Consider the following 128,150-nt stretch of genomic DNA (forward strand, 5'->3'; position numbering starts at 1 on the left):
CTCTAGGTACCTGTTGCAGGTTTAACCAGTCTGATTGTGAGAACATTTTTCCTTAGATCCAGCTGGAATTTTTATTGCTGTAACTTTGGCCATTGCCTCTTGTCATTTCACTCTGCACTTCCAAGAACCTGGCACCTTCATCTCTATAACACACCTTCAAGTAGCTTAAGGCTATAATTAGACCTCCACCGAGCCATCTCTTCTCCATGATGAACACAGGTCTCAGCTTCTCCTCATACGTCATGCAGTCCAGTCCTCTAATCATCTTTGTGGCCCTCCGCTGAACCTTCTCCACTTTGCACATTGATCCCTGACGAGGAAGAGGTAAAAGATAATAGGATAGGAGAAACTGTAGGAGGCAAAAGAGAACAGGGAGGAAAACTTCAAAAAGCAAAGCCCAGAGCAATTAGGACACTATGCAAAAGAAAATGGAAGGTGGGAAGGTAAAAAAATAGCAAGAGGAAAGTGGTCACATAGTTCCAGCTGTGCCCTGTAGTAGCTCCCTTACTAGAGCATCTCAAGAATTTGGCCCAAAAAGTTTTTATCTGAGCGAGCTGTTGTTCCACTGAATCATTTTAAAGGTTAGCGTTGACACGGATTTCTTTAAAAAATGTCTTACTAAAAATCTAATTAATTTTGCAGTAGTGTTCATGAATTATGGAGAGTATGAAAAGGGAGGTTATTCGCACAAGGTACTTATCAGGAAAAGTGAGTGATACTGGCTTTTGCGTTAGGCTTATTCTCCCATGACCATGGGTGTCTAAGTAAGACAACTCTGAGACAGAGATGTGGGGGTGGCAGATAGTGATGCTGAGGCTCTGATGCTTTGATTTTCTTTATTGCAGCAGACGTGGCCATAAGCTTGCTGTGCAGCCACATTCCTGTTTGTTTTGAAGCATCCTTATCTTCTGGAAGCTGCTCTCCCACTTAGTGGCATAGGAGTCCTGTGGCAGTTTTTGCTCAAAAGGGACATCAGGGCTGTAGCTGTCACTAATAGAAATTTCTTCTACTGCTTTGGGACTGCTGTGAACCATTCCTCTGATCATGAGCTTGACAGATCAACTGGCTGTTGCTCAATGACCCCATCACCATAGTTGGCAGACATTGATTTGACACATCAGGGTAGGCAGCTACTTTGGAGTTCTGGTAATGGTCAGTCCCTGGCCATGTACTACATTCCTGCAGAGGTAATGGCAAAGCAGAGTGATGGTTTGAATGTCACCGAGCAATGGGACAACAGCTACCATGTTTTAAAATGTGTGTATATTATTCATTCTAAAAAAAAGTACATTTGCCTTTTTAGATAAAAATATTTGTGTAATTTCCTATAAACCTAATCCAGTATATGGTTTTAGGGATTGTCTGATGGTTTTTTCTCATTTAGTGTATTACTCAGTTCAGTAGATATTTTACATTTTCAGCTATACCTGCAAATTATGAAGCATATACCTATCTCTGCTGTGGGTGGGGTTTCTTCCACTTTTAAAATCTTTTTTTATGACCAATCAATCTGCTTAATCATCTAAATAAATGTGAACTGTTATCCAAAACTGTGATGTATACTGAAATAATAATGCTATCAATAGAAAGCATTAGAAAATTTACAGAAAGAGCTAAAATCTCCATAGCTCTATATACTTTTATTAAGTCTAAATGCCAAATTGAAGAGGAAATCAGAAGTCAGAGAAGTAGGAGAACATGCAGAGTCAGATATGGTCAGCTGTGTCCCATTTGAGCCCATTTAAGAGCCTGAAAAAGACGGAATCCTGTTGAGCTCTTTTGGTGATGATATCCAAGGTGCTGGGAGTCCCTTACCTTATTCTGGATGGTTCAGATTTCCTCCACTCTTCTTGTAGCTCCCTCTTTGATGGCCTTCCTGAGAGGTGAAAGACTTGGAAAAGATGTATCATCCTTTTGATTTATCATCATGTAAGAGACATTCAGGCCCCAAATAATATTTTTTCTATCTACTTTCACCAGCTTTATTTAGCACAAATCATAAGGTTGGAAAAAATGTCTCTACAGTAATTTAGGTAGTAGATTAGAATTCGATTAGAATCTACCGCATATCACATATTTTAGTTAAGAACGTTAAAGATTGGGTTCATTCAGTTTATCTCTGAGCTTGCACATTTCACAAGCACCCTCACAGCTGCACCTGAAGAAATGCTGATATATACATACACACACAAGTAGGAAATTAGCCAGACTTATCATTAGGCAATTTGCATGCCTAATGTAATGTATGCATTACTATGCATCGGGAGACTATACAGTGCACTTCTGTGTTTCTTTTTGTGAGCAAATGTGATTCAATTCCGAGTACCAGCTCACTTAAATTTAACCCTTTGTGAGCAAGAGGGCTGCCTTAGTGACAACAATGTGTGCACAGGTGGAACCTAGTTGCAGGTAGCACTAATAATCTCGTGTCAGTAGTGTGAACTGTTTCACTTGTTCATGGAAGCTGTTTAATAAAGTTTTATGTTACAGGACAGACCACAGGAAAAAATGTCCATATGCTTGCCATTTTACTTCATATGGATGCAAATTAACTTAGTTAATCAGACATCTCTTAACATGCATGCCATCTACAAGATTAGCCTAATCCACCCAGAGCTCAGTCTTAAATTGCTTTTGACATTTGACTTGTATTTATAGTGCCACCCTTGCCTTTAAGTCTGTTGTCCAATACAACAGTAAACCTTATTTTAAATACTACTGGACCAAAATTGCAGTGGCCGTCTAATACAAAGCACTGACCTGATACATATAGCAGAAAGTTTTGATGGATTACATTCATATAAATGAATTTTAAGCTGGCTTTGCTGTAGGATAAATTCAGTGGCTCTCTCACAGCTAGTACCATCCCAAGAGACTGCCCCAATGTCTTCTTGCCTCTGCCCCCCTAGTTCTATTCCTAGTTCTATTCAAAGTTAACAATCCTTGGTTGTCACCTGCAAGCTTGCAATCTTACGTGTGTTGGTCATCTCTAATGGACATTCCCCAGTCAGGCTTCTTTGTCATAGATCTTATCCTAGATTCCTGCCTTGTATCAGATCTCTTCATAAGATCTTTTCCTTAACCCTTGCCTTTGCCTCAGTGTTCAGCACAACTAGTCTGCCAATACAGCACTGTCACTGACCCACAGCCAAGCTAACTGAAGTCAAGCCATAAATCTATGCAAGCCATAAATATAGCTAATGTTCCTCAGAAAACACCCCTTATGCTGCACCATGCTGCAGACCTTTGTGGGCAGTACATATCGAGATACAGTTCACCATTTCCCACAGAAATGGTGACATCAAAGAGACTTGGGAAAGTTGAGAGCAAAAGACACATGTCTGAAAAGTTCTGCAAGGTGGTTAGGGGCAACAGTGGAAAGGAAGGGACAGGTGAGACAAGTTTACTGCCATTACAGTGGTGGACCATATCCTGAGTGAGGACATACACATACTTTCAGAGAAGAAAAGGGACTCCATGGCAAAGAATCTAGGGTTTCCCTTTGTTGTACTTAAGGTCACTCCCTTTAAGGTAGAGGACAAGCTTGAGCACAAAAACCTGCCCACATGGAAAAGACAGCCAAGAAGAAATCAAATACTCTTGGTAGCCAAAAGCACCATCTATCCTAAACGCTCTAAGAAGGCTTTTTTTTTTCTTTTCCTGGGTTATCTTAGCATTTTTTTGGCATTCATGCTGGCCCCAAGTGCTTTACTAACAAACTAACTAGTATATGAGGAATGCTTCTCCCTAACTCTTCCATGCCCCTCGGTTTGTGCCAGAGGCTTCTGCCTTTGTTTGTCCCAGGCTTGTGCCATATGGTACCTCTCCATTACCACCTAGGGTGTCCCTCTGACCCCTACACCACCATATTTTGTGTCAGATTGAATTGTATGTCATACCCCTGCAAGCCTTCCAGGTCTATGAGCCCAGTATGTCCCAGTATAGCTCTCTTATCCCCAGCAGTCCCCTCCCTTGGAAAGAGCCACTTGACGCATTATCAAGAGACAGGGTTGTCTATAAAGAAGAGGTTTCACCAGTGAAGAAATCTGCCTTCACTGCCCTCAACCTTGTTGCATGTTCACATATTTTCTATGTCAAAGGCAGTAGATCACGCCATGCATCCTTCAGAAATGTATATGCTTCCACTCATCCTAGGAGGTCTCCTTTCCCCCACGTCTAACACTAACATAGATTTGCCATCCCTCACTGACTCCAATCCGCAGCCCTTCATAGCTTAAGAGCAACCTATCCAAAGAAATGCATGTGGAAGCTGCCAATGGTTGAGCTGATCCAGGCAGGGCAGAAGCTGTTGGTGTAGACCTTCAAATAACCTTTGGAAATGTTAACAACCTGTCTAGCTAAGGAAAGAACAAGGATTACTTTTATTCTCTTAATAAACCAATTCTGCTGACTGTGGCAGAAAACAGAACAGCAAGTACAGGGTGTGCACAACAGCCAAGAGGCTGGGCAGTTCTGTGGCAGCAAATGTGTAGATACAGGAAAGAGGTGGTTGTGATGATAAGAAAGAACAGACTCTGTCCCAGACTAAATAAAGTATCCTAAGACATCCAAAAAGAGGAGCCATGTGACAAACACAGCTGCTGTTGAGATCACAAGCACTAGTATAGACTCAGAGGAGGTTGGTAGTGGCCATAATGAACATCAGTAATTCCTACTCCCTCAGAAGCTACTGCTACCTCAGACTTAGCCTTCCTGACCCCTTCATATCCTATCCTAAACACCTCCACACCAGAAAACATACCCAGGGTTCAGCAGCTGCTAAGGAACAACTTCCAATAGAACAGGCATTGCTAGTAGGAGACACTGTGTGACATTCTTGCTACAACCTGATCCCGGACAAGAACTCAGGCAGTGCCCATCTTCCACACTTTAAGTAAGTCTGGAAATAGCTGCTGTGTCCAGTTTTGTTCAAGATTTTTATTTTCTTTTTGCTTTTGTTTTTCAGTCACTTCCTACTTTTCATTTGTTTCCAGATGAGAGCCTTATTTGGAGGCTTTCACAGCAGGGCTGGATGGCATCAGAGATGTTAAGGGTTGACATTTCAACTATTTCAAAGCCTGGGGCAAAGTGCTGCAGAGCTGCAACGGATGGGACGGCACAGCTGGGATTTCAAAGCCAGTAGGGCCTGGCTCCAAGAACGGGATACAAAGGGCTTCAGGGGAAACAGCAACTGGGAACAGGAAAGTGAGAGAAAAGTTGATTTACTGCTCATGTCCGACATGCATGATTTCAAGTTACAGCAAAAAGCTGTCAAACACTCAGCAGAAAACACTTAGTCAGGTTGTCCCTGACAATGTGACCCTCCCAGTTTTCACAGGAAACGAGTGAGCTGCAGCTGGTGGAGGCACTGGCTGTAGTTCCACTTGTTATACTCCTACCCTGCCACCATCTGCTTTTTTGGCTTGCTGGGTTTTTGTGGAGGACAGCATGCAAACAGGAGCCTGGTTCAGAGGGCAGCTTAGTAGCCCTCCAGCATCCTTTTAGACAGGTTGCACAGCCATTTTGGAGCCCTACCTGAGATGGTAATGCTTGAGGTTCTAGAAACAGCTAGGTTGCTGCTAAATGCAAGCAGAGGTAAGCAGGCTCGTCCAGTATTAGGGTGATTCAGCAACTACATCGCTCCAAATGAGCTCAGCAGCAGTTTTATACTTGGCATGGCTGCACAGCATCAGATAGATAGGCAGGAGATATGAAAGATGTGAGTGCCATATGCCTTGCCAGACCAGCCAGCCTGAGCTGACAGCAGTAAAGTATCTTTAATGACCCATGATGGCTCCTCTGGGGATTCCTGCTGATGGAAAATTGTGCCCGGTCAGGAGACAAGGAATAAAGAGATCACCCTATCATGTTGCCATTACAGGTAGCACAGCCTTCCAACACGTCCTCCGTGCCCACAGAGGCTGCAGGCTGAGAACTTCATGGGTGGCAGGTGTCACCTCCTAACTCACACAGGTAGCTGTCACCTTCGCAAGCCCAGGCTGATGGGTAATGAACCAGCAAAAATTAGGTGTTTCCAGGTTTCATATAACCGAGGCAACCTTCTTCTTGATGCTTAGTGGCACTCTGGTGATAATTATCTTCTGTCTCAGATAAGGGCTACTTCTCACAAACCCTGTGCAACAAGGGGAGGGGGTTGATAACTTTAATTGGTACCAAACATTTTCGTCAATGCTACCAGCTCTGACTTCATTAACTCGATGTCCACATATGTTGCCTGATGCTCTGCGCTGTCCCAGAGGAAAATGAAAGCTGCACTTGGTGCAGGGATGCCTCATACTGCCGTATGACTGTGACCAGGAACAGGACTGCCTTTCTACTGCTACTGCCGCTGTTCAAGAGCATCTTGAACACTGCATTGCTCTTGCACAGCGCAGATGCTAATGATGGTCCAGTGCCTCTCTGTGAGGAAATTTTCCATAGCAACTGGCTGGTCTTGGAAAGGGAAAGCTACACATCGACAGCAGCCCACTCTGGAAGCTGCCTCCAGAAACACCATGTTGCTTCTGAACTATCAATTCCTGTGGTGCAGGACAGGCAAGATGCAGGCTGGACCCCCATCCAGACTGGTGATAATAGGCGTAATGCCCAGAGCACAAGGCAGAAAACAAACAAATATATCACCATTGTGTAGTCTTGCTAATTTGAAATGATCATACACCTGCTCCTGAATTAGCTCAAATCTGTTCTTTCAGGTAATTAAATATTAGTGGTCACAGAACTGTGCACTAAATTAAGCTTAAATTAAACACATACTTTAATAGTGTGGGCTGCCTCTGCAGACCAATAAGAATATCTGCAAATGGCCACAAGTCTTACAAAAGAGAAGGCTCCTGAACCACTTGTTGTCAGCTCACCCTTATCATTGACTGCCCAAATGAGCTGTGAAGAATCCATTGGTCCAGCTGCTTTTCTTGGCTCTGATAGTAAGATGATATTCATGAGAATGATATCAAATAAAGATGACCCTTTATTTGAGCTGTCATTTCTACAGAAAGGCAATCGGGGTATTCTGTATAGTGCACATAGGCCATTTTCAGTCTCCATCAGAATACTCACCAGTGCCGTGCCACCAACACAACCCAGCTCATTGCAACCGGTTCACAAACTGGCTTCCAGTGTTGGACATGTTTTGATTTGCTAACTAGCAATTTTTCTAAATTTCAGCCATGAAACAAGTGGAAACAAAATGGGAAAGATTCCTGTGGATAAAAAAGGGTAATGGCAGGTGAATAAAATATTTAAAATCAGCAAAGACACAGAAGAAGCAGCTTTTATTAACTTTCAGAATTAGAGCACCTTTTGAATTAGAGCACAGTACCTGTCCTGTATTATTATGGCTCAATCATGGGAATTAGAATTAACAAGATGAAATAAAGAAAGGTGAAGTTAGGATTTATGGCCAGAAAATGTCCATGTAACAATATGTAAGTGTCTGTGCATTAGGCAGACCACTGTCTACAGGAAAGATGCCAGCTTTCCCTAATTTAACTTGCTGAGTATGTGTAGTGTTAGTCTACATGGCAGGTTGAACACAGGTTGAGTCAATATAGGGATCTGTGCATTATTCCCCAAAGTGTTTTTAAATAATTTCCAAAATTTTAGCCATAAAATCAGTCAAGATTGTAAATTAATGTGTGATACATTTCAAATAATCACAATGAAACTACAATTAAAAATTAAGATTTTTTTTTGGTTTCATTTCTCTTTAGTGTCGCAAAACTTATTTTCCCAGGCTCCAAACTGGAAACAGGAACAGGAACTGATGAATATCCACACATAAGAGTGTATTAACTTGTTGCTTCATGCTTGAAAGTAACATTTCTTTCCTATATTCTTTTTCTTTGAACAAACAAACAAAAGCAAACCATCTTTATGACACGAAAAGCACATTTCTTCGAATAAAATTTATAAATATTCTTCTTACATAGGTCAATATGGCTTTCTCTAAAACTGTAGGTTACAATAAGAAATGAAGCGATGCAAAATTAATGCCAAAACATACTGCTTTTATTTTCTGGGGGTTTTGTTTTTTTTTTCTCCAACATCATTGTGCGAAGAATGAGCATGTGATTTGGTTCTCATTTTTTATAATCCACTCTTCACTACTTATTTAAAAATTGCTACATTGTTAGAAAGCAGGTTAACAATTTGATCTTTAACTACTTAACGATGATCCCTCAAGGAAGAAATAAAATACAGAAAAACAATGCAAGCAATGACCACGTAAACGCTGGAATTTCTAGAGAAAAGACATTTTACTGTGTCAACAAATTGAGAACGAGTTTCCAAAACTCTGGCTCATGAAAAAAGGCCAGATGTCTCAATGTTTTAGTTTTACATGTGTCTTTGCTCTCTCTTTCCGTGTTCTTCTATGAAGAACTTAAATCCTTGTAAAGCTATTTTTGAACAAAGTGATCTTTTCCCTGCTTCTTTTTTTATTGAATGAACCCAGGTGTTCCTTGGGATCTCTCTCAAATTACTGCTCTGGCTGTGCCCCTTATGCTTTCATCACTAACTAGTATTCTTCTATTACTGCTCTGCTTTTAGGTTCAAGTATACTGTAGAAAGTGCTCAGCAACGATGAGATTAAGGAATATATAAAAACAGAGAGTGAAGCCTGCTGTCTATTTTCATTGTCCATGACAAAGTTTGATTTACTGTCCAGAGCCACTGTCCCCTACAGTTTGTGTCGCCTCATAGTCCCGGATGCAACCCAAACAATGATCAGCAGCTACCTACACGGGTGCGTACTAAATTGGTCTGGAGTCTATAGGGCTACGTATAGGCCAGTATTTAATGGTGCCCAAGGAATCTTTCCTGGACATTCCTCTGAGTCTACTGACAAATTGTGGGATCGATCCCTGGCCCAGGCCACTTACCACACTCAAAAAATTCCCAGAGCTGATCTGGGAGTTAACTTGGGCCAGGGACTATTCAACCACCAGCTTGGTGTAGTCCCTGTGTTCTGGATGCCAAGAGCAAAGACATGGACTCTTACAGCGCCAGCTGGCCTCGGTACTGGAGCAGTGTCTTGCAGCCACGTTTCACTCAGCAGTAGAGACATAGTCTGGGAGTCATGCTGGCCCACAGCGGAAAATCAATTGCTGAGCATGAACGCTAGCTGGCTAATGCGACTCACAGTCCCGCGTACAGGGACTCCCACTTCAGTGACAGGCTTCAAGTTTCTTTCTTGCCCCATTTTACACCCTCCCCCAACTTTCTTGATCTATACACAAAGACATTTTAAAACATGTGACTAACAGCAGATCTACAGATTTAGAGAGGCTGGAACCAGCTTTTTTTTTTTCCTCTTGGTCAATATATAATAAGAGAGAGAGTTCCTTTCCTGCTTACACTTTCCAAGGTAGATTTTGTACATATTCTTATCAGGAACAAGGATACATAACACCGTGGCTTATTTCAAATTATTCTAACAACCTGTCTTTGTTTTTTCTTCTTATAAAGCACAGTGTATTTATTCTACTCCAACTCTTCTTCATATTAGTTCTTCCGAGGCAGAACTGATGAGTTTGTGCCATGCCTCCTCAATCTAATATTGCACAGCAGCTTATTAAGGGAAATTCAGCACTTTTCTATTTTTCCAAATTATTCACATTATAGGTAAGATTGTATTTTACTAGACTGCTAGACTCTGTTATGCATTTATAAAACTAAATTTTGTTTTATTTACACTAATGCTTTGATATGAGAAGGTGAATTTTAAGCTGGTGGAATAATTGATAATTAAAAGAAGAAATAGGGAGGAAAGGAGGGAGGCCAAGACAGATGGGGGCTCTGTGCACCATTTCTCCTCTCCAAGAAGAAAGATACAAGATCAACATACTTACCCTATAGAGGAAAATGAAAACATGAGAGACTAACAGTACATTCTCTTGAGCCTCTGTTATAGTACTTCCAAACAGAAATAGCTCACTTTACATAAACTTTTAGAATCCCAATTTCCAACCACAAAAAATCCCCAAACCCAAGACAATATAAATTAAATCAGATCTTTCCTTTTTGTATAAACTTATCATAGGGAAAAGTGTTGCTTTGTGGGTTTTTTTTTTTCTTCTTTTTAAAACACCTTTAAATAAGTTGGGGGAAGGGAGAAAACATTTGCCAACTTTTTAATAGAACTTGAAAGAATTCCTTACTGTCTCACTCTACAATATTTTTAGAGGCTGGTCTTAGTACGAGTATCTACATGACATTATTTTAAACATTGCTAATATAATTCAAAGAAGGCAAGCAACTATTGCCCTCCACTTTTCAGAGCTCTACAGATGCCCAGTGACATCTGGGACTCGTTTAGAAATGTGACAGATTATGCTATGACTGCTTCTATGAACTGAGTCTTCTACTGTATCAAGGTAGTGGCCTGTGTGCTGGAATCACAGCCTTGAGAAAAGACTGCAGCACGTACTGCAGTGAAGTGATTGTGCCAGTTGCACATGACCACATGTGGCAGGCCTTCACATCAGTGCAAAAGATCTGTAAGTCCTGCTGTCAGAGTTTGCTTTCCTGGACATGATTCAGGTCCTTCTCTTAAACCCATGGGGTCTGAGCTGCACTGAGCCATTTTCAGCTATTTGGATGCCCTGCTGGAAGGCCTTGCCAGCTCCCCAGCGTGCTCCAACTCAGTTAGACCTTATTGGTGGACTTCAAGAAAGGGTACAGAGATACCTTTGAGCATCTTGTACCTAGTACCACTTTGACTGTTTCCCAGCCTTGTTCCACTGTCTTCAACACTTTGTATGGAAAGCATAAACGCTTTTCTTTTGAAATTCTGCCTTTGAAATCTCCATGACCTGGACTCATCCAGGTGGTCTGGCAGTACACATACAACACCTTGACTCCAGTTCTTGTAGAGCTTTTCAGCTGCATCCTCTGGGTGTTAGGTCCACACATTCATATTTCCTGTTTTGCTGACCTATGAGATTTTATTTCACTTTTCAACAGGTTAGTAAATCATTCTTAAAAAAATAAAAAGAAAAATTAAAAGAGAACCTTAGTCGTTCTTTGTTTTCTTCCAACCCAGCTTCCCATAGACCTTAGAAGTTGCCATAGTTGAGTTTTGGAGATGTTCATGATGATTTTTTAGGCCGTTGGTGGCACAAGCCAGCCTTTTCTGTTTTGCCTCCCGGACTAACGCTGGTTTATTTAGCTATAACCTTTGCCGGAGGCCAGTCCCCGGCACGAAGTTTGCTCCGGGGCACAGGAGCACTCCCTCCCGGAGCGCAGCAGCTCTGCCGGCCCTGAGGGAGCCCGGCACAGACAAACCCCCTACACCCCTTCCACAGCTCCTCCTCGTCCCTGTCACAGCTCGGTGTCCCGTGGTTCAGCCGGAGGAGCTGCGCCTCCCCGCCGGGCGCCGCGGGCAAGGGGCCGCCCGCTCCCCGCCGCCGGCCTTTGCCCGTCTCGCCCCGCTCTCTCCCCTCGCAGCCCCGCATGCAAATCTAACCCAGCACCAGGAAGTCACGGCCGGCTGCGAGCCAACCGCCGCGGCCGGGCCAGGCTCCTCCGCCGGCCGCCCCCCTCTCCCGGCCGGCGGGACAGCAGGGCCGCGCCCCGCACGCACACCGAAACCGGCCCCACTGCCCCGGGACACCCCTCTCGGTGCCCCGGCCGTCACCGTGGAGTTCGCTCGCTGCCGCTCGACTTTCGCACCCGGGAAAGTAAGTGCCCTCGCCCCGCCGGGCGGCAGCCCCGGCTCTGCCGGCTTCTCCCGCGGGGGCGCGGCGGGCGAGGGCGGGGGGGGTGCCCGGCCGGGCCGCCTCCGTGCTCCCGCCCCGGCACGGCACGGCACGGCACGGCACGGCGGGTACAAGGTGCTTTCCGGGGCGGCTTGCCCAGGCTTCTGCCTCCCGGAGGAGGTGCCGCAGCCGCCTGACCTTCCCGGTAGGACTGGATGGGGTCTTAGAGGAAATATGGCATTTGAAAAAAAAATACTAATTCTCAAAAGTATGATTTACCTCTTGACGCTTTGCCCGGCTTCTGCTATGATCTCGAGGGCTCGGGTGCCTTCTGGCTGTTTCGTGCTGGAAAGCGTGTAAAAGTAGCTGGTCAAAGTCTGCAGTCGGTGTTTCAAGCCGAGGCGACAGCATTGACTTAGGGGAGACAATGTGGCCTGTGCGTATTCCTTCTTAACACTGCTTTTTGTTAGGAGAACGATTCCTGGAGCCTCTTCCATGTTAAAGCTGCTTCCTCTTAACTGTATGTTCAAATGTGCTTTAGCTTAAAAGAAAGGCTGAGAAAATGGTATTGTGGTGTTTGGTGCACAGTGTTTCTTGCTGACTACTATTGTAACAGTACTGTATGCCTAAGGAATGGTCTTGAGGGGTTTTCTCCTTCCAGTTTTGATTTAGGGTCTGAAAGTCAAGCTAGATCTCCCTAGTTGGTGCCGTATCTTCATTAAAGCAGTGAAGAGTTTCTGTTGAAATTGCGTCTTTTATGTGTTTGCAGTGAATGGGTTTGCAAGAACTCATCTCGCTGCTTCACTGGCCACTAAAGACAAAAGAGATTAACCCTTAAAACTTGTTTAACCAGATCATATTACTGTGGATGTCCATAGGGAGCACGAAGGTAGAGTTCTTACTCTGTTGTTTCACCTGAAACCCCAGTATTTCATCTATTGCCTTTCATTCCCACCTTTGAAAAAAAGAAAGTCTGACCAACCATAATGTATTTTAGCACATCATAATACAAATTAGAAATTACATTTTTTAGCTTGTTACCATAAAGTACCTGGAAGACTTTTGTAATTTAGAAATTTTAATGTTAGTTGCAAGTATCTGTAAAGTATGAGTGCCAGGTAGGTAAGTCTGCATTCGTCATAGTATCACTAAAGGGTTATTTTTTTTTTTTAAAAAAAAAAAAAAAAAAGGAAGATTTTTGTTGGGAAATTGCAAAGCAATGATGGGAAAATGTAGCTCAGTTTTACTGAAGGGATAGTCAAATTGTGTTTGTAAAAATTGTTTCCAACCCAGTACTGAATGCAGATTAAGTGTTACTTATCTTTTATGTGTTGGGACTTTGTATCTTTATAATAGGTACCATCAACAACACTGAAAGTATGGATGAGAAAAAATGAAATAGTTTTTTTCTGAAAAAGTATCAACAGGCTAGAAATCAGATACTGTTAATAGGACGTTATGAAATCTTGGGCAAGGATTAAAGTTAATGAACTCTGAGATCAAAAGGTGTCTCATTCTATGGAGCTCTTCTGAGATTTATAGCTTTTTTCTTTCTTCATTCCAGCTTTGTGAGCTACAGACTAGTTAGAAAAGAATTCTTGATTTAACAACATAAAGATCTATTTTAATTGTGTGCTGTTGAGATATATTGTTTTTTAACCGTAATGGTGCAGAATGATCACCTTTGCACAGTAGCTGGCTGACTTGAAGTGGTTCTGCTTTTCTCCTGTAGTTTTTTGAGTAAATAAGGGATTTTTCCCTATATAGATCTACAGAGGACAAGGTAAGGCTTAAGTCTTTCCTTATAAGTTCGTTGACCAGTGGAGTTGCGCAATGACTTTTTTTGACAATGCAATAAATTATGAAACTTTCACATACGAAGTTAAACCTCATTGCCTTTAAGATGTTTAATGTTCTGGTTTTTAATGTTACCCTTTCAAGAGAGTTTCCATAAATGTGAAATTCTTTCTTGCATGTATTTATGAATATGTATAAGTAACACTTCCCCCCTCCCCCTTTTATCTATATAAGTGAAGTGACCTATCATCCTATGGCCTTGTTGGCTCTTGTAAGATAAATGACATCACAGAACAGCAAGTGTTGTGGGAAGCAATGCCTAAAACAGGCAACGAAGAAGGTCCAAGGTCCTCCTGGCTCACTGTAGTATCTGATCTTCAGTGGGGTGGCTCATAAGACCAGAGAAGCTGTATCTGGCCCTTCTTGTGCTGCACATCAGAGAGCAGCATTTGACCTCTCCGTAGCTATTTAGGAAAGTTTAAGAACTGAAGTATTTAACCTCAGATGTGATTCCATTTCTGTCACAAAAAGGAGGTGTTTTCCTACCTGTACTTTGCACGTTATTTGGAATCTTAATGGGCATCTTTGAGGTTTTTGGATCGAAACATGTTGACCGTGAACAAACTTTTATTTTTCTCAAAGGACTAGGTGAACTGGGGAGGGGAACAAGATCTTTCCTTCTTTCCATACGTGCATATTCTGAGTGACTTTATTTCTTGTGTTCAGGGAATTGTAGAGCCAGTTCTACTCTTAGGGTTCAGGGAGCCCTTTGCAAAACTGAATGAACACAGAGAACAAGCAGATGAGGAATAAATAAATAAATAAATAAATACAGACATGGGGTGGGCGTTAGGTGTAGACTAGGATTCCTGGCACTGTGCCCTGGTGGCATGGCTGTACACAGAGGTGTATTTCTGCAGCACCAGTGATCCCTGAAGGATGTGAGCTGTCATGTGCTGATGCAAGGGATGGGACGAGAATCCGTTGCCAGGGGGTCCTGAGGCTTGTTTGAGCTTTGTATGCAGTAGATGATACTTCCTTCTGAAGCTATGGAGCTGGGTGTGTAAATAATTACACCAAATCACGTGACTCTGTTAAGCAGTATTTATTGTTATTTTACCCCTATAGGATTTCTATCTGTAAGAAGAACAGCTTCATTCTGTAGAAGAACCAGTTGCCCAGCTGAGAATTAGGATTTTTCTCCTGCTGATCATATTCCTATTTCTCCCATTTATTTGTGTCCCTTCTTTCATGAGAGTGTAGGAGCGCTAGAGATGGTACAGAGAGAAAGGCTTCCAGGCTTGCCAAGCCATGCCACAGGAAACTATGTAAAATTGCATTAGTATAAAAACAGTCGTTAGCGAAGCATACAAGAAGGAGACTGCCATGCTGTAAACAGTAATGGTACTTCTCAAAGAAATCAGCTTCTACTAATAAAAGGCAAATACAATGTAACTGTCCTTAGGTGACAGTTCCTAGTTTAAACTTAATTGTCCTTCAGGGAAGGATGGAAAGGTCTGTGCTTTCATATTTATTTTTGCCTGATTCAAATACATTTCCTGTTGACATTTTCATTAAATGCTGTAATTTCCGAGGCTGAATCATTGACGGTGGTGTTCGGCATCTTTCCTGAAAATGTGGGTTCATGAAACAAAATGCAAAGGCAGAATTCCTCTTGTGTTTGAAGCATTTCCTCCAAATATTTATGAGATACTTGTTGCATGCCCTGAAGAACTACTCATAGAGGTAAATAGATTAGTTATTTTTGTCAGCCGAATGTCAGAAGAGAGACGGTATTTTGACAGTAACACTTTGCTGGGGAGAGAAGGAGGAGGAGACCAGGGAAAGGAGAAGGGAGGAGTGGGTAGATCTCATTTCTCTGGGGGAAAAATGGTAGACTAGCACCGTTCAGGCCAGTATTTTCCATCCCTTAGTTCACCATTGCCTATCTTTTTCAAACTGCTGGCATCTTAAGTATCTACAATTGGTTCCTGTGTTTGCACAGCATACTATCTTACTTCTTCAGTTCAAAGGACTCAAACGATAAACAGTCTGAACAATGTGTCCTTCTTCCTCTATGGTCTCTGCTGCGTGTAGCATGAGGCTACTTCTTCCTGTCTGAATTGCGGTTGGTATGCTGTAGAATTTGATCCTTTAATTTGCAAAGGCCTGCTTTTTACTGTGCATGTTCTTGTGACCAAGCCATTTCTTGAAAGTGCCTGTGATAGCAAATTGTGCAATCTTAAACTGGAAAATGTGATAGCTCACCACAGGGGTTGAAGTATGGGATGCAGCTATTCTTCTGGCATGGCCTTTTATGCAGTTTTCTCTGGTTTAGAGGGCCACTGAATGTCTGGACGTGATGAAAGTTTGGAGGGCATGGACTCCCCTCTGGGATGTGTTCTTAACTACTCCTTTGTTGGTTTAACAGAAAGCCGTTTCAGGAAGTTCATCAACAAAAACAGTCTGTTAAGTGGGTTTTCTAATGTGGCATCTATAATATGTTGCTTTGCTTTTCATGTTTCCTTCATTAGTTTGTACAGATAGGTGCATACAAACCTATTTGATCAATTTTTGATGAAATCTTGTTCAAGCTTTTTCTTGGGCATAAACTGAAACAATATGGTATTACAGGAGTTAGTGCAGAAGTATATTTGGCATCAGGTTTATTCTTTCCATGTATGACTGTACTAGGGGCTTAGAACAAAATTAATATTAAAAGGTAAAGAGTATGTTTGAGTGAATTCCTATATAATGACAATGTATTTGTAAATCAGTAGGTCTGACCTATGACTAAGTTTTACTCTACTGAGACACAGAAAATATTTCCCGGTAGTATCAACTGAGTAGGAAAAGATCAGGATAGTAGTGCATCTATTGCTTTTATTGAAATTGCCTGCTCGAGTATCCCTTGCCAGCATCATGAGGCTTCCATTCATTAGATCCAGTGGACACAAAATGTTTTTTTCCAGGGCAACCTCTGCCTTACCATGTGTCTTGATGGGATTTCTAAAACCCTTTGGTAAGTGCTGAATGCCCAAGGATAGCTGTGATTCAGGCGTGAGCGGCCAAGAGCTGAAGAACAGGGTTAAGTGATCGCCCGAGCTGGTGTCAGTGCCACTGGGGAAGTGAAAGTTTTTGGTAAACACACAGGAAGGGGATGGGCAGGAGAAAGAGGAAATCCTATGTTGGATGTTCTGGGTTCAACTTGTTCAAAATACATTGCAAGAGTCATTTGAATGTGCTGTTATGGCGTAGCAGAGCGTGCAAATGGGATTCAAAGTACATTTTTGTAACTACAGACCTACCATTGCAAAAGATCTGCTAAACTATGCAAAGGCTAGAGAGAAGCATTGCAGCCCGTGAGGGGTGTAGGAGAACTTGCCTTTTAAGCAACTCTCCTGCTGTATTGCTGGTGTGGCACTTTGTCTTCCTTTTTCTGTCTTGCGAGGTCTTTGCTCTGTCACTGCTCTCCGGCTGTATTTGCATTGTCTGCGAGAAAGATTGCAGCAGCTGTCCTGGCACCAGTGGAGAAGCACCGGGCCATATTGAGGTGAATGTTAAGCCCATTTCTTTTGGGATGTGGATAGCCTGATTGATGGTTTCTGCTAGGCAGGCGGTGACAGCAGTACTCCCACTAGGCCAGACCAGGAGAGCTTGCCTCTTCTGAAAATCTTCCACTAAATTTCCTTGGTAGCAGTTTCCATCCCTCTGCCATGACGCTGACCAGTCAGTGTATGTGAAAAGGTCTTAGAGTCACACTACTTCAAATGTCTTCATTAGTAATAATGTGCTGTTTGTTTGGGGGCTTTTTCTCCCCAGTTTCCTGGAAAAAGCCATGTTTCAGTCTTTATCCTGCTGTAGCAGTACTCCCTTCCTACCGCTGTTTCCCTTTTTCCTTCTCCCATCGTTCTTTTAGTTCCCCAACATCATTCTGTTGTTTCTTTCTCTCCAGCTTTGTCTTCAGGACTGTCAGTGGTATAAGCTGTTTATTTCACCTCTTGATTTAGATGTCTGTGCAGCAACTTCTCTTTTTCCCGTTCCAGAAAAATAAGTCTCAGCACCTTTCATAATCTAATTATAATTTGTAACCTACTTGTGCTACCTTATCAGGGAATATGCACCTGGAAATATGTACCCCCAGCCTCTTGAAGAGGTGTGAAGTCCAATGGAGTACCAACCTGGCAGTACTGATGTGGTCTTCACAGTGTTTTAAGAAGCCTGTGCCTCCTTAAAGGGCAGCTTTGTACTTCTATAGATGGCCAGCAAGACTCTTCTATCTAGAGTATAGATTATGTGTAGGTGTAATCTATCTTTAGAGCCAACTACCACAATTTACCACAACTGATTTAAAATGGTGACCTCCACCTAACTTGAAACAGTTTAGTTGCTATCTTGAAAACGGTCAGCGTGGATTGTCTGCTACCCCTTTGTCTGCCATTCTGCGATGTTGCTTTGACTTTTTCTGGTCAAGTTTTATTGCTGTTGTATGCAGGAGGTTGTTCTGTGGTGTGTAGTGACACATGTAAAAGATTTTTGAGCCAGCATTGACCCTCCTTGTAAATTCATCTGGTTCAGTGAAGCAGAGTGTGGACTTACTGGCATGTGTGCTGGCCTGTGGCCTGTGAAGAAGAAACCAAGGCTTGGTATTGTGGGGGTGTGCTGCTAAAGCAACAGCTCTTGTTCCAGGATTTCCGTGCTGTGCTCCTCGGTGTCGACATGCCCCATACACTCTGTCCCCACAGAAAGTGAAACTTAAGAAATTTAGCTTTGAGAAGGCAGTGCAAGTTTTGAAGAACCAACTTCAGCGGAGCCGGCACCAGCAGAAAAGAGATTTGGCTGGTGGAGTGAACAAGTGGGAGAAAGGTGCTTCAGGTGAGATGTTTCTGCTCTTGATGGAGCATTTAAGCAAGTCTGAGGGCATTGGATACAAGTGTCAGAAAATGCAAAATTCAGCATTTGAATAGCTTATTTGAATCAGAGACCAGAACAGTATTCTCTTCTGTAATGTATTTGACTATGTACAATGGCAGTCTTCTCCGGCTACATTTAGGTGGGTGAAAAGTCCTTTTCCTTGCTTTTGCAATAAAAGTAAAAATATCAGCATGCTTGGTATGGTATGACACAGGAAAGTAATTTCTCCTTTGAGCACAGAATACAATTTCAGTGATGTGACTATATTATGTTTATTATGTGTTCTGTATCATGTCATACTGATTGAGAAAATGTGCTTTCTGAGGAACTGTAATTGTCTCTACCCCATTAGTTATCATCCTTTGCATTCTTATTTGATTGGTTTTTCTCCTTTTATCTCTCTGCTTCTGCAGTCTTCCCTCTTCATTTGTTTCTTAACATCAACCCCAATTCTGACTTCTCAGGGATTTCAGCCTCCTCTCCTACACCTTTTCTCATATGGTTTGTGTTGTCCTGAGAACTTCCCGTGTGTGCCCAACAATGAAGCAGTCTTACTGGGTTTTAAAGCACTGGTTTTTAAAGCGTCTTCTTTGCACAACGCTTAATTCTAGGGGATTCAAATGTAAGTTCATTGTGTGCTAGAGTTCTCCTGAAACAAATTCGAGTAACCATCATTGAACACTGATTTATTCTTAGTTCTTGCTTGGAAAGTTAGCTGCATGGGCTGAGAGTGCTAAAGTCACATATAAACAATGGGGCTTGTGCACTATCTACGGTGTTTTTATTAGGTACAGTGTAATCACGTGGCCTGTCTATGAGCTATGTATTTGATACTTGAAGTTACAAAAGTTATAAACTTTAATAAGCAGCCAGTATGGTCATAATAATAGTGCTGTGAAATTCTTGCAGTCTGCAGTATGAATGTGAAAATAATTCTTGTCATGGACCTCCAGTTTACTGTGAGTCTAAATCTGACAAAATTTTCATGCATGCTGTCCTACTCATTAAGGTCCGTGTCCTGAAGTTTGTTTAGAAAGTCCTGGCCTGAGTCTCTCAAAGTCTGTAGAGTTCCTGCAAGTTTTGTGCAGACACTCTCAGGATCAGAGCCTGGTTCAGTGGAACTGGCTATGATTGTAACTGCTAGGTCTTCATCTGCAATCAATTGCAAGGCTCTTGATGGTTAAGCAGGACTAGAAACAACAGAAAATACTAAATGCGCAATCCAGTAATGATACGTTGTGAATACAGCAATGTTGGTTGTTTTCAGAGAGAGAAAACAAGAAATGTCAAGGCAAAGTCAAAATAGTAGCAGCAAAGTATTAATCGGTATTAGTATTAGTGTAGAATAAATTCTCTCAAATATAAAAGAACTTTAATTAAGTTATATTCTTGCATAGCTGTTGTCCTGGTGATTTGGGGAACTCTGTGTTCATTCTTGCCCTTGAGAAAGACCATCTGCAAAGACATACATGTGTTTAAAATCCAAGGTCTCCAGTCCTTCCTAAGAATGTTTGAAGCAGGAACAATCAAGTGAAGCGTCACACCAGTGATTCACAACCCTCCCTCAAAAGAGACTTTCCAGATTCCTCTGTTCACTCTGACTCCTCTCTGAAAATTGAAAGAATGTCAAATATTTTTCATTTTTATTAACTTTAGAGAAACTTCTTATTCATGCTTATGTGTGCAACAAATGTGAAAAGCATGCTTAGAAACTTGGATGTGAATTCTTACTCCATGTTCATCCAGTGACGTATTTCCTTTTACACTCTTACTGTCACCCCAGTTTAAGCATGTAGTTTCACAAGACTTTAGTTAAAATGTGCTTCTGTCTTCACATGCCAGGCTTTCAGACCTGACTCAGTGGCAATTTGCAGTCCTTCAGGATATGCTTGGTAGGCTTACACAGAGTGTACTCGTATGTATTCAAAAAACCCTGATCTCAAGGACTTCATCTAAAAACCTCCAAAATTTCCTCATGATACAGCTCTTTTATTTCTATTTATCATATTTGCAGCAAACTGTTGGTTCAGACAGTACCTTTGGTGCCCCTGCATGTATCCCAGATTGCAACAGTTGCTTAGAACAGTTTACTAAACTGGGTGAGAAATCAACTGGAACATGCCTGTTTTAGATACATGCCCTCAAAAGAATATAATTAACACAGAGTTTAAAATTAAGTAAAATAAATGAGTTATAAATAGACCTCTGTGAAGCGCTAGAACCTGGAGTACAGTCTTCCACCCTTGAAGTTAAGGGAGGTTCTGCTACTTACATCAGTGAGAACAAGATGAGGTGGTTCCTAGCAGGAATACCTGCACAGTTAGTGCTGAATGTTCCTATAGTATCCCTGTAAAGATTAAATAGCACAAAACTTCATTTCTGCTAGTGAATTTACTGGCACTGGATTTGACACTGTCTGATTTTTTTTTTTGAGAACTCTTGCAACTTCCTCTTGTGACTTAAGAAAACTTGTCCAAGGCTTGCAAACTTCCAGGAGGAACTGGACTCTGAGTTAGCCCACATCAGCATGAATGATTTAACCCCAAATTTTCATCTGAGCTTAGAGTTCATTCTTAAATCCATATTATATACCCCAGTACAATGGCTTGTGTTTCAGGAGGGTTCCTCCGTGTATATCTAATGTTGTACAGCTAATGAAACACAAAACAGTCTGCTGGAGAAATAACTCTTTTGCAACTGAACTATATGTTGATGTTTGAAGAGGGTGAAAAAAACATCTGATTTTCTTTCATGAAATTCAGTGCTTTAGATAGGTGCCCAAGGCATAATATGATGCTGTTACAAGAAGAACGCTGTGTTTAAGTTGCAAGTTTGGTCATCAGTACGTGTTAGCATTTAAACGTGAAGGTGACAACAGATGAAGAAGCCCTCTGACCAATGGAGCAGGATTGTAAATGCAGCATGGTGCAAAGGAATATGAGTTACAAAATGACCAGGCTAGTACAGAGTTAGGATCCATTGACACTGAAGTCATTCTGCACTAATTTAGTCATAACTATCTTAATCCGTGTTGAAAGCGGGTTGTTGAATGCATAAAACCAGGTAAGGTTTATAATAATTGATTTATTCCATGGGGATATGGTTACTGGAATTTGAGAGAACAAAAGCTTTATGCACTAATGATCTGCTCCCGCTTTCCCCCTTTTATTAAACACACTGAAAAGAGAAGATAAATCCAAAGGAGAAAGTGGTATACTTTCTATGAGGCCACCTTCAAAACCTTCATCAAGTCTTGTTGGCTGTGAATTTGCTGTCCTGCATCATGTTTTCATTGACATGTTGTGATAATCTCATGATCTTTGAGTTCTGTTTACAGTATAGCAATGGATTTGAATTGCAGGCACATCTCAAAGCAAGAGATCACATCTGCCGAAGACTATTGCCAACAACAGCTTTAACTAGTTGAAGGCCACATTCATAAATAACCATCTTCTCCCCTTAGTCATAATAGCTATTAATGATTGTCCCTAACAAATGTCCTGTCAATACATTAGTCTGGGCATGTGGAGGTTGAGCATTAGGCTGCCTTACCTGAATGAGATGAAGGTTTCAAGTATCAGCTGCTACCTGCAAATATACCTTCCTATGAGCCTTCTGGGGGGGGTGGACAGAGTGACAAATTTCAGTTGAAGAGCTAGTTGGAATACAAGCCTGGTGATGATATTAAAGAGACACCTTAATTTTCCCCAAACTCACTAAACATTAGCAAGCTGCTCACTTTGTCCCATGTTGTCTTCTGAGGCTCAGTGAAACAGGGAGAAGCTGACTCTCACATCTCTTCCATGTATCACTAGTAAATGCAGACATTGGGTACTGCACAGTAGCTCATGCAGGGCCACTTGTTACTCAGTGTAATTTGTTTGTGTGGCTGTGCCTTTGGTTTCAAGTACATTGATGGATGCGTTGAAATCAACACCTGAGTAGAACCACCGTGTGTATGAACTGGGCCTTTTGGACTGACATAGAAACCCTTGTTGCGCACCTCTCAACTACACCTTGTTTTGGGAGGCAGAGTGTGTGTGTGTGGAGAAGGGAAGAGCAAGGAGCTAGGTAAGTACTGTTGAGAGTGAAGAAGGATAGGTCCCAGATTTGTGCTCTCAAAAGAAACTTTGTGAAGCTTGTCCTACTGCCCTTCTGTCACATCAGTTGTTACAAGGATGACTTCATATGTGTACTACTGGACCTCCCTCCACAACCTTATTGTTTTTATGAGTAGTTTCTCATTTTCCTATGCCACAGTGATTGCACTCATCATTAAAAAGGAAGGAGAGAAGAATCATTTACCTCACCCTTTACACTGAGGGTGGTGAGACACTGGAACAGGTTGCCCAGAGAAGCTGTGGATGCCCCCTCCCTGGACGTGTTCAAGGCCAGGTTGGATGGGGCTTTGAGCAACCTGGTCTAGTGGAAAGGAGTCCCTGCCCATGGCAGGGGGATTGGAACTAGATGATTTTTAAGGTCCCTTCCAACCCAAACCATTCTATGATTCTATGATTAGACTACTGAAACTTTAGCATACTGCTGTTATTGGCCAAAGTGGTCAATTTAAAGCTGAAAAAATTGTGAGTCATAGATACACTCAGCTTGGAATGTAGACGTAGTCCTTGGGGCTTGCAAACTGGAGTGGGACACTTCCTAATATTTAGGATAAATGTCGATCCTCTTCAATGTAGTGGTTTGGCCAAATTTTCATCTGGAAATGGAGATTTGGTTATATGGAGCTGCTGTTTGTAATTACAAGGTTTTTTGTCAGTAAAGAAAATGACATTTTTACTTATAGCTTGCATGACACTTTTAAGTCTGTAAAGTATTTTGGGAACCTTCCCTTTAAGTTGGTTAACATGTTGGTACAGTTTTTCTCTGTTCCATTTCATATGATCCTTTTGAAGAATTTGATAGAAGTATTTATTCTGTTATGACAAATTAAGATGTTATTTAACCTTTTCCTCTATCTTCAAAAGATATAGTACAGTGGAAAAAAGTTGAGGAAATGGAAGATGCGGTTGCCTGAAGGCTGGCAAAGTGAATTAATTCATTGTTGATATTGATTCAGAATTCTGGAGGATGAAGTTGAGGCAAATGATTGTAATAAAATGAAGCAAGTGTTATAAGGTCAGAAAACAGATGTTAGCTTAATGTAAGACTCAGTTTAAAATCCATGCCAAAAATACTGACTACATGAATCTGGAACATTTTCATAAATATATAAAGTCTATTATGCAATGTTAACAAAATTACAGTCTTGTGTGGATTAACTTTCTTGTGTTTTGGTATTTTTCGTCAATTGAATAAACAAGGAAAAGGATCAGTAGTTTGTATAAATTATAATCTGCTTCATGTCAATGTAATGTTTTGTTTCAGAATTTTATTTTCATCCTTTTACAAGCATTATAACATTATTATACTATCACGATAACATTAGTTATTTTCAGTGTTTCTTCTTGAGTTTTTTATTGTAATTTTTTTTTTTACCACTGCCAAAACTCCCTCAGGAAACAAAGCTTTTAAGAAATCTAGGCAAAAAGTGTGATGGATTTACAAAAAAATATAAGATGCTTCTTTCTTGGTCAAGGTCCTCCACCCCTGTTAGAGCTACCTTTCATGTCATCAACGAAGATTATATTTATTACATGTGTTATGCTATCATTTATGAGTTCCAACTAAGATCATGTATCATTTACCTGAGCACTGAATAAACTCATCCTCTCCCCAGAGACTTAAAGGATAAACAGACAAAGGTCGGACTGTGGATTAGTATCATTTGAATATAGAAAACTATTTACCTGAACTGATACAGTTAGTTTTACCAACACACTCCTATTTCAAAGGCTGCAGAAGTGAGTACATAATCCTCAAATCTCTCCTGACCACACCTGATTTCTATGTAACTGTATTGGATCACTTCATACTTGGAAGTTTGAGGTGAGATTACTTAAGTCACTTATTTTCCATTTAGTATAGCAATGTGTTAATTAATGTTGGTTATTACATAGCTAAAAAAAAGGGGGGGGTATAGGAGAAAAGGTCTCTCCCATGTGTACAATGAAACACATCAATACAACATCAATACAGCAACACCAGGTATTTTATCTCACCAGAAGTTTCCTGTTCTGTCAGCTGTTGGGGGATTTTTGCTGTATGATGTAATACACAGGGCACTTCCACTGCAGTCAGATGGCAGCACACCTTTTTTCCCCTGTTCAAACTCAAATTTTGATTTAAAAGATCTTTAAATTAGGAAGTGGAGTTGAATTATGAATGTTGCATAGCCCTATCCCTGATTTCAATATGCAGGCCAATGTGGGAAAGGAAAACAGGACGCCAAAGAGTGGAAGAACGGGTGTCAAAATTGTTAACGAGGACAGTAGTCAGCTTCATAATAAGTTCAAGAAAAGGTTTCTCCCAGCCCAGATTGGTTTGATCGGACTGAGATATTTGTGTGCTAATGTCGGGAGTCTGGGCTCTGAAGAGCAGGAGCAGAAATACTGGTGCAGGGCTTAAAACTAATGTTGCAGAAGAAGTAGAAATATGACGGATTTATAACTGTAGTAGGAACATAAGTGTTCATAGAATCATTTGGGTTGGAAAGGAACTTTAAGATCATCAAGTCCAACCAGAAATCTAACACTGCCAAGTCCACCACTAAACCATGTCCTTAAGCACCACATCTACTTGTCTGTTAAATTCCTCCAGGGACGGTGACTCCACCACTTCCCTGGGCAGCCTGTTCCAATGCTTGATAACCCTTTCGGTGAAGAAGAGAAAGGTTGGAGAGCATGAAGGTGATAACGTGACATTTTTTGTAACTGATATAGGAGGACCACAAAAAATAATCTGAGATAGCATGAGCAAAATAGAATTTGTCTTGGTCGCAATTGCTGAGGAAGGAATTGTGAAAGAAGCTGAACGGGGTAGTGGTGCCTGTCTCCTGCACTTCCCCAAACTCTTGGCAATACCACTCTCTGTTGCCTGATGTCACATTAGCATTACACTGAGACTTTTTTTGATACTTTCATTTGCGATGAAAAAGTAGGAGTCCCCTTGTGATATTAGGAGGTATTAGAAACACACGGGCAGCTGAAAATATCATGCAGAAATAATGGTCTGGCAAAATAATGGGGAGAAATTTAATATCAGGGTGCAAGGTCATGCCACTGGAGGTATGAGAGGAAGTCTGCTGTGACAACAGTTTATCATTATGAAAAATGAAACAAACTTGAGTGCCTTAACTGATCACAAGAGGATTATAAAGGCTACTGTGATTGATGACTGTGAAAATAATACATTGTTTGCTGGAATTTATTGGACGATGTGTTTCTGTAGATGGAAGAAATAGAAATACTGTTTCTTGCAAGGCATTGCTGAAAGTCATCTTGGAACACATAAACTCCAGCCTCCTGCCCTTTAGGGAGATGAGTTCAAACTGAAACAGATGTGGAGAAGGGCTCCTAGGATAAGCAGTGAAAATGGAAACGACTGAGAGAGCTTGGTCTTTAAAGCCTAGGAAACAGGCTGAGAGAGATGTGTCTTCTTCCTAATCGCCCAAGAGGATGAAGGGCTAAATGCCATTATTGTCCCCAAAACATGCTTAAGACTGGGAATTACAAGACAGCTTCTAAGCCAAGTGGAGTGAGGTTCTGAAACCATTCAGCAATAATATTTTGTCCTTCTCCACCACCACCCATTAACCCCTCTAAAAATGCAGCATTGCAAACTCGCTTCTGAGCTTGTACGATGCGATTGTGCTGCTCAGAACTCGTCTGCTTTTCCCAGAAAGTAATTTTTAGTCTGTGCTCTAATCATGGGTGATAAACTAGATATCTCTGTTATCTTGCTCTGATGGAAGTGCACCCTTGGAAAATTTGAGGGTTTGACTTAAATGAGAATAAGTTTGAGGAAATCTCACAGTAACATGCTTGTTGCATACTTTTACACTACAGTAATATTTGGATTTCGATGGTTACAATGGGGGTTGACTTGTCTTCTTTGCCTGTTTATATAGATATGTATGCCAGAATATTATTTTAACTTTGTCTTACCTTTTCCCAAAAAAAGACTGAAGCAGCTAAAGAATTCCCCAATATTTTTCTGCTTTGCCAGGAACAAAGAGACTCTACACTGGGCAAGTCTGTCGTAGTTAAACACTGATTAGATTTAGGCTATCCATGCTCCTTTTCATATGCCTTGCAGGGAGCACATGGTGCTTTGTGCCCATGTGTATATTTATATATATATATGTGCCCATGTATATATGTATCATATAAGGCATAGAATCAGTTTGAGAGGCATAGAGATTATGTAATCCGGACCTATAGAAATAAGATAAATCTAAAAAGAGATTAAAATACATGAGGTGAGGAGTGACTGTGACATACAAAACCATTTCAGCAGAAAGGCAAGGGAAGAACAAACTGCTTAAGTTCCCCTAGTTGGTCTCCAGTGCAAAAACAAGATGTAGGAAGTGAAACAAGGCCAAGATGAAAGCTGACCCAGGATTTCTGTGTTTGCAAGAGCCTAGTTTGATAGAAGTTACCAGGCAGTGAGGACTTACAGTAAAATTTAAATGTGTGTATATGTATGTATAATATTATATTATATATTTTACATTATTAAATATATGTATACATATTTTATATATTTTTATGTATGTAATTAATTGCAGGTATAAGAACAAGGCTGAACAAAACCAAAACTAATAATTTTTGAGACAAGCAAGGAATAGGAATCCACTTCTGTTCAGTTGCTCTCCTGTTTAATTCTTCCACATTACTCCCAACCACAGATAATTTATTTTTGTCACACTCATTCTCACTCTAGTCTAGTAGCACATCTTCACTGGTACAAATATGTATAGAGCAGTGCTGATGAGGCTTCGCTGAGCCCTACCACCTCAAATTAAACTCCTCCTCTATCTTCTTTGGAGGTTGCTTTGCCATTCTGCACCGTGTGACGATGGGTCAGAAATGAACCCAGGTTTCCCAGGCTGCTCAGAGATGTTCCTCTTCATAGTCCCAATAACAGAGGTATAGAAGATTGTTGCAATGCTCAGGTACCACAAATGATGTGGAAGCAGATAACATAGAGTGGAAGTCAGCCATAAATGTTAAGATAAATTAATTCCTTAAATTTAAGATTTTCCCCATTTTTTTCACTGAATGGGAAACTTGAGCAGTTGATTGAAGTGATGTAGAAAGTTGGGTGAAGGTACTGAGAAAGCAGGTGTTTGTGTCCTGGAGCAGAATGGGCTTATGATTCTTCCTCTCCAGCAGTTTTAGATCTAAGTTGATCACTCTGAGTTAGTTTGTTTTTCGAGACATATCTGCCTTGACCTTGAGGATAATGCAGAGAAGTCTCACATTCTCAGTTATTCAGATCTGATGAAGGCATCACTATGTTACCTCTGGCTTTATAACTTAAGAAGCAGCAGCAAACCAGCTGGCATTAAGGGCCACACTCAGATAAAGTAGAATGAAACTGGGAAACAGCTAAAACAGAGGAGGGAAAATATATTCTTTTCAATTTTTGAAAGAGATGTTAAAAAATAAAATTATTTACCCCTCTGCTCGCTAAGCTGCTTTAAAGCTCCAGGTTTAAAACCAGTTGGTTTCTTTTTTTATATATAGGTGTAAACGATTGCTTCCTGTTCTTTGATTCAGAAACTTAAATATAGAGCGACGTTCAAGACTCAGAATAATTTAGAGGTCTTGATTTCTTTCATTTTTTTTTTCTTTATACTTCTTAATGCACTGTGTCTTATTTGTACTGCTAAGGAACATCTTATATATATATGCATAAGAAATTTTGTGGCTTAAATGAAGAGTTTACTGCTCATAAACCTTGTAACTGAACAAAAAATTATTTTATTTATGTACCTTTTAAAATGCATATATATATGTCTGTTAAAAGCCTAAGCCACCCACAGAATTGGTGTTTATATACACGATTACTGACTTTTTGAACAACAGATATTTATATGATACAATAGAGTTGCTTGTGTACTCAATGTTGTAGTTCTAATTCTTTTTAAAGTTACTTTATTATTGGAAAAGCCAAAGTATAATCTATTTTAGTTGTTTTTTAAAAGTTCGCATTTTCTGCAAAGATTTGAATGAAGCAGCTCTGGGGCCCCCAACATAAGAAGGACATGGAGCTGTTGGAGCAAGTCCAGAGCAGGGCCACAAAGATGATCAGAGGGCTGGAGCACCTCTCCTATGAAGACAGGCTGAGAGAGTTGGGGCTGTTCAGCCTGGAGAAGAGGAGGCTCCGGGGAGACCTTCTAGCAGCCTTCCAGTACCTGAAGGGGGCCTACAGGAAGGCTGGAGAGGGGCTTTTTACAAGGGCATGTAGTGATAGGACGAGGGGGAACGGTTTCAAACTGAAAGAGGGTAGATTTAGGTTGGATATTGGGAAGAAATTCTTTCCTGTGAGGGTGATGAGACACTGGCACAGGTTGCCCAGAGAAGCTGTGGATGCCCCCTCCCTGGCAGTGTTCAAGGCCCGGTTGGATGGGGCTTTGAGCAACCTGGTCTAGAGGAAAGGTGTCCCTGCCTGTGGCAGGGGTGTTGGAACTAGATGATCTTTAAGGTCCCTTCCAACCCAAACCATTCTGTGATTCTGTGGTTCTAAGCCACTCTAAACGGTTGAAAAATTTGTGAGGATTTGAGAATCATTTTCATGAAGACATGAGTTAGCTCAAGAAAAGTCCAGACATGTCAGGTGGATTTTTAGGAAATGGTTTCTAATGTGCACCGTAAGTATTGTCTGTAACAGAGTCACAAGGAGGAGAACAGTTGTCACCATGAGCAAAATGAAAACTGAGATCAGCTTTGTAGATGATGCAAAGGGTAAGTGCTGGGAGGAAATGAAACCTCAAACGCTGCTGATTGTGGATGGACAGGCAATGGTCACATGAAACTTGAATGCGTGCAGTAGGAAGTATTGTGGCTTTAGACACACTGCTGGTAATATATCAAAAGGCAGATAAAGCAACAGAGTTTTGGGGATAGACAGCAGCTTTTAACCCTGGAAAAAGTGTTGCACTAGGCCGTGGAATCTGTTTTGAAATTAAGACCCAAGTGCTTCTGTAGCAAGATGAAGTAGGAGATTCAGAGGGAAAATTCAAGGCAAATGCCTCTGTAGACATCAAAATCAGTGTCTGTGGAAGAACCTGCTGCAGAGGTTCTGTGTGATGGTTCTTATGGACACTCCTGTGGCTTTTCGAAGGGTGTCTGAACTTCGGTTCTTGTCACCACACTGCAGATGCTAACTCAAGTACCTGTCTTTGCCTTTTAGCCGTGAAATACAATATGCTCTTTGTTAAAAGAGAAGCTGATGCTTTTTTAGATATCTGTTTATAAAAGTTTGCAGCTACGTTATACAGAGCTTCTTTTAATTAAATGTTTATCTTTCATGTCTAGAGGTGTGGACAGGACAACAAATGAAAAGCACGGATGAAAAGTAGTATCTCCTGTATTGCAAAGCTGTTAGAGTGGGAAACATCTGAATAGGGACTGACAGCATTTCCTCTGGTCTCTAAATTGTTTTTATCTCTGACGAACAATAACATAGTTTCATTTGTAAGGATGCTGCGCTCTCTGGATTGCTCTTTGCTTACCATGTTCTCTTTCTCTTTATATCTGCACAAGACACTTCCTTGATGCTCATTGTGATACGGCAACAGAGACCTATGCAAATAAACATTTTACACCGAGTGAAATGTTTTATTTATGCCTGAATGAACTTCCCCCCTTCAGATTTTCCTTATGACTACTCTATAAACTAAGAAAGATGTACGCTACATGCACGTTTTGTATTTCAGAACTTCTTTTTTGTATGGGTTGGATGTTTGTGAAGTTAACTTTGATAATTAATTAGCATTTTGCATTTTGAAATCCATTATTTAATGCATGTTGTTTGAAAGTCACACATCAGTGCCTGCTGGCCCTCTGAATCTTTACTTTGATACCACTCTCAAAACCCTGGGAAAGACCCAGATCAGATTGCAGTAAAAATATATAATACTGTGCTGGAAACAAATACATCTGGCATTGCAGATGAACTGAGCAGTCACTGAGCAGAAGCTTTTGAAACCAAGACAGTTATGTTTTCTCTGAGTGTAGGACTGATCTTATGGAATTTTAAGTGTGCAGTCTGGAACCCAGTGCACACAATTTTACAGAGGGCTAGCAAGTATAGAAATATAAGGTCTTGTGGCCTTTGAAGAGTTCAAAAATCTTTCATTTCACAGTATCAAAAGAACATGTGCTCATTGATCCAGTTTCTAGTGCTTAAAAACAATTTTTTAACTTTGTTTATGCTTTTTCTCCATCATCTGCCTATATTTGTTTAGAAATAACATAAGGTTGGAAATTAAATGTTACGTTATGTATCATATACTTAACTATGTTTTTCTTTTATTGCATATTTTTCATATGTTTCTTTTGCAACATTTAAGAGGCTTGTTTTATAAAGAAGCTAAAAGTCTCAGGATGTGTCTATGTTAGCATTTTAGTTAGATCAGGATCCCACTCCTGAAGCAGTTCCCCCCACTTGCTAGGCTGTAGTTCGTGTTGTGGAGCAGACTGAGAGTGCAAGAACGGGACTGCTTTAGGAAGATGCAGTGCGGGGCTTACCTTTAAATAAACCCTTGCTGTGGTCTTGCTCCTACTGGATGTTCAGTTCTTGGGGCTATACCAGAGGGAAGGGGGCAATAACCCCCCTTGAAGCAGGTATGGGCTTCAGCACCAACTGTTGGGGCTATTTGCTAATGTAGACCTACGTAAGTCCTGTGAGGACTACGGGCTCTCATCTCCATGAGGTAAAAAAAGACAAAAAAAACAGTGCTTCATGATGAGGCTCAGGATCTTCTCTTTGTTTGGTGCCATCACATGTGTTGTCTCACATACTGTATTTGTGTGATTTCACACGCCATCGAGTAGGCTTCGTGGGATTATGGAGCACCTGCACACTGGCATTACTGATCCCTTGTTGTTACTGTCACAAACAAATGCTAACCTTGAGCTTGCCAGCACAACCTCACAGCAGGCTTACATTACAGCTGTTCATGTGTTTTAAACTGCAGAAAAAAAAGTGAGTAAAAATGCTTTTCTGTGAGTTTACACTGGCACTGGGCAAACTGCAGTCTCTAAAGATATCTTCAGCTTTCTTACAGCAATAGGGAAAGGGTTTTTTGGCTGACAACTTAGATCAAATTACCTTATGTCCTCCACCTCAGCTGTTTGTTCTCTAGAAGCAGAATTATTCAAGAGCAAAAAGGTTAGAACTTAAGTGGCTAAATACCTGATCTTGCAGATAGAGCAGGTAATTAAACACTGGCCTTCCTGTTGTCTAGGGTGAGCATGCAAACACGAGCCTGCCTGTGGGTGTACAGAAAATTCCTATGAACCCTTTAGCTACAGAATAAGGGTCATCTGTATCTCCACAATTATAAATAAATAAATAAATAAATAATTTTTAAAATCCTTCCCAGTATTTCAAAACAACCAGTGTGTAACCCATGTAGAGCTGAGAATTTGGAAAAATCTCCCAATGGGTGTTCTCACAAACTAAAATTAAGCATTAAAGATATTTGCTTCTAAGGGGAGATCCTGGCTGAAGGTGCCCCCAGTGCCTTCAAACGAGTATGGGAACATTGAAACGTTGACACACAAAAGGAGGAAACTGTATTCTGTGCCTCCATGGGATGGTGATGCCTGGTCAGTGCCTATTTATTTTCTGTGTGATTCGCTTTCCTTTTAATTCAAGAGAAGATGAGAATCATAGAATCATTTTGGAGAAGGGGAGTTCTCATGCTGCTTTTAAAACCAGTATCACAGTTCACTGCGTCACTGCTGAAATCTTATGGACACCCAAGATTTTTTGGCAATAGGTGACAGATGATTTGCAGAAATGGTAGGAGGGGAGATACCCTCCTCTGATGTTTAGAAGAAAATGTTCAGCCTGGGGGTAGGACAGTGCATCTGTCATTATGTGGTGCTTCCTCAGCAGTAGGACAGGAGATTAAATGAAGGCGATGTGGGAAGTTGAGACCTGCCATGTGGGAGTGCTTGTGGCCTTGGCTTAGTGTTATAGTCAGTTAAGATTATGATTGTTATCAGTATTGTTATAAAAGTACAAGTCTTAACATGGATCCAGACCAGTCTGGCTAACTTTCCTCCTTACAGGGATAGGGTGTGTAAGGTGTCATCCCACTGAAACAGTTGTGTCTGCACGTGGGATACCTCTGCTACATTAAGTGTTTACTATGATGACCTTTTCTATCCCAGAGATGAAGGTAAAAGGGAGATGTAGTATAGGGTGTTAAAATCCGTATTAGCCTCTCCAACTGTGTTGTAGTCAGTGCTGGTTTACTTGAGCTTGTATATGCACTGAGCTCTTATTTTAGGTTTTACATTGTTCTTCAAAGAACTGGCTTTAAAGGTTAATTAGGGCAGCAGGGGAGCAAGAGTGTGTGCCTGCAAGGGAAAATGTGACTGTGAACCTAGCATTAGAGCACTGACCTGAACAGAGGGAGACAGGAAGAAAGGAGAGGTTTGGAAAGCATTGCTAGTGGATTCTTTAAGAGTAAGTATAATTACTCTCCTCTGAGGGAGGAATATAGAGATAATGTTGTATACGTGCTTGCTGAAATACTGTGTAATTACATCATGGGATTAGCAGTCAGGTTCCAGTCATGTAGATGCTAACAGCTCTATCTCATCTGATTTAGCGTGGATGCACACCCTCACAGAAGGATTATCCTTCGAAATTGTATTGAAGAAGAAATACCTGTGCGGTGATTTGCTGTCACTGATACACACATCGGCTATTTTAGACTTCTATAATAGGCCTGTTTGAACAAGGAGATTCATTACTGAAGGTCACAGTAGCAGCGTATCTGCCATGGAGCTGGGACAAGTCATCAGCTTCATGTGAGACAGGGATTTGAATCAAACTGAGCTCCTGGTTGGACTGGCTTATGCAAAATGAAGTGGGGACATACAGGTGTTGCTAACTCCAGCTGCATCATTTGGACTGGAATTCTTTCCTACATCTTCCAAAGCAGCCTTTTCTCTAAAACATACAGAAATACATAGTCACTACAGCAATTTTATTTTTCTTATATCTATTCTGAAGCTCACAGAAGTATCAGAAGGATGTAAGGGGTTTCGGAGGGGTGGGGGATTGGGGAGAAAAGATGATAAATCTGAAAATGTTGAAACGGTAAATAACTATTTTGAAATATTTACTTCATCTGTGGATTGAGACAAGAATTCATTTCTTTTCTTTGCAGCAGAAAAGAGCTTTCAGCGTGTGTTCCTAACCTTCAGTTGTTCTCCCCGTGAACTAGTGTGTATGAAAAGGAAGCATGTTTATGCTGCATAGCCCAGATGATTGCATGGGAAACAGCTTGGTTTATGGCATAATGTTTTTGTTTAATACCTTTTTTATTCCAACAGGAAATATGGGATGTATAAAATCAAAAAGGAAAGAGAATCTGCATGGAGATGGGCTAGATTTGAAGAATCAACCAGTACGTAAAACTGAACGAACTATTTATGTGAGGGATCCAACGTCCAATAAACAGCAAAGGCCAGTAAGTAGATAGTCTCAGGGGAGAATTCCAGTAGCGAGATCAAAGCATGACTGGCATAACTTAAATCTCAATCCAAAGCACGTGAATGAAGAAATTCAAATGATCGTTAGTCCACAATTGTACTTTCAGTGTTGTGCAGTTCACCCTCAATGAATAAGTACTTAAAGAAATAAAAAATGAAAATTGGCAGTTTGTTACTTAATTATGTTTGTCATAGTTTTCTGCATGAAAACAGTAATCCTTGGTGACGCTTGATCTAGATACAGCTACGTCTGTAGAAGAATGCTAGGTAACTTTAGAAAACCTGAAGTAGTTTAGAACCATTTTTAAAAGCATTGGTGTTGGGTTTTTAATAGCTATGGGATCCAGGTGTTGATTATTCTGTTTTAAAAGGCTGAGGTAATCATGGGAGATTCTTTACCAGCTCTAGTCAACTTTCCTTTTACCCACTGAAGGCCACTACTCGACCTTGCAGGAGGGGCTTAGGTAAGGACAGGGGAGCGGCGGGCACAGCGGTGGAGGGAGCAGCTCTGAGCTGCAGGAGGAACAAGCTAATGGCAGTTCTGTGTGTGCTGCCTGGTGTTAGAAAGGCAGGATGCTGGGAAGGGCAATCCCGTCAGGTACCGAGTGGGTTTGCTATTTGGCAGATTGACTGGTACCTTTTTTCCCCACCCTCACTACTGTGCTGAGGAAACCGTGTTTCCTGACTACCCTTACTCAGGGGCCGTGCTCTCTACGGGGGTGAAGGACACCCTTCTCTCCCCTCTCACCAGCTGACACGGTGGACTCAGCGTGCTCTCAGTCAACGTACGTGCATCACAAACTACCATCTACATTTTTTTTTAATTACTTTTTTGTCTTGCAGAATCTTAGCAACGTAACTGTGCTTGTAGTTCATTAGCATGACGTGTTACAGTGCCCTGCCTAAAGCCTCTTCAGCAGAAGTCACTAAGCTGTGAACTTCCTCCCCACAGCTTGTGGCACACTTTCCTGAGGACTGAGCTGCTCAATTCAAAATCTAGTGGGGACTTACTATATTTTTATGTTGGAATTTGCTTTTGAAGAATGTTGGGAAAAGATTGAAGCATTTCCTTTTAAGACGTATAAGATGATACCAAAGGAACTGAATAATATGCAATTGTAATGTAAGATTGTCACAAAGATCTAAAACTGCTTAATTAAAGATATATTTTATTGTAGGCAAATCCAGAAGCACAGCTCTTGCCAGGACAGAGGTTTGTCAATGCAGGTACGTTTTCATAGGAATCTTACTGCTGTGTGCTATGCCCATGTCAGCCTGCGAAATAATGTGAACGTGCCTTTGGCTTTCTACCTTTGTAGAAACAGAGGAGCATGGACTCATTGTGGTGGCTTTGTATCCCTATGACGGCCTTCATGAAGATGACTTGTCCTTCAAAAAAGGAGAAAAATTGAAAGTTATTGAGGAGTAAGTATGACAGTACTGATTGTATTGTAGTTTTTCTTTGGACTCGTCTAAATCCCTTTATAATTTTTTTGTATCCTACTTATGACATGAGTGTATTAACGGTAAGAGAGCTCCCTTTTATGTGAAAATACAAACACATGTGGAGCTGTTGGTAGGACTTGGCAGCTGCCCTCAGTAACAGCAACCAAACATTGATCCGACAGAGCCAATGGCTTCTCAGGGCCCTTGAGTTCAAAGGAAAGGGGCTGCTTCTCTCTCCAGCATGGGCAAAGCTCTCAGCACTGTAGAACCCAAATAACACTTTATCATTTTCCTTTCCTGTGAATACTATTGTTGTTTCTGCTTTTCAGGTTGGGAGAATGGTGGAGAGCAAAATCTCTCACGACGAGGAAGGAAGGCTTCATTCCCAGCAACTACGTAGCAAAAGTAAACACCCTGGAAACAGAAGAGTAAGTTCTCCAGGCTCTAAATACTGGCAAACTACTACTTCACCCTGGTGGTGTATCCTTTGTTGGTGGAGGGGAGAAATGGTTCTAACTCTTTGAAATACTTTTCAGATGGTTCTTCAAAGACATAACCCGAAAAGATGCCGAAAGACAACTCCTGGCTCCTGGAAATAGTCCTGGAGCTTTCCTTATCAGAGAAAGTGAAACATTAAAAGGTAGGCTTTGGGGTGGGTTGCTTTGGATTTGATAGTAGAGTTAAAAACATACAGACTGTCTTCACAAAAATTGGCATCAGGTGGCACTGGGTGTGGAGTAGTCCCAGTGAGTCCCAGTGTGTGAATTTTCTGCAGTTCTGTAGGAGTGAGAAGGATGAGAAAATCACCAGGAAAAGGGAGAAGAGAGTTACAGGTTAACTCCCAAAGTTGAGATAGGTTAAAAAAAAGTGTGGGGGGAGGTGGGGTGTATGTTTATGTGTGTGTGTGATTCCACTGACAAGGAGCAGGAATGAATGAAGTGAGAGATCTTGTCCTAACATTTATCATTCATTTATTGAAGGACACTTTTCACTGTATACAGCAGATGCTGCATTTTATAGTCTTCCATTATTGGGTCTGTATCCATTGCTACAAGTTTTAAAATGTAGTTAGTGCATAATGAGGGTTTACATGTCTGTGCTGTAGTGTGATTTTTTTCAAAAAGCTTTTTGGTAAAGTTTTGTGCTGTAGACAGAGCTCTTCGTACTGAAAAGCTTAGTGAAGTCTCCAGACTTTTTGGGACTTTGAGAAGAACGCAGGAGGTTCTGCTCCAGCGCCTGGACTCTGACAGCAGCCTGACTGGGTACTGCAGCTGGATGCTCTAACACTGCATCCTCCAGAGGAAGATGCATGAATCCCTTTAGCAGATCATACATCTGTCCTCTCCACAGGGTGGCTTTTCTGGCCCTAACACTGCAGATTCTTGAGTAGATAGCTCTCTCTAATGGGCCCATATCGTTGTTTCTGTGCTCTCAGATGAAGACTCCTAAATAAAGTTCTCAAAGGAAGACTCCTAAATTCAACATAGGCTGCTGAAAATAAGGCAAGGTAACCCCAGAATATTTCTTTCTGTCCCCTTCTGTCACTGCATCTGTGTGTGGGGAGAGAGAAGGGGTGAGCTGGTTTCTTATCCTTTGAAAATGGACAAGAAGAATTGTACGAGTAGAAGAAACGAAGAGCTCTGTAGTTAAGGGTAGATGCTCTGCTGGCCCATCTTAAATCCCAGCTGAGGTTAGGCTCCCTAGGACTAACAGATCTGTTCTCCCTCCTGTATGTCCCAAGCCATCTCCAAACTATCCTTTTGCTAGATGGCCCATGACATCCAGCATGTTCCTTTTCCGAAACGCTGATCTCCAAATTTGAGCTTCTGCCTGAGGAGTGTGACAGCTCTGGCCTTGTTTTCCCAGCCAGTTCCACCTGAGCTGGGGGGACTTTCTGTAGAAGTGGGTGTTGGACGTGGAGCTGCCTGGATTATGGAACTCCTGAGTTTGTTGAATAAGATTGAGAAAGAAAGTATGACTGTAAGCATTTTGGTGACAGTTTCAGGACCGGCTATTGGCTAACTTCCTCCTGCTGATTGCAAAATGCTTTTTGAGGAAATAAGGGAGTACAAAAGAAAACCAGACAAAAAGGTGATTTTGTTAGGCTCAACTGTATGCGTGAACACTGTAGACTTTTGCTATCTGTTAATGATCGTTCTTTCTTTATCCCCAGGCAGCTATTCTCTCTCCATAAGAGACTATGATCCACAGCATGGCGATGTTATTAAGCACTACAAAATTAGGAGTCTAGACAATGGAGGATTTTACATTTCTCCAAGAATAACTTTTCCCAACATCAATGATATGATCAAACATTATCAAAGTAAGTTAAATCAGTTAGTGAATTACTTAATAGAATACAGCCATTATTTCCTGTGAAGGAAAAGAAATGCTTTCTTGTTTTGTTTCAAACCTTTTCATCTTTGTTTTTTCCTAAATAGCCCAGGCATGCATGTTATCAAAGATAAAGTAAAACTGGTCGGAACCCAAGTAATGTTATTATCATAATCACTCTGTGGCATACCATTGTGAAATAAAGAATAGCTTTATAAAACACCTCATCAAAGTTATGATGTTGTGAAGCTATAGTAAGAGTTGCCAGCATTGTAAATAAATTAATTCTGTATTTGAGAGTAAATTTGTATTCACAATTAGCAGAAATACGTATAGACTTGTGAATGTCTTCTTGTGTCTGGTGTTGAGTGTGGAATTCTTTTTTGTATTTCCTATTAATTTATTTATTTATTTATTTATTTTTAATGACATTTTGAAGGAAGTAAAATTCCATTGACTTCAAAGAAAGAAAATTACACCCACGTAGAACGTATGCATTTATTATTAAAAAAAAAAAGTGGGGTTGGGGAAGAGACAAGTTACTACCTGTGTTTTAGCTACAAAAGTGACTTTTCATTCTCCATAACCTCCTAGTGGATAGCTCCAAATATGGTTTTTTTTAGTCTTGTAACGGGGAAGACAGAGAAGATGAAAAATGTAGAACAGAAAATCACATAGTGATTTTTCAAAGCCACAGTGAGGACTTGGCCATGAGATTTCTCTGAGTTGTTAGACATGTGTGGTAAATCTTTGGCACAGGTGGAAAACCTGAGAGTTATTCAACAGCTGTATTAAAGTTATAGCTGGTCAGTGTCTGGAGAAAAAATAATGGTGACCTACTTATGCTTGCATGCACATGTGTCTGAAACCATGCTGCAAGAATATTTAATGACAAATTCAGAAGACAGGTCTCAAGCCTGACTCCAGTGTGTATCTTCATCAACATACTGTCAGTAATCAGATCTTATATTGTATTTATTTGGTACAAATTGCACTAAAACCCCTTAATAATCTGGTGGTATCCAGATGCACGTGACACTTCTTTATCAAATTTGTCCCTGAATACCAAATTTCAGTTCAGAGGTGCTTAAAGTTATGTGAAAGCACCAGAAAGGTTACATTTTCATCAAAGCATCTGATTATTTTGAACATTATTTTGAGCTGGTTAGTGCACACCTGCAGTTAAGTAACGTGTGTCTCAAGTTGTGAGGCACAAGAGTGTAATGGATTTTGTGTGTTCTTTTTCCTTTGAAAACCAGAGCAATCGGATGGCTTATGCAGAAAGTTGGAAAAAGCTTGTATTAGTCCCAAGCCTCAAAAACCATGGGATAAAGATGCGTGGGAAATTCCACGGGAATCAATTAAGTTAGTGAAGAAACTGGGAGCTGGTCAGTTTGGAGAAGTCTGGATGGGTAAGTTTATTCCTTTAGAAAGAGTATTTAAATCTGCTGAAAGAAGTGTCATTTCAAAGTCAATCAGAATAATAGTGGATGTGAACCTGGTCCGATATACTTATAAAACAGCACAGTCAGGCCCAGAATATACCTTCTTGTGAGGAGACAGGACTTGCGATGGGAGAAGATATCTGATATCATAGAACAAATCCTTTGGTGTCTTTTAAAGGGAAAAAAAGTAGTGAGTAAGCACTGTAATTTAGAGGGCTGAAGACAATAGGGGTTTTTTGGTTGTGTTGTGAGGGAAATAGTTTACAGTAAGATGTGTCTCCTGATTCTCAAAATCAGTGGGCATCTCAGAACTTTGTTTCAAATCAGTAGTAAAGAACCTGAAATAAGAAGAAATCATGTCTTTTAGTGAATTACGTATAGAGTCTTCATTGTCTCTTGGTAAATAAGAAGCTGCTATATAATGCACGGGACTGCCATATTGGCTGAAAAATGGGGACACTTAATCCAAGATTATTGCCTCCCAGATTGCTGCTGAGAAGTAGGGTAACTTACGTAGTAAGAAGATTAAACGTTGATCACCCCCTACTTGAACTATCATGCAGGTCCCCAGTAATGAAAGTGTCATAAGACTTACAGTTGTAAATGTTAATATATACCGAGCAAAAAATGATAGCATTAATTATTACAATCATAATTAGCTTTTCTTATAAACAATCTTATTTTCTCAGGCCTCAGTGACTTCCTGTGTCAAGGGGCTATGACCACTGTCTAATCACATTCTGCAAAAATATTTAATCTTCTTGCTTTTGAAATGCTGTCTGTTCAGGGATCTGAGTATTCTTTTGGGTTCCATGTTGCATGTTCTGTGTGCTATTCATTACTTACACCCTTGCTACTGGTTACCATCTTATTTGAGGTAACTATGCTTTCCTCCCAAAGTCTTCATGATGGTGTTTTTTCAGGCCAGATCATTGTCTCAACCCTTTCCTGAATCTCCTGTTTGGAGGTTATGTTTAAATAGTAACAAAATTGTTACTATAATAATAGAATATATTATTATTATTATTATTATTATTATTATTATTATTATTATTATTTAGTAACAAGATTCTATAGGCAGAGCATTTCTGAGCAACTTAAAGTGTATCCCAAAACTTCTTAGAAGATGGAAAGCTATGGAGGGGTCTCTGATGACCCACGGGAGTGTGGCAGGCTAATGGGAATGTCATTGCTTTGAAGAGATGCTCTTATTTAGAAAAGTGAAGCACAGAATGGTGCTGTTTGAGCTGCAAATTCCACACACAACTACAGTGTCAATCAGAAAGCTCTAATTCAGTCATAAGTGCAATCTTTTGATATAAATCATGTAAAAAATGCAAGCAATGCATCTCTATAATATAATATAGCCAAATTCAGCCCTTTATCTGCCTTCACGAGAAAAGGCTTAAGAAAACCTCTAGCTATGATATACGTGAGTGACAATTTACATACTAATTAAGACAAGCTTCAGCCATTGTGCAGGTTTTTTTCTGTCTAATAAACCAGGGCAAGAAACGTTTAACTGACACTGAAACACTATGAAAGTCTGTGGCAGAAGGTAATCACCTGCTTGAGAATGTAGATCGTTTTGGGAAGTGACTACTTCTGCACACACACACACAAAGGCATAAAACTTTAAACGAGTGTTTCTGCTTCAAGATGTTTCCTCTTGTTTGTGTCATTATTTTAACATCTAAATTGGGCCTAACCCCTGCAACTGAATTGCTGCACTGTGAGAAAAAATTAATGTACTGTGAAAGCGATGGGCTGTGTTTCCTCTTCTCAGCTTCTTTCTGAAGTGCAGAGAAGCTGATTTGCAGTGGCGCAGGGTCCTCTCGAATCAGGAGCGTGGTTAATCTTAGAACCAAGGAAGTTCAAGCTGGAAAAGACCTATTAGGTCAGCTGTGTGGTGCAGGATGTCAACAAACACTGTGTATTGTAATGATCAGCCAGGGGCATCGGGGTTACGTAGAGGTACTGAGAAATAACCTAGTTGTTACACTCTCTGCTCATATAGAACAAAATTATTTTTCAGCCATAGTGTGAATTAGAAAGAAATATTGTTCCATGGTTTAATTGCTAGATAAATTTCTTCTTGATAAAGGGTACTTAGAATTGTGGTTTCAGAGGGAACAGTGTCCCATTCAGAAGCACTGGGGTCCCCAGTAAAGAGAGGTACAGAGCTACTGGAGAGAGTCCAGTGAAGGACCACAAATATGATGAAGGGACTGGAGCATCTCTCCTGTGAAGAAAGGCTGAGAGAACTGGGGACTGTTCAGCCTGGAGAAGAGAAGGCTTCGGGGGAATCTCATCATGTATGTAAATACCTGAAGAGAGGGTGAAAAAGAGGTTGGAGCCAGGCACTTCTCAGTGCCCAGTGACAGGACCAGAGGCAATGGACACAAACCAAAACACAAGAGGTTCCCTCTGAGCATCGGGAAACCCTTTTTCACTGTGTCAGTGACCAAGCACTGGCACAGGTTGCACAGAGAGGTTGTGGAGTCTCCATCCTTGGAGATATTCAAAAGCCAACTGGACACAGCCCTGGACAAAGAGCTCTAGGTGGCCTTGCTTGATCAGGGGGGTTGGACCATATGCCGTCCAGAGGTTCCTTCCAACCTCAACCCTTCTGTGATTCTGTGATATATGGGAAGACAGAGATAATACTATTACTGCAATGTGAAGATATGCCAGTGTATCTTCTATAGTCTTTTTCTTTTTAGTTTGTCCATAAGTACTCTTTGGGCTTCCAAGTTGACATCTTCCTCTGGCACATTTTGGAGGGAGTTAGCTTATGTTATGGGAGGACTAAGAAAACCCTAGGAACAAAAGCAGACCCCCATATCCCCCAAGCACTCAGCTGTGCTTCTGTGTGACCTAGCAGAGAATCTTCGTCACTTACGAAATGGGGCAGGTGAATCTCCTCCAACTCTGAAGAGTTTTCTTTTACACAGAGAAAACTTGCTATAAAGGACCATCAATTTCCCAGTTTTGTCTATCACTGCAAGTGTGTTTAATTTCTTTCTTCGTTACAGGTCTGTGTAATTTTATACATTTTATAAAGACTTTCTAGTTTTAGGCTAGCAAGTTAGTGTTTATGTGTGTGTTTTGGGCATCAGCTGTGCTGACATGATAGATGAAAACAGCATGGCAGGGTTGCGTTCACATTTTATGCACTGCACCATGGAGCGGTTAGAACTGCAGCCTGTGACTTTCTGCCTTCACATTTAGTGGGCTGTATGGAGATGAGCTAGAGATGGAGCTACTGTTGCATTCTTCTGCTCTTCAGCTGAGTCATGGCTGTAGTTGGTGAAGGAGGAGTGATGTGCTGACATGTGATAGGATGCAGAGAAGCTGCTGTTCCTCAGTCTCTTCCCCAGTACCTCCTGCAGTCGTAATGGCCTGAGACATTACCTGGCTTCTAACAGTGTCATACCTCCATAGCACAAAACAAATTGTTCCCAGTATAACCTTACAGAGAATAACTGTAAAAGCAGAGGAAGGAAAAAGCTGCATCTTGTAGGCTTGTTCACAAAGCTGTTCATCTTCAGTCCTGGAGATCTGGTCAGAAATGGTAGGCTCAGCTTCATTATTGTCTGTAATTCATATCACAACTTGGCCTGATTAAGCCCATGCAAGAATATGGGGGTGACTTGCCTGTCCAAGATACTACTCTGTCAAAATAATCATAATCAGCTCCAAAATAAATACGTGAAGCTAACAATTTTTGGAGGATTCTATTCTAACATGTAGGGAAGAACATGGCTGTCTGTAAGGTATCATCACATTCCTCAGACTTGCGTACCATTGCTTGCATCATATTTGATTTTTAACAGAAGTCTAAACTGCAGAGAGACCTGCTTCATCCCATGGTATGAAAGGTTTTTTGACTGTGGAGTTCAGTGCATCTGGGCAGCTTCTTTAGTGATGTGATGAACCAGAGGAGCACTGCAAGAGCAGGGTCTATGTTTTATGCATTTTTGTTCCTAGTGTGCACTGATATGATGTGAACCATAATGCTCTGTGGTATTAATAATCCATGAAGAGAATTCTCAAGCAAGGCTAAGAGAAAAGTTAACAAGGCAAATGGAGCCATTATAGTGTATTTTATTAATGAGACACATTTTGCTTTCATCTCAGGTGTGAAGGATTCTCTCATTTGGTAACCCTAAATTAGAATATAAGTAATATGCATTTTGAATGTGTAATTTCTTATGCAGCTGTTAGAAAAATCAGAATCATACCACAGAAATAACTGTTATTAAAATAAAAGGCATCTAAAATGAACCAAGAAAACTTGCTGGTACATCTCATCAGTATCAGAAATGGATTTTTACAGTACATACATGAGCTGAATGTTAGTTGCAAAGAACCTGAATTTTATGTCAGGTGTTCTAGATCTAAGCAAGAATTTTATTGCTTACCTATCTTTTTGAATTCATGTTTAGGCAGCAAACTGACCATGTGTTCATTCATATCATATGGCAAGGAATACTGTGACAGAGCAAATGCTGGGTTTACACCTGGAGCCAGGTTCAGTTCAGCCAAGGCAGATGTTAGCGAAGGGTTCAGAGCTGCAGGTACTGTAGAAGTGGAGGTGATGCCGTGCTGTAGCCACCCCTTCCCACATCTCCCTGGGCGTCACTGGAATCCTTCTGTGATGCAGATTGAACATTACATTTGCTGTCGCTGACGCGCTTTGAGGTCACCAGTTTTCCCTCTGCCTGCACAAAGGCTGCAGTTTCTTACCTGTACAGTCAGAGTGTGCCTGCAAAGCAGACGGTCTTTGTGGAAACTACCACAGAGGTTCTCATGGTAATGATAAGTGACCTGACATGAGGACTAGGACTTTGTTAAACTGGGGTGGTACAGACACATACTAAAAAGGTACTGCCTACTCCAGGTCTGAGGTGGTCCTCAGCCCAAACCAAGTTAACACTGGTTTTGCTGATAATGGGTGGGCAAGAGAAGTGACAAACTCCAGTTTTGCCAAACTGTCAAGGGTCCATTTTTACAGACGCCATTGTGTGTGCTAATAGAGTTCATGACCACCTTTCCTCAGTGTTTGGTGTCCCATCCCTCCCAATACCTGATGAAATACATGAACGTGAGAGAGATCAGTATCAATTATCTCTAGTGCTCTCATCAGTTAATTTGCTTCCTGTGTTACCACCAGAGGGTCAGGGTAGACCGTTCTCCTGCAGAAGCCATCAGTATGAGTGAGGTGTTGTAGTAACGTAAACTTTCTGTAAGTAGAGCCCTGGTTTGATGGATCTCTTTGGTGAATGTAAAATACTGTTACATTGTTAATGTTAAGTGTGTTGGTCACAATTACTTCACAGAAATAATTATATTAGTATGTTCAGTAGATCATTCAACAAATTTGGAGTGGAACTAGTGCGCCGCTTTAGGGTATTGGATTGAATAGTAGAAACGATACAAATAAGCTTTCTCTTCTTAAGCAGAAAGAAATATATTTAACATCTGTTTTTCTCATAGATATAAATTGTATACCTGAGCTTTAACAGCAGATTTGACCTGTAGTTGCCATTTCTTATTATTAGATCATTTAGAGGCATATCTTTGTTAAGCTTTGACCTCACTGTGTTTGGAGAAATACATTTAATAATCATGCAGGTGAATATTTTGTGATAGACATAGTGACTTTTCTCAGGTGATGATCCTTCTTTAAAAAAAAGTGATAGAAGATGCAGTGGTTAGAGCAATCCCTTAAGATCTGGAAGTTAGTTCCTTGCTTTGCCACTGATTGCTTATGTTAGGATGATAAATAGTATAAGGAAATTGTGGACTCCAATTTAGAGGCGTATCCATTGTGGTAATACTATCTGGATTGTTGCTGAATAAGGAAATGAGGCTATTTCATTGAGTCATGAAAGTTCTACGTCTTCCGAGAACTATTTTTGCAATGTTGAAATGGGTATGGTGGGGGAAAGAGTTGCATTTATATCCCTCTCTCTTTCTGTCTCTCTCTTTTTTTCTTTCATTTCTTTTATTTTTCAAATTAAATGACTTCACAAGATAAACTTTAGGATCAGTGCTTGCTACTATTTTTTTTTAATGCTATTTTAACATTTATTTTATGTTTGAAAAACATTAAAGCAGAAAATAGTTCACTGCTTTTCTCTTTCCTGATAGTTGCTTTTTATATAATTAGAATATTATGTTAGAAGGTTTGATAAACAGAGAAGTGAAACAGCCACAGTCTTTTCCACTCCTGGCATGGGCTATGTGATAAGAAGTTATCACGTTTTAAATCTTGCTCTGAACGCTGGAGAATTGCTGTCCTGGCAGCGTATCTTTGTTGGTCATGAGAATCCTCATTTGATTGCACTTCCCTGTAATGCTCCGGTTTGAGCACTGAGGGTTACAGAAAGGATTATAAGCATGAGACTGGCATGCATAAAATGGTTATAATCATGGTATTTAAAGATGCTCCAGAATCTTGCAAGCAATCCATGGACTCTGTTAGATTCTGAGACAATTTATGTGGACATTCATTAAAATATCTCTTGACTGTTTGAATATTTTATGGGCTACTTGTAAATGAAAACCTGGTATGGAATAGGGTAATTTGCTTGCTTTATTTTTTTTTTCAGATAACTGATTTCTAAAAATAGGGAATGGATTACTGCAATGGTGTATCAGTTGCAAAATAAAAAGGAATTCTAGCGTAAATATTTGTGCTACATCTGGCACTTGCTCTCAGGCTCTTAGCTGTTACTGGAATCCAACCTCACATGCTTTACAAATTCCTACTAGTCGGGGCACGGTGCGGCTCAGAGTGACTTGAAGTGCCCTGATCGTATTCCCCCCTTTTAGGTTACTATCATAACAGTACAAAAGTGGCCGTGAAGACTCTGAAGCCTGGAACGATGTCTGTGCAAGCCTTCCTGGAGGAAGCCAACCTCATGAAAACACTTCAGCATGATAAGCTTGTTAGGCTTTATGCTGTAGTGACCAAAGAAGAACCTATTTATATTATAACAGAATTCATGGCTAAAGGTGAGAACAACATTGGGTCTGCAAGCAATGTTACAGTAAACTCTTCTGCTTCTCCTAAATTAGTCCCCTTTCTTTAAAAAGGAAGGAATAAAAAATGAAAACATGGGATTTTAGCATTATTATCTTGAATGCTCTGGTATAAAGTGAGGGAGGACCTATCCTAGAAGAGGACTGAGGTTTTAATTTTATGATTCATTGCTGCATTTGTGAAATAAACTATTTTTACAGTTTTCTTGAATGTAGCATTTTTAATTGTTTCAGATGCAGAGCATAACCTCCAAAATAGCTCTGGCTCCTTTGGGCTCCCTACCTAACTTCTGTGTCTGGTGTCATAGCAAGGCACTTAAACCTTAGAAATTGCCCTATGTGGCCCTTGAATTGATAAATACATGTGTAATAAGGTGAGTGATGAGTGCTCTTGCAAGGATGGCTGCAGTACTAGAAAAGGACAACCTTTACTAGAGCATTACTATACAAAATAAGTGAGGTTTCCTTCTCAGATTGTCTTGGGTGGTAGTTTTTCTTGGTTTGTTCTGTTTTCAAGCAATTCTGCTGATAACTTTATAAACAAGTGTTGAGCCATTTATTCTTTATGATGTGGAAAGGATTGATATGTGTGATTCTCCTAGACAGCTTTCCTGATAGTCTGTAGACTAGGGTACTTATCAAACTCAACACCACTGAACTAAGGTATGGTCTGATGGGAGTTTTCTACACAGGAAAGTGGCACAACGTGGATGCCTGACATGCTGACTTGGATGTTACTGTTGTTAAATCATGTAAAGAGACTGCCTTACTGTAGTCAGCTTGAAAATACGTCAAAACACTTCACTGCAAAAATTTTGTGATCCAGAAAGTTGAGGTCCTGGCGTGACCTTTATTTTGGTAATAAGCTGCATTGACCTAATCTTTCTCTGTTGTAACAGGAAGTTTGCTGGATTTTCTGAAGAGTGATGAAGGAAGTAAATTGTTGCTTCCAAAGCTCATCGACTTCTCTGCTCAGGTAAATTTTAAGAAATATGCTCAAAATTAAGGAGGTTTATTTCTCTCTCAGTCTGAAACTCATTCTGGGCAACATTATCCTGAGTTTTTTTGCATTAAAAAAAGAATTTGCTTTTCAAATAAGTTTTGGTCTGAGTAAATAAGGTTACTTGAAAGGAGGGAATAGATAAAAGAGGTTTCAAAGGGAATATGTGAAGTTAGGCTTAACTCTTAGATACTGCTGGTGACCTGCTTAGGTGGCAGTGGTATCCTGCTTAGTTGGCAGTGGTACAGAGCCGCTTTCCTTTGCGGAAAGGCTGCTTTCAATTTGAGCAGCTGTGAGGTGAAAGTGTAAGTACAAGTTTGTGAGTTTGTGCTTATGAGATTCCTTCAGTGTTCTTAAATGCGTCATAAAGGCTGCAGGGAATGCTACACCGTCTCTGTGGTGTCAGGGGGCTGTGTGCGCTGTGAGCAAGTAGATGATCTGCTTGGCTGAGCGGCACAGCTGCAAAGCCAGGTTGAAAGGCTTCAAGCCGAAGTAGAAAGGCTTAGGAGCATTCGGGAGGCTGAAATGGAGATAGACTGGTGGAGCCAGGCTCTGCCCTCCCTGCAACAAAAATGGGAGCACCTGCCGGAGAGCTCCCAGGATCGAGGGACCCCTGTACTCTGCCCCTCTCAGGTGGAAAACAATAACCTAGAGGAGAAGAGTGAGTGGAGACAAGTCTATGGCCGTGGCAAAAGGCGAGTGCCCTCCTTGCCTACCTTGCCTCCACAGGTGCCTCTGAGCAATAGATATGAAGCCCTAGTGGAATACAGCCGGTCCAATGGGGATGTGGTGGAGAGGCAACCTATATCAGAGGTCCCACCACAGTCAGAAAAACCTGACGGGCGTATAGCTACCTCCTCCACAAGGAAGAAGAGAAGAGGAGAGACTGGTGGTTGGAGACTCCTTTCTAAAGGGATCTGAGGGCCCAATATGCAGAGCTGACCCCCATCACAGGGAGGTCTGCAGCCTGCCTGGAGCCCGAATCAGGGATATCACCAGGCAACTCCCCAGCCTGGTGAAGGCCACAGACTACTACCCCCTGCTGATCTTCCAGACAGGTGGGGAAGAAGCTGCATCCCGTAGTCTGAGGGGGATGAAGAAAGACTACAAGGCCCTAGGACGGTTGGTGAAAGAGTCTGGGGCACAAGTTGTTTTCTCCTCCCTCCTTCCATTTTCAGGTGATGACGTGGGATGGAATAGTAGGATTCTCTCTATTAACGCCTGGCTACGAGACTGGTGCTACAGGCAGGGCTTTGGGTTCTTTGATAATGGCTGGTTTTATAAGACAACAGGCGTGACAGTGATACATGGGAAAGGTTTATGTCGTAGGGGCAAAAGGGTTCTGGGACAGGAATTAGCAGGGCTCATTCGGGGAGCTTTAAACTAGATTCGAAGGGGGATGAGGTGGTAGCTGGGCTTGCACCACTGGGGCAATGCTCTAGTGTTGAGGTAGACCAGGAGGCCCCCCATCCCCCTGGGGTGAAATCAGGGGGTGAATCTGGGATGAAATCGGTGTGCCCAGCTCGCTCCCTGAAATGCCTGTACACCAATGCACGCAGCATGGGGAATAAGCAGGAGGAGTTAGAAATCCGTGTTCGGTCGGGGGGCTATGATCTAGTGGCAATTACAGAGACTTGGTGGGACGCCTTGCATGACTGGAATGTGGTCATGGATGGCTATGTCCTGTTCAGGAAAGACAGGCCGCTAAGGAGAGGTGGTGGAGTTGCTCTTTATGTGAGTGAGCAGCTAGAATGTATTGAGTTCTGTCCAGAGGCAGATCAGGAGCGAGTTGAGAGTTTGTGGGTGCGAATTAAGGGGCAGGCTGGCAGGAGTGATACTGTTGTGGGTGTCTATTACAGGCCACTGGATCAGGATGAGGAGGGTGATGAGGCCTTCTACAGGCAGCTGAGAGCAGTCTCGCAATTACAGGGCCTGGTTGTCATGGGGGATTTCAACTACCCTGATATTTGCTGGGAGGCCTACTCAGCCAGCCATCCCCAGTCCAGGAGGTTCCTCCAGTGCATTGATGATAACTTTCTGATGCAAATGGTGGATGAGCCAACTAGGAGAGGAGCGCTGCTGGATCTGATCCTCACTAACAAGGAGGGTCTGGTTGAAGAGGTGAAGGTTGAGGGCAGCCTTGGTTGTAGCGACCATGAGATGGTAGAGTTCAGGATCTCATGTGGCAGGAACAGAATAGCTAGCAGAATCACAACCCTGAACTTCAGGAGGGCCGACTTTGGCCTTTTCAAGCAATTGCTAGGGGAAATCCCATGGGACAGGGTACTAGAAGGTAAGGGGGCCCAAGATAGTTGGTTAGCGTTCAAGGACTGCTTCTTCCGAGCTCAAGATCAGAGCATCCCAACAGGTAGGAAGTCAAGGAAGGGTACCAGGAGACCTGCATGGTTGAACAGGGAACTTCTGGGCAAACTCAAGTGGAAGAAGAAGGTGTACAGATCGTGGAAGGAGGGGCTGGCCACTTGGGAGGAATATAAGTCTGTTGTCAGAGGATGTAGGGAGGCAACTAGGAAAGCTAAGGCCTCCTTGGAATTAAACCTTGCAAGAGAGGTCAAGGACAACAGAAAGGGCTTCTTCAAATACATTGCAGGTAAAGCCAACACTAGAGGCAATGTAGGCCCACTGATGAATGAGGTGGGGGTCCTGGAGACAGAGGATAAAAAGAAGGTGGAGTTACTGAATGCCTTCTTTGCCTCTGTCTATACTGTTGGAGGCTGTCCTGAGGAGCCCTGGACCCCTGCGGCCTCAGAAGTCATCAGGATAGAGGAGGAATCTGTCTTGGTTGATGAGGGCTGGGTCAGGGACCAATTAAGCAACCTGGACGTCCATAAATCCATGGGCCCTGATGGGATGCACCCGCGGGTGCTGAGGGAGCTGGCGGAAGTCATTGCTAGGCCACTCTCCATCATCTTTGCTAAGTCGTGGGCAACGGGAGAGGTGCCTGAGGACTGGAGGAAAGCGAATGTCACTCCAGTCTTCAAAAAGGGCAGGAAGGAGGACCCGGGTAACTATAGACCAGTCAGCCTCACCTCCATCCCTGGAAAGGTGATGGAGCAACTTGTTCTTGGTGCTGTCTCTAGGCACATCAAGGATAGGGGGATCATTAGGGGCACTCAGCATGGCTTCACCAACGGGAAGTCTTGCTCAACCAACTTGATAGCCTTTTATGAGGATGTTACCCAGTGGATAGATGATGGTAAAGCTGTGGATGTGGTCTATCTCGATTTCAGTAAAGCGTTTGACACGGTCTCCCACAGCATCCTCGCAGCTAAACTGAGGAAGTGTGGTCTGGATGATCGGGTAGTGAGGTGGATTGTGAACTGGCTGAAGGAAAGAAGCCAGAGAGTAGTGGTCAGCGGGACAGAGTCCAGTTGGAGGTCTGTGTCTAGCGGAGTTCCGCAAGGGTCGGTTCTGGGACCAGTTCTATTCAATATATTCATTAATGACTTGGATGAGGGATTAGAGTGCGCTGTCAGCAAGTTCGCTGATGACACAAAACTGGGAGGAGTGGCTGAGATGCCGGAAGGCTGCGCAGCCATTCAGAGAGACCTGGACAGGCTGGAGAGTTGGGCGGGGAGAAATTTAATAAAATATAACAAGGGCAAGTGTAGAGTCCTGCATCTGGGCAAGAACAACCCCATGTACCAGTACAAGTTGGGGACAGAGCTGTTGGAGAGCAGCGTAGGGGAAAGGGACCTGGGGGTCCTAGTGGACAACAGGATGACCATGAGCCAGCAGTGTGCCCTTGTGGCCAAGAAGGCCAATGGCATCCTGGGGTGTATTAGAAGGGGTGTGGTCAGCAGGTCGAGAGAGGTTCTCCTCCCCCTCTACTCTGCCCTGGTGAGGCCGCATCTGGAGTATTGTGTCCAGTTCTGGGCCCCTCAGTTCAAGAAGGACAGGGAAGTGCTAGAGAGAGTCCAGCGCAGAGCCACGAAGATGATTAAGGGAGTGGAACATCTCCCTTATGAGGAGAGGCTGAGGGAGCTGGGTCTCTTTAGCTCAGAGAAGAGGAGACTGAGGGGTGACCTCATGAATGTTTATAAATATGTAAAGGGCAAGTGTCAAGAGGATGGAGCCAGGCTCTTCTCAGTGACATCCCTTGACAGGACAAGGGGCAATGGGTGCAAGCTGGAACACAGGAGGTTCCACTTAAATTTGAGGAAAAACTTCTTTACTGTAAGGGTGACTGAACACTGGAACAGGCTGCCCAGAGAGGTTGTGGAGTCTCCTTCTCTGGAGACATTCAAAACCCGCCTGGACGTGTTCCTGTGTGATATGGTCTAGGCAATCCTGCCCCGGCAGGGGGATTGGACTAGATGATCTTTCGAGGTCCCTTCCAATCCCTAACATTCTGTGATTCTGTGATTCTGTGATTCTGTGATTTTTATTTCTTAAGTTGGGTCAATTGGTCAAACTTTTCTTAACCTCAAGGGACTATTGTTGGTTTCAAATTCTTATGTAAATTACTGTGAAATCAATGAAATCTAATCAAATGATGTTTCAGGTACTAGTATCTGATTTATGAACAGAGATGATTGTTTCAAAATATACAAGTTATCCAATGTCATAAATGAAATCTCTAGAGAGAGACTCCAGGGTGATTTGTGTGTCAAAGCCCAGGTCTAAGGTGCCCGGAGCCCAGTGTTTCACCTCAGTCAGTTACCAGCATTAGAAGTCCAGGGAGGCATATAGAAAATAGAGTAAAAAGTGTGCTTTTGCAAGTTGTAATTCATGTTACTAATAGGTAATGAAGGCATTTCTGATAGGTTATTGTTTCACCAACCTTTCCGGGTTTTCAATATGCATGAGAGTTTGCAGACCAGTGTACTCTATTATCCTAACTTGTTACAGTTCATAGAATCATAGAATAGAATCATAGAATCGTTTTGGTTGGAAAGGACCTTTAAGATCATCAAGTCCAACCGTTAACCTAATATTGCCAAGTCCAGCACTAAACCATGTCCCTAAGCACCCTTAAATAACTCCAGAGATGGTGACTCCAGGGTCACACTCCAGGTGACTCACCAAGGATGGTGACTCCACCACTTCCCTGGGCAGCCTGTTTCAATGCTTGATAACCCTTTCGGTGAAGAAATTTTTCCTGATATCCAATCTAAACCTCCCCTGGCACAACTTGAGGCCATTGCCTCTCGTCCCTATCTTTTGTTACCTGGGAGAAGAGACCAACACCCACCTCACTACAACCTCCTTTCAGGTAGTTGTAGAGAGCGATAAGGTCTCCCCTCAGCCTCCTTATCTCCAGATTAAACAACCCCAGTTCCTTCAGCCACTCCTGATAAGACTTATGCTCTAGACCCTTCACCAGCTTCGTTGCCCTTCTTTGGACTCGCTCCAGCACCTCAGTGTCTTTCTTGTAGTGAGGGGCCCAAAAGTGAACACAGGATTCGATGTGCGGCCTCACCAGTGCTGAGTACAGAGAGACGATCCCTTCCCTAGTCCTGCTGGCCACACTATTCCACAAGCCAGGATGCTGGTGGTTTTCTTGGCCACCTGGGCACACTGCTGGCTCATGTTCAGCTGGCCATCGATCAACACCCTCAGGTCCTTTTCCTCCAGGTAGCTTTCCAGCCACTCTTGCCCAAGCCTGTAGCAGTGCATGGGGTGGTTGTGACCTAGGTGTAGGACCTGACACTTGGCCTTGTTGAACCTCATACAATTGGCCTTGGCCCATCAATCCAGCCTGTCCAGATCCCTCTGCAGAGCCTTCCTACCCTCATCAGATCAGCACTCCCGCCTAACTTGGTGTCACCTGCGAACTTACAGAGGTTACAGAGACAAGAAAGCTTTAAAAAGATGTAATAAAACATTAGTGATTTATACCAACAATTCACTATGAAAATATTATATAACGGTTTTATATAACTATTGCTATATAAATAAATATCAGACTGGATGTTAGGAAGCATTTCTTTACTGAGAGGGTGGTGAAACACTAGAACAGGCTTCCTAGAGCGGTGGTCGATGCCCCAAGCCTGTCAGTGTTTAAGAGGCATTTGAACAACGCCCTTAACAATGTGCTTTAATTTTTGGTTAAAGTGGCCTGAAGTGGTCAATCAGTTGGACTAGATGACCCTTGGAGGTCCTTTTCAACTGGAACTATTCTATTCTATGGTATATTATATATCACGTATTGTTATATAGATGTTCAATATATCAAATATAGATTTTTATTTCACATATATTCAATGCAGGAGGTATTTTTGCTATAATTGTGGGTTCAGTGTAGCTATAAGCTTTCAAAGTTTTCTGAACTCTTTGGATAACTTGTCCTTGAGAATTTAGTGGGGCAAAAGCTTTTTAGATGTGGAAAACTTGCTGGATCCCAGGTCGTGATCTGGAGAGATGAATAACACTATGCAGGAAAAAAAAAAAAAAAAGTAGCTTTGAAAATAGTGTGTAAAATTCAAGGAGAGAAGAACATCTGTGAGAAGTGATATGAAAGGAGACTCAGGATAAGGAGAGGAAAGCACATGTGGTTTTATAGCAGACCTTTTTATTGGAGTTGGGGATGTTGTGTTCATTTTAAATGAATATTTTGTTTTCAGAAATTTAAGGCTTAAAAAGCTTAATGAATTAGAGAGCAACTCTAACTGTGTACAACTTGGGTAAATCACTTCCAAGATGCCAGGGGCAGGGACTGTCATTTACAAAGCTTTGAAGGTCGGGTAGTTTGAAATGGACATCATCTGTCACCCCGATCTAACAGCAACCTCTCAGAGCCGGTTCCTGCACTTGGCCTCAGAGGCCAGGACGTTGTGCAGCACAGCTGATATGAGATGTCCCTCTTTTCACCTACGATGTAGTCTATCAAGAGAAATTCCTGAGAGCGAGCCATGCATGGAGTTGCAGAGTGATCTTAAAGGGATGTTCAGGAAGGCCTCTCTGAGAATTTCTAGCTGCAGCCCAAACAAAACTTTAGAACAGAGATACTGGGATTTTTCTTATGGAAAGAATCTGTTGGGTTTTTGAGCACATTTGTAAAGAGCCCTTATTGTCACTAGGTGATAACAGGACTGTGTGTAATAGACTTGCAGGCTGGGTGTGGTTCTCAGACTAGAGATTTCACTCTGACCAACAAAGATGTTTCACTGGTCTTCTCTAACTCTGACAGTCTGAACGTTAATTCATGGGTCTTTAAGGCAAAAGAGAAACAAAAATATTTTCAAACTCTGTTGGCCTGCTGCTAAGGTAATGGTAATTTTACTGCAGCCCTGTGGATCACACTTTCCCAGAATGTAGGCTGTATATAAAGGAGAACATAAAATGTGTCTAGTATTTTTGGTATGACTCTGGTTTGTACAAATGGAACACTAATTTATTCTTACAGCAGTGATGTTAACCTCTCTGTACAGCCTAAGGGGAAAGAAACTTGGAGAGCTATGTTTCAGAAGAGATTTAAAAAAAAAACAAACATGGAAGAGGAAGCTCATGGTGAGCTACTTAAATAAGATCAGGCACTTTGGTTTACACACACTTGAACTCTTCATGACTGTCTAATCACACTATTCTGGCAAGGCAGTTTACAAGACTATCCCAGCTTCTCAGAAAGACTGCAAATGCAACAAATGTTAGCTGAGGATTGGCTTATTTTTCCCCCCGTGCATCTGCAGTGTTGCACGAGGCTGGCCTGCTCCCAACCGTGCTACACAGCTAGTCCACATGTGTGCACACAAGATGTCTGTTGCAACAAAAATTGCTGTAAGAACCCAACCCATTGCAGAAGGGTACATTAGCAATGGACTTGTGATACAGCAGGAAGAAAATGGACAAGAAGAGGTTCCACTTGGTATGTTGCCTTCTTATCCAGAGGAATGGCCTTTGCCACCTTACAGTGACCTTGGCAGCTAAGGAGGGACTGAGAATGGGAGAAAGGGAGGGGAGGATGTAGTCTCTGTGACTATCAGATAGCTGAAGAATGTAGTGCAGGTAGTTGAACATGAACCCCCAGCTGAAGCCGATTTTCCAAGAGGTGTTGAAGAGCGCTGTGGTGTTCCCATTGCCAGACTGCTGTTCGTGCTCACTGACTTCATAGCGCCTTTGCCTTGAACAGTCTAGAAAGAAATCTGCATTTACAAGGGGTGAAACGTTCTGTTTTTGCAAAAAGGAAAGTAAGGACTGCTTCCCCAGGTGAATTAAACACCTTTTAAAAAGATAGCATTTTTCAAGCAAGTAATCAAATATACTCCCACTCTGCTGTACTCATTTTGCTGTTTTGTTAGCTTAACATCCACACTCACTGACTGCCATTTTTGACAGCGATGGCTGAGTACTGGGGACAGACTTTTTAGCAGGGCCTCTAGTGATAGGACAAGGGGACATGGTTTTAAACTAAAAGAGGGTAGATTTAGACTAGATATAAATAAGAAATTTTTTACAATGAGGGTGGTGAAACACTGGAACAGGTTGCCCAGAGAGGTGGTAGATGCCCCATCCCTGGAAACATTCAAGGTCAGGTTGGACGGGGCTCTGAGCAACCTGATCTAGTTGAAGATGTCCCTGCTCATTGCAGGGTGGGTTGGACTAGATGACGTTTAAAGGTCACTTCCAACCCAAACCATTCTACGATTCTGTGATTCTACATAGTTACACTTACATGTAGTGTCTACTTTAGCATACAGCTGTGGATTCAGGATTTTTATGGGATTTTCGGTGTGTTAACAATCACAATTTATGAAATTAGGCTTGTGGAAAATATGGCAAGAAAATGCTTGCTAGGAAGGTGGTCCAGCTCAGTTTCTAAAGCAATCTGCCCTCTGAAAGAGCTGAAGTTTCTCTTTTGTGTTTTAGTTAGTGCATATGAGTAGGGGCTGGGGAACTCTAGTGTTAGCTATGCCCTGGCAAAGATTATTTTGGCCACTAGAGATGAATGCTATAAGTCTCTGAAAGGAGTGTGCTTTAAAGGAAGCTGAGTTTTGCAAACGTAATCTTCAAGCACATGCTACGTGCTTTAGTACCAAGCAGAGCCGTGGCATCTCCCGTGGAAGTCAGCAGAATTGTCAGTATGTCAGACATGCCAGAAACAGCCGGGAATACGGAGACAGCAAAACCTGAGCCTGCTTCCCTGCCTGTGTGACCGCTGCTGGTGCGTGCGTCAGCAGCACGGCAACCTCATCGGCTGCTCTCGCAGCTGCCGTGCGTCTGGCAGGCATTAGCTGACATGGTTGACATGCAGTTCCTCTTCCTGCGGCTTCTGCCCTTCAGCTCAGCCAGCGGGCTCGGGGAACCCAAAGGTGCTGTTGGTTCCCAGTTACGAGTTGTAAGGTAAGTCAATGTCGTCGCTTTGTCCACAACCTGGACTGCCAAATCTTCCTAATGCGGCAGGCCAAGACAGTCCACATGGACACTGCCCATGTTCCCCTTGGTCATCTACAGGCAACAGCAGAGCTCCTTCAGCACTAAAGCGACTGGCAAACTCTGGATTTTGCTAGTTGGTTTTTGTCTTGCCCCAGAGGTAATTTACCCAAAGAGCTCCCGATTCTTTGTTTCACAGTTCTTGAAATCGTACTTGCTTCTCTTTGATGAGAGCTGCTGAAAACGTACGATGCAAATCCAGTGAACCTTTTGCATGTGCAAACTCTTCCTGCTTCTTATGCAAGTCCGTTATCTACTGTGTAGCGCACACATGCATGGTGGCTGTGGTTAGGAAAATGGTATCCGTTGTTACTGCCCACACTCACGTCATACCTTTAAAATTGGTCAAAGCTTTGTCACAAAACCAGTCTGTCTTCTTTCCCGTGCAGCACTGATACTTTCATTAATTCTCCTATGATCTACAGCTTCACTGGCAACTCTTACCCTCTTCTTTCTGCCTTCTAAGGCTACAAATTAAAATAATAATAAACATAAAATAAAATTATTAGAGATTTTTGATGTGGTGTTTTAATCTCTCTCTCCACTCTTTTTTAAGAGGAGAGGGGAAAGTCCTAAATCAGAATTAATTTTAACTCTTATTTGGCATTGGGAGATTTCCACTGCAGTCTCACCATATTCCTTGTCAGGTTTCTTTCATTTTTAATGATACCCTCTAATGTTCCAGTGCATAATTGCATGTAACTTTAATAATCCATTTTTTCCCCTCGTGGCTCTGCTTTGACTGCATAGCTGCTTGACTGGAGCAAGAGGAATATGTTTTTGCAGCCTTTCCCGACTTCACCTTTAGGATAAGCACTGCTGCAAACTGAAAATTGATATTACACTAATATATCACTTGAGGATTAAAATGTGACTTTTTCTCAACAGTTTTCAATTGCCGGATATAAAGGGTCTACACCTTCTTCATGGACAAAGAGTCACGTGAAGATGAACTCTATTTTTGAAAACTCTGTGATCAAGAAGTGTATTTTATTTTATTACATGTCTGGATATTATTGAAAGGAACCTGGTTCTGGTTAATCCCAGACCAAAGACAATCTTGTCCACGTCAATAGCACATGTTTCCTTCAAATCTTTCAAACCTGCAGACTGTTTTCAGTGGGGCTCCTCCCTAGGAACTGAGAATTACCAAATTTAAGGCAGTGTGAACCTCAGGACATGCTCCATTATTTCCTCTGCTTAAAATTCACCAGCAGGATGTTGCCTCCCACCATAGTGCTTCGCATCTTATAAAAGTATACGTAAACCATCTCCAAGTACTCATTTCTACATGATTTTGGTTTAAAATAGAACAGGAGAGGATTGGGAAGGTGCTTAGCCTAGTTTTTCTCAATATATTTTTTTCTCAATATTTTTTTTCTTTTATACCTATTTGTGAAATGACCCAGAAGCGTTCCAGGAAGTTAAGTAATTACCCTGTTTTACATGTAGAAAGAGCAGAAACAGGGAGGAAAGGGCACTGCCAGCTGAAATCATGCCCCAAATGGGTGACAGAGCTGACTGCAGAACTGTGGCTCCAAGTCATTCATTTATTGCATGACTTTTAGCTGAAGCTTTGAAGTACAGAGGCTGGCTTGTGGAGTGATTTATTTCTTCCAGGAGAACACTTTTCTTCTGCTCTTACCATGGGTGCGTAGTTCCTAGTATTTAGAGATGTGTTGGTTGCTTGTTTTTAAAAGGATTTAACTTGGGTATTTCTAGAAGTGTGTCAGTAGTTCATTAAAGGTGAAGGGGAAACTGCACCCTTCTCGGTGGTAACAGTTATGTAGGTAGAATCCTCTCTTAAAGGCCACAAAAAATTAGCTTTTCTGTCCTGCTCCTGGGCAGTAGTTACGTGTAACTGAGCAGTCTTGCCAGGTACCAATGATCATTAAAAAAAGGCGAAAAGGGCTTTAATTTTCTTTTGTTCCCATCAATTTCTCTACATTTAATATATCATCTGGCAATGAAAACCCAACAATTATCATAAAAAGTTATCACATGGACTCTGGCACCCTTGATAAAAAAAAAATCCTCTTTTTTTTTTCTTTTCCCACAAGCAAAGGTTTAACGTGACCAGATGTGTGAATTCAGTTGTCCAGTTGCTGTGTTTCCCCTCCCTCTCCCGTTCAAAATTCCTTGCCCATTATTCTTTTCCTACTTGGGTATTTTTTGCACGCCCAAATGCTTGCACATACGTGGCTGCTTTGAATTTCTCTGATTCAATGCAGTCAAAACCATTGTCCTGGAATTTCACGGAAATGTCATTTGTATTTGCTGAAAACATAATGGATTGTTTGATGTCACATTCTTCTTTTGTGACTAATCAGATGATGGCTTCAGTGAGTCTGGCACAAATAAGAGGAAATAAAATGGTGACGAATGTCTCCTCTGTGAAGTGGTTCTTCATTCCCCAGCCAGCAGTTCACCCAAATGTTAAATCTGTGCAGGGAAGTAGGAGGAAAGTTGCTTCCTTCGTGATGGCTGATGTATTTTTTGTGACATTGGGGGACCTGCCTGCATTTTGGCCGTATCTGCCTAGCTGGCCAGTCCAATCTCAGCATTGATCTTACAGCAAAACCAACCTTCCCTTTCATCTCAGCTTCCTCCCCAAACCCAAGTAATCACACAGGCAGGAGAGAGAGGCAGAGTGGGCTCCAATCAAATACTACTCTTCTATTTTGTCTATAAGTAAGTCTCTAGTAAGACTCTCTGTGGCAATCATTCAGTAGCAGCTTCTTCCTTCGTTATAAAATGTCTTACTTGTTTCTAGAAAATGCGAAATGCAGGTGTTCTTTATACTCTTCATCATCAGAGTTTCTTTCTGGTTTAGTGTCAGTACCCCCTTGTGTTGTACAAGGGCAATGTAACGTTCTGCTCTAAAGAATATATCGGTCTGTAAGAAGAGGTTTGCAGTGGAAGGAGGTAGGAGGGCAAGTGGCTCTATTTTTCCGTTGCCTAAACAGAAAAGAGGAACGAAGACCGTGTGGTTTTGCGTTGTAAGTGGTGGCAGTGTGTGCCTTCACAGTGCCCCTCGGGGACTTTTTAAAAATGGATAAGCAGAAGTGATGTTAATGTTTTCTTAAAATTTGGTCAGGTGCTCCTGCCTGCTTTACTGCACGGCTGAAACGAGCACCTCTGGTGCTGAGAAGGGATCCGTGCACTTGTCTTCTCCTGAGGTGGAGAGGAAAGAGCCCGTGTATGAGTGCGCTGGGGACTGGCACTGGAGAAGGACCCTTACTGCTTTACTGCTGCTTCATTAGCAAATCTGAGAGCTTGTGGGTTCCCCAAACCACGTGGCTGAGAATGTGCTGTCTGTCACCCACCCGCAGACATCCTGGAGAGGTACCTGTGGCACAGGTCGGACCGTTGGCCTTGCCTGGGAATGACGCATCACTGGAGTCTCATAAGGGAGAGAAGAATTGGCAGCTCACAAGCACTGGGTTTATTTTTCTTTTTTCCTAGCTCCTCTTAGACTTTTGGACAGCATACGATCTACACATCAATTTTGTTGCTCTGAGTTTAGAAACTATTATTTCAGTTTCTTTTTTTTCTGAAAAGTAAAATGTTTTTCTTCAGGGGGAAAAAAAAAATTAGTCTGGGTAAATACTGAACAAACTCATCCCCAGTGCATATTTTGAGGACATTAATCATCTTTAATTTGGTTTGGAAATTAATTTGGGCTGCTGAAATACAAATCAAATTTACTTATGATGGTATCTGAGAGCTGACTGTTGCCAAACACTCCTCAAGTATGAACATGTACACGTTGTTGTAGAAGAAAATAAAGTTGTTTGCCCTATCTTAGTAATTGCTTCCTGATTGTCCAGGCCTATAGTGGGTAAATAAAAAATTGCTGGGTTTTTTTAAACTCTGTCTGCACTGTTGCTTCATCACCCCTTAAAAGAACATCCATGTCTCGTTTAACTTATTAATTCCTTCCATTTTCTTAGTATTTGGAAAATAAACTGGTTAATAATTTGACAAAGAGAATATTTTAGTAGCAATCTTAGGAACATTTTAACTAAGATGTTGTTTTGGGAAATGTCTCTAATGCATATCTCTAATCCTGCCAGCTGTTATTCACCCAAACAATTCTTTTGAAGCTGATACTGGAAGTACAGTTTTGCAGGACTGGAAGTTTTCCACGGCAATCACCCTCTCCTTGCTTATGCTCCAGAGATACTGGTAATGAATAAATGGACACAGCTTTGCTGATACGCTGAAAGAACAGAGAGGTCAGACCTGCTGACGGTGCTGTGTGGTGTTGAAATATTAAAATAGTTGTTTCTTTTGTCACAGATTGCAGAAGGGATGGCATACATAGAAAGAAAAAATTATATCCATCGAGATTTGAGAGCAGCGAATGTTCTGGTTTCAGACTTACTGATGTGCAAAATTGCTGATTTTGGACTAGCAAGAGTCATCGAAGACAATGAATATACAGCAAGGGAAGGTATGCCTTTTTCTGTCTTTAAAACTTCAGCCTCTGGGAGGCTTTGAGGCTGCATCTAACAATAATATGGTCAGCAAGGACAGAAAATGCCATGCTAACTTCCTAGAGGCAGCATTCTGATGCCAGCAACTTTTAAAAAGAATAAGGAAACAAATAATCTTTCTGTGCTCCCCAGGCTTTTTTGAAAAGTTTATTTTAAATGAATATATTTGAAAAACAAAGAAAATTGAAAGTGCTTAACTGCACACAAGTTTTTCTAAATTGAACAGATCAATTACACAGCCACAGCTTCCATCTCACTGAATTAAATGCCAAGAAAATATGATCTTATTTTCTCTTCACATCCTTAAGAGCCGTATGCACCTCCTTTCACTTAGAGAAAGGAAGGAGCTCTAGCAGGTAACAAGAAAACCTTTAGCAGAACTGGTTATCTTTTGAAGCTGCTTTAGGAGCTGCAGCATTGATTTGTGTGTTCAGCAGCATTGCTGCTACGTGTAGGGACACTGGAAGGCTGGGTCACGTCCCTGTTCAGCGCACGGATGGGAGGTAACATCGCAGCAGGGTCAGGAGTGGCAAGAGGGGAAATGATGCTGTTAAAGGTATTTGTCTAGGTTTTGCCATGTGTGTTTTGCTAATGTGGTCAAGGATCCTTTCAAGAAGTGCGTAGTCAGTTTGTTGTAGTGAAAAGTTTTTATTCATGCTTCCATGCACAGATGGCATTAGGGCAACTTTTCTGAGCAGGTCTGTTGGCTGGCTTTCCCCCTCTCCTTTTAAAGACACTACCTCATATTTTCACACAGTCTGCTGGAAACTGTGGTAATGTAGGACGAGAGGGGAAGAACAAAGGTATGAGGAAGGAAGAGAACAATGTTTAGATTAAAGGAAGATGAGCTCTTCAGCAGTCACTGAGTAACAGTAATCAATAGATCAGAGGGAAGGGTCTGATTAAGCAGTTTTCAGAGGTACAGAACCCAGATCTGTGTTTTTCAGCTAGCTCTGGACATCGTATATTGATTAAATGAACGTTTCAGGTTCTGAACTCTTTATGCCAAGTTTGTTCGATGTGTTTTCTGCCATTCAGAAGTTTCCTAGCTTACCTGGTATGTTGTGCCAGAATGATAGAGCAGGCTAAAAAGGGCATAGAGAGAGTCTGCTTGTATTGCGTCACTGTCTCAAGAGCTAGTGTAATATTCCCCAACAAAGGCTGCTTAAACTTTTCTTATTTAACTGGAAGGAGTTTGCTTTTATATGGGATTTTCTGGAATCAGTTAATTAGACACAAAAGACAGTATTTTAAGATATGACTTTTTAAGATATGACTTGCTACTGCTTTTGCATCTGTGGCTGAATGTGAAATGCATTAAAGTATATGTTGAAGCTGGACTGACTTTCTTTAAAATGGAAGTCAGTTAAAATCTTGCGAAGTTCCAGCTGAAGGGAATTACAAGATTGTTGCCTGACCACTGGGCAGAAGGGAAAATGGTGACCATAATTTTAGCAGAAATTCACCATACCGAAGGGTCAAAAGGTGCTATGTAACTTTTGGCATCTTATTTGCACCTCTGACACAGGACATGCAGTGCGCTGTGTCCTTGCAGCACATCTCTGCTGGGAACAGAAGGAGTTGCTGGTGACTTTGCTAATCTAGTGGTATCATAGACAAGTTGCTTAAGACCTTTTAATGTCTTGACATCAAGTGTTTAAATTTGCCTTTGATTGATTGAGACTGTATGGTTTTTTTAGGTGCAAAATTCCCTATTAAATGGACAGCACCAGAGGCGATTAACTATGGATCTTTCACTATTAAGTCTGATGTGTGGTCATTTGGGATTCTCCTGTATGAAATCATTACATATGGAAAGATTCCTTATCCAGGTATGGGCGTGTGTTTATACCATTACTCTGTATTTATACTTCAGTGTTAAAAAGCAAAGACGATACCCAGGGAAAGAGCTGGCATCTGACAGTAGCGACAGCAGTGATTTGAAAAATGTCTTGTAGCTAATGTTATCGCTTTGAAAACTTATAGTCACTGTATGTGTAAACCCCGTGCCTCGCTGGGGTAAATTTTAGCAAACAGACTAAAGGCACCAGGAACACGTAGTCATTTTTATATCTTCAGAAGGTGTTAGAACTGCAGCAAGTGCTGAATGGTCACAGAGCCCAGCTTTACGGTCAGCGGCACAGTCTCTGATGGTGCTGTATAAGCTGCTGGGGTTTTTTAATTTCGTAATATGTGAAAGTACTAAGGAAGTGCATTTGCACAAGCAAATAGGCTGTAATAATTTGTCAGTGTTAGCTAATCTAAACAAATGTGAAAGCAGACCCTAAAGCAGCATTGATGTACCGCTGGGAATATTTACTCTTCATCGTTCCGTAGGGTTCAGGTAGGAGACCACAGAGGAGTACATCAACCATAGCTGCATTAAGTAGCTGTGAAAGGGTTACATGCTTTGTGTTTTGATTTTCTTTCTGTTAAATGAAATAAGTATTACTGTTTCCAGCACACAGAAACATCTTGTATGAAGGATATTTTTGCGCACAAAATTGTCGCATCTCAGGCATAGCTGATTAACTCTGGGCAGCAGACAGCATTCATTTAAGCTTACTGAGGTTATGGAAAATTAACGTAAATTCTCTTATCTTGTGGGCAAATGGGAAAAGTACAGCCGTATTCACCTGTACTGCACATCTCATAGCTGGAGTCACTTATGAGAAGAACCCTTAGGATCCTGCAGTTTACAGGCGGTAAAGGGAGAGCAGATATTTCATGCAAGCAAAGCTTCCCCAGCGCTTCTAGTGCAGCAGCTCTTGCTGTTTAAACAGTGAAAACATTTTCACGAGCACTTCCCGAGCATCTGGAATTCTGCATCCTGAACTGCCAGAGATGTCAAAGGGGCAGACCTGGGTGACCCAAGTCCCAGGTCCTGAAATGACAGTAGGCTCAACACCTCTGGGCACAGGGAGACAGGGCCTCCCGCGAGACTCAAGCAGCGGGGAAGGGGTGATGGCGGCCAACTTTACACTATGTTCTGGAAGAACATATCAACTTTCCATACAAGAGGCAGAGCCAAACCAGACATTCTCATTGCTAGGTAAGGCTCCAGTCCAGGAAAGCACTTAAGCTCAAGGGTAGCCCCCTTAAACTTCAAGAGGTGATAGGGCTGCTTGCACAGCTAAGTGTTTAAACATAGGCTCCGGGTTGGTTTTTAGGTAAGTGCTATAAAATATGTGACTGAGTAGCAGGTCCTCCCAAAGCTATTCTAAACACTGCTTATGTCCCCAGGAAGGATCAGATGGGAGTTGTATGCAGCCGGGTAACGCACAGTTCTTCCCACAGTCGAGATGCCTTTTTTCCTGTCAGCACATGCCTATGTATCCAGACAGTTGCCTACGCTGAGCTGGGCTCCCAAAGTTATTTCTGGGTGCCTTGAAAATTGTCCTTCCCTGAGCAAACCTATGAGCTCACCTGGAAACCAGCACTACAAAAATACAAAACCCAATCCAGTACTTAATTCTGCAGCTAATTCTGCTCTCTCTTTGCCTCCATAACACATAACATTTTTATTTTAAGGAAAAAATTAATCTGTAGAGCAGACACTGTACTGCTGCACTACTGTGGGAAAATATCTCTTCTAGGGGAAGTCTGGGCAGTATTTTTTTTTAATATGGGAGCATTTTTATGAGCACCATAAATAAGGCATACGCTGCAGATTCACTTGTCAACCAGCAATTCGAAGCGGAAGCCTCTTGACTGCATACTGGAAGGTTTGAATAGTTTGCAGGCATTGCTTGCATTAAACTGGAAGAGGGATATATGTCTATTTTAAACAGAAGTATAAATTGAAATAGCCTGTTTGTTAGGCTGAAAGTTGATACTGAAGAATCAGAAGGACAGCAAAATAAATGGGTGACCACTTTACTTCACGTGAAGAGATGTGACAGGTTTGGGCAAATTACCCCAGCATGGCCAGAGTAACCTAGTGATAGGTTGTAACCAGCAGCCACTGGAGAGAGACAGTAAATTGATTTTTCAGTTCTAATGGGAATGCTTCAAAATATTATTTTCAATAATTAATCAGCTCCAGCAACTAGACGGCATTCAGCATAAAGCTGCATATGAAACAGTTTGAGTGGAAACTGGCAAGTAGTTAATGCGTGAAGAAAATCTAGGCAGGCGATTTAGTAGGAAGCATTTCCAGCCAAGAAACTTGGGGCTTTTGTGACTTTCGTTCTTAAATTCCAACAGCTGCTTCTCTTCCTGGGAAACTCAAAGCAATGAGTGGGACTACAGTTTCAGCAACTACCTCTGAAATATGAAACAAGTATCTGAATCTCTGGGCAAATAAATTGCATTGGTTGTTAAAACTAATTTTCAGGTGATTATATAGTATGTCAAATACTGGCAACATCCATACTTGCATTCCAGTTATGTCAGCTGCTCTCCACAAGATGTGCCACTTTCTATATGGTGGAATTATTCCTCCATACCAACTGGATTCACATAATTTCCCAGGCTCTAACATAAGCAAATATGTCTTTTTGTGTGACACTTAACAGGTACCACAGTGGAAATTAAGAGACATGTACCAAACGTTTAGAGCTAGAATTTAAGAGGGTGTAGGTTAAAAAACATGCACGTGGGATATATTTCTTTTACTGATTAGGATGTAGTTTTGATGAGACAGGTAGTTCTCTAGCCACAAAAAAATAAAAAAAAAAAAAGGAAAAGTTAAACAAGTAGCTATGTTGAGAATACTGCATGGACTGTGGGGTAGACAGGTAAGCCTTTTTGTTTTAAATAAAACCTGAAACATATGCAAGTATGTTCATGACATTGTATCTACTATGGAATACTAATAAAAGTATTTTCATTTTTGTCTTGTGAACTTAAATGGTTATTTAACAGATGATAGTTTTCCTGTAAGTTAGCTGAAACACAGGCCTTGTCCTTGGCATTCAGAATGTAACAATCGGTCCTGCAGACACTAGATCTAAGAACAATCCTATAAAGTACTTAAACCCACAGAATCAGCCCTGTTCTGTGCAAAACCCAATAGCACCAGTCCTTAGTTACACACAGTTAACTAAGACTTTGCATAATACGAGTAACTGTTTTACTGCATACATTACATACAATCCATTTCTGATCACTGTTCTCTATAAAATGCTTTATTGACTTTCTTCCTATATTTATTTTTTTTATATAGCAGTAATTCCTTATTCGGTGACAACATGCCATTCCACTGCTACCTTCAAAATACTGTTTTTCTACACACATGCAATGTTAGCTCAGAAAAACTTCTCTCCTTCTTCCAAAGCAGAACTGAAAATACAAAAGATGTGCCTAAAGTCAGCACTCTGACCCAGACTGATTTCATGGCTGACAGTATTTCTAGAATAGGTTAAAGCCAAAAGGCTTGAACTGAAGTCAACTATGTGAACTACAGTCATCTTTAATAATCAAAGTAGTTATACTGGATAAAGTTTTCATTTGGTTGTAATTCAAATGTGTCCTTACCTGACAAGTGGCTTAAATCATAGCTTTAGTAGTCAGGTACCATGTACAAAAAGATCTATGCACTCTGCAGCAACAGAGCTGTACAGTCACCAAGTACTCGCGGGAGCACTACATCTGCGTCTCCACTGCTGACCTTGCTCGGAGCAGGACCTGTCCTGCCTCCTCTCAGCAGAGTGTAGCTGCTCTCCCTGCACCTCTGGAGAACTGGCGTAAGCAGGAGCAGTGAATGTCACGCACGCACCTGACCAGAACTGTGCCACATGGAGCATTTAGCCTGAAGAGCAGCCAAGCAGCTGTGGGGTCTGGAATACCCTTCTCAAAAGGGAAAGTCTTCACTAGTGGTAGCAAATATCTAGGCTGAAACACAGGTGCTTCCTGCATGCCCAGTCATCAGAAGAAACAGCCTTCACTGGAGTACAGAAAGCTTAGAGTCTGTGTCTTGGAGAAGGCAATCCTGGCACAATCACTCCACTGGGTTGCATAAGATTTGCAGAGGATGGGACAAGCTGAAAGGCAGGTTTCTGGGTAGGAAGTGATGAGCCTTTTTTGTTGGCCCTGTCATAGCTGACCTTCCGAGAGTAGGTGTTGAAATCATTCTGTGAACCAATCTCTCAAGGATTTAAAAAGGGGTGGGGCGGGGGGGGGGGGGCAGGACGAAAGGAGGAAGGTGCGTTAGTTGGCATATGAGGCTTAGGATGCACTTCTGGTAGTTAGTTTTCATCCTCTGAAAGAAAACCATAATGGGGAAACAAAGCAAAGCTCAGCACAGCTGGCAAGATGGTTTTGCATAAAAGGAATAGGACGAGGAGGAAGGGAGGGGAACTTGCCTGTTACAAGTAACAATATCACGAGTGACAACATTCAGTATCTTGCGATCAGCAGCACTTACACAAAAGCTGATGTAGAAGAAAATCTGGAAGGGTGTTACTACATTGGGCAGGGTGACAGGGAGCATGGTCAAACACGTGGGCTGCCCTCCGTCTCAGTACAGATGGGGTCTACAGGGAGTAGGTTAGAAGCTCTGCAGTGAAGAGACAAAGGCTGATGCCGGGATGGGCTTTTGCTGTGAATGTCACCACCGCTGGAAGCAGAACAAACAGTGGCAGGACTGGTCAAAGGAACAGAACGGAGCTGGTTCTGGAGACAAGAATTATGATCTCTCCCACAGTCGTGTTAGACTTGGCACTAAAGAGGTTGCTTCACTCCACTGGGGAAAGAGAAATCTTCCCCCAGGATTTTCAAAGCAAGGCCCTCGGTTCCAGAATACACCACAGCCTTGTTTATTGAACTCATATTATGTACCTACCTTTAATAAGTAATAAGAGTCTCGTATTATTGGGTGAAGATCTTTAGAGTGAAGTAAATAAAAAAGAAAAAAAACACATTTCTTTAGGAATTGAGATGATTTGATCAAAACTTTCTTTTTCTGTTGAAGGTATGAGCAATTCAGATGTGATGGTTGCTCTTCAGCGCGGGTACCGAATGCCACGCATGGAAACCTGTCCAGCTGAGCTTTACGATATCATGAAAACATGCTGGAAAGACAAAGCAGAAGAGAGGCCAACATTTGATTATCTACAGAGTGTGCTTGATGACTTCTACACAGCAACAGAAGGGCAGTATCAACAACAGCCCTAGAACAAAGAACATTTTTTTTTCTATTGACATGGAGCATCAGCACAGACTTATTATTTGGACAGACTGCTCAAACCTATTACTTCACAAGTTTGGATGTCTTAACTGAGTGTGGAAGCTGAAATGCTGAAGGAAAGAGTAATTCTGCAGAGAAATAATAATGTTTTTATTTGGTTAAAATAGTTCCTCTAAAGATTGAATTTCTCCTTAAATGCTCTGTGTTTTGCACCTGCAGAAACATCCCAAACCAAGCACGCTTTTTGGGGTGGGGAGGGAGAAGGAAGGAAAGCGATCATGCACCAGTACAGTTTGACAACACCTTTTTAGGATCTGAGTTGTGGAATACATTACAAGGAGACCTTTATAAAAGGGGTGAGAAGATGCATGAACAGCTGTTTTCAAAAGAAAAAGTCATGAAGGAGAACTTACAGATTTAAGACATGGTCATGTTCTTAAATCATGTTTTTTGAAATACAGCATATTGTGAAAATTATTTTTATATCCTTGTTATTTCACATTAGTAGTTGGAGTGCTGTCACCTCTTGTAAGACTTTTCAAATGGTGTCATGATTTCCTTTAAGGAAGGGTTATACATATGTAATTATTTACACTGAAGAAGATTCTGTTTTACCGCTGTATTGCTCATATTAAATTTATAATCATTTTCAAAGCATCGCCCAGCCCTCACAGATGCAGAGGTGCAATACAAACACACATGATGGCAGAAGCAGCAGCACACCTACTCTATATTCAGCCTTCACTTTCCCACAAGGCCAAAGTCATCACCAGAGGTCCATGGGCAAGCACAGGATTTTGAAGGAAGTTAATACTTTCATTGCAGTCACTGAGACTGTTACCAGTGAAAATATTTTAATCTTAATTTTTAATCCTCTGTGATTATTCAAGAATATTCCTTTTATTTTTCCTGCTTTAACCAACTAACCTCAAATCTGTTTTAAAACTAGCCCTAGCACTATCAAAAACAATTTGTGGAAACATGCAATAGGGTATCAAGTTACATTGCAGTGACACTATAGGTTTGTTGCTCAGTATAGAAATCTAATTCATAAAACGGAATGCAGTTTGCCAAACTCTACATAATGAATTGTTCTACCACAGTACTTACCAAGACAGCTGAGCTAGTGCAATTGCAATGTAACTACAGCATAGATTACATTTGTTTGGTTTTTTTTTCTTCCCAAAGCGACACTGGTTCTTACAACTGAAACCCCGTATATCTTTGCCACCCCTCAGCCCAATTATTTAGGCAATGGTACTTTGCAGAAGCTTAAAACTCTTTTGATAAAGCTTCATTGTGCCTGCAGTTGAAGTTCAACAGCATAAATATTCATTGCTTTTCTCTTCCATTGGCTTCCTTCAGTCAAACTGTGCAGTTTAAGCAGACTATCAGTTAAATATGTAAATAGTTTCTATTGTATGGTGATTTTTAATTTTAATAAACACTTAATCTGAAACAAGTTGTATGGTAGCAATTTGAGATAAAACAAATATTTGATGTTCTATCCAGTGTGGTAGTTTCATGTGGAACAGGGGAACATCTGTTTATTACCACTAACAAGAAGAATGGATTCGGCTTTCCGTATACCTATTCAGCTTTGAGAAGCTGAAAAGCACCAAACCAGCCATTTCTGCATCCTTGTTAGGGTTCCTTTTTTGGCCTGGCGGACAGAAAGAGAGGAAGTCAGTCCTCAGCTGTCCTTTAAAACAGCTTCCCAAAGTCTTTAACATAATAGCAATACATTCCGTTGCAGCTCTTTGGAAAACATTACAGTTAAGAATTGGTCAGTACTTCACTACAGGCTTCATTTTATTTTAAGGAAAAAAAAATAGCTTAAGATAAGGTAACCTTGTATTTCAAACCATTTCCTGTAGCTAACCAAAGAGCTCTGGGAAGTAGAAGGGAACATGGGAGCAACACTTGCTCAGGCAGTAAGATGTTACAGTTAGTGTTACATAAACTTACTAACATACACTCTCAGACAAGTGACAGACTGTCAAGGTGTAGCACTAGCTTGTTTGAAATGGCATTACAGAAAGTTTCTAGCATTAGCCTGTTTTGATGATTTATTTTTAACGTCTGTTTGAATATTGCTGTTCTTAGCACAATTTGTACATAATAGCTTTATTATTCAAGGGATCAACACTCAGTGTATTGTATCACTACACCAAAATATTTTTTAATAGCTGGAATAGTTTGTGTGGGAGTAGAATAATATTTCAGAAATTCTACCCTGGAGGGATGATAGGCCTTTAGAACTAGTGGAGCCAGATAACCTATATTTAACAGAAACAGCTCAAAACACGAGAACAGCACTGGCTCAAGTGCTACATCTCCAGCCTGGTTAAAGATATGTCAGAGTGATTACTTGTCACCTCATTTGCACAGACCAAACCAAAGCTCAGAAGTCCTGGCAAGAACATTAACACCAGAGAAGGGCTGTTGTGTGTCACACAGGAAAGCTGCACCACCTAGTGTCTCGGCAGGGAGGGTGAGGTTCTTGCTCTGAACTGGCTCTCCTTCCACTATGAGAAACAGCATTACAGGACTGATCAATCCAATTTACTTATGGATTCCACCTTGTTCTAAAGCAACTCACCAGCACTTACAGGCATGGTACTTTCACAGGAGTTTGAAAAAACTCTCACCCTCACTGACTGAACGGCTCTAAGAAAGCTATTTCAAATTTTATTATGCTCCAGTCTTCCTTCCTTGAGTTCCTAGATAAAGGTAAGTAATATAATCAGGGCTATGACTCTTTCAAGTCAAGATCATCACATGTCAATCACTATGATCATTTGGCCTCTAAGTTTATGATCTTTCCTTATCTTGATTTCACTTATTTTCTCATCTTTATACAATGAACAGACAGAGCTTAATTTAGCAATGGAAAATTTTATTATAAATAGATTTTTAAAGTTTAGTGCATATTTTAGTGGAAATTAAAATGATATTGAAATAATATCACAGCCTTTACACAGCCAAGTTAGCTGGAAAATAGCAAGGAGCCAGATAAGTCCTCATTTTGTTGCCTCTTCGCAATTTGCTTAGTTTGGTCCCAAGATCGCAGTCTCCAGGTCAAAGCCAGAATATTAACTGAAGAACCAAGCTATTTTAATTACCTGATATTAAGCTTACAAGCCATCTGATTTCTAGGAATCAACAGTGAAATGGAATACTTAATTTAAAAGGTAACAAGAGCAGCAGATGAGGAGCATCCCACTTTGCATGAATCCCACATTTATCAGTATATAAGACCATGATAGCAGTTACTCAAGAATTAAAATTATATATATATGTATATTTCTCAAATCACATCCCTATATCAACAGTAAAAGCACATGTTTAGGTCTATACTTACATAGCTCTAAATTCAACCCTGATTCAATTAAAAAAGTTCTGTATTAAACATTTTTCTGTCAGTTAACATGACAGTGAAGATGGCATCTAAGAGTGAGAAAAAGCTACCAGCAGTTTAAGATGGATAAAGAAGCCCAGTAATTGCACATTTAGATTAATCAAATATTATTCTTTTGCTTTATGAGCCAACAGTACTTGTTTTCTTGAAGAGGATGAAGCATCTTCATACTTCCCCCAGGCTTTTCCAAGAGGCGTACTAGCAGTGGCTGCTACTGTGGATTTCAGGTTAGCCAACAAACCTCTCCTGGGTTTTTGTTGTTTTGGCTCCTCTGTAGAGAAATGCTTTTTCTGTTCATCAAGTTCTTTTTGCAGGGAAGACACTGTTTCTTCAAGCTCAAGAACACGTTTAGCCCAGTTGTGAAGATTACTCATTTCTTGATCCTATGAGGATAAGGCTGTTAGGTATGTGAACACTCCAAGGTCTTTTTCATGTAGTTAATTTTCCGTTTCAGATTATTTTACTATACCAGTAAACTCCCTTGTTATTACTATACCAAATGGCCATTCAGTACCCATTTCTTATCAATTAATTCTATGTAACTTAGAGAACAGCATACTACAGAGCCATCAGATCTAGTTAGAGACAAAGTCTGACTAAGAAGCTGATGCAAAAATGCTTAGCCACACTATGCAAAGAATTGCTGTTGTTCTAGGAATCAAATAAAGAAGGCTTTCCTGTCTTAATCTGAAATTACTGAAAGCAAAACTGGTCAAAATCAAACCTCTTATCATAGTCATAAGTCTGCTAACCAGGACTGAATAAATGCTTTGAGTGGGCAGAATACAGTCTGTAATTACAGATGCTCTCTAATCCTTGTGGTTAACAAAAAGTCACCTTCCTAAGTCTTAGAACCAATTAAGAAACAAAGTTCAAGATGAATAATTTTCAGTCTCAGACTTAGACTAAGATGCATGTAGAAGGTAATTTAATGTTCAAAAAAAACCCCCATCACTAAACAGGCTTATACTTGCCTTGCTTCAGATTACAAATGAGGCATAGATGCAAAGTGTTAAGAGTTCAAACTTTTAACTTTTTTTTTATTTAGGAATCTAGTCGATATCTGACCTCAGATGCCATCAACTTTATGAAGTCCCTGCTTTTGAAGGAAAGATTTCTTCTATTTCATTATTAAGTAGTTTACCTCCTTATCTCTCTTATCCATCTTGGCCACCTCTGCAGGAGTGTCAGTATAGCTTTAAAGCCATAGATCCTTAGTCCTGTTGCACTAACATTTGTACACTAACAGCTTGCTTGCCCTCAACAAAACACTTCATGACTAGAGTTCTGAGTAGCATTTTCTTTGCTTGACAATAATTTGTGGCATCTTTAGATTAGCAAGAGCTGTCAGCACATAGTTATCCTATTGACAAAGTCTGTCACTTAAACTGAAAAATGAGTCTTGTCTTATAAGATACAAAGTCAAGGAGTGAAACACAAGGGCTCTGAGCTCATAATTCAGGAAGTTAGGGATGGAAAAAATGCTAACATCAAAACAAATTAATAAGACTTCATGGTGTTTTTACATGTACAAAGATGCAGAAACATCCAGTACAACTATAGATACAGTCCATATTAAAGTTGCTTTTAAACTGTTGACAAACCTTGAGCATGATTGTATGCTTCAGTTGACTGTTCTCTTCTGCCATTTTTCTGTAGCCTTCATTAGCTTCTAGTAGGGTTTCATTTAATTTCTGTATTTTAAACTTCAGAGATTTTATAAGCTGAAAATAAAATCCATACACACCAAAGTTCAAGAAAGCATGTTTTACGTTAATTTTGTTTATGACTAGAACTCATACAGATACTGTAAGCATTTCTGATTAATATTGAACAGTGCAAACGGCAAGATCAAAGCAATGAAGATGAAGTCTGTTTCACTCAGCCTCCTATGTCCCAACCCATCATTTCTTGTGATAAAATACAGCTGGAGCATTCAAGGGCTATTGTGCTGAAGCTACTAGATTTACACAGACCTGTCAATCACAGAACAGCAGCACAGACTAAGCTACTTCTGTAACAGTCTGCTCCTTTTCAGTAAGGGTAGTTAAAAAGACAGCTCTTGTCTCATTAACACTATTCATACAAGGAACTGGAGCACAGTTACAACAGAAGACCTCACCTTTCTGATGGGAATATTGATGGATTGAGTCCTGAGAGGGAAGAGAACTCTGAACCAGCAAAACTAATGTTATATCATTAATTTACTTCTACAAGGTTGGAGGGAAAATATCTAGGTTGTTAAAAAAATGGCTGAACGGGAAGAAAAAAAGCAGTGAATTGCTCATCACACATGCACAGATATGTAAGGCAAAGCAGCAGAAGGGCACTGATGGAACCAACTGCTTTAAACTGCTCTGACTTCAGTTATCGCCAGGCAGCAATCCCATCATTCTAACACTTTCTAGCCACACAAACCAATCAATACTGTATCCCCATATCAAGCATAGAAGCCAAACTTTCTTTCTAGCATCAAAATTTGAAATTGACATAGGAAATGGAAAATCATGTAGAGCTCTCAAGAACAGGAGTGGAAAACAAAGGCCAGGGCCATAACACGAGACATTAAACTTGGTAAGGAAAAAATTATTTTTGGAGTACACTTTCTCAATAGAAAGGGATTTAAGTTCACTTTCTGTTTACATGGTTTATTAGAACCAGCTGGAACTATTTCTCCAACCACTACTCCTATTTGTTATTAGTGAAATGAGCAAGGCTTGTCTCTTCCCTCCTCCCCGTCCTCTTTAAACAAGGGAAACTAACTGTAGCCTTATAAGAAGTTCATTCAAGTTATAGACTAAAAATGCATACCTAAAAATAATTAGTATTTGTTTTCCATATCACAGCCTGAAGCTCATAATTTCCACCTCTATATGCTATTCAGAACATAGAGATCTTGTTTGTCTGAACAACAGAGACATTACCCTTTACATAAGTTCAATGGGATAGTGGAGTTTAGTCCTTACACAAAAGACTGGTTTAAGGCACTGTTTTGGCTCTAGATCTAAACAGTTACCAGATTCTGTAACTGTTCCCCTGTGCATGAGCAGGCAGCACTTCAGGAAGGAAAGCACTGAGGCCATGGCAGCAATGTTTACAACAATTTCCAATACAAGGCTATATATACTTCCCTACTTCCAACTCGCACCATGTTCACCATGTGACTTATTATAGTAGGAGATGCCTTTACAAACTAGAGTAAAGCCAGAGCACGGCCAACCTCTGGCAAAAGTCATCCACAATTGGGCAAGGGCTTTTCTGTAAACTTGACGCCTATTTGCAGGAATCTTCATGCTTTTGTCTACAGTGCAGAACTTTAAACGTTGAACCATGACAGAGTTTAGGACCATTATCTCCAGATTTGTTAACTACTAAGCAAGAGCTACCTCTTCTTTCTCTTTGCATTGTTTCTGCAGTCCTTCATTGGCTCTCTTCATCATCTTGTTCATAAGATCTATAGGCAAAAGAAAAGTTTGCTTGTTTATACACAATACCAAAAGTAAATTGAACGTTGAATATCCAGACTAGATTCCTACCTAGTTCCATGTTATTTTCAGTAGTCAGTATATCTGAATTCGGACTTCCCAGAGCCAATAGCCTCCCTGACTGTTCATCAAGTTGCCTTTCCAATTGCAGTATTTTACTCTCTCTATCCTGAAAAAAGAAGGGCACATGGTAGAATTTGTCTAAATTTCTGCTTAACCTGATGCACTACTGCACGTCCTTCGATTATAATACACATGTACATGCAGTTTTAAAATCATTTCAGGTGGAAGTTGCGATGGTTATGGTTGAGAAATCACAGTAAAGAGTAAGACTCAGATCACGAGACCTTCTAGGAATAAGTTACTTTACACAGGAGTCAACTCTTCCAGTCTGAAGATTTCCAAACTGTATTAAAAGAAACCATATGGCAGAAAGGAAACTTTAGTGCATCTGTGTTAAACACTGTTGCCAGTTACCTTGCTAAATACAGAACAACATATTTCATAGAACTAAGTTTTAATCTCAATCTCAGTACCTGTCAGATTGCTAGGGTGGTATTTCAGAGTGAGAAATCAAACAAGTGTCACCATCAAGAAAAGTTATTAATCTAATTCTGGTTCCCTGAAGCTGCCTGCTCAGATTTCATGCTGTACTCTTCCTTGTCAATTAAGACATTCACATCTTAGGGCTTTAATCAGTTTCTTATCTGACTTGCTACCAAGACCATCTTGTTCTTTGAATCTTCCCTTATGCAGCCTGTGGCCAGTGTAAGAGGCAGCTACAAACACAGAGAGCACTATTAAAACACTTTTCCTCTACCCCAACATAGTGTATAGCTAGGGCTTAAGTGAACCTAAAAACAGAGTCTAAGTGGGGAAAAGAGACAAGTGTGAAGGAGCTGGAAAAAAAGAGGTCATTACACAAGAGTGGTGCTTGTCAGCACCTGAATGGAGAGCTGTAAAAGCAGAAATGTTTATATATCACAATCTACAACAGAAACACACTTCCCTCATGTCTTGAAAGGAACCGGCCTACCAGTGGAGTGAGATATCTTATTAGTTCCTGCAGAGGAGAGTGCAGTGAGAAAGCACCTCTGGTTGTTCTATTCTTCCGCTACAGACCATCTGAAAAGACTGAGACCCACAGGTCTCATCTGTTGCCTGGATATGCTCAGCTATCTGTGCAGAGGCTAGAAGTAATGCTAATAGAGTTGCACATGGCTAACATGGCTCAGTTGCAGAAGAAATAGCAACTTACTGATGCCAACTCTGAGCAGTTCTAGGTATAAGTACATTCAGGAGATTAAGTTCTCTCCTGCATAAAGTTCAATTTCTCATCACAGTTTCTTATCCTCCCTCTAGACCTTCAGAGCAGAGATCCATTATAGTTCAAATAGCTACCCCTATACTAAATTCTCCACGAGCCCTCTCAGACTAGCTTTTTACTCTACACCCTACAATCCCAAGGATCTCCACAAAGCCAGACTGCTGTCTACACCATCCCCCTAGGTGTTCCAATCATTGCACTACAGAGACAAAGATGACTTGGATTTATTTGAAGTGTGCCCTCAAAGATCAGGAAGTTTAGGTATACACGACAGGTAGTGTTAGACAGAAGACAACTCTATCCTTATGGTTAGCATTGGACACCAGAACAGCTAGACTGAACTGCTAGTTATTACACTTAGGATTCCTGAATGATTCTGTTAAGAAAAAGCAAAATTTACAGTTAAAAGGCTAGCATACATTTTTTAACTGCAGTCAAGTCATACCTCAACTTTCTCTTGTTCAGCTAAAAATTCTTCTATGGGAACATAATGGTCTTCAATTTGTTCCATCGCACACATATATGCATGTTTCTTGATGGCCTCTTTATACATTTCAAATTTGCTCTCCAGTTTTTCTTCATAACTGTCTTTCATATCTTCCAAGCGGTTGCTGAGGAGAACATGTTAGTTTTATTTAATATATTAGCATTCCAGCTACTAAAATTTGACTATGTGTTCAACTGGCAATATTAAAGTTAATAATCTAATCACAAATTGTGAAGCTAAGAGACCAAGCAGTACTCTTCTCCCTTTTCTCCTTTTTATTCTCAATGATCCTACAGACTTGCAACAAGGCATAACTTCTACTTGGCATATACTAAGAAAAGTGCTATAGAAGAACACATATTTAAGATCTGTTAAACAAAAGTTTTACAAAAAAAATCCACCAACATGTAGCGATAGGTATTACTACACCCAATTAGACTTGCTATTTGAAGCATATTTCCGGGAGGTGTCCTTCACATTGTTGGTGTTTTGTTTTGTTTTGGTTTTTTTTTTCCATTAAAGACATACGCCAAATTCACTTTGCCTTATTATTTCAATACATTACACATTACTCTTGCCACAATTTTAAAAAGTGCCCCAGCAGTGACACAGAACATCACCTCAACAGAGAAAAAAGCACCACTGCAGTTTCACGTGTTTTGGCCAAAGGCACATAAACAATTTTAAAGTCAGTGCAGGTGTTAAACCATAGTGTGTTCAGCTGGCAACTGAACTTGGGGTTAGTCTCTGTTAGCAATTCAAACAGCAGGAAACTGACGTTGAGAAGAGTTAAGAGGAAGTTAATTCAGCTTGAGCAATCTGGACACACTTGAAAAAAAAAACCAAATTAGTAACATCAGTGCAGGCAGCCACAGTAGTTTATAAGATAGTAAGCTAACAATGGTTCATAAGTCATCCAGGACCAAGAATCCAGGAAACCTCAAAGACATACAATTTAAACTACCTTAAGCACATACATGCATATTAACATGACCAAGTGTAAGTTTTGGAACAATCACAAGCCTCAGTGGGGTACCTGTAACAGTCTTCCACATCTGCTAAACAGTAATAACAAGTCAGGACAATCTCCAGTAATTACAAATCAAACAGAGAAAAGTCAACAGAAATCAGCATTACTTTTTCATTGTACATGGGAAGAGGCTGATATGTATAAGTTTATTTTAATGTTCCTTTTTCCCTTTTCATCAGAAGCTTTGAAACTGTTCAGCCCTAACTTCTCTAAATAACATGAGTATGTATGTCTTGCATACACATATATGTATATACATACTTATGTTTATGTGTTTAAATGTATGCATTTATATATGTGGAATCCTTTCAGTCTTGAAGAGGACTGCAATATGACTTGCCTCCAGGTTTCCTCCGTTTCCAACAGCTGTCGGAACATTGCTTCTGCCATCTCTCTACGTATCTTCACCTCCAGGAGGAGTTTACTTTGCCTTTCTGCAACTAGCTTCTCCTTTAGGTTCTCTGCAGTTTTCAAGAGATCCTAAATTTAACATATTTCAGTTCAGAAAACAAGCTAGAAACACATATTTATATGCATGTCAAATTAAATATTCAGACAGCCAGCCATCCAGCAAAGGCATTTCTATAAGCCTGTGTTTTCAGGGGGGCTGCACCAAAGGGTAAATATTTTCAAACATGAATTTCTACTGCAAAAGCAACCTTTCTCCATCATCTTGATGGTTTCTGCTATCAAAAAGTTTACTACTATTTTGGCATTTAAATATTAATTTGTACAACCATTTAGCATAAAGCCTATTTGATTTTTACAGTTCATTGCTATTAGATTTTACAGCTTTGTTTTTAAAACGCTGCATCTTAACTTGTTCCTGTTGTTCCCAAAAGAGCACAAATGACTAAATAATGTTGTTTTAAACACACATACTGCTTCCTTAGTCTTCTCATTGAGCAATCAGTTGAATTCCAAATTTAGCACTTGACCTAACTAGAAAGCTGCAGGCGGCCTTCCACAACTACACTTGTTCCCTCAGAACTAGACCACTTCAAGTTTCGGTCTGCCTGAGACTGAGCAGAAGCTTACAGTTCTCATTTGACACAGCTTCCAGCACATCTCTTATGGTAAAAGATTCTAATATCACAACTAATAACAATAGCTTTCTTGGGTACAATTTTGAGTAGATGTGTATCTACCTCATGACTCAGAATGGTGATGTCCACTTCCTCTTCTGCGGACGTTTCAGTACTGTCAGGAAAATCATCTACAGATGTGTTAGCATCAAAGCGCACGATAGGTTTGCCATTGCCTCCAACTAGCTTGGGTGGAAAATAACCAAAACTTTTGGGTAGCATTGTCTGGATTACCTGGAAAATCCAGAGTTGAATGCACTGATATACCAATACTGTCAATATTGCAGATATCAGAATACTAGGAAGGAGTGGCATGAATGCATTGTTGTATTTACACTATATTAAATGATTAAAAGAACATTAACGAAATTGTACATGTCTTTTAGCAGACAAAAACATCTATCAATATGAATATGACTTCATTACCCTAAAAAAAGTGAGAATAGGAAAGATTACCTACTAACAAACTTCATATTCTTGTCTAGAAAGTTGTTTTCTCTCCCCCTAAAATATAAAGTTTTGGTGTTGTTTCCTGGAAAGTTAATAAAAAGCAGCAAATCGCTAAAACATTTGCTCCTTCCTGAAACACTGTGACCAGGATTCAGCAATTCATACTAACTACATAAAGTTTTTAACTACGTATGTCATAGGACAACATATCAGAGAAGCTTGTCTCCCCAGTGCACGCTCTTATCTTATGACGAAAGTTGCAGCTGAACAGAATTAGAAAAATCTGAGATCATATTAGACATGCCATTATAGACTTGGAATGTGTCAGAGCTAATCCATGGTTCCAGACTAGAAATGGACCTTATTTCTGCCAGGAAACACTGTAGAGCCCACCATCCCACCCCCTGAAAGAAGCAGCTTCCAGGGAAGCTGAATGAACTTCAGAGCAAACATCAACCCCAAGTGCTGAATTTAATGGGAGGTTCACAAGCAGAGCTAGCAGGAAGCATGAAAGCATGTAGATTTAGCAGAGGAGTTTTTGCCTTCAGAGAAGAAGGACACACTACCTTCAAGTCTTAACTTACAAAAAAAGTCTTTCCTTTTTGTTTGCTATTCATTACTTGCACTTAGCCAAATAGGAGCAATGCAGGCATAAGAGACCTCATTCAGACTACAAAATAAGAGGCTACTAATTTTACTACCGCCGCTAGCTGTCCAAGAAATTTTAAACAATTGTCATCTTGTGCAACAGATGCTTAACTGCACACACGTTAAACAATTCACCAAAAGCTTGAATTGAAATCTTGCATTTGCTCAGATATATGGTATAACCAGTCATATCCGCAAGTGCCCTGACTACTTTTTAGACAGAATGTCTGCAGTGTAGAACTGAACAAGTCACAGACAGCTGCAGCTATCTTAACTTCTTACCACAAATAAGTTTGAGGATGGGCAAGACTACTGGTGGCCTTTTAAAGGGAAGGCACATGCAGAAGAATTAATATGATGCATCAAAAGTCCTAATCACACTCAAGTCCATACAACCTGATCATTTCACAAACCAATAGCAACAGAGAAGGCAGAATAGCAGAGAAAGTAGGTGCACTCTTACCTGTTTGGCTATAGCTGAAAATTTCATTACATGTAGTGTTTCATCATACATGGAAGCATGCTGATTAATGTTTACAATCATACAAGCTTTGCCTTTGCCACAAAAGAATGGCTGAAACAGACGAGTCAATTTGCTCTCTCTGAATGGAATATAGCTTGGTTTCATCCTCATGGAGAGAAGAATAATAAAATTGTGAAACAAAAAAGACTGTAAAATTGTGTGATACTGTAACAAAGCTTAATTCCGTTTCTCTCTTTCAGGAAATGGATTCAGTAGGGTGCTCATATTTAAGCCTAAGCTATGTCACATAGAAGAGCAAGGTCTTTCTTCATAAGCTCTTCAATGAATTGTAGTATTTAAAAGTAAAAGTAGTATAGTATCTGCATCACAGTTCCCTAGTGTTACAAAGCAGATATTGGAACAAGCCAAAAGCTAAGTACAGGACATCTGTCCGATGTATGATGAATCTACCTGTATAATTTGGAGGTGGAAGGGAAGAGGACAAAATGGGAGCTCTGTACCCAAAGTGTATTGCTCATACACACACATTAAAAAAAGCTTGGTAATTTGCTGCTAATTGCCCTTTTTTATTCTCCACAAACAACAGTTTTAGAGAAAGAATGTTCATTTCAGGTATTCCAGTGACATCTGTAATAAAGAAGGCTTAAAAGATTTTGTAGATGTCAATTTTCCTCTGACCATGCAAACCCCTCACAGAAACATAAAGGGACGCTTAGGTTTTCAACCCAAAACTTGTCACTTACTTTGGATTTTGATTTTGCTTCAATGCTGCAATGCATTTTCCCAGGATATGAAGAGAATTATTAATATTTCCTGCTTCTTTTAGTCTGTCTCCAAAGGCTTGTGTTTTATTACACCTCTCTGATCCAGCCAAGTCACAGAAAGACAACCTACATGAAAGAATTATCCAGAACACACATATAAACTTGTTTCTAAACAGTATGAAAATAGAACTGCATGTCTTTTTATTTCTTTATGCGTCTAAAGGTAAATGAGTGACTCATTTCAGCCTACCTAGATAACAGAATAAGTTGTACTTTAATGATGTTTTGTCCAGAAGGCACTATGCAAGGTGTTTAGGATAACATCACTAACTTATCTATCTTCCCATTGTACGTAAAGACACTTGAACAAGATTGTTGCTCCTAAGAGTCTATTCAGCACATGCAAAGTCTGCTTGTAGCGTTCATTTAAAACTTTGTAGGCATTCTTACATAAAGAATTCAGTTTAGGAACCCAAACTTTGTTGCAATACTAAAGTAAGCACTTCCAGACAAGACAAGAGGAATTTCTGAAACAGTTTTGCATAGTGGGGCTATACTACAGAAGCATTACCGGAATATATAGTGTGGTATTACATAGTACTACTCTGTCCCCACCTCCCCATTATGTAAGACAATATACATATATTTCCCTCAATTTATGTACTACTGACAGAGTTTTAACAGGTTCCTTCAGCCAAACCTTAACAGAATAAAAGAGATGAGGAAACATTTCTATGCCTGTCCCTATCAGGTTCCCAGTCAGTTTTATGCAGCCAGTGGAGTTCTGATTTCCTTCTCAGCTCTCAGGGGATTTGTTTATTAAAAGAAAGTTCACCAGTTTAGCATGCTTACACCTTATCAACTTTTCTAAAATATTTACATTCTGCTGATCAGCTGAAGCATTCACTTACTCTGAAACTCCAAGAACACGTGGCTGATGTTCATCAGTTAGCCTTAGTAGCCTGACTGAAAATATACTGTGACTGGAATGGAAAGAAGTTCTTTTTAATAATCACAATTATGAAAATTAAGCAGTCACTAAAGCAAAGTAAAATTTGTATGCTACAGAAAGCACGGTGCTGAAGAAAGAACAAGAATTCATTCACTAATTTGTATTAGTTACCTTCATAATGCATTCATTCAGCAGCAAAAAGCAGCAATAAAAGTTGCTTTTTGTGACTTGCCATTTCTTTCAATACAGGAGAGGGAAAAATATCACATGAAGCCTACAAGCTGTCCTGAAGAATGAACAAGCCAGTTCACTTAACTCAGCTAGAACACAGCAATCTAAAAACATCTAGATAATCTAGGAGCACTGAAAGGTACTGCATGACTCATTCCTTCCTACAGTCCCTACTGATAGACTCCAGGTTTCCAAGAATGAAGTGATGAAGAATTATCCAGCTTTTCCTTCAATATCCTCAACACAGCCATTCCCGCTCAGCACCAATAGCATTTGCCAAGATGTATAGCCCTGTCGGCACTCAAAAATAAATGTGATTTGATCTTTTTTGTTGTCCAAAGCCATGAATAGCAACCCAAGTCCAGCTACTATTAAAGTCATAGGGCCTCTCCTAGCTTTCTTCCAGAAAGAATTTCATGATAAAACCAGAATAATCAAGGAAAGTCTTAAGCTATTATTGAAGAGTGGCTCATTTCAAACATATTCTAAAGTCTTCTCCTCCCTTCCTCTCCTCCCTCCCCTTAAAAGAAAAGAGACAGAGTATGCTTATAATTAGAGGAACAAACCTCCTACTTGATTGCTCATTCATTCTAGTACAAGCAAAGCTTCGGTTCTTGTTTCCTATTTTTAGTATTTTGCGGGCTTCTTCAGTGCTCTGAATGTTAATCCACTTTAAGTCTGTGAAAAGAGACCTTTTACATACACTTCTGATCATCAAAGAAATTCTGTGAAACTGCCAAGATTATAGAACAGTATTATTACCTTTAATATAAGAATTTCCTCCTTGATCCTCACAAATTCTTAAGACTCTGCGCTTCTGAGTTTTTGATGTAGATAATACATTTAGTAGGTCATACACATATTCATTATAAATTTCACAAAAGGAAATCCACACAGATGCTTGTGTTCTTTGGTGTATATTAGTCCTATATATGTCAAGTGGAACAAAGTTGTTCTCTAACCCAAAACAGAGAAAGAGTTCAACGATCAAACAACTCATTGATAAATTTTAATTGCAGTATATAGAGCCTTCTAAAAGGAGGAAGCTTGTATATATCTGTGTTGTACAATGAGATACACAGTATTGTATAACTTTGAGTTTACCCAAGAACGTTCAAACTTCTCAGCAGCCACCTGTAACCAGAATATGCTCAAGTTCTAAGCTATTGCCCCCCTCTACCACAAGCTTCCAGCAGCTTATACATTAGTTTTGCAAAACTAAGCCTCTCCCTTCCCCCAAAAGGCACAAAGCTATCAAAATATTTTTATATTTTTACTTTTTCTCCAGAGTTGAGCCTTTAAAATTTGGTTAAAAACTATATATATTTACTTTGTGGTATAGTACAGAGATTTTAAAATCCACCAATAGTTACCCACTTATATTCCTAAATTTCTATTCTTTTATTTTTCCACAAAAATTTTCCACTTTATTTTACCTAGGGAATCAGAAGGAAGACTTTTCAAAGTACAGTTGGAAGAAGCCAACTCCGCATCACACAGATTTGTAACAGTATTTGAGATGCTTTCTGTCTCCTTGAGAAAATAAGAGACCGTTACATCCACATGAATGGACTATGAGAATAACAGAAGTAAAAAATGACAGTAATTCCAGTATTTAAGATTTAAATATTGAAGTAGTATTGTTAAGCCCCCCTTACTCTGGTGGCAAATGAAATGTTTTTAACAATACCAAACTAAAAATCAATAAATGCTCTTTCCCTCTCAAGAATTATTGCTCTCTGCTACTCCCAGCAACCTGTTTTGGAGGCCAATTGCTGCTAACATAGTAGAACTGCTTTACACTTCTGGGAGAACCAAGACCCTCTGCTAGACTGTGACAGCAGTTTGTAATGCCTTTATGAACTACTGGACAAATCTGAACAGTGTTTCAGTCAACCAAAAGGACTGGAGAAGTAAGTTTCTTTCAGGGGCATATGGCAGGGTGGTGGGCAACAGAGAGTAAAGCAGCAGAGATTCCTAATTTACTTGCTTGTTGCCCATCACTTTTGCAAATCACAGGCTTGTGCCAGGTCTGTGAGAGTTTGAGTCAAATTTATGTTAAGAGCTCAGACAGAGTGAAATAATAGCTTCATAAATGACTTAAAGATCTGATAAACCAACAGTCTATGCTGGTTTAATTCAGACTGAATTAAAAGGCCATTAAAAATCCTGTATAGATAACAGCACAGTTTCTTTCAGTACACGCATTTGCTGAATTCCTTTACATCAACAAAACTATTTAAAAACCTGCCAAGACTTGTCAGAGCATAGGCTTCAAATTACCGCTAGGAAAACTGGTGTAATGAAGTAGCAACTCCCACCATTTAGAGAATCCAACATCTCCACATACCACCTCCCTCCCCATATTTTATACACTGATATACATTTTCATTAGGCCATTCACTCTAATTTACCAAAACCCAATCCTGACAGAGGGTCATCCTACAGTAGAAGAGGGGAACAGATTCAAAGAAGTAAACCTTAATGTTGTAGCTATTAGAATGCAGTGCTAAGTTTGTTATGGATTGTCTACTGATGCCTGTGTTACTCACTTGGTATATTCAAAACAGAATTTTTACAAACAGAAAAGTATGGAGCCAGACTTTCAGATCTTCCATTTTAAAGATAAATAGCATATGATTTTGTTGTCATTTATTGCCCAGTCCTGTTTAAAATCTTTATTGATGATCGGGATGAGGGTATTCAGTGCACCCTCAGTAAATTCGCAGACAACACTAAGTTAGGTGGGAGTGTTGATGTGCCTGAGGGTAAGAAGGCTCTGCAGAGGGATATGGACAGGTTAGACAGATGAGCTGAGACCAATGGTATGAAGTTCAACAAGGCCAAGTGCTGGGTCCTACACTTTGGTCACAACAACCCCATACAGTGCTACAGGCTGGGGGAAGAGTAGTTGGAAAGTGGCCCGGTGGAAAAGGACCTGGGGGTATTGGTGGACAGCCAGCTGAACATAAGCCAGCAGTGTGCCCAGGTGGCCAAGCAGGCCAATGGCATCCTGGTGTGTATCAGGAATAGTGTGGCCAGCAGGACTAGGGAAGTAATTGTCCCCCTGTACTCGGCACTGGTGAGGCTACACCTCGAGTACTGTGTCCAGTTCTGGGCCCCTCACTTCAAGAAAGACATTGAGGTGCTAGAGCGAGTCCAGAGGAGGGCAACAAAGCTGGTGAAGGGTCTGGAGGATATGTCCTATGAGGAGCAGCTGAGGAAACGGGGATTGTTTAGTCTGGAGAAAAGGAGGCTGAGGGGAGACCTTATCGCTCTCTACAACTACCTGAAAAGAGGCTGTAGTGAGGTGGGGGTCGGCCTCTTCTCCCAGGCAACCAGCAACAGGACTAGAGGGCATCGCCAGGGGAGGTTCAGGTTAGACATTAGGAAAAATTTCTTCACAGAAAGGGTTATTAGGCATTGGAATGGGCTGCCCAGGGAGGTGGTGGAGTCAACATCCCTGGAGGTGTTTAAGAAAAGACTAGATGTGGCATTTAGTGCCATGGTCTATTTGACACAGTGGTGTTAGGTCAAAGGTTGGACTTGATAATCCCAGAGGTCTCTTCCAACCTTGTTGATTCTGTGATTCTGTGATTTTGAAAAGACTGCGCTGTCTATACGTTTATGTTGCTTGAGTAGTTACAAGTATAACCACAAGCATGGATTCTATTCCTTCTGTTTGTAAAGTACAAAGAAGAATTCTAAAGCAGGATAAGGGACTGACACACATGGCATATCTATGCATGTCAAAAATGTAATGTAATGTAAAAAAACCCAGTACCACAAGTACTTGTGCACACGGTAAGTTTTTATAAAGATATTACAACAAAATTGAGTGAATTAGCTATGTTGCTATACTGCTCTTCAAATCATAAGAGAAAAGAACATGAAGGTGACTGCCTGAAAACAAGTGAGAACAGGAACTGACATTGTTTGCCAGCGACTGGAGCTGATATTTAATAGCAAATACAAGAACAGGTGGGAATAGGAATGCAAGTAAAGCAGCTTTTAATGCAGTAAAAAACAATATTTAACCCAGTGAATAGAACAAGTAAAGGGAAGGAAAGAGAAGGTGTGAACCATGCCAAGCAAGAGGTTTTGCAGCAGTAGTGTATAGAGAACATAAACGCAGAACATTAAATACAAGGGTATTGCAGTAACTCAGAGCAGTTTAAACTGAGAGAATGAAAGGAACAGGAGGCTCTTTCTGCATGACATGTAAACTGAGCCTGGGAAAAGGGCCTACAGAAATCCACGTAAATCAAAACCAAGCCCACCCAACCGTATCTGCTCTCAGATTACAACCTTGAGTGAACATCCGAACAGTGATGCTATTCACAAGCTATCGAGAAGCACAGCTTCAGTACTGGGGATAGCTGAGCTTTCACTATGGAAGCATTGTAACACATAACCAAGGTCTTGTCATGTATTATTTTCTAGATGCATTTTTACCTTTCCTTCCTGATGGTGCAGTCTTGCTTGCTTTTCACTGTAGTGCATCAGCATCTAGATCACCTACTGCAACATTCAGTAACTAAACTATTAATAAAGTCAGACTGTGATTTAACAGAAAGGAATATTTGTAAAGTATAGAGTTATCTTCAAAATAAGATATTTGACCTCCTGTTCTAGACCTTGAGCTCCTGCTTGTTCCTTCTTGCAAGTTTGTACATTCCATAAAGTTTTTAAAAATATTTACCTACTCTTCTCCTGACCATCTCAATTTTTCTTTAAGACCCTCACCCCCTGCACATACATACACACAGTGCGAGTGAGCTTTTAAGACACTCTCAAAATAAATACGCAATATTTAGCATCTTTTAGATTTTTCGTCTGAGGTCTTTCCTTAAAAGTTAACCAGACTCAGACTAAACGAAGTTTGGTTTGCAGAGTTTAAATTAAGCAATAGAATTTAGAGTGGAACTTTACATATGAATTTGATTCATAGAAGGATATTCTTTCAGAGATAACCAGATTACTTTAACAACATTGGTATTAAAGACCACAGAAAAAAAGAAAACCCAGTCAATCATTACTTCTATACTTCCCAGAATTTATTGAGTAGCTTTGAATTATAATCCCAAAATGCAGTAGGCTCACAGTTCAGGTTAAAAATGTTCTGAACATAAGGAAAAAAAAAAAAAAGCCAGATATCTTGTGACAATTTGCAATTGGGCTTAGAAGTATAGAACAGTCACACACACAAGTGTGCCCATTTCCTGGTAAAACCCATTTCTTACATTGGAAACAGATATGACTAGATAATGACAACAGGAGGCTGCCACAGTAAAGGCTCCTCTATTCTACCTACAATCTTCAGAGACTGGAATTAGATACATACAATCCTCTGAAGCAGGCTATAATTCTTTTAGGAAATTAATTTTGTAGCATCTCACTTCACTTGCTGTATCAGAAAAGTTTCTTTACGACATTACATTAATCACAGGTTTATCAACTTTTTAATCTGCCTTAAGACTGTCTTCCACCAAAAGGGACTCTTCTGCTTTCTTCACTGCCCCTGCTAAGATATTGCCATCATCTCTCCTGACCTAGTACTGGAATTCAAGCAACTGCCCAGAGATCCAGCCTGACACAAAAGAAGATTCACTTGACAAGAAGCAGGTTTTAGATAGGTCAGCTCTCAGAGGCTTTTCAAGGGCTAGTGTCATCCCAGTGTCAGAACTGCTCCTCTACGAAAATCCAGGCTTTGCAATGTTTTTTGTGTAAACTGTGTGCTGCCTGCTGCAGAAAGTTCTTCCAGTTTACCCTGAGCTCCAAAAACAGCCAGTTGCCTTACTATTACAAGGTTCACCAAGTAGCCATACTGTAGATTTAGATAAATCTAAAGAATCAATAAACAGAGATTTTTATTAAAGATAGTCTGTTAGACAGGAAGTTTTTAAGAAGCTTCATTCAGTAACAAGGCAGTATGTGGTCACTGACCTCTTTCAGTGATGCAAGAATAGCAGTTTTTATGGCTTCTTCTTGCTTAACTTGTGCATCTTCTAGTTTCTTAACATCGTTGCTCAAATATGGTTTGAAGTTCATCTTCAGGTAATGTCTTCCCCTTATGTGGTTAAAAATCACATCAAGGGAGCGAGGTAAAATACCAAAATCTTTTGAAGTTCCTTAAAAATAACAAAAAAAATGTAGACATTCATACACACTACTCATTGGATTTTAACTTGGTTGTTATATATGCATTTTGGCAAACATTTTATACCTTGGATAGTGAATGTCTTGCCTGCATTTGTAACCCCATAAGTAAACACCAGTCCATTCACTCCATTAATATATGCTCTTACTATCTCTTTCATTGAGCCTTCAAAAAATTCAGTCTGAGTAGTTTCTGGTCCAAAGACCTTGAAGGAGGAAAAAAAAGAGAGACGAGAAAGAAAAAAAAAAAGGAGTGATAAATGGCACAAAGAAGTTTGATATATCAAAACATTAACCACTGATTAACAGTGACTAGTTTTTCAGAGCAAGCTGAGTAGGAGATACCAGCTTTGTTTTCCGTCTTGCCCTTCTGATTCAGTGTTTTCTGTTGGGTTCTCATAGGATGCCTGCTTAATTCTGAGAGGCACTCAGACTTGCACTTATTTTTGAATATTTTCCTACTCCTAAAATAAACTGCTCAGAATTCTACTGAGCACACACTGTTTAGGGGATACTTTCAAGAGCTCTGCTGGTGATGCACAACTCTCTCCTCACTCTGTACCGGTCACCCACAACTAATGAGAAGATCAGCATTACAATGGTCTAAATGACTCAATGCCTGGAGCTGTTTATATTTTGATACTGTAAGAACAGAAGTTCTTGCAGTAGGCAACAGAGTTAAGAAACTTACTTCCAGTATAGAAGGTTTAAGCAGTTAGGCCGCTATTCTTTCAAAAGTAAGTCCCTAAACACATGCTTACATAAGTCCCTTTAAACAGGTGACTTCCTGTAACACTTCCCAGACAAGGGCATCTGCAGGAATAGCAGAACCACTGTTAAGTTTGTGCCTACAAGAAGCATCTAACCAAAGAAAACCACAGAGCTGCCAAAGAAGCTTCCTCGTCTCATCTAACAGGCACCTCCATTGTAATACAGCTTTTTTTGACAACCTAAGAGTGAATAATAAGCAGTACGGTCTTTTTAAGGCAAGTACCACCACATGTAAGTCAAAGAAAAATCAAATTGCATGATACAGCAGAAAATTCAATTTTTATCATTACCGTGGGGGAAAAAAAACAAACTATAACTAAAAATTAGGACAAACTTTGCCTACCTGAGAAAAGGTGAACTTGTGCACAGAATGACCAATCCCTCTTTCACTGTTTTTCATTGCAGAAGACTCTTTGGGTGCATTAAGAATTACTGTCTGGGGATCTTCAATAGTTACACAACCCTCAAAAAACACAACAAGGTAAACCATACCACCACACAAAATTATTTAGAAAGAAAGCTATTTAAAAAAAAAAAACCAACCACCACCCTTAAACTAGTGTTTTCATCTATTTACCAGAGCTATGAACAATTGCAAAACTTACATATAATCTCTCAAGATGTGTAACACCTACAGAGATAGCCACTTCACATGAAAGCCAGAGTGCAGACAAAGTTAAGGCAATCGTGTGGAGGTTTAAAAATTTTCTAGGATTCCTTCCAGCAACTTTTTTTTTTTTTTTTAAACTTTCTAAACCCTGGTATTTTGTGATTGTGGCTCGCAGTACCCTATACAGCTATGAAAACAAAGCTATATAGAAATTTACTGGTTTTGAACTTCAATCATTTTCAGTGTGAAACAAGCTATGACCAGCATAAAGTAAAAAACGTTTGAAGCATTATCCTTTGATTGATAGATGGTGTTATTAGCAATGAAAGAAACTGAATTAGTTTCCAGAGTAATTTGATTGCTATTTCTCAGTTAAGTAAAGGTGAAATACAATTAGCTACCATTCACTACCTAGCTAAATGTAGAATGCAGTATCACAGGAAAATTTATTTATTTTACACCAGACAGGCTACCAAAATACAAACTGAACTACCAGTATAGCTTAACAGGGTCTTGAAGCATCAGCTGCAAGGACTGATTGTAACTATATCTGACATTTATGTTCAGAGGCTGGCCAGAGTTGGTAAGACTAATAACCCACGTGTAGCATGTACATCAGAAGTACTGCTCTTCCTAGGAGTCTCAATAAACAAGCCTGTTTATCAACTGGTATAGAAGCTCTAAGCAGCTGGATACTGAAATTAGACCAATCACTTGCTCACTGTGCCAGGGTCTAAATCCATGTACTCATTAACATTCCTCCCACATTGCCAGGGACAGGAATGCAAGGCAGATGTACTAAATCCTAGAGAGCTACAGAAGAATCCAACATCTGCAGCGCATGCCATCAGCTGCCACCAGCCTCAGATGCTCATGAGTTGAGGCCTTGAAGTAGTCAGATCAGCAGAGCTGGAATCCAGCTGGTAACACGTCACTCTTCTTGTCCCTCCCAGCTACACACGGAGATAAGTTGGCAGGAGTGGGACCATTTCTGGCACTGTACACATTGTTTATATCTGAAGAACACAACTTCCTGCTCTCCAGTGGGTGACTCCGGAAAATCATCGGCAATTGTATCAAGAGTACAGAATTTCATTCAGAGCTCTTAAGCTTTACTTGCATAAATCATTATCTGTATAAGCAACAACAGACCAGTTAACCTGTTGATTGTCTCTGTTTAAAGCACCAGTCTACAGCTATAAGAAATAGGGCTTGGGTTCTACTTTTTTCTTTTCTTGTTACATATTTGGAACAAAGATATTTTCCTGAAAATTATGCATGGCAGTAAGGAAAAAAGGACCTAAAACTTAAGTTGATCTCTCATTGATTATAGAGATGGAAAGGGCTTTTTGTTTGGTTGGTTTGTTTTTTGTTTTTTTTTTTCATTTGTTATCAAGCATCTTCCTCACAGATTCAGGTGATGGTTAAGAGAGTAGAAAACATCAAAGATCTTTTAAGCATTCATAGTTTTGGGGGGCTGAGGAAAAAGCCTTCATACCATGCAAAATAGGTTATACAGCTAGTATGTTGGAAGATCAACTATTACATCATGAACTACATGAAGACAAGAGCTTTAAAAAAAGTCTACTACAAACATCAGCAGTTACTTTTTTTTCCCCTCCCTCCTTGCTCTTAAGAACAAGTAGTTTCACTAATGGTCAGGTAGTCAGAAATTTCCCACTCCAAAGATGAATGAGATAAACAACTCTTAATTTGATTTTGTAAATCAGTTTACCCTTACAGCCAGCTCAGATTGCCGAATGACACCAAACTGGAAGCACTGTGGCAGTGCATACTACTCAACAAGAACTGCCTAACGAAAGGTGATGGAAGGTGAGGGGGGAAAAAAAACCCAAAGGTTCCAACTCTGGCAGATGAAATGTAAGAATACATTTTTACAAAAGTGAATCGCAAGCAACAAATCAGAACTAATATTAAATCTTTCTCCAAACAGGTCAGGAACAAGAGGTCTACCAGAGAACCTGTGAGGGCCCACAAAGAGGAGGGCTGAGAGATACGCTGCAGAGACCTTGTCATCCAAGGACAGCTAAATGAATTTTTGCATCAGTGTTCAAAACGGAGGCGGGGCATGGAGGAGGGAGGAGTATTTCTGTGTGTTTGCATCTGCATATCTATGTGTGTATAAAACACTGAAGCATCTGAATCTGATAGTATAAACTGTAGATGTTATAGAAAAATTTGACAGGATGAGCAGCAAGTCACCGGAACGAGGTAGTAGACTATTCAGGCATTCCAAAGAACTCAAGGGTCAGATACCTGAATTACTCCTAGAATTGCATAATCTCTTCCATGAAACTCCTTTGTTTCTTGAGCACTGCACAGAGTCCAAGAGTGACACCAACTTTTAAATAACGTACCAGTGGAATTTTGCAGAGCTACAGAAGGCATGTCTGTACCATGCCAAATTACTAAATTTGTGATTAAAAAAAATCATGTTTATCCAGGTGTCCACTAATTCTATGTGGAAGCAGTATATGACTTTTATAAAGAAATCCCAGCTTACAATGCTAGGTGTTCTTTGGGGGAGAAGAAAAACTTATTTCTTAATTCTACAACTAACCTGAGATTCGTGGTTTTCAAGCTCTGTTATAGAAAAGGGCCTCACTCTCAAGAAGACTTTCAAAGGTTGATATGCCTATTCATTAGAAACAATACAGTTACAATGGCCACTTTTTAAACAGAACACCCCCAAATCATATCAGCATACATCTCTGATGCAGTATTCCCTATTTTATCTTACTGCCTCACTTTCTCCTTCCTTGTGAAGTTCAGACCCTACGCTTCATTTGCTTCTTTACTCCTAATGTCCTTAAGTAACCCTTTCGTTGACACCCACACACCCCACCCGCCACTAGTGTTCTTTATGACAAAGCCAATATTTTGATTTAAAAAGAGCACGCTATCGGAGGCATAAACTTCACTGCTTCCACCTTCTGGTCTCCCTCTGTATTGAATTCAAGCTGTATTTTCTAACAGCTGCTCCATAGTACTGCACTTCCATTTTGTATGGAGCACATTCAGTTAACAGGATGACATGTTCCTAGCCTCAAGACATTGCTTCATTACCACCATCCAAGCACTAGACCCTCATCTTCCTCACACAACCATGAAACAGTTCCCAGTTGCTAAGGTGCGCTTTTCCATCCTGCACCATTACACAAAAGTCTCCCCATCCAGGTGAAGCGATAATAGCATGAAGATTTTTGGAGGGATCCCAGCATCCCTTCCTTTCTCACAGAGCTTCAAAGTCTCTACTTCGGCAACTTGTTCATTCGGCAGATGGATTTACCAGAGTTCTCCACAGCCCTCCCATGACTAGCACTCCACTAATCATACAAAATTAAGTCACCTGAGGGAAGTCAATCAGGAAACCTACCATTCTGAAAAAGCAGAGATGGCTATACTATCTTCAAAAGTGTACTGCAGTACAGCATTACAGATTTTTATTTCCAAGCACCTAACAAAGCTCTCAACAAGGATCTATATGGGTGCAAGCTGGAACACAGGAGGTTCCACATAAATATGAGGAAAAACTTCTTTATGGTGAGGGTGACCGAACACTGGAACAGGCTGCCCAGAGAGGTTGTGGAGTCTCCTTCTCTGGAGACATTCAAAACCCGCCTGGACGCGTTCCTGTGTGATATGGTCTAGGTAATCCTGCTCCGGCAGGGGGATTGGACTAGATGATCTTTCGAGGTCCCTTCCAATCCCTAACATTCTGTGATTCTGTGATCTATACCCTTTTTTATCTTACTAAAAAGAATGGTACAGTCGCATTACATTCAAAGTGCAATTACTAAAGTCCTTTACTTCCTTTGCAAAATCTTAGCACAACACATCATGTAGCATTGACCATCTGCATTTGCTACTGGATATGATCTATTTGTAAGCAATGAGAAGTAAGCAGAAGAATCAAACACACCTTGGGGGCAGGGGAGTACAGCAGTTCTTACCAAAGAAATATTTGCCAGAATTAGAGCTTAAAAAAAGAAACATAATCAGAAGACATATTACAAAACCAGTCCACACCTCCTGTTCCTCTGTACTAGGCAATACTGTTGACTCCATAGGTGAAGGTTTACCCGCTATGTTCAGAAAAGAAATTGATTCCAATGTATCAGATACTTCTGCAGAAACACAGTTTTTCCCCTCATGATCCATTGTTCTGTGCAAAGGAATTTGCAAGAAAAAAAAAAAAAAGCCCATAATTTTCTCACAGAACAGGCAAAAATACACAGGAAGCAAAATAGAGATCAGGGTAGCTGGTATATAAACAAGCACTTCTGAAGAAAATAAGGTCCTCTGAAGTTTGGGAGCATGAAGGAATCTTAAAAAAAAAACAAACAGCTGACAGTTGGGTTATACTAACAAACATGCAAGTGAGAGCACTCTAATGTCCTCAGCTGGGCATTACTCTCATCCACCCGGAGGTGCTGGCCCACAGCTGTAACCCCCGCCCCTGAAAAGCTCAACACTCCCCAGGCATCAGGGACGCGGCCGCCAGGCCCAGGGCCGCGCTCAGCCCCGAGGCCACCGTGCCCTGCCTCAATGAACCGACGAACCGCGGCACAGACAGGGCCCCGTTCATACACACGGGAAAGGGACGGACTCGGAGGACCGGGCAAGGCACTGCCGGGCGGGCGGACCCGCCTCAGCGCAAGGGCGGCCGCCCACGGGCGCCGTGGAGGCGGCCCTCCTGAGCCCCCCGGTACGGCGCGAGGCCTCCGGCCGCGCCGCGCCCCACCGGGCTCGGGCTCGGGCTCGCGCGGCACCAGCCGCCGCTACCTTGCCGCGCGCGAGAACCGCCAAACGCCCCAGGCGGGCGGTGCAGGGAGCACTTTGGGCGGGGGAAAGCGGGCGCTGATTGGCCGACCGGGAGGGAGGGGGCGGGGTGGAGCGGCGGTGACGGACAGGCCCGTGCGGGCACAGGCGCGGCTCCCTCCGCCCGGCAGAGGGCGCCGCCGCACAGCGCAAAGCAGCCGCGGCGCCGCCAGCCCCAGAGCCGCTACCGGCGGGGGGGACACGGGGGGGGGCGGCTGCAGCGTGTGGTGGTGGCGCAGGATTTATTTATCGCTCCTCGTAAGGCACGGGGAAAGAAGAAGCTTCAACGAAGGGAGGCGGCGCCGAGAGCGGCGGCTTGGCGGCCAGAGGAGGGTGTCTTGCCTGACGGAGCGCGCGCTGGGGCGGGGGGGGGGAGACGCGGATACCTAAATATTTCTGTCAAAACAGTTATATAAAGTTATTGCGCGCGTTACGTAAGCGCTTCGACACCACGCGGTGTTGTCGTAAACGGAGTAGAAAACAAATCGCCAAAACGTTCAGGTTACACAAAGCCAGAACACGAGGGACAGGGCGGGTGAGCGGCTCCCCGCTGAGGGACCCGAGGCCCCTCGCCTCCCGCAGGCAAGGGGGCTGCTGCTCCGGCGGAGAGTGGGAAACCTTCCTGCATGAGCCTGGATACTCGAGAGTTGGGAAGGAGTGTTATTTCTATGAACTACGAGACCCAGACGCAAGGTAAAGCTGTGTTTCTCTCTAAGCTGGAGGCAGGTGTAAAAGAAACACACTCCAAAAACAAGTTTTCTGTGGTCTTCTAAGAGCCACAGCTGCTTAAAGTACATAGATGGGACTTTAGGTATGCTTAAGGGGCACCGTGTAAGTCAGACGTACAGCTAGCTGTAAGCTGATAAAAAGCTATTTCATAGCAATAGGTTTTGACCAACAGGGAAGACCAAAGACACAAATGATACCAAAGCCAAGGCACAAAGGTCAGTCAGCCTCAGCTAGTAACACTTCTCATCTGTTACTTGTTCATCCCTTTATCCCCTTCTAATCTGCCTGCTATCACAAAGTCAAGTTCTTACCATGCTTTTCAGGGCACCCCATAAAATACAAATAATTTAAAAAATAAGGCTGTAAGTATTTGTCAGGCAACTCATTACCAGAACTGACTTTTAGGAAGACACGATTTTTTTTCCTCTGCTCACACAGTTTGAGATGTTTCCCAAGGAAGCAGGCTTGTTGCAACTTGTGTGCAACTAAAAACACAACTAAATTTCTCACCTCTCCCTTCTACCAAAGCTCTTCCGCCTGCTAACTAGAGGGACAGAATCCTTCTAAGGCTTTACATTTAATGAAATTAAGACAAGTGGGCAGATGAAGGACCCTTGAATCCCTTCAGTAAGAAAGCTCCAGCTCTGGCCACTGCTTTAGGTCTTAACAAATGTAAATGGGACCTCAAGCTCCACACTTCTGCTTGCTTAATTAGAATTCAAGTTCTCTCCTATGCTTGAAGCAGAAGCAGCAGCTCAATCTTAAATGGATGAAATGAAACAGTGTTCTTTCATTTAACTCAGGGCTTTCTCTTGTTGGTTTAAGAATTAATCATAGTTCCTTTAAGGATTAGTTTGCAGAAGAAAAAAACACCATCAAACTTGAGAGGCCTAAGCAGCAGCAACGAAAATGGCTCGTTTATTGCTTTACATACGAAGCTTACCTTTAGTATTACCTTTAATTTTCAAATCTATGGAAATGTAAACCTAGAAAGAGAACTAGAGATTTCCACAGCTTAGTTTTATGACTCTATGTGCAAGTGTACAGAAAGAACTTGCTAAATTCAGCTCATTCACCACAAATTATGAAATTTTATAACATCCTCAGGATCCTTTGACTGTGAAAAGCATGGGGAAAAAAAACACGTAAGCTAAGCGTTAGTTCAGCCTTGCATAGCAAAAACTAAGAATTGAAAACTTGGTAATTTACCTAAACATCAATTTTAATGCTACTGCTTGTCTGGGTATAGACTAAGATTTCAGCCAAAGTTAAATCCTTTATGGAAAATATGTTAATAATTTAAGTGCTGCACATCCATACAGTCACCAACCTCCAGTGAAACTATGATGCCCAAGTTTCATCATCCTGATGTTTACAAACTGGCATATTCTTCCTTAAATATCATAAATATCATATAATCCTCTCACACAGCATTTTGATTACGATCTCTGTTGTCCTTCTTCATGGAAATCATCACAGGGCTACCCAAGACTCTTGGCACGCATAGGAAAACAAACAGTGATCAAAATTTGTAAATCAACTTTATTCAACGATGACCATCATTTAGGCATCGGCAATAGTAACTTCAACTTCTACACCTGGTTCAATGCTGATGGAAGTGATCTGCTTCACGATCTCAGAAGGGCTGTGTAAGTCAATGAGCCGCTTATGGATACGCATTTGGAAACGATCCCAGGTCTTGGAACCTTCACCACAAGGCGTCTTCCTGGTAGTGATTCGCAGAGTCTGAAGAAAAATCATCAATACAGGATATTTAGTTGATGCGTAATCTACAATCAGATCAATCTACCTAAAAATACTGTATGGTATCTAAGATATATTCTACTGATGTTAACACTCCTTCCCTATATTCAATATAATTTTAAAAAAAAATTCACGACTAAAATAAATCAAAGGACAGAAAAGCCCCTTCCATGTCCAACAAGTTTTGCACTAAACAGTTGTCCAAGCGTCGAAGCAACTTGTGAAGTCACTATCTGTGTACATTGGGTCACCCTCAATTTAGTAGTACTGCTTGCTTTTAATATCAACTTTTTTTTTTTTTAAAAAAAAAAAGACGTTTTAAGTGCACATTTGCAGAAAAAAACACACTTTTAAGACCGGAAAACAGTGTTACGTACCTTGGTGGGCATGCGAACAGGTCCTTTCACCTTCAGGTTTTTTTCCTTAGCACCTCTGATCAAGTCAGCACAGACTGAAAATAAAATACAAAATACCTCAGGTTGAGGAATATTTTTTTGCTTGTTTTCTTAAGTGAAGATTTCAAACAAGAAGTTGGCTCAGAATAGCGTATGAAGTGATCATTGCCATTCATTTTAAGGGTTATCCTCATAGCCAACCACATAAAAGTGGAAGCGTTTAGCCATAGTTAGCAAAATCATGTTACAACAGCAGGCAAAAGCAATCACTACAAGTTTAAGCTGTATTTAAGCTGTTATCAGCGTGAAGATCCTGCATCAAACAGTGATTCTACAACATTTACATTATATGATTAAAACACTGGCAAAGCCAGTTCCTAAACAAGATTAAATAATTTCTTAAAGAACATTAAAACTTCTAGATGAAACTCTTCATAACGAGACTGACAAAATATCAGTCAAGAAACTGGTGCTTTTCAGTTCTTATACATTCAAATAGCGACAACTAAAACCCCACGACAACTAAAGGGAAGAAGCTGCTCTCTCTTTAGTCATTATGACGTGAAGTTTTCAGCATGATGAAAAACCCCAAACACTAGCTTCCATTAAAAATTAAATTAGAATCTACTTGTCAGCATATGAAGCACTTTGGGCTGACTTTGCTAACCAAGTCACATACAAACAGGCAAACGCTAACATCTTTAATTACAACTGGTTTCAATACATTCTATTTTGCAATACATCATATCATATATATCATTCCTTACTTAACAAGCTACCCCAGCGAAAAAAAAAAAGTATCACTCACCCTTCTCAAGTGATTTTACATTGCGACTTGTCAAAGTAATTCTAATGCGGTGAATTGCTACCTCTTGTTCCACAGGTGCTTTGCCAGTATCTTTAAATGCCTAAAATGTTGAAGTTACAAATATCAGACACTAGAGTCACCACCAACTAATACTATCCGCAGCCTCTTAAAAACAGACTCCTAGAGCATAGCAGCCTCCCAGTACCTGAAGGGAGCCTACAGGAAAGAGGGAGAGGGGCTTTTTACAAGGGCATGTAGTGATAGGACGAGAGGGAATGGTTTTAAACTGGAAGAGGGTAGATTTAGATTAGATATTAGGAAGAAATTCTTTACTGTGAGGGTGGTGAGACACTGGAACAGGCTGCCCAGAGAAGTTGTGGATGCCCCCTCCCTGGCAGTGTTTAAGGCCAGGCTGGATGATGCTTTGAGCAACCTCGTCTAGTGGAAAGGTGTCCCTGCCTGTGGCAGCGGGGTTGGAACTAGATGATCTTTAAGGTCCCTTCCAACCCAAACCATTCTATGATTCTATAAAGAACTATTTAGCTATGGGACTATTTTATTCCACTGACTAGATGACATGTCCAAAGGGTACGGTGGCACGGAAGAAATGGTGGGAACAGAAAAGAAGGGCAAAGTCCTAACTGCTTTGAGGAAGAGCAATTTTTTAAGTGTCTAATTGCACCTCACGGTGGGAAGCTGCAAGAACATCCCTCCCTGGTTTGCCTATACATAGCAGGCTGTGCAGTCACTAACCCTCATACCAATAGAACGGCAACAGCGAGAACAAAAAGGGGCATCTGGCCAGAAAGACTAATTCGGCCACTCGGGTAACTGATTTGAAGAGCTGATGCAATTTAACGCTTGCAAATAACCGGGCATTAACGTGGACCAAGTGAATTGATGAAGGAAAACAAAAAAAAAGTGAAAATACGGAGGAAGAAAAGTCTTTAAAAAAGCGGCTGAAACACGGTATTATATTAACTGACGCACACTCCCCTGATAAAGCCGATTTTAAGGAGAACCGCACGAGGCCTTGTCACCGCCACTCACGCCAGGCCGAGGTCGCCTCCTCTCCGCCCGCGCTTCCCCGCGGGCAGCGGCGGCCCCGTCGCCACAGACGCCGCTCCCGAAAGGGAGCTCTGCCAGGGTGATGCGCCACGGCCGCCGCGGCCTGGGCTGCCGGACCGCCCTCCCCGCAGGCCGGCCTTCGGGGGGAGCCGGCACAAGGCCCCGGCCTGCGCGCGCCGCTCCCGCGCCCCTTACTGCGAGGGGCTCAGGGAAGGGGCTCCAAAGCCGCCCCAGCAGCAGGGGATCCTTCACACACTCCCCCGAGTACGCGCAGCCCTGCTCCGGGGCCGAGGCCCAGGCCGCAGCCGGCACCGGCGGAGCACACGCGGCCGCCCGGGCCTGGCGGCCACGCGGCGCTGCCGGCGGCGAGAGGCGGCGGCCCCTTCCCCCCACCCCCCTTCCCCCCCGCTCCCCGGCGCCCCCCCGCCTCACCATGGCGGCAGCGGGGCCTTCCTGACCGACTTATTCCCGGGCGAGGGGCAGCGCAGGGCCCAGCGAACAGCGGTGAGCCAGGAGGCTGCGGCGCCTGGTTGCTGCGCGGGGAGAAGAGAGAGCGGTGGCGGCCGGGCGCTTATATAGCGAGCGGCACCGCCTCCATCCGGGCGCTGCGGGACCTTTCACCCGCCCGTCCAGGGCCCGGAAGCACCAGAGAGGGGGAGCTGGACCGGTGATGTCCTCCCGCGCGGCAGCGGGACTCCAGCCGCCAGCCGCGACGCTGGCGGCGGGTAAAGAGGGGAGAAGGGGCGGGGCTCGGCGGTAGTAAGGGCCTGAGCCGGCCGAGGGCTGAGCTCCGGGACCCGCCACGGGACGTGCCGAGCCGGCCGGTCTCCGCGGGTAGAGCGGTTCGGGGGCTGCTGTGCCCCCTGCACCGGGCCCGGCCGGCGCCCTGTGGGGCTCAGCGCCGGTCCCCCTCGGGCCCCGTGGGCGTCTTGCGCGCCCAGTTGCCTGTACCGCTAGACTTGGGCTTTCTGCTGGGGGCAGTGCTGGGGTTTGATACACAAGCGAGTCTATCGCTTTCAGTGACTGCGGGCCCGTTCCCGTCTAAGCCTTTTTTTTTTATTGTAGTCATTACTGAAGGTGGGAGGTGCAAGAACAGAAGCTTTAAGTAAAAATGCTTGTTTCAGTCTTTCTTAAATTTAAGAATTTAAATCAGTTTTTTTTATCGAAGTCCCTTTATTGATTTGGATTGGGTATTGGAGGGATGTTTTTTAATGAGAACAGTCATGGATTTGGCCTGGACACTGGCAGCTGTCAGTCCCAAAACAAGCATTTTGCTGAGAGCGTACCTGTTTCTAGCTACATCACTGACAAATTTATTGAACTGGAGAAACAGATGTTGTAGGTTATGACATGATGGTCTGTAGTAAGGTCACTGTGATTATCTTTTAAAAATAGTACTTTAATTCTAGTTTGGGATTTTGTCCAGTAATCACAGACATGTTTAATGTTAGCAAAGTTCCTGCCACCTTTGGAAGCTTAGTAATTACTACAGTTATTCAAAAAAGCCTGCTTAGTGTTTTAATATGAACTTACTTTCAGCTGTTACACTGCACTTAATATAATTAATATAATTTTTTCCCCTACCAAATGCTTTATAGGTCTTTATATGGTCCTTAAACCTCATGTGATGGAGTTAACTTTTGTATGCCAATTATTCCATTGTGATGCTCAATTTTAGACTTGTTTTCACTTTGATTATTTGTACTTGCTATTTGAAATCTCTGGTTTACTAATAACTTCTTTGGAGTATTCTGATAAAGCAGTTCCAATAAACATGGATACAGAAGTTGTCATCCTGTTGCTGCTCCCTGCAATGAAGCTATGTCTTTTGCCAATCGAGATCAGTACTTGAAAAATCTGTTTTGGTGATAGTCCTGTTTCTCTGGCCTCTTCTTCCCTGCAATGAAAGCAGCGTTTGGTTCTGGTGGTTTGTTTTCTGAGCCGTTTAACAACTATATTAACAATTTTGAACTCACTTACGCATAAGGAACCCATGTTTACTCTGTTTTCAGCTATTCCAACTACTTCCTGAGGAAGTTTTCCATCTATAAGTGTTTTATATTCATAACTCTTAAATACATGACCTCACACTGATCATGCTGAAACACTTAATTTTCCAGTAATACAGATGGATCCCAATCAGCAATCTTGCTACATTATTTACTTAGAGCTTTTATGAATGTTCTTAGTAAACTTTATTTCCAGATAAAATATTGAGTAGCTTGCTGCCAAGAACTAATTCCTGTGGGATTCAATTAGAAACGTCTGACTGATTCCTCATTGATGACACGGACCTGTAACCTTAGTTTTAATTTACTTACTATGAACTATATGTGCACAACTATGCCAGTTTGTGTCCTACTGAACAAGTCAATGTACAAATGTATTATATTAACACTGTTCCTATTGTCTATCAAATGTATGCTGTAATTCCCTGAGGAAAAAAGTCAGCCTGAAAAGACATACAGATTTTCCGTACAATTAAGCTGTGTAACTTCAGTAGAATTTCCTCATTTATTTCTTGTTCCTATATCAAGAAGTCAGGAGTTTTTTTCCCCTCAGGATGAATGCAAGGTTGACAGTAAGTTCCTAAATTTGTTCCTTTCTTACTTTTTTTTCTGGGTATTGGCACCATCTCAGCTTTCTTTGAGATTTTTTTTTTTTTTCTGAGCCTCCCCAGATTTCTCAAAGGTTATGGAAAATCCACATTAAGAGCACAGAAGTCTCCTTTGCCAGCTCTTAAAATTCTTGGATGCAAACGGTCTGGAGCTCCTGATTTAAAAACAGCCTTACTACTGTTCCTATGTTTAAGGCTTTCCTTAGCTATTGTTAGAATTTTCTGATACATGTTGTTTTTCTCCAGATAAATTTCTGTTCCACATTTGTGAACTTCCTGCTTTCTCTGAAATACACTATTTAAAAAAAATACTCCTTCATGTATTCACATGAGTAAATATCCATTGTAAATACAACTTTTTGCTTACCTTCTGAATATTTTGTCTTTCTTGGCTTCTAATTCATATTTTACATTATGCCTGGTTTTCCTTTGGTTACATATTGGTTTTAATGTAAGTTTTTTGTCCCTAGCTAATGCTGGCTTTAGTTACGAGATTGCGAGTTTGAACTTAAAATACACTGTTGGCATATGCTTTTTAGATGAAGCTTCCAGAAGTGTTTTCCTCATGTCACGTAATTAAGAAGATAAATGATTAAGAAGCAAGACATGCTTTTAACATAACTGAGTAGTCTGTAGCAGAAACAACTTAATACCTAATTTCATGATTTGTCATGCAGAATATTGTTCCATGTGCATTCATGACACTTTTTGGCTTTATTTTATTTTTTATAGATTACTGGGGTTTTTTTCTCCCTTCCTTTGACCAGTTTGTCCTTCAGAAACAGTCCTGAGTAACAAACTGAATATTTTATTATCCGTGTATTTTCTACTAGCTTATAGTAAAACCAGTTAGATTCAATTTATGCTTCCAAATTAGTAATTCAGTTCCTATTAATTAAATATGTATGTGTAGGGAGTTAGGTTCTTGTCAGGTTTTTGGTCATTTACTTAATTTTATCCTGATCATCTTTACTTTGTTCTAAACGAATGGTCACCCGATTTTTTAGCTCCTTAATGCCATTGCATTTAATCTTGCTAAGTTTTTCCTGGGAAGGTTTTTTTTTTCCTCTGTGACAGGCTAAATTATACAGGTTTTTTATCCAGAAAAGATGCCCCAGTGTTCTACAAAACTAAATCCATTTAGTCTCGATGTCAATTAACCTTCTGTCTTCCTTTGTTCATATGACAAAAAGGATCTTTGAGGAGATCTCCTAGATGTTCTTGTAGTGCTAGAGCAGTCATAATTCAAGAGTAGATCCTGGTATGAATCTGCCTACGTGAAGAGTTAAGTGAATGAGCATGTGCCTGCTGTCACTCAGCGTCTTCTAAAGTATTGTAATAACTTCTCAAAATGAAGGCTTGTGCTGTCTTCTGGTGAATGCTGAACTCTGATGCACTTTTGCGTGGTTCAAAGGACAGACGTATTCCCCAGGCTTTGCAAATTGGCCTGTGAACACCATTTATTCTTTTGAGCAGATTTATTCTACTTATTTTGCACAGGTGGCCTGTGGATGGGTTTGGCAGGGCTCACAGTAGCTTCCTTAAATCTGCTTTGTCATTTTTCATAGTGATTATTTGATGTGGGCAGCTACCTGGCTTATGCCAGCCTAATGCCTCTAGTCTTTGCTTTCACTGGTGATTAACATATTGCCAAAATATATACCTATTTACTTGTAAATCAGTTCCTTCTCCAAGGTCTTTGAGATCTGAATACACTTTTAAAAGATTTTGTTTGAACTTCTGGTCATAAAATACCTGTGAAGCAGGATCATACTCAAGGCTTCTCAGGAAATCCACAGGTGGTGGAGTACCTAAACCAGTCAGCAGCAATCCAATTAAAGGTATTTTCAAGCCTTTTAAGAAGGGCTTCAGCATCTGCTTGGTCTTAATTGTAGGTATCTGCTGATCCTCTTCTGTTAACTTGAAGTTACTCAGTTGTATCATGTCTCAGAACTCTCCTCCAAGTTCTTTGCTCAGCAGTTAGGTATTACCTGTTAATATCCCTTTGTCCTTCTAGGTTTTGAATATCTGTATTTAGTGTGTCTGCAGGTGCCTCAGCTATTGAAACTTCAGAAAACCCACTGGAACTGAAAATATTCCCTTTTTAAAGATTGATTTGTGTAGCTGGGTTGTTGCTAACTGGCAACTAATGTTCTCTGCAGGTAGCAGATGAACAGAACGTACAGTGGGTGAGCACCAGTCTGCAGCTGGAGCTCTCATATTGCACCTAGCCTGTCCATTTTACATTCTCTAAATTTTCATGCCAATTCTGGCATAAAGCTCACCATATAAAAATGCAACCCCCCTCAAAATACTAGTCTCTCTTTACCTTAAGAATTTCTCATGTAACCATGGAAAACATGAACTAGATCCATGACTCAGAAAAAGAGCAATTGTGCTTTGATGGAGTCCTTTACTGTTGACAAATGTTGCTGCAAGTATTGATTGTTGAGCGACTTTTTCAAGTGGGCAACATAAACTTCATAGTTATCACCACAAGCTCTTTCCTTCTAAATATGTACTTTACGCCTGACAGATAATATACTTGGCTTCTAGTATCATTGACTTGGTTAGAGCAAAACTTCTCTTTTGTCAGCCTGTTTTGCCTTGTTCTTCTGACACGCATCACAGTGACAAAAAATACGTAGCTGCTAATATGCTAGAGCATTTCTAGTGACGCCGAATCTGTGATACATCACTGCAGTATGTGTTTGAACACTCAGGATTGAAACAGGATTGTACATCTGGGCTGCTTTCAGGAGGATATTATTTGAATTTGTCCTGCTCTAGTTCATTCTTAAGACTTTTTTTTTCAAATTGATGAATTATGTCTTCTCTGCTTGTCTGGAAGAACGTTTGTTGCCTCTCCACTCCTTGCTCTGCAGGTGTGATGCTTCTGTCAAATTTGTAATAATGAAACGGCAACTTTTTGCAGAGAATAACTGTGCAACTCACATAGACTTGATAGCACCAAGGTGGTTTATTGATTAGCAACATGAATCAGTGAACTGTATATTGTGGATCAGTATTGGCAATAAAACAGACATCACCATACTAGATGCTTACAAAGTGTTAATAAGCACCTACGAATTTGTTACATACCCTTCTACAGCTGATCCCACTTACGTATTCACACAGCTCTATATCCACATCCCCTCTCTTGCAAGAACTGTGAGTTATAAATGCACACTCCCAATTTTGGGAGTGCAGATTCTCCGTTTCTAGATCCTTCATGTTGGAGATGTGGGCACATGTACCTGTGCAGCTAATCCACATGCCAGTGAAAGCGTACCCTGTGAGTTCCCATACCCACTCCTGAGAGGTGGGTCCCTGCTGCTGCGCCTCATCCTGTCAGTTCCCCAGCCTGCACCAGGAGTGGGGTGTCAGCTACTTACCATGTCCAAGGGGGAGGATGCTGTCAGGCCTTAGAAGTAATAACACCTGCTGCTCTGGTACTGCTTTCCAACCCCAAGGTTTCTTCTAACAGTTACAAATTCTTTATGCCACTTTTTAAGCTAACTTTTCTCAAAAGGCTCTCGGTAATCTAATCCCCTGGTTACTGTTTAATCTGGGTGATCATTGTCGTAAGCAAGCTTTGTTATTGTTAATTTCCTCTCAGTGTTATCAGGTTTTGGGCAAACATCCTCTCAGAACATGCCGATTTGGGTATTCTGTTCGCACAGACTATTTACACTCACATTCCTACTGTATCATCTGTTATCCAGGTCACATTACCAAGAGGGGGGCATGCAATTCCTGTTCAAAAAATCACCAGCATCAGTCCAGTGAAAGCAGAACTAGTGGACACACAAACAAAACTGGTATTTTTGCATCCAGTTTTCATTTTGGAAATCGCCTTGGAAGGATTCATGTGTGGAAAGGTTAATCAAGTATAAAAAATATATTCCGAACTACACAAATCTCTCCCATCCAGATTTGGCCACTTGAGGCAGCACTGCTTGGCACTGTTTGTCATAATCTGTTTTACTTTTAAAACAGACAGTTCAAGAAGACAGCAGTAGCTTGTAGCACATGTTGAAAAGCTGTATCTATTGAAATAATATCCACGGGACTCTTTGAACATAGCAAGCTGTTTTAACAACTGAGTTAGAAATGGCTTCTGGGCTGTGGGTTGGTTTGCTGCACTTACCTTGCTGGCTCCTCTACAGGCGGGCGCTTTGTACTCAGAGCGTTTAGGAAGCAGCGGTATGTGCTGGTGCGTATGAACTCTCGCAATACTGTGCTAATAAAGACTTTGGAGTTGTCTTTCCTCCTTATGCCAGCCTCCTGCAAAGACTTTGTGGGAAGCTACCAGCAGCAGGGTGTTTTCATGGTTGGATGTCTGTCCTTGAGGAAGAAAAAGCTGATTAATTTTACAGCAATTATATTTATCAATATATGTAGTCCACATATGTTTTTGCCCACAATCCTCTGTCTACTGTTTTAGAGCCCAGTTGTGAAGTCACTGATCACATTTTTTTTCTCCCAAAGACCAGTTTAATCTAATGTAATTCTTTGGCGAGACAGAGTAGGAGGGAATTGTTTCACGGTGCTTGTGCTGCCTCGCTATCGGGGAGCAGGGATAATTTAAGGAATGATCCTGACCTCACAACTAGAGGAAAAACTCTTGATAGAAAATGCATCACTGCATCATGTATGTTTTTTTCCTGAGAAGTTTTTCCTCATCCCTTCAAGATTAGTTTCCTCCTTGTGATATTCTTGATCAAACTGGTTTTCAGATGATGAATGTTTGCAAGCACAAAATTGAGCAAATGCTTGCCATAGATGATGAGGAGATTTAAAGCAAGGAGGAATCACCATCTTGATGGTACAGGACTATTAGAGCAGGCTATTAGTTGCAGCTCACAATTTTATCTAGATTACATCCAGGTGACAGATTGACTTCTGTGGGACTAGCAAAGAGATGCTCTTCCCAACCCTGTAGTCCATAAAGAAAGACTGAAGCCAGTTCAGTAATGCTTCTCCTGTTGTGACCTGACCCTGTGTGAACTAGCCAAGTTAAATTACTCAAAACTGGACAGAAACAGGAATAATAACATAAAACTTAGGACCCTGGAACTAAAGGAGATACTGTGGTGTTAAAGATGTGATTTAGAAATAGGAATTATTAGCCGCTGAGGAAATCATTACACTGTGATTGTTCACAACAGCTGGTCGGATCCCCAGCATTACATGAAAGTGATCCAAGAGGTATAGAATATTAAGAAGTTTTGGTTTCAAAGGGCTGCTAACTTCTCTAAAAAGCTAATGTGGCAAAGCGGCAGCTGCAGCTGCAGCCTACTATGAAGAAATTATGAGGTTGTGGTACTGGGGCAGGAACGACAACCACAGAGTCTGTAATGCTATTTCATAGAAGACCCAGCAGTTCTGTTTAAGAGAACAACTTACAGGAGAGTAAAGTAAGTCTATTAAACTTATCTTTCACCTAAATACACAGCAGAAGTTCCTACTTCACTTGTAATGAAAACAGGCTTGTACATGTCCTTTCACACCAGTCTACAAGACATTATTGTTACAAATATGGAATATGGTTTGGTTAGTCTCCCAGGTAATACTATAAAATAGAAAAGTCTTTTTCTCCTGCAATAATCACTTAAATGTTGTAAGAGCAACTACACATAGATGCACGCAATCACACTTCCGACATTCCTACCTCTGTGCACAGTGAAAACTCCAGCAACAGGTTTTCCAATGCAGATCAAGGGGAGCAGTATTGTCTACTGGCTTAAAAGTGAGGAAAATAAGAGGGTTGTTGTCAAGCATTCGATTTTTAAGCAAATAAAATTAATTATTGTGGTATACACAGAAGGTGGTTTTCAGTATGGTAGCTATGCCTCCTGCAAAAATTTCAAGAAATACTAATACTTGTAATTTTTTCAGCATTACAATCTCATGTTTTTCTTTTAAGTTCAAAATACATATATTACAAAATAATCTTTCAGTAATTATGACTGTTGGAAGATGTTTCTGAGAGCACCCAGCAGGTACTTTGTTCTATCAATAGCCCAGTTCCCACACCCTTGCAGCAGGTGTCTTTCCTTTTTGAGAGTCCCTGACGCGTTCAGAGGAAGCACTGCTGCTCATACGCTCTCGTGAAATGTCCCTGGTGTGAGGCAGAGCCAATCGCTTTGTTCTGGCAGGCACAAGTGCTTATGCTAATACCCAGGGACTGATTTTCCTCTTTCCTAAAAAAAACTAACACACCTTTGGTACAGAAAACTGAGCTTTTTACTCTTCAAATCTTCTGTATATAAAAGAAATTTCTTTTCCAGTGAGGAGTCCACCATTACTTATGTACTAGTACATGCTGCTGAATCATTTGTGTTATTAAAAGTATAGCACTAACTAATCACTATTGTAATTAGCACGTAGTGCGATCATCATGAAAAGAAAGAAAAAACTTCACAGGCAGTTTAGGGGCTGGTAATGGTTTGCAGAGCATTTAAAATTAGCCAGTTTTTCATTTTGATGGGCCAGGACAGTTGGGTTTTTGAGGAGCTGAGGTGGGGAGGGAGGGGAAGGCTATGCTTCTGTTAACTAAACAAGAGACTACTATGACCTGGTGGTAATGGGTGACCACTCTGAACTGAATCAGTGGCCTCGTCTAATTTTAAGTACTAGTTGAAGACCCTCAGTCATACAGGGTCCTGACAGTCCCGTGAGCAGGCAGCTCTAGCATACAACACAGAAATTCACGTGCCAGCATAAACTTACATTTCAATGAGAGCTTCACTGATTGAAAGGCTTGTAGCAAATAGGTTTGGTTTTGGGGGTGTCTCCCCTCTCCCTGTTTCTGGCTTGTCTCGTTGCCTTCTCCAGCCACCTTCTTTGTCTCCCTGTGCAAATGGCTCTTGCTATGATTGGTCAGGTAGTGCTAATTTTTATGGTTAGGACACTTTTTCAAATGCTATTTGCAACTCAGTACACAACTTTTTAAATGAACTATGCAAACGTGAAAACTTTTTAAAAAAAAATTAAAGAAATTTATTTCCTCTGAAAGTCAGCTGTTGGCAGGAATAATTAGTTAAATTTTAAGAATATCCTTTTTCTCCCCTTTGAATTAGAAAACATCTAATAGCAATCAATCATTTCACTCCCAAAAGCTATACAAGGACCGACAACTTTAAGGTAGGTCTGGAGAAGTTCTGTCACTTCCTGTATAAAGAGAAATTTGTGTGACATTCATCTACTGGCATGTCAGTGCAATGGTACATTCCTTCAAAAGCTTTGCATGTGGCTTTTGTGTTATCTGCAGAACATTCTAATGGAACTGTTAGATAAGAGAGAAACAAGGATGTGTCCAAAGTATATGATCTCTCTAAACTTACTCTATTATACAATATATACTATTAACTACTATTAAAAGTAATTCCAGCCTCCCCAGCGTATCAATTCCCGTATTTACAGTCAGCTTTTTTACTACGTCTGTTCAGGTGCAACTTTCTATACTCATCTCTGGGGCCAGCTTCATTTGTGCCATATCTGAATCAAAACCCTTTCACCGCTTTTGAAGTAAGTGGTTGAGAAAAATACATGGCTTGAAAATAAAACTGGTTTTCCTTCCACCCTTTCAGGGGGGAGTAACTTAAAAAGAGCTAGACATTTACGTTTCCAATTTGCAGCCTACTTTGCTCTTTGTAGCCTGGCACATGTGCAGTAGAATATTTATTAAGTTATGAATTACCCTATTATCCCAGGTGCCCTGCTAAGGCAAATGCAATCACCTCCCTGCTCTGCTGAACACTCAGGCTATTGAACTTCAGGCTGGGTAGGGAGCGTAACTCAGCCTCGTGCTCGGAGAAGTCCAGGGGCGGATGGTGCCTCCACTATCAAATTGTCCCATGGCATTCTTAGCTGATGGCAGACTGGGATAGATGCCAGTAGACTTTTTTTGTTCCATTTTCCTTCTTTAACTGGTTTTAAGGCTTTTCATTTGACAGGCAGACAAATATTTGGCAGCTGGGTTAACTGAAGCATTGAAAGAGGCTCTTTGAGCACTGCATTAAGGTATTTACAGCAGATAAATGGCTAAAATAAAGTATAAGTAAAATGTTCAAAGTACAGTTAATTTTAAGAACAACCATTTATTTTCTACCCCTATTTTCATCTTTGTTCTGGCAGATAAATTTATAAACAGAGATGCTAATGCTGCAAAAATTGATATACAGTCAAATACTAAGCAACCACCTATGTCCCATTGAATTTACAAATATTTGTGGTATATTCTATAAAACATTTTTTTGTTTTGTTTTCTTTGCTGCAATTATATCTTACCACAGAATAAAGAAGCAACCCATACTTCTTCACACCTACGTCTTCATGCTTCCCATCCCACCTTCGGTATGAAGGATATGCCCACCTCCAAGTTATGTAGTATTTTTATCATTTGAAGATAGTGGTGTTACCTCTTTCTTTCTGGGTTGAGATAAAACATGACACCAAAAAAAAAAAATAAAAAAAAAAATAATATGAAGTAAGTGAGCACAGAAGAAGCCTCCAAGGAAAGAGGTGCAAACAATAGAACAAGCCAGGAGTGAGGTTACAGAGGCTCCTGGTTGGTGGGAAGCCAGAAGCTATGTCAAAGAGAAACAGATAACTGCTCCCTGATTAATTATCAAATATGTTTAACTGTAATACTCCCACCCACTCCACCTCCAAATAAAGAGAGTAGCATCAGAATTGTAGGTTATGCTTACTTTTTCTAAAACTGATTATGAAATGTCCGTTGATATTTCTATTTGGGAACCAAAGACCCTAAACCTTCAGTAACAGCTATAGTAAGTGAAGGGTAATACAGAATGATAAAATTACACTTCCATGACTTTTCTTTTCCTTCTTTCTCTTTCTTCCTAGAAACTGTTTATTACAATTGCATACTTCCCACACTTCTAGCTGTCTTTTCTTGTCTTTCTTATAATCACTTGACTGCTAAAGTAATTGTTACTCTTCACAGAACTCAAGAGAGCACATGGAAGTTACTTTTCATCACGAAGAAAAGCATGAAAAAAATTAATTTTGACCTAAAACCATTTCAGCACTAACTAGTGTTGCCTCTTATTTGGGGATTCAGTTTGAAATAGATAAAATCACATAAAAATCTCTTTCTTAATTGCATCCTGTGAAGTTTTGCACATATGCCCATTTGAGGGAAAAGAGGAGACACCTGGGGGAGGGTGGGGGTGGTGGATGCCATTAGTTATAAAAAAAGAAAAAAAAGCCAGAATTAGAACTTTTAATTCATGCCTTCCCTTAATAGACAATGCTATCTGTAACAAAGCACAAAATATAAAACTCTAGTATGGTTAATATGTCCAGAGCTACTGCTGGTGATGACTAGACATGAGAATGCAAGCCCTTTACAGTATCTTCTTTATGTGTACTTTCTGAAATTAGTAAATGCAGCCAGATTCAGTAGTTAGGTACTGGGAGACTGATGAGAACTAGCTGAGGTTTCCATGCAGGCTGTGGTTACCCCAGACTGCTATGAGGCAGGACCTAACCCACCCGGTTTTGAATAGTTAGCTCTCAGTGCTGCAGACCTGGAAGTCTGAATGGCGGCTTGTGGTACTTACGAACTGCGAACGTAAAACAAACCCAAAAAAAACAGCTCACTTTGAGAAAATGGCCACTGTGACATGGCATCCCAGGGTCCCAGAAATGACACTTAAAGTTGCTGCTATAAAAAACAACCCAAACCTAAACACAAGAATAGTTTAGTTTCCAAGGAAAATAATTATATCAAGCTGTGGAACTTGGTTGGTGGTAAGACATGAGAGATCTGACATTTACCAGTTGGGACAAATGATGCTTTGTTCCTTCCTAAGAGCACAGTCAAGATGCATGGTCACTCTTATTTGAGGAGGTCCAGCCTGTTCTTAGCATCAGATAATTCGTGCACTGAATAGAGCATACCTGGCTGGCAGAGGGCTGGAGGGCACAGCCCAAAGACATATTACAATACCACTGTGCCCAGGCTTAGACTGATGCTGCATCATCTGAATCTGTGCAGTACTGGATCCCATACTTCCGAATTTGCTAGACCCTACAGAGCTGACCAGGACATGAATGCTAGTTCAGCCTTTCAAACTCATGAAGCTTTTATATATACTCTGCCAAGGCATTTAATCCATAGAAAGAAAAAGTGATGTCCCTTTTTGTATTTGGTTGGCTGGATGATTGGGGCAGCCATATAAAGGATCCTCAGCACTGGCTTCACAAGCATTTCACGCTCAGAAAGCATAGCAAGATGTTGATAAACTACAATTACCTGGCTGTAGCACTTTCTCCAGGCCTTTAATAAATTTTCTGCTTAGGCTGATCAAGCTGCTGGTGATCAGTTCCAGGAATGAAGACAATAACTAAAATAGGTGTGAGTAGCCCTTAAGGTTTATCCTGACTTATAACCATGTCTTGCTAACCATCTGGATCTATGCTGGATACATATGTATGGGGAAGGAGAGATAAAGAACAAAACCAGCTTCTAGAAAGACTTAGGGGGAAAACTGGAGGAACGGAATCCCATGAGTTGTAACACAATAGTCTGCAACTGCTCTGCTAGCATCATGTCTCTTCTGCTAATGTTTGATATGGAAGTATGCAAGTGTGACAAAGCTAAAGAGCAACATGCAGCTACACTCATTAGCTTTTACGCCAGCTTTAGAAGCAAGAAGGCATCTTTTAAAAACCTGAAGCCATGTCCGGATGAAGAAAAGAGAAAGGATAAAACCCTAGTGGATTAAATATAAAAATAGGTGGAAAAAAAGCAACGAACATAAACCCCATAATTTTTAATTTTCAGAATATCAAGAACAAGAAATCTGTCAAGCCTCTCTGGTAGATCTACTGATGTCAAGTTTTTAAAAGAAAAAAACAAAACAAAACAAAACCAAACCCCTAACCGCTGAAATCTGATCCCCCCTCAAGACAACAAAGCCATTGCAAAGAATCAAAGTGTGTTCCTTGCATGTATGTTGTCCCTGGAGGAAACACAAAATAGGCTCATGCTAGAAACATTCTTGTAGGAGAACTCAGGAGCTGTCTGAAATTCAAGCATCTGTAAATGTTATTATAATTGCTGAACTTTTGTGGTTGAAGGGACCTCTGGAGATTGTGTAGTCCAATTCCCTGTTCAGAGCAGGGTCAACAGAGCAGCTTGCTCAGTACGATGTCCAGTTATGTTCTGAATATCTCCAAGGACGAAGACTCTTCAGCTTCTCTGGGGCAACCTGTTCCAGTGTTTGACTGTCCTCACAGTAAAATTGTTTTCTCTTGCATTTAAATGGAGTTTCCTGTCCTTCAGTTTGATGTCCATTGTATCTTGTCCTGTCACTGGGCACCACTGAGAAGAGGCTGGCTCCATCTTTACTGCCTCCCATCAGTATTTATACAAACTGATAAGATCCCCTGAGCCTTCTCTTTCCAGGCTGAACAGTCCTGTCCCTCAGCCTCTCCTCATATGCAGAGGTTTCAATCCCCTAATCAGCTTAATGGCCCTTCGCTGCACTCCTGGTCCAGTACATCCATGACTTTCTTGTTCTGGCAGAGTCCTGAGCTGGCCACAGCGCTCCCGATGTGTCTCACCAGGGCTGAGTGAGCAGAGGGGAATAATCACTTCTGGCAATGCTCTGGAAGAGCTGGCAACACCCTTTGTAGTGCACCCCCAGATGCTGTTGGCTGCCTTTGCCTCAAGGGCACATTGCTGGCTCATGTTCAATTTGGTGTCTGCCAGGAGCTCCAGGTCCTTTCCTGCAAAGTTGCTTTCCAGCCTGTCGGCCCCAGCTTGTACTGGTGCATGGGGTTATCCTCCACCAGGTGCCAGACTTCGCAGATTCCGGGCATTGATTCCCATCGGCAGATTTCTCCAGCTTGGTAGGGTCCCTCTGAATACCAGCATAAGTGTCTAAGGTATTGACCACTCCATCCAATTCTGTATCATCTGCAAACTTGCTGAGGGTGCACTCTGTCCCATCATCCAGGTCATTAATGGAGATGTTAACCTGTTACTGGGCCCAGTATTGATCTCTGGGGAACACCACTAGTGACTGGTCTCCCACTGGACTTCATGTCACTGATCACAACCCTTTGAGCCCAGCAGCTCAGCTAGTTTTCGGTTTTCACTATCTAGCCTGTACTTCATCAGTCTCTCTATAAGGATGTAATGGGAAAACAGTGCAAAAAAGCCTCACTAAGGTCAAGATAAGCAACAGGCACTGCTCTCCCGTCATCTCAGCAGCCAGTAAAATCTCATCACAGAAGGCTACCAGGTTGGTCAAGCATGATTTCCTCTTCATAAATCCATGTTGACTACTTCCAATCACCTATTTGTCCTTCATATGCTTGGCAATGGTTTCCGAATTATTTGTTTCATCACTTTCCCAGGGATTAGGTGAGGTTTGACTGGTTGTAGTTTTCCGATCCTTCTTTTTTGGCCATCTTGCAGATAGAGTTAGATGTGCTTTCTTCCAGTCCTCAGGCATCTCTCCTGACCACCATGACCTTCCAAAGATAATCAAGAGTGGCGTCACAATGACATGAGCGAGCTCTGTCAGCATTTGTGAGTGCAACCCCATCAGGTACCATCAACTTGTGTATGTCTTGTTTGTTTGAATGTTCCTTAACCTGATTCTTCTCTACCAACGGTAAGTCTTTCCTTGCTCCACACTTCCCATTGGTCGTCTCAACCCTTGCATGTGTTATTTTTCAAGGTTTGAGTTTAATCAGGAGCTCCTTGTTCATCCTTGGAGGCATTACTTGCCAACCTTTGCTTGATTTCCTGCTCGGTGGGATGGACCAATCTTGAGCATGGAGAAGGCAATCCTTGAAAATCAACCAGGTGTCCCTGGGCCTCTCTTCTCCTCCAGGACCATGTACTATGGAAGTCTTTAAGAAATAACTTTCCTAATTACATGATTGACATCTGTAGAAGAAACATTAGCAGATACTCTATTAAAGGAATTAACAGACACATAGATATGATTGTTAAAAGGAGCCAATATTGCTTTGGTTGGAAGGAGTTGTGCTTCACCAATTGTGTTGAATTGTATTGGAATTCTTTAGGAGCACCAACAGCATACAGATAAGGAGCGGGCTGATATGTTCCCTTTGGGTTTTCTAAAGGTATTTGAAAAAATCCTTCATTGCAAACTTTTTAAAGGTACTAAGCAGCCGTGTTTAGGAGAGAAAATCCTGGGCTAGATAAGTCAAAAGATAGGAGCAGAGGGTAAAAGTAAAGTGTCAGTTCTCTCAACTAGAGAAAGTGCCTACTGGTGTTTCACAGGGTCCTGTGCTGCTCAGCACATCCATAAATGAAGTGCAGGAGGGTGAGCCATAAGATAAACAAATTTCCTCACGGTGGAGTTATTTAGGACATTGAGTGCGAGGGCTAGCTACAAACTGGCAGAAGGAAATTCAAGGTAGATTGATGTGAAGCAAACAGGCAAAATAATCCTCATCACAGAGAACCATGGATTCTGAGCTATCAGGCCTGAGATGTTTCTCGATTGTTATTAACTGAAAGCTCATTAGCAATGAAAAAGAAGCAAATCAAATCTTAGAAGTTACTAAAAAATAAGAGATCATCATTATGACAGCAGATTACGATGTGCCTACATCTCAAGTGGTGTGCAGAGTTCTCATTCCCTCTCAAAAGAGAATCCAGGAAAATTGACAGAGACATCTGCAGAGCTGATTACACTTCAAGAGTAGGTCTCGGCCATCCAGTATTCTTCTGTCAAGTATAACAGAGAATTTGAAGGGTGCTTGCTTTTTCACAGAGACTCAAGTAGCACTTACTGATGCTGAAGTATCATTAAGCACAAAATATCAGAGTTTCTAGAAGTTTAGGCAACAAGCTACCTTAGATCAGCAAAATAAATACAACACACAGAGCATCTAGGAACTACTAAAAAACTTTAATTCATTTTTTATTATCTTTATTTTGAAGACTGGAGAAACATTGCTATGTAAAGCTTGATGTTAAGATGAGGCATGCCAGTGGCTTTATCTGACATTTTATCTTACATGCCCTCAGCTAATCATTTTAAAAGGTAACTGGTTTATTGTGATAACTTCTGTATTTCTTGTTTATTAAAAGAAGTTATGCAACACAAAAACCCCACAAGTTCTGGTTCTATAGCATAACTATTTTGACAGAGAAAATACAGGAAATCTATTCCAGAATTTACCTTAGGTTTTTTTGATTCCAGCCAGCATTTTACACTTAAGGGGGACAGAAGAACAAGAAATAGTTAAGCTTAGGTATGCTTTCTAAACCATTAATTTCAATGATCAGCCCAAATACCATAAAGACCTACAGAATCATCTCAAATTCACATAGTTGTTCATTTCCAGGATTTCAACGGGGCTAAGAACAGATGTGTGCCAGAAATCAGGAAACTGGCTCAATTCATTTGGGATTTTTTTTCCAGAATGGAAGCAAGGAGGACGAATGTGGGAAAGAAGAAAAACAATTTGACTGCAAACATCACTCCTTTCTCCTGTCTTAAAAAGAAGCAGAGTCTTTGAGCAGAATGGCAGTATCAGCTACAGCAGTCAGATCGTTGTAGCTCCAGATAAGGGCTGAGATCTCGACAGATTTATAATTATCAGTTCTGATAAATCAGAGATCAGAGCTCTTTATCTTCGGCATCGCCTACAGCACTTCCTTTCCCAGACACATTACAACCAGATTAGGAAAGACAGTAGATAAGGCATAAGCAGCTCAGAGGATAGTTTAATAGTGTATGCTTTGAGCACCTGCAGAGTATCATTAATACTGCTTTAAGCAGTCTTCCTTTTTAGTACCTCCAGTATCTTGTCTAATACTGGCCCCATGCATTACAAAGGGTTAATTCCTCCCTTACCCTGATTTATGAGGTTTTTGTATCTATACATGTCCCTTCATGTTTTCCAAATTATTTTTTTTTAAACTCCCCCTGTACCTCCAAAACCTGGGAACCTTCTATTCCACACAAGATGCTTTTATAATACTTCAGATACTAAAGTTTACAATATTCCAACTAACAAGTTGCAACTAACACACATGGTAGCATGGAGGTCTTCTAAAAGCACAGGTTGTTAATGTATTTTCTTACTCTAAATAGCCTTAGACTGACAAAAAGGTTCCTTATTTCAATGGGGAGATTGGGTTAGTTCACATTTTGCCATTTCAGAAACAGCATACTTACTGAAACACACCTAAAAAGTATGCTGAAAAAATAGCATATTTCCTGAAGTACACCTAAGAACAAGAAAAAACCCCACTGACACTCTGTATTTATTTTTTCTGCACTCATTGGTTTGTGATGCATACTCATCCTTGGTAAATGAAGAGGAAAAGCTCTAATGCACAAACCTAGCTAGCGTAAAGAACTACTCATATCTGACATTTTGGGAAATACCAAAGGTATTACATACAAAGAAGCTTCAAAAAGCAGCCTTTTTTTTGTACTTTACCTACTTGAAAACAACTATTTTTTCTGCACGTCACATTCCCCAGTTTCTTCTGAGCAGGCAGCCACACAACAGATCAACCAGAAAGTCACGTTTTCCAATGTCTTCATCCTTGCCTCTATCCCTCCCATGGTAAACCCCACAGTTTTGTTAAATGTCTTTATTTACAATCTTATAACAAAGCAGTTTCTTTTTTTTTTTTCTTTTTTTAGTATAAAAACAGCAACAAAGCCTTTAGATCACAGGGACCTAAACTCATTATGTACAGAGGAAAGGCTGAGGGAAAGAAAAGTCAACAATAAAAGAAATGGTAAGAGCCCAGAGTTTTGCTAGAGGATGCCCTTGAGGGCCCTGAGGCTGGGAAGCAGCTGGGCTGCGCTCAGGCGCTCCTCCACATTGGCCTTCCAGCAGCAGCTAATAATGCTCTGGAGTCTCTGGCCCACTGGTGACTCGTGGAAAACAGTAGCAGCCAGCGAAGGGCGTAAGTTATAGGCGACCACAGCGTAGAGCACATACGCCGCTCACCCAGGTAGGGCTGCTCGCGCATGACGATTTGCCAGAGGGTGATAGCGAATGAGTAGATGTCTGCTTTTGCAGTAACCCTCTCCCCCTTGAGGAGCTCAGGGGCACGGTGTGTGTACGTGCCCCCTTGCTGGAAAACATGGGGACTCTGGGACAAGCCCTCCTCCAGTTTCTGGGAGCACCCAAAGTCTCCAATCTTGCACACTCCCTGCTCAGTGATGGAATATGTTTGCAGGCTTCAGGTCCAAGTGCACAACGCCCTGTGAGTGAAGAAAGGCTAAGCCAGGTCATAATGTCACAAGAATAGCACACAGTCCTCTTCCATGCTCAGGGCCTTCCTTCCACATCCTCCTTCCTCATCCTCGCCCTGTCTCCACACATCACCCAGTGCCATAAATTACATGGTGCAGGGTGATGTTGCCCACATTACTCCATAATGATGGTTGCCCAGGCTGTTCTGGCTGGCTGGGGCACACGTGCTGGCAGCCACCACACGTACCACATTATCGTGCTGTAGCCAGGCTACGTTCAGCTCAGCCCAGAAGCTCTGTCGTGATGCCAGCCGGTTTTTGCTGCTCTTCTTCACCTGCTTCACAGCCACAGTTGCACCGTGGTAGGTGGCTTTGTAGACAGAACCGAAGCCCCCAGAGCCTAGGGGCTGCAGGAGGCAGAGCTGATCCCAGTCGATGGAGCACCAGGCCAGGCGTGGAGGCAAGCGGCGAGTCCTGACTGAAGGAGTTGTCCCCCAAGAAGTTTTTGCTGTCTTTGCAGAGATAACTAAGGGGCTGCTTGCAGGGTCGTCAAATCCACAGGATGGGGAAAACCTCCAAAGGAAGGAAAACATTAAGAGGAATGGGTGATGGCATAATAAGATGGAGAAAAACACCACCGGCAGCTACTAAGACAGAGACTGGAAAGTTTCTCTGACAGAAAGGGCTCTGAAGTGGCTCCCAAAGCCTTTTATCCTCTCTTCACCCATTCTCCTCCACCCCCAAATGAACTGCATCTGTCACAACTCGCTGAACCCAATCAGGGCTCACCGGGAAAACATTCTTCTCCAACCCTGAATGTAAATCTGTCTAGAAAGCCAAGGCAAATGGAATTTGAAGCTAAAATATATTAACTCAGTTTATGCAATTTCACTAGGTCTTGCTAATCTCACGAGCGCAAAGAAGATGTTTCTCGCCCCATGGAATGCCTCTGTAGCAAAATGCCCAGGAGTAAATGAAGCCATGATTGGTGAATGCATTTCACTGTGGCTCCAGGCAGGAATGATCATCATCAGATGCATTAAACAGCTCAAAGTCAGTGTCAGAGGAAGCAGCTGAATGGCGAGTGCTAGCATTTAGTGAGGCTATGGCAGGCATAACTAAATATAAAAGTGTGTTTGTAGAAACCTGCCACTTAAACATGACTGGGACAAGGGGACTGGTTTGGCTGCTCAACTCTGGCCATGCAGGGCAGCAACCATAATAGCAGCATAAAGACAAGTGATTGCTCTGTATTGTCCATCGGATATAGTAACTAGAGTTATACATAAATATTAGTCACCTTCCCATCACAGTTACTACAGGTGTGAATATTTTATTTCTAGATCCTCCTTAGTAAACTTATTGCTAAATTTACAGAGCTCTTCTGGCAGAAATCAAACATAATTTTGCCTTGCTGGTCCCTTTTTATTTTCAGAGGGGCTTTTGCTCTTTTGACCCTGCTTTCATGTATTGACAGTGCTCATGATAACTGCCTTAGTGGTTGGTACCTGCTGTACTGCCCATGCATCAGAGCATCCTTATGGGACCTATGCACTGAAATGCTTTTGAATATTCCAGTAAGTATCTTTCTGTTACATGGTGACAAATATCTCTGAAAGCTTGGTCCCCATTTCTCACCCTCCTCACCCTCAGAACCTTCCTCTGGATGTCAGCTTTGCCAATGCAGATCCTGCCACAGGACTCCGAAGTGGTGCCTATTCTCCAGTTTTACCTCGGGGGTAGCAGTAGACCCACAGGCAGTTCCTGCAGACTTTCCTGGTGTTTTCTATTCTTTTTGTTTTGCTTCTCTGGATGAGTAAGATGCAGGACAGATGTGCTGAGGGAGGTTTCAGGGGTGCTCAGAACATGTGCACATGGAACTGGAGTGTTCTCCAGCTTGAGACGGTTTCGGTTGTTCACCTCAACAGACAAACCTAACGTCCCAAAGATATCTTCTGACCCTACTTGAACTCTAGATCAGCTCAGCCAAAGGGTTTCAAAGGCACCACTCTCTAGTGAATCAGCAATGGAGATCTTCCCCAGTACCGAGACTTAGGACTATCAGCAATTTGTCATCGCAATTCACAGGGAAGAAAACTTGGACCAGAGAGGAATGAGAATGGGGAATTTGGGTTATCACCTGCCAGTGAGAAACAGATAGGCTGGGGAAGAACTAGATAAGTAGGCGCTAATATGCATTATAGGAGTTGTTAACAAGTGAGAGTGCAAAGAGTTAGGGATGCCAGAGGGCCTCTCAATGGCCCTGGGTGGGACAGTCCCTGCAGATGGGACTGCCTGACAACACAAGACTCCTCTTTCCTTGCCCCTCACAGATGGGACTCTAGCACAAGAGGCCCCTGGACTCCTCTGGTGCTATCACACCCTGCGAGCTGTCTGCTGTAAAGCAAAAGCCAGGCAGGTAATACCCTGCTGCCGCCCCCTCCGAGGAGCAGCTATCCGGCTTGAGGCACTGTTCAACATCAGTTACACAGGGATTCTTTGGGAGTGGGGGGAAGACGAAAGGAGCTTTAGTGTAGTTTTAAATATGCAGTGAAGTAAGCCATGGAGACAAAAGGTATTTTACACTCCTTGTCTGAGCAGCACTGTGGTTTTCTGCTAGTATGCAAGAGTCTTCACTTCAGATCTTTGCAAGAATGTTTTCTAGGCAGGTGAGTTGTGATGGAAATGAGAAGCTGCAGTGAGCAGATAAAGCTGTACTGGAGAGAGAAAGGATTTTTTAATGCCTATTTTCTGAGTGCTATTAGGGCTCCTATTTTTACATGGACTTCTGTGCCATATAGCATATAAAAGCAGTGAAGGGACATCTCTGCTATGAATTCTGCAAGAACTTCAGCCTTCTCATGGGAGAAGTGCAGTTGTTACAACCTGTTTTCACCAGGTTAATGTGGCAGAGATGGTTCAATGGGAAAGTTGGTTGAGGGATAGGAGTAGGTAGAACAGTGCATGCATGAAGGGCCTGCGAGTGGCCCTGTTGAGCTGACAACCATAGAAGCATATCTGGAGATTGTGAATGCTAGAGAACACAGCAGTAAAATCTGTATTCATAAAACGGAGGGTTAGGATTAGGGCTGTTCCCAGATTTCTTTGGTTGAAGTCTCATTTGGAAGGATATAGCAGACCTTCCATACTTTTTTTTTCAAACTCCATGTCCTCCCCACTCCTTCCAGTTGTCCCTTTTTTGGTAATTTTCCTGTCCCTTTTCTGTTAGAAACCTTTCTGGTTTGCCCCTGTCATGTCAGGCACGTTGTATTGTTCTTGGGGAATACACTGAATTTTTGAACAGGGAGAGGGGTGTATTTTGGGATCTAAACAGCCTTAATGTAACTTACTGTCCTGTATCAAGCTGAGTGCTGAGGACTGGAGCAGGGGGACATCCGGTGTCTTTCAATGTGAACACAATTAAAGCACATTCAGAAGCAGCATGCTTTTATTCTTAATAAACGTTATTTTCCTGTAATCCATTGATGACTCAGCCCAGGGATTCCCATGAGACACAAACCGCCGTAGGAAGTCCTTGCCACGCTTCACAGCCCTGTTCAGCTCCAGCATTACTGCAGGCTGGAGGAGGGGGCCACAGCGTGGCTGGGGGAGCCATTTTTGGGGAGCAGGGCTGCTGAGGTCAAGCTGCCCCTTCCCTCCTGGCCACCCTTCCCTAGGGGAACCCACAGCATCGCACCAAGCACCCACTGCCAGCCTCCAACCACACTGTTCCCATTTCACTGTGAAAGTGAAAGTTGCAGAGAATGCAACAGGAACTTTTACAAGTGACAAGAGGGAAACACACCGTCTGTGTCCCAAGGGCTGTCATACGTCACAGCTACCATAACTTGCGGCAGCGATGGTTTGTTCCAAGCTCGTGTGTTGTATTTCTGCGAATAAAACATGCCTGTGCATCCGATGCTGCAACAGCTACCTAACCTAATCTGTGCTTCCAGCTGAGAAGGAATACAAAATCAGTCTCACTCGGTTCACCCATTTATATTTCACTTGTGTATAAGGGATATAGAAACCCTTTGTTTGCCATTATTCTTTCTTAGTACTGCTGTTCGTTGAGTCGCTGGACAGAGTAAGTCAGCCCCGATATCAAGGGCCTTAAAGGACTGATATGGATGTAACCCACCACAACAGAGGACACACACATCAGTTTCATTTTGATCAAGGTGCATGACTGTTGTGGTTCTTAACAGCCGAAGTTCTGTCAAAAACAGGAGAAGGACAGAACTGGGGACTGGAACTGATTTCAGAGAGTTTAAGAGTGTATAGTTATATTCTTCTCCATAATAATTACTTAATTTCTTTGTACGCTTGCTTGGCGTACCTTGTAACAAACCCTTGAAGGCTTGGCCGTCCAGTGGCTTCTAAGAACTGCTTTACAATATAGAGGTGGCATTGTGTTTCTACTAAATTACTTGATAAACTCGCTAAAGGAGTCAAATTTCTCTCTTTAGTACTTAAATTACAGTCCTACTCTCAACACAGTTCCTTAGCCTGTGCGTTAGTGAATTCTGAGAGGTTTTCTTCCCAGTTTCGAATCAAAGTTTTCTTTTTTCTGCATTTACTGTCAGCCCCTGTGATCTCAGTTTATGTTTGATGATTGAACACACATTCTTCCTTACACATATAGTGTTTCACAGTCCAATGTTACTTCCCAGTCACACCTCATAGACCTCAAATGCTATTCAGGGTTGCCTGAAAGCGGTTCTGATATGATTATATGCACAGGTGTAAGCCGATACCATTATTTGAAGCCAACCCATACACAGGCTTGCTCTGAAGACAGGCCACTGAATAACCATTTTCCTTTACTACAAGCACAAGCCAGAAAAGAATCCAGTTTGTGTTTCAGAGTTTGGTTGGTTTTGGTGAGACAAATGACACCTTGGGATAGCAATACAAGCAAGTTTTTGTTAAGCAGTCAGAGGTAACCCAATGCAAAGAACACAAATAAATCTGCAATAATTTTGATGCTATTTTGCTGCTGAGAGAACATAATTAATAATAAACCTTTTAAAAGGTTAACCCTAGTTTATAAATAATAAGATCAAGTTGCAAACACACATTGCCAAAACAGCTGCTTGATGCTTTTTTCCTTCCCAGTAAGGTTACTCCATCATCAAGAGCATGAAGCAACAGGCTCTCCTTACCTGACTGCCCTGAGGCTTTACTGAAGGCACTGGCAAGGCCGGTGAGGTTTCACAGCTAATTTACTGGGGCCTCAGTGACCACCACTGACCAGGGTGGACCTCACGTAACAATCTGGACCTGCTGCTGTGGATTAATATCACAATTGCAAAGGAGCAGCTTGAGAAAAGCTAAGAGAATCTAAACTTAGGGATGAAGATAAGCGTGAAATACAGGCTCTCACCATAGCAATACTTTCTTGGCCACTCAAAGATGGGTACCTATCCTGCCAGGTTTACTGCTCCATATGCCAGGCACCTTATGTAGTATTTTCAGCCAAATTGTCCAAGATTGGTTTTGCGGTCTTGACCCTGGAGTAAAGCTGACTTTGCTGGGTCACGAGGAGATGACAAAAAGTAATGGTGGAATTTGAGACTTGTAGCTTAAGGACTAGAAAACAGCTTCGATGCTTAATGAGAAAAATTAATCATCTGCAGTGAAGGGCCCGGGGGTAACTTTAGTGCTATTCTACCGCTTGGAGACAGCTGCTTTCCCAGGTACACGGATTTAATGCTGATGCCTAGGACTCAAGTATAAAAGGGTCAGTCTCTCCCAGCAGCTCGCACAATCCCATTGACACAGATCGTGCCCAGCTCTGTGACTCCTATATTAAATACGCGCGGCATAGCAAATGTGGTGGCTCCTGCAAACACCACATCTTCAGGGAGTTGCAGAAGGAAGAGGCAAGAGGATCAGGTAAATTTGGTGGCTCTGAAATTACGGACCTGGAGGGCCATAGCAGATTATCAGAGGTTGCCCTAAGTTACAGCACTTTAAACCTGCCTGATTAAAATGGGTACATGCAGTTCAAGTACGTTTGTTTACAAGGTTTGCATCAGTGAATAAGCAGAAGCTTCTTGTAAAATACTGGTGAAGAAAAATATGCCTAAACTGAACAGGGCACGTAAACTTTGGGGCAATCCTGTAATGCTTTATTGGCATAAGGAGCCAGGACACTGACAAAATAAGAGGAGACAATTTTTAGGTGAGGACAGACTTCAGTGAGTTTGGGAGTTTAGTCTGTGTTTATTAGTCATTAATGTTTATATTCCTATGTCAGAGCTCGGATGTTGCCTCATTTATGGCATGCCCCTTAACCATAACAGAGACTGTATTTTATTTTTCAATGAAAACACTTGTGAGGGAACTTAAGGATTTACCCATGACCACGTGTGTAACAATTTAACACAAGGCAGTAAACCAGAGTTGAGCTTAATTCAGAGGCACAGCCCACAGAACTTTTCCTGCTGCAATTTCATCTAATGCTACACAAGGACAGCTGACAAACACCTTCCTCGCAGGAGTCTTGTGCCCCTTAGATAAACTGCTGTCTCTCATAGATTAATCAAGTATTTGGAAGAAACTCTTCCAACTTGCCTGGGAAACCACATGCTGTGTTAACTAGCAGAATAACCTTTACAAACTGCATGATTTCATTTTGGACTTGTAAAACACAACACTTTAAGACTTACACTTTTTGAAGTAAACCAAACCAAACCAAAACTGATTTCTCAACTTTCCCAGGTTTGATTGCTACCCTCACATGCATACATACATGTACACATACATATTTACATGTACACACATACATATATATAGATATACACACAAACACACATACAAAAGTTTAAAACAAGGTACTGATTTCAGAAACTGACTATTCAGGTTCTCTGCATTATTTTACACACATCAAGCAGAGATGACTGATTTATACGAAGATGACACTACACTACTCTTCTTCTTTGTACATTGCAGATCAGTGCAACAGTGAAAACCAGTGTGATGGGCAAAGTATCAAGGAACAATTCAAATGATTTCCAGCCCAGCCACAGTGCGCGTTGCTATAGTCCTGTTTTCAGAGTGCTCAGCTGATAGCTGATCTCTCTTCAGTCCCCTCTGAGGCAAAGTAACTTTTCAACTGGTGATTTTATGACACAAATGTCCCCAAAGGAGACAAGGTTGTGGGATGACGATGACATTGAAGAACACAACTGTTAATTACATTTTTAAAAATACTTATTTCTCTGAAAATATTCATTTCTTGAGGACACACAGACCATTACAACAAAAAAATATGATTACATAAAAATAAAAATAGTAGGCAAGATGTTACACCTTTATTAGGAGAAGAGAAAGTTTATACTGAATTACCTGGGATATAGCGCGCGAGCAGGAACTTGAAACTTCACGCTACTGCTGGGGTTCAAAACACAGAAATACGGTGTTGCTGTTTAGTTGCTGAAGGCCCCAGCTCATAACGATAAACAGCAGTTAATCCTCCAATACACTTCTGAAACTTTTAAGCATAGACAAAATTTTGTAATAGAGCTTATCTTGCTATCCTACTTGCTGTTTGTGATAGCCAACCCTTGCTGTGCCAACTACGGCAACTGCCGCTTTGGGAAACTTAATTTCTATCCGATTTAATACAGTGTTTTGATTTGCAAAGCAGGGAAGCCAACACCATGTAGCTGCTCAGTTCTCGCTAGTCCAGCAGCAGCTCTGCATCACAGTTCTGGATTACTGTGTCAAAAAAACATTCTTTATCCTAGGGCATGCTTATACATGGGAAGGAAAAGAAGGAGAGTGAAGGGGGAAACGGAAACCAGAACAGTCTTTCTTTTCCACTCCTGGGGGACAGCGAGAACAGGTACAGAGGATACTGAAGGACCATTTTTCCGTATTTTCTTAGGCAAGTGTTGGAAAGGGGTGGTTACAGGAGAGAGAGAAGGGAAGATGCCTGTGGCTCTGAATTTAACATGGAAAGCTCTGGAGGGACTGCATCAAGAGACCTCTGGATATAACATAGATATCATGCGTGCAATCACATTCCACTTATTGCAGAGGCCAACAGAGTTTCTAGAGGGTGTCCGTTTGGAAGGAGGACATGTTAATTCAGTAACGGTGGGTGAGACCAGCTATGATAGCGACACAATGGGGTGGTTTTCTCTTGGGGAGGTGGAATGAATGGTTTTGTAGAGTATTTCATATCGTAGAACATCTGTGGAGCTTCTGACTCTCAATATAACAAGGCCAACCCTCTCAAGCAAGTTAGAAACCAGTGCCACAGAAGTGATAAATCAGCTCAGAGGAAAGGGGTAGGTATCACGAGAAAGGAAAAATGTCTGTGTACGGAGAAGGCGAAAGCCAACAACTCTCTGTAACAATCCTTTCTCTCAGACTGGGTTACAGCAAGAAATCTAAAAAGTCAAGGCTTGGAAAAGAGAGGAACCCAAAAGCAGGAAAACACAGGCAATGCTGAGGATGTTAACAAAGTATGTTCCGAAAAGCAATGAAACGTGAAATGCTAGTCTTTTACTTTCCTGGCAAACAGTCTACGCTAGGGAACAACTGTGTGGAATGAGCAGAGAGGCAGCTTTCTGCAGTGGTGAGGAGGCTGCTCATCTGGCTGCATAGCACCTCTTCCCCCCGTGCATTAGAGTCAGACTTCTTCGGCAGCGTCACAGGCCGATGGGAGATCTATGGGATCCAAGCAACGGAGCTTCTCCTGGAAATACTTCAGAGAGACAACCCACATACTGTGTCTAGCACATGCCACACCCTTACAGTTTATCCTGCAAACTATAACAATCGATGGAAATTACTTGCATTAATCTGAAATGATGGAGAATCACTCACCTATGTCTCCAAAATGAACGGTCCCGCTAAGGAAACCCCAAACTCACCTTTCAGTGTCGCACAGCGTTTCAAGGTGCAATTTGATGGCAAACTCAATTGCTTCCTTCAGTTCAGTTCTGTCTTGTCACAGACACAGTAGCATCATCCAATTTGTCCCTTGGTGAAATCATGAAACGCAGATACTTATGCTTTAAGATTTTCTGAAAAACTGACATTTTACCAGTCATAAATTAGAAAGACAGTTATACCTTTGCAAACTCAGAATAACTACACCCAGCAAAAATGGATGTATTCTGTAATGACTTATTGTAATCCCAAACATGCAGATCAAGATTATCTATTGAAATGCCAGGCATAAGTTATTCATTAACTAAAACCATTCTGTAATTTTATTGATATATTTTGTGGAGTTCACATATTTTTGTACAGCAAACATAACACTGTAGGCCACAAGAAGCTGCAGCACTATTGTTTAATAGCAGCAAGGTATATTTTATAATCAGGGTATGTGGACAATAAATAGTCTGTTTCTTTGGATGTGAATGTTTAAAATGAAGTTCTGCTGCAGCTTCATAATGT

At 41.3% G+C, this 128,150-nt stretch overlaps 4 protein-coding genes and 1 non-coding gene across 6 annotated transcripts; 1 reads left to right on the forward strand and 4 right to left on the reverse strand.

Annotated features, from left to right (window-relative positions):
- The first annotated feature begins 11,547 nt into the window (after positions 1-11,547).
- LYN (LYN proto-oncogene, Src family tyrosine kinase) lies at positions 11,548-69,757 on the forward strand. 2 transcript variants are annotated; one of them, XM_068397266.1, is made up of 13 exons: positions 11,548-11,699; positions 33,908-34,044; positions 35,245-35,293; positions 35,386-35,491; positions 35,842-35,940; positions 36,049-36,152; positions 37,686-37,835; positions 39,106-39,258; positions 46,132-46,314; positions 47,241-47,317; positions 61,034-61,187; positions 62,931-63,062; positions 68,144-69,757. In XM_068397266.1, the coding sequence occupies exons 2-13, from the start codon at positions 33,913-33,915 to the stop codon at positions 68,344-68,346; spliced, it is 1,542 nt and encodes a 513-aa protein (XP_068253367.1). In that variant the 5' UTR covers positions 11,548-11,699; positions 33,908-33,912; the 3' UTR covers positions 68,347-69,757. The 2 variants fall into 2 exon arrangements, with proteins under 2 accessions (XP_068253367.1, XP_068253366.1); XM_068397265.1 differs by having other exon boundaries at positions 11,622-11,699; positions 33,908-33,981.
- Positions 69,758-71,887: 2,130 nt separating this feature from the next.
- LOC137661459 (kinesin-like protein KIF20A) lies at positions 71,888-94,445 on the reverse strand. Its single transcript, XM_068397002.1, has 18 exons — positions 94,314-94,445; positions 92,845-92,919; positions 89,997-90,116; positions 88,950-89,088; positions 88,670-88,854; positions 84,160-84,256; positions 83,486-83,680; positions 83,290-83,401; positions 82,452-82,523; positions 81,520-81,666; positions 80,756-80,921; positions 79,258-79,428; positions 78,450-78,589; positions 77,038-77,203; positions 75,317-75,434; positions 75,167-75,234; positions 73,385-73,504; positions 71,888-72,163 (listed from the first exon to the last, which is right to left on the reverse strand). The coding sequence occupies exons 1-18, from the start codon at positions 94,443-94,445 to the stop codon at positions 71,888-71,890; spliced, it is 2,499 nt and encodes an 832-aa protein (XP_068253103.1).
- A 2,911-nt stretch (positions 94,446-97,356) lies between these two features.
- On the reverse strand, positions 97,357-100,574 carry RPS20 (ribosomal protein S20). The gene is made up of 4 exons (XM_068396226.1): positions 100,302-100,574; positions 98,802-98,901; positions 97,976-98,049; positions 97,357-97,580 (listed from the first exon to the last, which is right to left on the reverse strand). Exons 1-4 carry the CDS (start codon positions 100,302-100,304, stop codon positions 97,398-97,400), a joined length of 360 nt encoding a protein of 119 aa, XP_068252327.1. The 5' UTR covers positions 100,305-100,574; the 3' UTR covers positions 97,357-97,397.
- Positions 98,128-98,192, reverse strand: LOC137661672 (small nucleolar RNA U54). Its single transcript, XR_011047896.1, has one exon. It is a non-coding gene; the product is annotated as a small nucleolar RNA U54 (small nucleolar RNA).
- Positions 100,575-118,286: 17,712 nt separating the features above from the next.
- MOS (MOS proto-oncogene, serine/threonine kinase) lies at positions 118,287-119,345 on the reverse strand. Its single transcript, XM_068397177.1, is given in 8 exon segments — positions 118,287-118,474; positions 118,477-118,699; positions 118,701-118,763; positions 118,765-118,794; positions 118,796-118,864; positions 118,866-118,919; positions 118,922-119,269; positions 119,271-119,345. Coding segments are annotated over 8 exon segments (1,050 nt in total).
- Positions 119,346-128,150: the final 8,805 nt, after the last annotated feature.

This window comes from Nyctibius grandis, chromosome 3, assembly GCF_013368605.1.
Source record: "Nyctibius grandis isolate bNycGra1 chromosome 3, bNycGra1.pri, whole genome shotgun sequence".
Lineage (NCBI taxonomy): Eukaryota > Metazoa > Chordata > Aves > Nyctibiiformes > Nyctibiidae > Nyctibius > Nyctibius grandis.

What these genes read in the sequence shown, in the direction of transcription:
- LYN (XM_068397266.1), top strand. Translation starts at nt 33,913, where the DNA reads ATGGGATGTATAAAATCAAAAAGGAAAGAGAATCTGCATGGAGATGGG. An exon ending in TATGATCAAACATTATCAAA is followed by an intron (nt 37,836 to 39,105) that starts GTAAGTTAAATC and finishes TTTGAAAACCAG; the next exon opens with AGCAATCGGATGGCTTATGC. An exon ending in AACAGAATTCATGGCTAAAG is followed by an intron (nt 46,315 to 47,240) that starts GTGAGAACAACA and finishes CTGTTGTAACAG; the next exon opens with GAAGTTTGCTGGATTTTCTG.
- LOC137661459 (XM_068397002.1), bottom strand. Translation starts at nt 94,445, where the DNA reads ATGGATCATGAGGGGAAAAACTGTGTTTCTGCAGAAGTATCTGATACA. An exon ending in TTCTTGCATCACTGAAAGAG is followed by an intron (nt 84,257 to 88,669) that starts GTCAGTGACCAC and finishes TATTTTCTCAAG; the next exon opens with GAGACAGAAAGCATCTCAAA. An exon ending in AGCATACAATCATGCTCAAG is followed by an intron (nt 72,164 to 73,384) that starts GTTTGTCAACAG and finishes TTATCCTCATAG; the next exon opens with GATCAAGAAATGAGTAATCT.
- RPS20 (XM_068396226.1), bottom strand. An exon ending in TGTAAAATCACTTGAGAAGG is followed by an intron (nt 98,050 to 98,801) that starts GTGAGTGATACT and finishes TTTTATTTTCAG; the next exon opens with TCTGTGCTGACTTGATCAGA. An exon ending in CTGTTCGCATGCCCACCAAG is followed by an intron (nt 97,581 to 97,975) that starts GTACGTAACACT and finishes ATTTTTCTTCAG; the next exon opens with ACTCTGCGAATCACTACCAG.